Source organism: Nerophis ophidion, linkage group LG02 (assembly GCF_033978795.1).
Source record: "Nerophis ophidion isolate RoL-2023_Sa linkage group LG02, RoL_Noph_v1.0, whole genome shotgun sequence".
Taxonomy (NCBI): Eukaryota; Metazoa; Chordata; class Actinopteri; order Syngnathiformes; family Syngnathidae; genus Nerophis; species Nerophis ophidion.
In genome coordinates this window covers 30,812,311-30,923,614 of record NC_084612.1, presented here as the reverse complement: position 1 = coordinate 30,923,614, position 111,304 = coordinate 30,812,311, and the positions used below count along the sequence as shown (strand labels likewise).

At 40.3% G+C, this 111,304-nt stretch overlaps 2 protein-coding genes and 1 long non-coding RNA gene across 7 annotated transcripts; 1 reads left to right on the top strand and 2 right to left on the bottom strand.

The window, feature by feature from the left end:
* Window positions 1–4,535: 4,535 nt before the first annotated feature.
* Window positions 4,536–23,482, bottom strand: kif7 (kinesin family member 7). Of its 5 annotated transcripts, none has more exons than XM_061881388.1 (20): window positions 23,338–23,482; window positions 21,341–21,738; window positions 21,006–21,203; window positions 17,723–18,122; window positions 17,292–17,639; window positions 16,933–17,125; window positions 16,376–16,546; window positions 16,054–16,206; window positions 15,773–15,885; window positions 15,527–15,645; window positions 14,176–14,331; window positions 13,893–14,098; window positions 13,591–13,788; window positions 13,331–13,456; window positions 13,049–13,225; window positions 12,746–12,961; window positions 8,635–8,841; window positions 8,252–8,450; window positions 6,217–6,378; window positions 4,536–5,160 (listed from the first exon to the last, which is right to left on the bottom strand). In XM_061881388.1, exons 2-20 carry the CDS (start codon window positions 21,669–21,671, stop codon window positions 4,790–4,792), a joined length of 4,044 nt encoding a protein of 1,347 aa, XP_061737372.1. In that variant the 5' UTR covers window positions 21,672–21,738; window positions 23,338–23,482; the 3' UTR covers window positions 4,536–4,789. The 5 variants fall into 5 exon arrangements, with proteins under 5 accessions (XP_061737372.1, XP_061737387.1, XP_061737395.1 ...); XM_061881403.1 differs by having other exon boundaries at window positions 15,773–15,855; XM_061881411.1 differs by having other exon boundaries at window positions 15,773–15,849.
* LOC133539246 (uncharacterized) lies at window positions 22,940–32,956 on the top strand. Its single transcript, XR_009803221.1, has 4 exons — window positions 22,940–23,063; window positions 30,901–30,964; window positions 32,350–32,399; window positions 32,491–32,956. It is a non-coding gene; the product is annotated as an uncharacterized LOC133539246 (long non-coding RNA).
* A 5,036-nt stretch (window positions 32,957–37,992) lies between these two features.
* LOC133569912 (fibulin-7) lies at window positions 37,993–58,423 on the bottom strand. Its single transcript, XM_061922503.1, has 8 exons — window positions 58,232–58,423; window positions 50,635–50,794; window positions 50,371–50,541; window positions 46,829–46,954; window positions 45,473–45,643; window positions 45,246–45,383; window positions 44,937–45,072; window positions 37,993–38,654 (listed from the first exon to the last, which is right to left on the bottom strand). Exons 1-8 carry the CDS (start codon window positions 58,298–58,300, stop codon window positions 38,291–38,293), a joined length of 1,335 nt encoding a protein of 444 aa, XP_061778487.1. The 5' UTR covers window positions 58,301–58,423; the 3' UTR covers window positions 37,993–38,290.
* Between the last annotated feature and the right edge of the window lie 52,881 nt (window positions 58,424–111,304).

The window sequence follows — 111,304 nt, the reverse complement described above, 5'->3', positions numbered from 1 at the left end:
TCCAGCTGCGTCCGCCACATGTACTCGTGGACGTAGAGCATCCTTCCGGTTCCAGGTGTGCAGCGCCAGGCACAAACGGCAGAGTAGCTCGACACATGACATCCTGTGTGTGTGTGTGTGTGGGGGGGGGTGTGTGTGTGAGGACACAAGGTGCGGGGTCCTCTCCGTGTATCCGTCTGGTGGACCGAGGAGAGGATGCCGTCTTTGATGGTTTTGATGGCTCTCAGTCCGAGCGCGGAGGCTGCGCGGTGTCACCCCGATGGAGCTTCTCTCGGCCTCTCTTTTCACCTCGACTCCTCCTCCTGGCCTGTGTGACGTCACTGAAGGAAGTTACCAATCGGCCAATCAGAGAAGGGTGCACCTCTCTTTCGTCAGCTCCTTTTCATAATACTCGTTTTACTTCAAATGACACAAATGTCGCTAATAGGATTACATTATTAATAATTTTACACCAATACATTTTCAGATTTAATGGATGCATATAATAAAAGACGGAGGTGAGTGGATTAATAAAATGTCGTAAAGCACGAGGCAAACAAAGTGAATGCGTGTACCTCCATCCATGCAACCATTTTTTACCGCTTGTCCCTCTCCGGGTCTTTATTAGTATTGCTTGAGTCAATGCTGGCTCAAATGGGAAATGTATTTGTGACTTGCTGCCCCCTAGTGCTAGTGTACGGAATGACGCCCATTTGAGCAGGTTTCTATAAAATACTTTGACTGGGAATTTCACACGTTAAAGGCCTACTGAAACCCACTACTACCCACCACGCAGTCTGATAGTTTTTATATCAATGATGAAATATTGACATTGCAACACATGCCAATACGGCCTTTTTAGTTTACCAAATTCTGTTGGCCCTGCGATGAGGTGGCGACTTGTCCAGGGTGTACGCCGCCTTCCACCCGATTGTAGCTGAGATAGGCGCCAGCGCCCCCCGTGACCCCAAAAGGGAGTAAGCGGTAGAAAATGGATGAATTAAAATGTTTAATTTCCCGGGAGTTTCGTCTTGAAAGCTTTGTGTGATGATGACGTGTACGCAAGACGTCACGGGTTTTAAGGAAATATGAGCGCTACACACACACACAGAGCTAAATGTCGTCTGCTTTAACGGCATAATTACACAGTATTTTGGAGATCTGTGTTGCTGAATCTTTTGGAATTTGTTCAATTAATATTGGAGAAGTCACAGTAGAAAAATGGAGTTGGGATGCTTTAGCCTTTAGCCACACAAACACACGGTGATTCCTTGTTTAAAATTCCTCGAGGTGAAACTTTACTATGGATCAGAGCGCGGTCAAGCCCACATGGATCCCTACCAAATGTCAACCAGCAGGTTTCGGTGAGAAAATAATGGTTAACAAGTCAGTTCTTACCAGAGAAAAGCAGAGCTTGTGCCGTCAATAGCTGCCGTCGACTCCCCTGAGACACTGCGCGTCAAGACACCCGTGGAGAAACCCTTCCGACTATCAGGTAATATTTAACTCACTAAAACACTAGCAACACAATAGAAAGATAGGGGATTTCCCAGAATTATCCTAGTAAATGTCTCTAAAAACATCGGAATTCGTTCCAATGCAATCATGTTTTTTTTTTTTTTATCTTTTTTTTTTTTTCTAGTCTGTCGCTATCAATATCCTCAAACACGAATCTTTCATCCTCGCTCAAATTAATAGGGGCATTGTCGTTTTCTCGGTCCAAATAGCCCTTTTTGTTGGAGGCTCCCATTAAAAATAATGTGAATATCTTAGGAGCCCCCACACGTGTGACGTCATCGTCTGCGACTTCCGGTAGAGGCAGGGCTTTTCTCCAGTTGCGAACTTTATCGTGGATCCTTTCAGCAAAAATATGGCAATATTGCGAAATGATCAAGTATGACACATAGAATGGACCTGCTATCCCCGTTTGAATAAGAAAATCTTATTTCAGTAGGCCTTTAAAGTTAAGTTAAAGTACTAATGATTGTCACACACAGACAAGGTGTAGAGAAATTATTCCCTGCATTTGACCCATCACCCTTGATCACCCCCTGGGAAGTGAGGTGAGCAGTGGGCAGCAGCAGTGGCCGCGCCCCAGATTCATTTTTGGTGATTTAACCCCCAATTCCAACCCTTGATGTTGAGTGCCAAGCAGGGAGGTAATCGGTCTCATTTTAATAGTCTTTGGTATGACTCGAATCAAAGTAGTGAATAAAAACCATTAGGTCGCAGGTAATTTGTTATTTGTGTTGCAATTGACTATGATAGCTCTTGAATAAGAGTTCAAATCAAGTCGTCAACGCAAACAAGTACATAAGATCATACACAAAAAGTATAATTTTGACAAGTCGACTAATCTAAGAAATTCATTGCTGACTCGTCAACTGTTAAAAAAATTGTTAGTTACAAACAGCCCAAGATGAAAGTGATCTCCAAATCGATCAGATATGTCTTAAACCTCTGCCTTACAAATACAATGGTTTGGTGTAATACTGTAAATATAATCAGCATTCTTTGCAATGTAAATTCAGCATAATATGGAATGCATTTTTGGACAAATCTACCAATTATAGAATGTGACTTTTGACTCACTTTCATGTACACATACCTAAACACAAGATATGACATTAAAAATTTAACATAATCTTGTTTTTAGGCCATCTGGTGAATATGAATTCAAAGGTCACTGATCTCCTTTGAATTCAAACAGGTCCCAGAAGAAACATAATTATGCTTCTTTCTATCTGATTTTGGTGGGGTTCCTGTATCCATCCATCCATTTCTACCGCTTATTCCCTTTTGGGGTCGCGGGGGGCGCTGGCGCCTATCTCAGCTACAATCGGGCGGAAAGCGGGGTACACCCTGGACAAGTCGCCATCTCATCACAGGGCCAACACAGATAGACAGACAACATTCACACTCACATTCACACACTAGGGCCAATTTAGTGTTGCCAATCAACCTATCCCCAGGTGCATGTCTTTGGAGGTGGGAGGAAGCCGGAGTACCCGGAGGGAACACACGCATTCACTGGGAGAACATGCAAACTCCACACAGAAAGATCCCGAGCCTGGGATTGAACCCAGGACTGCAGGACCTTCGTATTGTGAGGCAATGCACTAACCCCTCTACCACCGTGAAGTTCCTGTATATTTTGATAATTTTCCTGGTCAAAATCGCGGAAATTCCATGTTCCCTGATCAAAACAATGCAGCAGACGAGAAGTGAGGTAGACACAGCCGGTGCCTCAGTGTGTAATAATAATAATAATGGATTAGATTTATATCACGCTTTTCGATCATTAGATACTCAAAGCGCTCACAGAGAAGTGGGAACCCATCATTTATTCACACCCGGTGGTGGTAAGCTACATCTGTAGCCACAGCTGCCCTGAGGTAGACTGACAAAAGTGTGGCTGCCAGTTTGCACCTACGGCACCTCCGACCACCACCAGTCAATCATTCATCATTCATTCACCAGTGTGAGCGGCACCGGGGGCAAGGGTGAAGTGTCCTGCCCAAGGACACAACGGCAACGACTCGGATGTCAATAGGCGGGGAGCGAACCTGCAACCCTCAGGTTTCTGGCACGGCCGCTCTACCCACTACGCCATGCCGCCCCTAGTATTGGGCCTGTGCATGCGAGGGGGCGCATGCTTGTTGCCACGTGAAAAAGGCAGGTCTTGAGGCAGCAAGTACCTCTGTCTCAAGGTAGGGGCCGTTATATTGTCAACTTCGAGTTCAATGCCTCAGCAGTATTCTGACTCGTCAAACTGGGAGAAGTGGGGGCGCTCAAGCCATCAGACACAGGTCTGTCCTGCAGAGGCCAGCATTTTTTTCTTTTCTTTTTTTTAAACTGTATTTATAACAAACATGGCATTTTTATTAGAGCAAGCCAGCGTTTGTGGGTGTTTTTTTGTCGGATGTAAAAATATTATTTCTTGGAATGAAATTGAATTAAATGAATGTTTCTGCCAATATGGAGGATTATATACTGGATCCAAGATGAAATACTTCTCTAAACTGGACTTTAAGACAAAATGAAGGCGGTCATACAAAGTACGTTTTCATGGAGAATAGCTATTGCTGCTTTAGATACAAACGCAGAAAGGTAAAATACACTCACAATACTTGATTTATTTTGTTGAAAGCAAATGGGACCAAAAGTATTTAATAACTTTATCAAATACTTTTTGGACACATTTATCATATCATAATATATTTAAGATAACGTTTTTATGAAAGCGAATAACTCCCCCACCCCCGGTACTCTAATGTGCAACCTAAATCAAAAATGACTAGAGCTGCACATATAAATTTAAGTTAGAAAAAAAAACAAAGAAAAAAAAAAAAGAAGAAAAAAAAGTATGTATAACTCACCTGGTGTTTAGTTCACCGCACGTCACTGCCTATTGGATTGTTTTTACACAATATTTGAAACAATTACGATACTGCAATATCCCTGGCATACCTTACATGTGGACTAGGTTACACTGCCCTCTACTGCTCAGCTAGGAGTATACAATGTTGAAAATACAAACAACACGTCAAAGCCTCTTCAATTTTAGCATATGCAACTTTTTAATATAAAATACTGTAAAATACCAAAGTTCAAATGGAATATATAATCAACCTCCTTCTGTATCAATGACAATGATTGATGAGGCCATCATGCATCTTAGCGAAACAGAAACTACAACATTTCAAGTGCTTTGTAAAAAAACATGTCCATTATAAAATTAAATACACATACAGAAAATTGTATTACATGCAAATCTAAGGAAAGTCTGAAAGCCCTTCCCTTACTAATTTCAGGCAAGATTCTTGCGTGTGTCCGTGAAAGTGTTGTTAGAAATGAGTGGTCCGATATTGAGGCTGCTGCGACGAGAATCCCTCCGAGACTTCACAGAGGGCAGCAGCATTGGCACGGTGGGAGAGTTGGGCCCACTTTGGACTACGCGGTTGACAGGAACGTCGGAGGCTGTTCGCAGCCACAGCTCCTCCATGGCAGCGGGCTCCTCTGTAGGGAGAGAGGAGCGCCTCCAGGTGGATGGGAGAGGAGCGTTCACGAGCTCCCGCATTTCTTCTCTAGATTTGGGAGGTTTTTCAGTCATTGGGGTCCCTCTTCCTGCATGACTATCTGCACTGTTGACATTTAGTGGTTTACTTTCAGATGACACCACTGAAGCATAGCAAGAGGAAAGGAGAGTTAGGGCAGATTTTTAAGGATGAAACTCGGGCTGCAATGATTAGTCTGCATTGTTGATTATCTCTACTATGCACTGTAGTTGGCACTTTTTTGATAAATGTAAGCACCTATATAATTAAGAAGGCTGCTAACTTTTAACTATAAGTCATGGGCTGATCAATCCATATATTGGTAGTATTGATACTTAATATATATGGTATCAGTATATGATCGATGCCAGCGTGATTACATTGATACTTTCTATATATTGTTTTTATTGTGAACATAAATTACAAGGCTAAATTATTCAATAATTTTGAATATTTGAAAGCAAAACGTATCAGTATCAGTAATGGTAACAAAAATACTGCCCCTATAACTGTTTGGTATTGTATCAATACCCAAGTCTGTAGTATTGCCAAGTACTTTTGAATATATTAAGATATGTTCATGTTTACAATTGTGTTACTTGTGGGTCATAATAGCAGCTAAAGCAGGATGTTAATGTTTTCATCATTATGAATAATGTTCATGTTTACACCTTTATGTAGATAATGTCACGCGGTCAAAAAAACCTAACTGACAATATGGAATGAAAACAGTTTTAATACAATAATTTTACTTATGTGTGCAATATTAGTGTTATCTTGTTAATATTTTCTATACCTTACTTTTTTATATGTACTGTAACTGTGGGACTTCCACATTGAAGATGAGGTCTATTCTATCCTTAAAATTTATTTTGCACTTAATATATATAGGACATCCTGTACTTTAGGCCTTTATTCATAATGAATTCACTGTAGTAATTTTTTTTGTAGTAAATCAAAATCATTAGGTCCCAGGTAATTTATTATTTTTGTTACAATTGACTATGATAGCTTTTGAATAAGAGTTAAAATCAAGTCGTCAAAGCAAATAAGTACATAAGATCATACATAAAATAGTCGTTTGACTAGTTGACTAATCTAAAAAAATAATCGCTGTCTTGTCAACAGTTCAAATAATTGTTAGTTAGAGCCCTAGATGAAAACAACACAGGAAATGTACCTTTAACCTGCTCCTTCGGCTGGCTGACTGAGCCACAGAACTCCCTCAGTTTGTTGCTAAGGTCCAGATTTACCGCCTTGTAGTGGTTAAGCTCCTTGTTGAGGCCATAGATCCATCCCTCGTACTGCCGTTGCCTTCCTGCCAGGTCCTCGTCCATTTGCTCTGCACAGAAACACAAGAGTTGCAAGAGCTCTAGAACGGGTTTGTGGTGAAAATGTAATTGGTTCTACTTTTTAAGTATAATGACAATAAAACACTATCTTATCCTATCCTTTCAAAAATTATGCTTGCAAAAATAAAGCCCATTGCGCTTAATGCACACTTATATTAACACTGTCAAAAAAGTATTATTTAATACATTTAGGGCTGTCAAACAATTAAAATATTGAATTGCGATTAATCACATTTTATTCTTTGTCAACTCAAAATTAATCGCCATTCATTGCAGATAGATATAATTTAATAATATATGTACCCTGGACAGATAATTATTTTCTAGTTTTTAATACCATGACTGGACAATTAGCTTGCTTTAATAAAGTGTTTTTAAACATTCTTTTTTAAACAACTCAACACAAAATGGAAATAAACACGCTCTTAATGACATAAGGGACGGCGTGGCGCAGTGGTAGAGTGGCCGTGCGCAACGCGAGGGTCCCTGGTTCAATTCCCACCTGGTACCAACCTCGTCACGTCCGTTGTGCCCTGAGCAAGACACTTCACCCTTGCTCCTGATGGGTGCTGGTTGGCGCCTTGCATGGCAGCTCCCTCCATCAGTGTGTGAATGTGTGTGTAAATGGGTAAATGTGGAAGTAATGTCAAAGCGCTTTGAGTACCTTGAAGGTAGAAAAGCGCTATACAAGTACAACCCATTTATCATTTATAAAAACATTTCCTCAGCTGTGTTGGTGTCTTGCCAGATTGTGTATTTTGTAGGAATACTGAATTTGTATTTCTGCTGTAAAAGTACTTGCATTCAGAGAATTGTTAACGACCATGGTTTAATTGTTAAAGATGTTTTGTATTGTAATGTGTGATATTTTAACCTGAATACATGCTTCTGATATTTTGTGTTGTACAAGTTAATGGTATTCATATCTCTCTGCATGACAAAGTTTTAACCTTCTCCGATAATAACATTTAATATTCCTAAACATTCCTTAATTGACAACTATCAACCAGAACATTTTATCAGAGCATATACACTTTATTTCAACATGCCAGAAAATGTCTTATTCCTATTCTTCAGTGGATGTAATAGCATTTATTTAGATATACATATCACATTACATTACGAAACATATTTGACAGTGCATGTTTGTAATGTTAGACCTTTTATTTTATTATGTACTGTAGTTAGACCGTATGTAACGCAAGGCGCTATTATTGTGAAGCTGGAAATGTGTGATTTGTTTGAGAAAGTGTCTTGACGGCATGAAAGTCTCTAATAAAATTGTGACTGTGGACTTCCTGCCTATCGTCTTTACTTTCTGCTAAGTTTAATGCCATATAACTACAACAGTCAGGGTAAAAATCTCCATTTTATGTTTTTAATGCGTTAAACTAATCTTAACACGGTAGTGAAACTTGATCGACCTTGCTGAATGCTAACTTGGCAGCAGGTTGTTGCTCCAATGTGTTGTCTCAGCGACCGTGAATTTAAAAAAAATGGTTGTGTTTTCTCACTAGAACAACTTGTAATGGCTTTGGATCTGGTATTTCCAAAATGTATCCTTTTCTGATCGCGATTTTCCCGCTTGTGGCTCATCAGTAAATAGTGAAAGCAGCGACCATACCATTCCATGCTATGGAATGGCCCAAGGGTTAAAAAGGAGTCAGGACGCATGCGCGTTAATCGCACGTTTAAAAAACGAGTGCCGTTAAAGGAACTTATACTTAACGTATTATTATCGCATTAACTATGACAGCCCTAAATAAAATATTTATTATTGTGGTTGTGATTTAAAATAGTGTACAATTGCACTAATTTCCCCTCTAATGTAGCTAAATAAGATTAATAGAATATAATAGACACCTCGACACTGCTGCAGTAAGAGCTGGACACTCCTCTCGTGCTCCTTCTGCTGCTGAGTGAGCCTGCGGTCGGTGTCGAGCTGCGTGCGATCCAGAGCATTCTCTAGCCACTGCACCAGCTGCTGCTGCTCATCCAGCTGCATTTCCAGCTCAGCTAGGGCGAGTTGCAACTTACGCTCCTCTTCGCGCAGAGACACCACCTACAAAAGACAATCACGTCAGCCAGCATCATCAAAGTTCAGTTGAACATTTGTTGTGACTCTTTTGCTTGTGACTCTTTTGCTAAAGGCTATCTTGAACTGTAACATGCACCAGTGGTTTGATGTTGAGTCTTAGTTAGTGAAAAAACTATAACAATAAGATCGGGTTGGCTGGTCCACAAACCTTGTCAAAGTACTTGCACAGCAGAGCTCGTGTCTCGGAGGCAGACAGGTAACTGAGTTTGGCCATGAGATTCATCTCCCACTGGGACAGCATACTGGCCGATGCCCGAAGCTGCCTTTGCCTCTGAGTGATGGCTTCATTCTTATACTCAATTGCCGCATCTAGAGCCTCAATGGCTTCATCCAGCTGGAAGAGAGTTCGCTCCTCCTGAAAGAAGCAGAGAGAAAAGATAGAGATTCATAAATGCTTGCACTGTGGTTCTTGTTGGGTCTCATACATTTGAAAGAACGTTCAAATTACAGGATTTATACAGGTATGAACAAATCAAATGTAATATAGTTTTTAATGCCACAAAACTGTAAGCATTTGACAATGATAATACTGAATAGTTGAACACATGTTCAAGGCAGCCGCCACCGAAAATCATCACACAACTGTGGAGGAGTTTGCATAGTCTGTGTCTGCATACATTCAAAAGTGCATGGAGGATGTTAGTGTGATCAAAAACATCGCCACCCAGGCCAAAGAGAAACCCTGGATGAACAGTGAGGTACGTGAAATGCTGAAGGTTCTGAACAACGCTTTTAAATCTTGAACCGCGCCATTAGGGTTGCAAAGTGTGCTCAGAGTCAGAAAGTGCAGGACTTCTTTGAGAACCCCACGGACACTACACAAATGTGGCAGGGCATACATGTCATCACAGACTATAAAGCTCCCCCACGACCCAGTGACAACAGCATCAGCTTTCTCAACGACCTCAACAACCCCTTTGGGAGGTTTGAGGCACATAACACCACTCCAGCGAGGACATCCAACCCTCGCCCTAATGAGCAGCCGCTCAACTTGGACACAGCGGATGTCGGGAGAACCTTGAGGAGAGTGAACCCCCGGAAAGCACCGGGAACTGACGACATTACGGGCAGGGTGCTTAAGGGATGTGCAGGGCTGGGGTTTTCACAGACATCTTCAACACCTCGCTGAACCAGGCTGTGGTACCAACATGTTTTAAGACGGCCACAATCATTCCAGCACCTAAAAAAACCCCAATCTCCTCCCTCAATAATTTTCGCCCCGTGGCAGTCATCCCCATCATTATGAAGTGTTTCGAGAGGCTGGTAAAGGAATACATTGTCTCCAGACCTCCCCCCCACATTCGACCCATACCAGTTTGCTTATCACCCTAACTGCTCCATAGAGGACTCCATCTCCTCTGCACTCCACCTGAGCTTAGAATATCTGGAAGGAAAGGACACACATGGGGATGTTTTTTCTGGACTTCAGCTTGGCGTTCAACAGAACTTGTTGAGCAAACTGGCCTCCCTTGGATTCAGTACCCCCCTACGCAACTGGCTGATTGACTTCCTCACAGACAGAACCCAGTTAGTGAGAGTGGGCAACGACACCTCCAGTGCCATCTCCCTGAGCACCGGCTTCCCCTAGTGCTGCGTCCTGAGTCCACTGCTGTTCACATTGATGACCCATGACTGCGGCGCCAGGTCCACTACTAACCATGTTGTGAAGTATGCAGACGACACAACAGTAGTGGGCCTTATCCGTGACAACAACGACATTGACTACAGCGAGGAGGTGAAACATCTGGTTGACTGGTGCAGAACCAACAACCTGGTCCTGAACATCAACAAGACCAAGGAGATCATCGTCAACTTCAGGAGGAACCAGTCCAGCCACACTCCGCTCTTCATCAACGGCACAGCACTGGAAATCGTAAGCAGCACCAAGTTCCTGGGGGTGCAGATAACTGACATTATGACCTGGTCCCTACACACCGGAGCTCTTGTAAAAAGAGCTCAGCAGCGCATGCACTTTTTGCGTCGGATGAAAAGACCACAGCTCCTTCCCCCCATTCTCACAACGTTCTACAAAGGCACTATAAAGAGCCTACTGACCAACTGCATATGTCTGGACTGGAGTGTGCAGTGCCTCAGATTGGAAGTCTCTGCAAGAGTGGTGAGGATGGCGGAAATGATAATCAGGTCTCCTCTTCCTCCTATCCAGGAAATCGCAAAAAGCCGCTGCCTGACCAGGGCTCAGAAAATCTGCAGAGACTCCTCCCACCTCCACCAAGGACTGTTTTCACTGCTGGACTTTAGAAAGAGGTTCCGCAGCCTCCGTAACAGAACCTTCAGGTTCTGTAACAGCTTCTTCCCTCAGGCCATAAGACCCTGAACGCATTATAATAATCCCCTCAATTTCCCCCAAAAACGGATTAACTCGCTGAAATATAAAGACAATACAACACACTGTACATCCATAAACGTGGATGCATATGCAAAAGTGCAATATATGTACCTGTATAGTAATGTATTTATTGATATCTGCACCTTATTGCTCTTTTATCCTGCACTACAACAAGCTAATGCAACACAATGTTGTTCTTATCTGTACTGTAAAGTTCAAATTTTGAATGACAATACAAAGAAGTCCAATTCTAAAAGTATACATTTACTGTTACTATCTTGTGAATTAGAACAAGACTGTTTCATCTGAGAATGTATTTTTATTTATTTATTTATAGCAGCAGTAGCTGACAGTTGTGACGGTCACAGTATAGGTTGTTTTTTTTTCGCTTTTGCCAGAGCATCAGCATGTTGACAGAATGTGGGAAAATTATTAAAGGGAATCTGAATTTTTGGGGGGAATTTTGCCTATCATCAACAATCCTTATGTAAGACAATAACGCATATGTTTTTCTTTTTTATGTATTTTAAGTCGTAAATAAATGTCAACAAAATCCCTAAGTCTACCAGAAGTCATTTTTGGGGCAGTTAACCAAGTTTGTTTATGTGTGTTGAAGTGAAGACTAAAATAAATGAGTTGTGTATGAAACAAGCTCAACTTCTCCATCAATATAACATGGTGTCACAGTTAAGGGACTACCGTACACACCTACAGTAACCAAATAATTGCAAAGTTTGGGTTCGAGAGCTGTTTCATTTGGCTGTATGAAGCAGCGCTTTTTACGTTCTCGGCCCGGACCACACAAGACCTCTTGTATCCAGTTTGAAAACCGCAGCCGAAAAAAAGAAACAAACACATAGACAGGCGTAGCAATGTATCGATGACGCCGAAGTTATTAAGTTCATTTTCATTTAATGTTCGATTGACTGATTTACTGAATACTGGCCCTCTCCTACAACTGCATGAACATTTTTAATGCCTCTGTACATTGTAATTAAAAGCCATTTAAGGCCTTAAATTTTGCTAACTCCATTTAATGACTTAATACTTTTTTTATTGCCCCTCGGAAACCCTGTATTAACACAGGACTGCTAATCTACACGACAGGTATCAAAGTAAAAGTACAGCCATGTGTTTAAAAGTCTATCCTATTCTACTTTGGCCTAAAAAGCCACATGTATAGAGTTAGAAACTGATTAAAGTACATGTAAACATTAGGAGTGGGCGATACTGCAAAGTTTGTGAAAGAAAGTACGGGAATAATATCGTTGATACAAATATTTCTCGCTTGACATGTTTCAAGGACATTGAATGATTTTGTGACTTTCTTTAAATTTTTTGATCGAGATTATAATCAAGAGTAAAACAACCTTTTGCTTCTTTATCAACAAACCTATTTATTTTTATTATATAAATTTATTTTAGCAAAATAAAGTCAATATTGGTAAATAACTTCAATGCTAAAATACTATTACATTGTCATTAAAATCCTTTGACTTCTTGGCACCGAAACTTATTTGTAAAAAATAAAGATAAAAACATAAAACATGCACTGCCATGGATACAGTGTAATCTCGGTTTAGAAACCCCTCATTGTACAGACATTCCAATTTAAGAACCTAGGACTGAATAAAAAAACGCTTTGGTGTACGAGCCCTTTCTCCGTGTACGAACGTTTCACTAACCCATTGCGTGCATCGCAGCGTAGCCATTAAGTGTCCAGCAGCACATCTACAGTGGGCAGACTTACAGGTATCGATCACTGGTGCTAATTGTTTGTCAGTTTAGTCGCAGGCGCTACCTACCAGTTGAGTTTGTAAAGGTTCCACTGTAATACCCTTAGAATCCATACTATCAATACTTGGATCAACCCGCCCACACTTAGTTGACATGCAGTAGAGCAGAGACTTACCTCAGGTGAGAGCAGGTTACCCTGCCGCAGTTTATCATCAAGCTCCTCTCTTTGTTTCAGCAAGGAATCTTTCTCTTGACGCAGATTGGAGATTTCTTGTCTAATCTGTTGGGAGTCCTGAGCACTGCTGCTGCGAAGGAGACCATTCCTCTCACTCAACTCGTGCTCCAGGGTCTCGATGCGTCCTGTTAGCGTCACCAAATCCTTACTCAGTGCCTGCCGGGACACGTAAACCCAGTGGTAATGTATCAGTTTTTATTAATTTGTTGTGCTGCTGAAAAGTGTTAAGATGTATTAGAATACCTGACTGGAGCGGAGCCTCTTGGTTTCAAGACCACTGCGTTCCTGTAAGAGGGCTTCTTTTTTGGCCAATATTTCTTCTCTTTTCGTGAGCTCTCCTTCAAGATCTTCAAGCCCTCGTCTCTGCTCCAACACACGCTCCATTTCCTCATCCAACCAACGTTTCTGCTCCTCGATCTTCTGCTCAAAGAAAGAGCAGACACACAAACAAATGTACAAGTGACTTGGTGTTAATTTTAGTGCATAAAGTTAAAGTTCAATGCAGTATCAGATTTGTGACTTTACCTGTTGCTCCTCCAGTGACACAACGGAGCCATTGCTGCCACTGCGTCTTTGTCTCTGAAAGGCAGCAATCTCCTCCGTCTTAATCTTTAAGATCTTCTGCTGTTGCTCATTCTTTATCTCAAGTTCCTATTCAAGAAAAACCCTTCACTAAGTCAAAGATAAACATTTCCAAAATTCATTTTAAAACAGAATTAGTGGTCAGAGCCAGAAGTTCAGACCATGTTGCAAATCCAAACCAAATGTGTGAATATATGTGGTACCTTGACTCTGTGGGTTCTGCGCTGCATCTCAGACTCCAGACGTCGTTTCTGCTGACTCTCCTGTCGCAGCCGCTTTTGCAGAAGTTCCTGTTGTTGCCTCATGGAATGAACACTGCGCTCGAGCTCGAGCACACGGCGCTCACTCTGTGCAGGCAGATTAGCAAGATGGGCTGTATCCCTCTGACGCTGACTGAGAACCTGAAACAGAAATATTTTTAAAATTAGTAACTAAAAAGTAAGAATATGACACATGAGTGTTTCTAAGTTGTTAAATAGTTCAGAGAATACAAGGCACAACAAACCTGAACTTTGCTTTGTGCGGCCGCTATTTTCCGTCTACATTCCTGTGCACGGCTCTTGTCTGTAGTGCTGATTTCTCTCTCCTGCTTCTCCAGGTCCTGAAGTTGCTTTTGGGCCTCCTGAAGCTCCTGTCGAGCCTGCACGGCTTCACTTTCCAGAGCTGTAATTTTGTGACTGTACTGCTTGTTCAAAGACTGTGCATCCTTACCTGTTGAATCACATACAATGCATGACCCATAGTGCAAAATATGCCACACTACACACTTTGCTGAGTGTGACACATACCCGTTTTGACCAGCTCTTTAATGAGCTCCTCTTTCATCCGGATGGTGACTGACAGTTCCCTAATCTTCTGCTGGGCCTGATGGAGACCCCATTCTGAAATGCCTTCAAAGCCTCTCACCACATCACGTACAGATATCTCCCCCACGCTGGCGCAAGCTGAGCAGGAGTTTAAAAATGTGAATGTATGAAATGTAACCTCAAAGTACCTGTAATTTGGGTAAATGGCCCCTCTAATGCAGACATTTCATATCCTAAAACTGGAAGCCCCTCCCCTCCATTGACACAGTAGTGATTTTGGGCTTGTTTCTGAACAAGTTTAAGCACATTTTGGAACGCTCAATTTTAGCTACAAAATGTGGCAGGGCCAAATCTGCCTGCTGACGTCGCCTATCAAAGCCTGGAGACAACGTGATATTCCAATGATTGTGTATAGGTAGCTTCGTCTTCCCAAATCACAGTATGTATGCACAGAATTTGAAGGAATTTTCAAATATGGCTACCAAATCCATTGTTGCAGGTTGTAACAATACAACTAAAGAAGGGGTCAACCTGCATTTATTTCCAAATGATGGGAATATGAGGAAAGTATGGGCCTCCCCTGTCAAATTGACACACGCAAAATGAGATAGACCAAGTGAGAGAAGTTTAATTTGCAGCATTCATTTGAATGATTCTGACTTTGAGAAAAGGGGTTTGGAGGGTAAAAAGTATAAAGGCTCAAGCCAAATGCGATCTTGAAAATCACAAGCACTCTCGAGGGGAGAAAGACTGAGTCAAAACCTGCGGTACTCTTTTTTTGTGTCTTCTTCTACTGATGTTTCCCTCGAGAAATCGAAAAATTGCTGAAAGACCGTAAGGAAACACAGAAGATGGTGTCAAGGGAGGAGGAGATGGCAAAGCAGCAAAGTCCGAAAATGGCAATATTTGTTTGCTCATAACGTTAACCATGTAGTTTTGAAGTAATCATGTAACAGGGCAACAAAAACATGTCATAAAGTGATCTAAATAATATTTTTAAATGCCCTCATCCACACTGTCAACGCGGGGAAATTTTTTTCCTCATACAAAAGGATTAAAAAACGAATGCAATGGCTGCTGTGCATAGTTTAAACAGGTGAGCAAGAAAAAAAAACACCCAACACTGCGCTTATGCTCTGGCGTTGTCCTTCTTCTCTGTGCGTGTAAGTAACTTGAAGGTTTGAACTAGGAAGGGGGCGGGTCAAAAGGATCAAACGCCAGCGCCTACAATCCATTGTCGCTTTTGGGGTCACGGGTGACATACAGCAGAGAAAGAGAAATGAAAAAGAAAGTGGGCTTGTACTTTTTTCTGCATTAGGTAGGTAAAACTTACAAGCATTTCTTGCTATACTTGGATGCTGGTCGGGCTCAGGCAGCTGAGATATGAGCCCTTTGCCACTGATTCGTCCAACTGAAAGCAAGTCCTTCTTGGTCCAGGTTTGGTTCACCTGTCTGTCATGTGCAATGTGTATTGACATCATACAAAACATGAGAACACATAATAATGTGAATTACCCCATCATACTTTGTACATTATCTTCATCATGCAAGCTGCAAACTGTAATGTTAAAGGACAAACCTTCGTCTCACTCTAGGCAGGTTTGACTGACTGCTTTCTTCTTCCACTTCATGGATTTCTGCACCACCTGAGGTCTTCTGATCCTCATTGAGACAGACATCCTGTTTACCAACCTTCAACCACAACAATGCAAGCTTGGATAGCTGATTTTAACCTGTGATACCTCGTTAAATACACCCCATCATTTTAAAGTAAAAAATCAGTACAAAAAAATAAATATTCTAGATAATATAAGCTCCCTTTGACACAAATGTTTCTTTAAACATATGGTGATTGGTTACCTGCAATCCTCCATTTATGCTATGCTGCATGGAGCCCATTGGGGCAGTGTGTGGCCGTAAACACAAATTATGGCCAAGTCCATGCAGCCCAGGACTGGAAATCAAACACTGCAACTCTGCTATCAGGTCCTGTTGCTCCTGTAGCTTATCACTCTGAGAAAGTAAACAAACACAAATATTGTCAAACATGAGGTGAAACAACTCAAAGTAAAACCTAATGAGAATTATAGAATATATAAAAACACAAGAGTAAAATAAGTATTGGGTTAACAATCATTTGTCTTTTACCATGTCCCCCCAAATCAATATTGACACTTCTAACCTGCAGCTTGTATTGTTCCATAGCATCCTCCAGAGCTGCCAGGAAGTCTGTATTCTCTTGCTCTAAGTGCAGGATCTGTGTTTGAAGCCTGGCTACGGCAGGCGGATCCTTCTCTCCATCTTTCACACTGTCATGTTCATAGCTCCACCTCTCCTCCAAAGAGTCGGAATCCTGGGTTTAAAAAGCCAAAAATTACAAAGTTATATTAGTAATGGACCTTCATATCCAAACAGATAACACAATAAACAATTACAATCATCTGTTCAAAATGTAAATATGGTGAGAAAAAGTATATTAGATTAATTGAAAACTCAAAATATTTTAGATTTATAAGGAACAGCCCCCTCTTGTTTTTTTGCAGACTGTATGCATCTGTAAAGCCATTTGAATTAGCTTGTGCACAAAATTAGCTGTATATATAATGATACCTTGCCATACACTCTAATTATGCTTTTAAGTAGTTGAAAAAAAAACTAGACAATGTCCGGTGGAAATATTGTTATGAGCCATTTTATGAGTCACACTGCACTGGTTTTAAATGTTTGTTCAAGACATACCTGGTTGTTCACAGAAGGTCTTTCCCTTCTTAAAGCGACGTTTTCCTCAGTAGAACTGTTCTCGATCCCGCTGTCTGGTCCAGAGGCAGTTGTCAGTCTACTCCGTTCCTCTTCCACAGAGCAGATCCACTCTTTCACTTTCAGAGTCTGTTCCGCGGTCAGCGCGCCTTCACTTTGCAGCTCACGTAGCAATCTATGTGCAAGAAATTATCAAAAATTGGGTTTACATTGGGTCAATACTGCAACTTTGTTAGTTACAAAATACAACTTGGTAATATCCGATTATCTTTATAATTCAGTACCGTATATACATGTACTTTCTTGTAAATGGTGTAACTTAGTATAAATCATGTAATGACCTGTAAGCGGTGTCTGTGCAAGTCCTATAGTGCACACTTTGGACTTGAAGCCTGCTGATTTCTCCTTCGCCAAGTCGTAGTCTTCGGTTAGGATCAGCATGAGCGATAATGCGGGTCTCTGAACGATGGCGGTTTTCCAAGGCTCGGCGAAGGGCCTTGATTTGTTGCTCCAGCCCTTCCACACGATCAGGCTCCCGCTTGCAGTTGACAGTAGCCCGATTCTGAATATTGCGGGCCCTTGTTGCATAATTTAGCGTGTTAAGACTTTCATCAAAGTCTGAGGAAGATGGGCTGACGCAGGCGATCATCAGGGTTTTTGAATTTCCTCCCAAGGAGTCTTTAAGTATCCTGGTTGAAATAACGAAACAAGTTCAAAACACACATCTAACATTAATATTAAGGCTAATAATGTGATATTGCTATAAACTCACCTTGTGATTTTAGAATCTCTATAAGGTATGTGAGAGCCTTTTCTTTTGGGGTCACCAAGGGCTCCGATAACGTTCCCCAGTGCAAGAAGGCCACTGTTAATCTGGATGCTCTCTTTTAGTCTCTCGCCTGTGTTGCCTGTCCTCAGGATGCGCTCTGAGCCTGCCAGGTCTACAAAATGGAACTTGGAAGACAACATTTGGGGTCCGGTGCTTGTCGCATTCCCGTAAAGGCGCAAACTCCCCCGCCGCTGATCCATGTACAAGGTGAAGATAGTGTGGGAGCGGCTCGAGTTTGGATTCATTTGGGTTGCACCAGTGTGTCTCGCTGTGTTTCCTGATTCCAGTAAACTCAACACCTCATCAAGACCCTCCACTTCACACTCCTTTACACCACACAGGACTAATATGCACACAAAAAGAAGCATGTAAATAAACAAGGGAGACTTTATACAATACACTATGTCCACAACATTACATAGACATGCATGATGATAATGAGATCGAAAAAAATGTTTTACATTCAGTAAATAAGCATTATTACAAGGGAAGTTGCTGCTGATTCCGAGACCAATAATCCATGAATGAAATCGGCCGATACCAATAGTGATACTGATCACATGCATTAACTAGAGGTGGGAATCGTTGGGCACCTCACAATTCCATTACGATTCAGGAGCTACGATTCAATTAACAATTGGTTAGTTAAATGAATTCCCACATTTATTAAATTAATGAAAATGTGTGCAAATGCCCGATAACAAAGGAGCTGGTGGGATCTCTCTGTGAGGTCGTTAACTACAGTCAGCCAAATTTGAAAACTGTGTGCATTACTTTATTTACAATAAATAAATCGTTTATCGATTATTGACGTTTACTAATCGATTCTATAATAGTCCATTGCCAAATTGCGATGAATCTAAAAATCAATTATTTCCCCCACATCTAGCATTAACTGTAAATCCTTCAATGTATTTATTGTGAGTGCTATTGACAGTTTAACATTGTTAGCACACTATTTAAAGTAGTTCCTTATTCTCTTTTATTACATACAGTTGTTTGAAGTAAAACAAAGTCAATGATACAATATGACAAAACAAAATCAAACACTACTACAGACTACCCATTGATATTTCTTTTGACCTCAAAGTTCTACTGTGTCCAAGGAATTTATCTGAATTTGTAAACATTGAAAAAAATAAAATAAAATATTTTTCAAGATATCAATCTAATCACTCTAGCATCGGTCATATACTGATATTGGCCTTCGTGTTGACAGCATCAATTAATGGATTGATCCGCCTTCTTGCATGTAGTGTACTGACTGTTACAATGCTGACGCACCAACAGTTGCCATATTATCCTCTCTCTAGACTCTTATTAATCTACTTGGTAAGCAGATATTAACAGAAAATTAACTTCTGCTGTAAGGCATTTCCATCTCCACTTCCTAAAGTTTACTAAGCACTTATTTCTTCTTTTGTTTCTAGCTAGCTTAAGTAAGTAAGTCAGTAAGTAAATTGTATTTATAAAGCGATTTTCACAGATAAAATCACAAAGGTGAAGTAAAACAACAATACAATAAAACAACAGGGGCAACATCATGAAAAGGATACAAAGTGGATTAAAAGTGATAATTAAAACGTGCATCAACTAAAAGCTTTACTAAAAAGAGAAGTTTTCAAATGTTTCTTAAAAGTTTCAACACAGTCAACATAACGGAGGGACTGGTGCAAATTGTTCCAGTCTGGGAGCTATAGCCTGGAATACCAGGTCTCCATGGGTTTTAAAACAAGTTTTTGGAATCTTTAGAAGACACTGGCCTGAAGACCGGAGGCTGCGCTCTGAAGAGTAGGGGCATAGCAAGTCAGTGATGTACTGAGGGTTCCCACCGTGCAATGCACGGAATATCAGGACTAAAACCTTAAACTCAATGCGGAATTTAACTGAAAGCCAATGAAGACTGGATAAAATGGGGGTAATATGGGTTGTTCTGGTTGCACCGGTCAAAACTCTGGCAGACGCATTTTGTACAGTCTGAAGTCTCTTTAGCGTTGACATGTTGAAAAGAGTGAAAAGAAAATTGCAAAAGTCAATAAGAGACGAAATGAACGCCTGAATGATCATTTCGAGATCCAATTTTAACAACAGATTTCTCACTTTAGAAATATTTCTGAGATTAGATAAGCTTAGCAGCTGGTTTAGCTATTAAGATACCTGCTCCTGCTTGCTCTCCATGTGTAACAACAATTTTGCCATATTGGATGTGATAATTAATAACTTAGGGGAGTGGCTAAAACAATTTATAGTGATACATAATTAGCTGCTAGCTTGTCAACTCGGAAAGTCCAAGGAATATATTAGCCAGAGGGGATCATCATTTGTGTTCGGTTTTGAAAGGCATTAAATAACAATTGCGATCACAAAAATCCACCATTACTGATAGGAGGCATCCAAATTATTACTTCCAAGTTCCAACTTTTATAGACAGAGGGTTGCATAGCTTTATTAAAGGCAGATTTGTAGATATTGCTCTGGTACTAGAGCTCAGGTACAGTATACCTGTAGACAGTGACTATGTGAATTAGAGGTGTGTCAATGCATCCCGATGTGACAATCAGTATCGATTAGCAAATGTTAAAAAAAGATATTGCTTTCCATGATAGCAAAATAACATCAACAGAACCGCATCACCTAGGAGTTGGCATTGACAAAAAAAGCCACCCGGACCATTTTAAGGGACGGCTGTATTATAGCGTCTACTGTGACGTTAATGATGAAGAGGAGGCGGTCAATCAACAATCGCTTTATTGCAAAATTGGCTACTGTTTATGCCTTTTTATTTAAAGTGACATACATTTTTGGTTATTCTGTAGTGTGGACGCCTCAAATCCTCAGTGCCATGTTATGTATTTTTATTGTCAACAGTGATTTTGCTGGGAAGTCTTTATATATGTAATATTTCCGAACAACATACTAGTACCAAAATCTATAAAAAAAGCAGAGAATTTTGGTTAAAAGAAGTGCTATTTCAAAAGGCACTTAATTTATTACACTTGCCACTTATGGCGTGGATCAGTATGTCTGATATAAGCGTAATGTATTTAAGGGATGCTGACAACATTTCTGTGTAGGGAAAAAGTTGCCTCCAATATCGATAGCAATAATCATTACAATCATGTAATAAATGTATCGTAATCAAATCGACACATGAGGTGCCTAAGATGGCCCACCCCCATTATAATGGATAAATGTATCATTCAACATCAATTTAAAGAGTCCTCACCAATGTTGCCCTTATCTTCCCGGATATGGATGTCCTTGCTTGCAGTTTCCACCTCCAGTAGGTCCTTAAATTCCTCTTTGTAGACCTCTAAGTAGGAAACTCGGACTGAAAAGTCTGTAAGATCATTTTCATCCAGCAGCTTGAAGACGTCTGCAACAGCCCTGGGGATGATGCCTTGCTCCTCATCTCGGAATGAAGCTAAAAGACCAATTAAGAGTGAGTAATGTGCACAGAAAAGTAAAACTGCTCTAAAGCTAAATAAGTTACAACATTAAAATATTATATGAGACAAACTTTAAACTTTAATGATCCACAAGGGAAATTGTTCTACTTACATATATTAGCTTCTCCAATGGTGTACGTCTTCCCTGAGCCTGTCTGACCGTAAGCAAAAACTGTAGCATTGAACCCTTGAAAGAAAGCATCAATGAGAGGCTGCACTGACACAGAATAAACCTCCTCTTGGTGGCAGGTTTCCTCAAACAAGAAATCACACAGGAAGTGTCTGTCATGACCCAGGGTGACCCGCTGGAGTTCAGAGTCTACAGTGATGCAGCTCTCATGGCAGTGGAGGAGCTCTTTAGGAAGCAACGGACGCACTCGAACAGCAACTTGCACTGCAGAAAAATCTCCTCTGCCATGGTTGACTGGCACTTTGGGGGACATAACTGCTACGTCAAGGCTGCTCTGCTACGAGTGGATCATCTTGGAGGGGAAACAGCGGACCATCCGCCTGTAAAATGCAAGAACAATTTATGACAATGTGGAAAAATAATAATATACCCCCAAAAATTAAGTTAAAGTACCAATGATTGTCACACACACACTAGGTGTGGTGGAATGTGTCCTCTGCATTTGACCCATCCCCTTGTTCAAAGCCTGGGAGGTGAGGAGAGCAGTTGGCAGCATCAGTGACCGTGCCCGGGAATAATTTTTTGTGTTTTAAACCCCAATTCCAACCCTTGATGCTGAATGCAAGCAGGGAGGTAACGGATCCCATTTTTTTAGTCTTTGGTATGACTCGGCCAGGGTTCCAACTCACAACCTACCGATCTCAAGGCGGACATTCTAACCACTAGGCCACTGAATAGGACAAAAACCTGCAACGTCGAAGGGAATAAGTGGTAGAAAAAGGATGGATAGAATTTAATTTACTATACAAACATCGGGTCTGGTTCAAATAAAGAGATGAGGGTCTTTAATTTGACCTGCTGTTGTACTCTGTTCCAAAGTGTTAACATGTGCTCAATTTTTTCTTACTATTATTGCTGTGTTGTCTATTACCATTGTTGGTGTTTTTTCTATTACCATTGTTGATGTGTTCATTCTTCCTACATTGTAAATGCAAATTATTGTTACAGTGTATTAATTATTGTTACCTGTGGTAATGCCACCATTTTACAAATTTGTATTATAATCCTTAAACTAAGTAACAGTGAAACTCAATGAACTAATCACTGAATGAAGAACTGGGGGTGGGATTAACTAAATCACCTTCTTCCCACTCCCTTTCAGGCAAAACTGGATCATCATGTTTACATATTGTACATTATCTTTTGCATTATATAGGTTGATTGGCAACACTATATTGGCCTTAGTGTGTGAATGTTGTCTGTCTATATGTGTTGGCCCTGCGATGAGGTGGCGACTTGTCCAGGGTGTACACCGCCTTCCGCCCGATTGTAGCTGAGATAGGCACCAGCGCCCCCCGCGACCCCAAAGGTAATAAGGGGTAGAAAATGGATGGATGGATATAGTAATATGTGTTGTCTACCATGTACTTTATTTTGATGTAATTGCCTGAAATAAATCAAATAAATGAATATACTTAAATGTTAAGGTTTCAATATTCATCTAAATTGGCGAAGTCTCTCACCTTTACTATGACATCAAAACTGGTGTTTAATATTTTATTGTGGTTATTCATTATAAAGAGACTGTTAAATACAGGCTAGTTTTGTTGAATGTTTGTAGCCCGAGGCGTTCCAGTGAGAGGCTAACTTAACTACGATCCCAAAAGTTAGCGAGGATGCACCGTAATAATCATCAGCTTAAAAGGTAAACATATATGTTGGTTATACTATTAAATATAACCGTTTGACCACTCATCCAAACCGAAATTGTTTGTAGTAGTCCACACGCTGGTCTTGTTTACCAAAATGCTGGGTTAGCATTCCAAGCTAGCCAGGAGCAGCAAGCAGTCCGAACAAAAACAAGAGAAAAGTGACGACAACATTTTCAAGTTCTACGACATGTTCCATGTACAAAGTGATCCGTTAGAACGCATTCGTAAATCTGAGAGGGCATATTGAAACAGGCAAATTATACTTACTTGATTAGTGTTGCAGTTAACTATGCTTAAAAGGATAACACTTATTTTTTTGGTTGGAAATGCGAGTTTAGGAGGAAGTCATTGGGAGGAGCAATGGAGAGTTTAGGATTGTTCTTCTTTTTTTTTTTAGCACGAATGGACCACACATCTACTTCATTTAGTCATGTTGCATTTATTTTTCACACAACATCGACAAAGATATTTCAAATGTTTTACTAAGTTCATGAACTACTGTAAAAGTCAAATAAATGTTTTTTTTTTCTGTACAATTTAGCAGTGTTTAAAACTCTATAGGTTAAATTACAAACAAGGTGGCTATTTACAAGGTAAACTGCATTAAAAGATCGATATTGTGTTTGTTTATTAGCCGGTCAAAGCCGTTTCTGTCATTCCCTAAAAATACGTTCAAAAAGTACAGCCAATGTAAGTATAAACAGTGACGTGTCGAATTTATTCAAATATTAAAACAATATATTAATAAAGAGGATTGGGTTTGTGCCATAATTAAGTGAATTAATTAAAGCAAGTTAGGTAGATCAGTCTTTCTTAACTATAGAGCCGGTGCCCATTATAGAGCCGTGAGCGTCCCCTAGAGCAGTGGTTCTCAACCTTTTTCCAGTCATATCCGCTGTGAACATTTTTTTAATTCAAGTACACCCTAATCAGAGCAAAGCATTTTCGGTTGAAAAAATAGATATAAAGAAGTAAAATACAGCACTGATGTGTCATCAGTTTCTGATTTATTAGATTGTATAACAGTGCAAAATATTGCTCATTTGTAGTGGTCTTTCTTGAACTATTTGGAAAAAAAGATATAAAATAACAAAAAATGTGTTGAAAAATAAACAAGTGATTCAATTATAAATAAATATTTCTACAGATAGAAGTAATCATCAACTTAAAGTGGCCTCTTTTGGGGATTGTAAAGAGATCCATCTGGATTAATGTACTTAATTCTAAACATTTCTTCACAAAAAAAGAAATCTTTAACATCAATATTTATGGAACATGTCCACAAAAAATTTAGCTGTCAACACTGAAAATTGCATTGTTGTATTTTTTTTTCACAGTTTATGAACTTACAATCATATTTTGTTGAAGTATTATTCAATACATCTATTTATAGAGGATTTTTTAATTGTTGCTATTTTTAAATATTAAAAAAAACCTCACGTACCCCTTGGCATACCTTCAAGTACCCCCAGGGGTACGCGTACCATAAATATTGATGTTAAAGATTAATTTTTTTGTGAAGAAAATAATTAAGTTCATGAATCCAGATGGATCTCTATTACAATCCCCAAAGATTAAGTTGATGATTACTTCTATGTGTACAAATCTTTATTTGTAATTGAATCACTTGTTTGTTTTCAACAAGTTTTTAGTTATTTTTATATCTTTTTTTCCCAAATAGTTCAAGAAAGACCACTACAAATGAGCAACATTTTGCACTGTTATACAATTTAATAAATCAGAAACTGATGACATAGTGCTGTATTTTACTTCTTTGTCTCTTTTTTTCAACCAAAAATGCTTTGCTCTGATTAGGAAGTACTTGAATTAAAAACATGTTCACAGGGACTACATCACTGAAAAAAGGTTGAGAACCACTGCCCTAGAGGGCTGCCAACAAATGTCTCTTTCACAAAGTGGTCTGTATGGGCCACAGCATAGATATCAAACATGACTAGATACCCCATTGGGTACAGTGGCGCAGGAAATTAGTCCGCCATCTTGAACCGGTATTCTACTCCTCCTTGAGCTGCAGAAACCACAAGAATGAACACGATCACAGAGTATTATGCTGCGTATTCTGGAACAAATCGGCAGACCATGGAAAATGGTTCACAAGAGTGAACATTAGTAATGGTTAATTTTGTGAATTGAAGGGACCCAAATGGATGGATGGAAGATCCTTTTACCCACTAGCGAAATTGTTGCCTGCTTTTGCAGCTATCTTAGTTATCTACTGCATGTTTAGTGCCAGTGTTCCGGATATGAACTGAGACTTAATTAGTCACATTCCTTAACACTGACTTAGATTACAACAGACACGATAATGCTAAAAAACATATATTCTTGGTTTAACATTGACCATCGATTTGTTGCACAGAATGTATTTACATGTAATTCACCAACAGCAAGCTAGCTGTCAGGTTTAAATATAGATTTACTTGAAAATGTAAATAACTGAACATCTGACTGTACAACAGTTGGTCATCCAGTTAATTTGGCTATTGTCATAGTCTCAATTTTCGAACCTTTGCTTCATTATCAACAGATATGTATGAAAATTAGTTTTGTTAAATAAATATTTAAACCAACTTGTTTTAAAGGTGCCATACGTAATAATTTAATGTCAAGTCATCATAAATGGTCCTGATATGTCAAAGGGATTTAATAAATTATTTTCTTTTTAAATAACTTTATAACTGATAACATTTAGTTCAGCCAGAATATGCTCATTTCAAAATTAGGTATTCAGCCCCGAAATAGTTTTATTGTTTTAATTTTGATGCCCTACCCTCCACCGTTTGACTAATTAAAATGTGCGTGAGGGTGTCACATCAAGGTTTCCAGTTACACACCGCCCTCTTCGTCTAGCTACTGTAACTGGTAAGTTACTAAACATGTCAGACCTTAGTAAATCTAAAAGGCGTCGTTACGATTCTCAAGTTGTTCATGACAAAGCCAGGAACAAAACGAGGATTTGTATTGGGGATGCCTTTGAAAGATGGAGAAGATTTTTTCATCTGACGCCAAACTTGCTAATTTCCTCCTTGATATATATGTCAGGCACTTACGTTTTCTTATTACTTGTAATAAATGGAAATGGACATTTGTTATGTAAACTATACTGTCCAATACAGTCTATGATCTTGTCTAACAAAACTAGTATGTTCCTGCAACAAATGCTTAGGACCGAAGCACCATCACACTAATGTAGTTACTACGTTACATGCTAGCCCGGTCAATGACACATCAACATATAGGCTAACGGGGAAATTATATGCCCGTTAGCCTGTATGTTGATGAGTCATCCAACTGGCAGGGCAAAATATATTTTCGACCAAAAAAAACTATGTAGATATGGGTAGTGTCAGTGCAGATTTCCTTCTCAATATGCTGATACGCTGAGGAAATGTGTTCCAACATTAGCACAGCTAATTGCAGTTTCTGGTACTGTATGTGCATCAAACACATATGGGGTGGTATGTGCTTGACACAATATAATGCATTACATGTAATGATGTTCTACTTTTTGTATTGACATGGTAGTAGGCTATATGATATATGTGTAACATGTTTTTTGCGTTACGTGGGTTGGCTCATAGAATTGCACCCTGCACTGAAAGATGGTGATGTGCGTACATGGAAGAGAATGCAATGCGTCAGGTTGGATGCAACATGGAGTTATGCAGAACGAAATGTGCCGGTAATTTTACTGTTGGCCTTGACTTATCATCAGAGTAGGCCTATGCGATATATAATATATTATTTATTATTATATATAATTATTTCTATGGGTGTCCGTGCGTTCAAACTAGACATTTTAGCAGGGTAATGCCAACAATCTGTCCCGACTCCCGACAAAAATATTGCTGCGTAACTTTACAAATACATTTGGCTAATCGACATCAGTAAAATGTAACATAATGACTTAGTAAACCATCTTGCAAGAAGCATAAACAAGAGAAACCTACAGCGTAGGACTCAGTGATTGCCATTTGAAGCTTCTTCGAGTAGGATTCGGATTCTGCTGTGTATCTGGCAACCACAGTCATAGAGAGAAGGAAGGGACTACAAAATTGTGACTGTGATTGCAGTACCATATCTGGCCACACTACAACATATGGCACCTTTACATAGATAGATAGATAGATAGATAGATAGATAGATGGATGGATAGATAGATAGATAGATAGATAGAAAGATCGATCAATCAATCAATGTTTACTTATATAGCTCTAAATCACTAGTGTCTCAAAGGGCTGCACAAACCACTACGACATCCTCGGTAGGCCCACATAAGGGCAAGGAAAACTCACACCCAGTGGGACGTCGGTGACAATGATGACCCAGTGGGACGTCGGTGATAATGATGACTATGAGAACCTTGGAGAGGAGGAAAGCAATGGATGTCGAACAGGTCTAACATGATACTGTGAAAGTTCAATCCATAATGGACCCACACAGTCGCGAGAGTCCAGTCCAAAGCGGATCCGACACAGCAGCGAGAGTCCCGTTCACAGCGGAGCCAGCAGGAAAACATCCCAAGCGGAGGCGGATCAGCAGCGCAGGGATGTCCCCAGCCGATACACAGGCAAGCAGTACATGGCCACCGGTCCGGACCGGACCCCCTCCACAAGGGAGAGTGGGACATAGGAGAAAAAGAAAAGAAACGGCAGATCAACTGGTCTAAAAAGGGAGTCTATTTAAAGGCTACAGTATACAAATGAGTTTTAAGGTGAGACTTAAATGCTTCTACTGAGGTGGCATCTCGAACTGTTACCGGGAGGGCATTCCAGAGTACTGGAGCCCGAAATGAAAACGCTCTATAGCCCGCAGACTTTTTTGGGCTTTGGGAATCACTAATAAGCCGGAGTCCTTTGAACTCAGATTTCTCGCCGGGACATATTGTACAATACAATCGGCAAGATAGGATGGAGGTAGACCGTGTAGTATTTTATACGTAAGTAGTAAAACCTTAAAGTCACATCTTAAGTGCACAGGAAGCCAGTGCAGGTGAGCCAGTACAGGCGTAATGTGATCAAACTTTCTTGTTCTTGTCAAAAGTCTAGCAGCCGCATTTTGTACCTACTGTAATCTTTTAATGCTAGACATGGGGAGACCCGAAAATAATACGTTACAGTAGTCGAGGCGAGACGTAACAAATGCATGGATAATGATCTCAGCGTCTTTAGTGGACAGAATGGAGCGAATTTTAGCGATATTACGGAGATGAAAGAAGGCCGTTTTAGTAACACTTTTAATGTGTGACTCAAAGGAGAGAGTTGGGTCGAAGATAATACCCAGATTCTTTACCGTGTCGCCTTGTTTAATTGTTTGGTTGTCAAATGTTAGAGTTGTATTATTAAATAGAGGTTGGTGTCTAGCAGGACCGATAATCAGCATTTCCGTTTTTTTGGCGTTGAGTTGCAAAAAGTTAGCGGACATCCATTGTTTAATTTCATTAAGACATGCCTCCAGCTGACTACAATCCGGCGTGTTGGTCAGATTTAGGGGCATGTAGAGTTGGGTGTCATCAGCATAACAGTGAAAGCTAACACCGTACTTGCATATGATGTCACCTAGCGGCAGCATGTAGATGCTGAAGAGTGCAGGGCCAAGGACCGAACCCTGGGGAACTCCACACATTACCTTAACGTAGTCCGAGGTCACATTGTTATGGGAGACGCACTGCATCCTATCAGTAAGATAAGAGTTAAACCAAGACAGGGCTAAGTCTGACATACCAATTCGTGTTTTGATACGTTCTAATAAAATATTATGATCGACGGTATCGAAAGCAGCGCTAAGATCGAGGAGCAGCAACATAGATGACGCATCAGAATCCATCGTTAGCAATAGATCATTAGTCATTTTTGCGAGGGCTGTCTCCGTAGAGTGATTTGCCCTGAAACCGGATTGAAAGGTTTCACATAGATTGTTAGACGCTAAGTGTTCATTTAACTGCTCCGCAACAATTTTTTCGAGGATTTTTGAAATAAATGGAAGGTGAGACACCGGTTGGTAGTTTACCATGAAGTCAGGATCGAGGTTAGGTCTTTTAAGAAGAGGATGAATAACCGCTTTTTTGAATGCTAGGGGAACAGTGCCCGAGGAAAGTGATAAGTTTATAATATTTAGCACTGATGGACCTAATAATACAAAGAGCTCCTTGATCAGTTTCCCAGGAAGAGGGTCAAGTAAACATGTTGTTTGTTTTATTCCATTTACACGTTGTAACAATTCCTCTAATGTTATTTCCTCAAAACGAGAGGAACTATTTTGGAGGGCAATATTCGCCGTATATACAGTCGTATCTGTGTTAATAGAACCCCGTTGTAGCTGGGACACATTGTCTTTAATCTCCTTTCTAATAACTTCAATTGTCTTATTAAAGAATTGCATAAAGTCATCAGCTGAGTGGGTGGAGCTACTGGACGGGGTCCCTTGTTGGGTTAGCGATTTTACCGTACTAAACAAAAATTTGGGATCGTTTTTATTACGGTGGATGAGAGTTGAGTAATATTTAGCTTTAGCTAAGGTAAGCATGCGTTTATAAGTTATTAAACTATCACTCCATGCTTGATGGTGCACCTCGAGTTTAGTCGTGCGCCATTTGCGTTCCAGCTTTCTACATAATAATTTCTGAGCTCTAGTTTCTTCTGTAAACCACGGGGTACGCTTTTTTGGAACCTTTTTTAACTTTAGCGGTGCTATGTTATCAATGGTTTCGCGCAGGGCGTTGTTAAAGTTGTTAGTGAGGTTATCAATAGAGCCCACATACTTTGGGAATGGTGCCATTACCGAGGGCAGTAGGTCAGCAAGAGTTGTCGTTGTGGCCGTATTAATATTGCGGCTGCTATAGCAGTTATTATTATTATTAGTTTGACGAAGATGCGTCTGAACCTCGAATTTTATAAGGTAATGATCGGACAATACATTAATATACGGGAGTATCGTAACTTTAGAAACGGTGATACCCCTGACAAGCACTAGGTCTATCGTATTACCGTTGCGATACGTGGGTTCATTTATTATTTGTGTAAGACCACAGCTATCAATTATAGTCTGGAGCGCTACGCACGGTGGGTCCGATGGGGTATTCATATGGATATTAAAGTCCCCCATTATGATTATATTATCGGCGTGCGTCACTAGATCAGCAACGAACTCTGAGAATTCATTGATAAAGTCCGAATAGGGCCCTGGGGGGTGGTAGATAACAGCCAGGTGTAGAGGCAGCGGTGTGACAGACCTCATAGTAAGCACCTCAAACGATTTATATTTATTATTTATGTTAGGACTAAGGTTAAAGTTTTCGTTGTATATTAGTGCGACCCCTCCACCCCTTTTAAGGGGACGGGCAATGTGCGCGTGTGTAAAGTTAGGAGGACATGCCTCATTTAGCGCAAAAAAGTCGTTTGGTTTAAGCCAGGTTTCGCTGAGACCGATGACGTTAAGATTGTTGTCTCTAATGATATCATTAACTAACAACGTTTTGGGAGAAACTGCACGCATCATAGTTTGCCACCTCAGTAGAACACATGTCCAACTCTGAAACAATCAAAGCAGAAAAAACTTGTTCTAATTTAACTGACTCCTTACCCAGACCAGTAGTCTCGCATCTTCCATTTAAATCCGGCTTCAGGATTCTATCTTCAGAGAGATAGATAAATAGATAGATAGATAGAACATTATTGATTCCTTCAGGAGAGTTCCTTCAGGAAAATTTAAACTTAAGTTCCACATGACAAGTGTTTTTGCAATATGTTTGCTGAAATGATGCCCATTTCAATGTTTTTCACTGTTCTCTGATGTTTGTCTTGTTTGCAGTGTATTGCAGGTCCTAGAGATGCTTCTAACAGTCATGTATTACACAACATCAATGATATGGATGGTAAGTATGTTTGTACAATGATTTCCTTTAAATGGTGTTCAACACAAAGTTGTGTTCTTGTTGGTTTTATCTAGTATTCAATGTATGTTTTCTTGTGAGTTCACTAAAGGCCTACTGAAATGCGATTTTCATATTCAAACGGGGATAGCAGGTCCATTCTATGTGTCATACTTGATCATTTCACGATATTGCCATATTTTTGCTGAAAGGATTTAGTAGTGAACATCAATGATAAAGTTTGCAACTTTTGGTCGCTAATAAAAAAGCCTTGCCTGTACTGGAAGTAGCAGACGATGTGCGCGTGACGTCACCGGTGAGGCGACGGCTCCAGGCGGCGGCAGTGGGAGAGCTTCAGATGTAATCAGACACATTTACTAGAATAATTCTGGAAAATCCCTTATCTGCTTATTGTGTTAATAGTATTTTAGTGAGATTATAAAGTCATACCTGAAAGTCGAATGGTTGCGGTGAACGCCAGTGTCTCTGAGAGAAGCCGAGGTCGCGTAATCCACTCAAGTCTCCGGTAAGGGCCGACTTAATATCACAATTTTCTCACCTACAACTTGCTGGTTGACGTAGAGAAACATGTTTGCGTGACCGCTCTGTGTTAAAGCTTCACAAGAAACAAAGAAACACCGGCTGTGTTTCGGTGCTAAAGACAGCTGCAATCCAACGCTTTCCACCAACAGCATTCTTCTTTATAGTCTCCATTATTAATTGAACAAATTGCAAAAGATTCAGCAACACAGATGTCCAAAATACTGTGTAATTGCACGATGAAAAGAGACGACTTTTAGCCGTGAGTGGTGCTGGGCTAAAATGTCCCCTCCAACCAATAACGTCACAAACACGCGTCATCATACACGTCATCATTTCGCGACGTTTTCAACAGGAAACTCTGCTGGAAAATTAAAATTGTAATTTAGTCAACTAAACCGGCGTTATTGGCTGTGTTGCAATGTTAAGATTTCATCATTGATATATAAACTATCAGACTGCGTGGTCGGTAGTAGTGGTTTCAGTAGGCCTTTAATATCTGCAGTTCCATTGTCCTGAAAGTACACTGTACAAGCTAAACAAAATAACGTTCCCATTTCTAAAAACATGATGCAAACTGATTATCTGTCTGCCCTGGGAGCTGTTTACAATTTAAATTCTTTGTGAGTTTGCGAACCTGTGATAGGCACTCAACAAATGGTGGTTCAACATTACTGATTGATGTGATTGTTGAAATTCATTGAACTGCTTTGACCAAACATCATTATATAGTGCTTTTTGAGGGTTCTTGAGGTAATTGTCCGTAATCGGATTTGTCATTTATATAGACACACGGATGCTGATGATCCCGGATTTCTCCAAGTTCATGGATATGTTCTCACTTACAGGTTCATCCAGGATCCCTTGGAACTCCTATTTAATTCAATCAGAGCGTCACGTAGGGTTGATAATACATTCTGGAAACAACTGATGTCTTTATATGCTATGCCTCGGAAGTAATTCTGTATTGTGTCTGTTTTCCATGTAAGGCGGCTGGAACAACAATCCAATTGCACGCCAGTTCCAGGCCATTTCCACCATCTGATGGTTCGCTTTGGTGTCTCACAAAGTGAGACTGGCTGTGTGGCAGCCCAAGATAACACAGGTTCTCTCTCTGCAGTTGCGATGTCCTCTGCTGAAACTGCAGAAAAACACCTATCTCTATTTGCCAACCTTTCGGCCATTGTGTGTGACCACAGTTATTTTCCCAATCGTGTTGCTGGTCTGGTGGAAAATTCTCTGGTCTACATAGAAAGATCAGTAGTCTGGCAGATACCAAAGGAGCTGTCCTGTGATGTCATTTGGGTAGCGTAGTCATTTGACAAGAGCTACCACCTTCGAGCCCTGAAAAAAAAAGTGGCCTAGTGATTCCATCACAGAGCACAGGGAAAGTTTAATTCCATAATCATGTTTGTTTTTAAATCTTTGTGTATTAAAGTATCAATCAATCATCCATCCATCCATCCATTTTCTACCGCTTATTCCCTTTTGAGGTCGCGGGGGGCGCTGGCGCCTATCTCAGCTACAATCGGGCGGAAGGCGGGGTACACCCTGGACAAGTCGCCACCTCATCGATCAATCAATGTTTATTTATAAATCACACGTGCCTCTAAGGGCTGCACAGACCACAACGACATCCTCGGTAGGGCCCACATGAAGGCAAGGAAAAACTCACCCCAGTGGGACGTGGACAATGATGACTACGAGAAACCTTGGAGAGGACTGAAAGCAATGGATGTCGAGCGGATCTAACATGATATTATGAAAGTCCAATCCGTAGTGGATCTAACGTAACCGTGAGAATCAAGTCCAAAGTGGATCCAATATAGTAGCGAGAGTCCCATCCAAGGTGGAGCCAGCAGGTAACCATCCCAAGCGGAGGCTGATCAGCAGCACAGAGATGTCCCCAACCGATACACAGGCGAGCGGTCCATCCTGGGTCCCGACTCTGGACAGCAAGTACTTCATCCATGGCCACCGGACCGAAGTAGTTATTTTCTTATCTTCCCTGTTTTGTCAAATGTATTTTAATTATATATTTGTCATACCAGCACACATGAGATGGCGCCACATTAGTACCAAATGTACCAAATTTAGCCCAAAGAGTACCAATACAACATAATTAATGAAGAAAGGTTACAGTAAGTTATAACAAGCATAGGTGAAATGGTATAAGTTGATATATTTTTAATAGAGAAGTGTGTATATATGTGATTAAAGTGTTTGAAAAAGACCACTTTCGAGCCCTGAAAACCAACAGCGACTTAGTGATTCCAACACAAGGCACAGGAAAGGTTTGATTTCAAAATCATGTTTGTTTTTAAATCTCTGCGTATTAAAGTAGTTATTTTGTTATTTTCTCTGTTTTGCAAAATGTATTTTAGCATTGTATATATATATATATATATATATATATATATATATATATATATATATATACAAACCCCGTTTCCATATGAGTTGGGAAATTGTGTTAGATGTAAATATAAACGGAATACAATGATTTGCAAATCCTTTTCAACCCATATTCAGTTAAATGCACTACAAAGACAAAATATTTGATGTTCAAACTCATAAACTTTATTTTCTTTTGCAAATAAAAATTTACTTAGAATTTCATGGCTGCAACATGTGCCAAAGTAGTTGGGAAAGTGCATGTTCACCACTGTGTTACATCACCTTTTCTTTTAACAACACTCAATAAACGTTTGGGAATCGAGGTAACTAATTGTTGACGCTATGAAAGTGGAATTCTTTCTCATTCTTGTTTTTTGTAGAGCTTTAGTCGTTCAACAGTCCGGGTTCTTGTTGTCGTATTTTACGCCTCATAATGCGCCACACATTTTCGATGGGAGACAGGTCTGGACTGCAGGCAGGACAGGAAAGTACCCGCAGTCTCTTACTACGAAACCACGCTGTTGTAACACGTGGCTTGGCATTGTCTTGCTGAAACAAGCAGGGGCGTCCATGATAACGTTGCTTGGATGACAACATATGTTGCTCCAAAACCTGTATGGCTCATTCAGCATTAATGGTGCCTTCACAGATGTGTAAGTTACCCATGCCTTGGGCACTCATACACCCCCATACCATCACAGATGCAAGCTTTTGAACTTTGCGCCTGTAACAATCCGGATGGTTATTTTCCTCTTTGTTCCAGAGGACACCTCGTCCTCTGTTTCCAAATATAATTTGAAATGTGGACTCGTCAGACCACAGAACACCTTTCCACTTTGCATCAGTCCACCTTAGATGAGCTCGGGCCCAGCAAAGCCAGCGGCGTTCCTTGGTGTTGTTGATAAATGGGTTTTGCTTTGCATAGCAGAGTTTTAACTTGCACTTACAGATGTAGCAACCAACTGTAGTTAATGACAGTGGTTTTATGAAATGTTCCTGAGCCCATGTGATGATATCCTTTACACACTGATGTTGGTTTTTGATGCAATACTGCCTGGGGGATCAAAGGTCCGTAATATCATCGCTTACGTGCAGTGATTTTTCCAGATTCTCTGAACCTTTTGATGATTTTACGGACCGTAGATGTTAATATCCCTAAATTCCTAGCAATAGCTCGTTGAGAAATGTTGTTGTAAAACTGTTCGACAATTTGCTTACAAATTGGTGACCCTCACCCCATCCTTGTTTGTGAATTATTTAGCATTTCATGGAAGCTGCTTTTATACCCAATCATGGCACCCACCTGTTCCCAATTAGCCTGCACACATGTGGGATGTTCCATATAAGTGTTTGATGAGCATTTCTAAACTTTATCAGTATTTGTTGCCACCTTTCCCAACTTCTTTGTCACGTGTTGCTGGCATCAAATTCAAAAGTTAATGATTATTTGCAAAAAAAAAAAATGTTTATCAGTTTGAAAACCAAGTATGTTGTCTTTGTAGCATATTCAACTGAATATGGGTTGATAATGATTTGCAAATCATAGTATTCCATTTATATTTACATCTAACACAATTTCCCAACTCATATGGAAACGGGGTTTGTATATATATATATATATATATATATATATATATATATATATATATATATATATATTTGCATATGTATATAAGTGTATGTGTACATATATGTATACATATGCATATATATTTGCATGTGTATATGTGTGTATGTATACATATATATATATGTATATATATACACACACATATACACACAGACATATATACATATATTTGTATATATATAAGTGTATGTGTACATATATGTATATATATGTATATAAGGTTATGTGTACATATAGGTATATATACATATATATTGGCATGTGTATGCATCTGTATGTATACATATATATATATATATATATATATATATATATATCTATATATATATGTATATATATATATAGATATACATATATATATATATATATACATATATATATAGATACATATATATATATATATACATATATATATATATATATATATATTTTTGTATATTTATATAAGTGTATGTGTACATATATGTTTACATATACATACATCAGTTACTTATTGAAAAAGTTATGATCGATTAATTGTGCTACCACTTTATTGATCCTCTCGCTGGATGGAGATATTTACCGGTTAAGATGGCGGCCCTACGGCTAGTCAGCGCCAATAGGCAGTAGAGGTCGATGCGACAGCTCTATATAAGATATCTAAGGGCCGCAGTGGTACTCAGTTGCAATACATTTTCCCACCACTTGTGGCAGAAATGACATTATCAAAGAAACACTAAAAGCCTGGAGCTAAAGTCATAGATAAGTTTCTGAAGCGGGAAAATTATGACTGAAGTGGTGAAGCAGTATTTTCATTTGCAGTTAAATTGTATTGAGAGTTCAGTTAAGAAACATATATATATATATATATATATATATATATATATATATATATATATATATATTACTATTAACTACCAATTAAGTTTGAGATAGGCTCCGAGCACCCCCCGCAACCCTGAAATAGACAAGCAGTAGGAAATGGATGGATGGATGGATGTATTCATTCTAACAATACGTAATTGTATGTAAAAAAAAATGTATTATCAATTTTTCTGATCCCTTTCCTTTGCAGTATATTTGATTATTATTTATTTGTGTAATCTTTGTGATTAACACATGCTTTCATATCATTTGACAAGGTTTATCATGTTTAGTTATAGTTAGATATAATTTTTGAATATGATTGAAATCAAGAGTAAGATTACTAATTAAGTGTGAATATTTGAGTGGATCCGTGGATTCCCTCTGAAATGGAAAAGTTGGGCCCCGAGGTCAAAAAGGTTAAGAACACTGCCCACATTTGGAATGTGCGCAGTTCTGTTTGGCCGGGAGAGGGCAGTATATCTCCATGTTTTGCAACGCACTTACACTCGTTCACTTTGCAGGAATAGACTGAAGAAATTGGTCCACCAAAACTCATTTCGATCTAAGTCTTGTGAATATCATGTGTACTTTGACCTCCTTCTAATGCATTATATTAAAACCAACAGCTCACTGCCTGATGCAAAATGTAACCATAAAAAACAGTAACACTTGTGTTGAATGAATACCTATCTGATAGTGACAATGTATATTGATGTGTTAAATCCTTCGGGCTTGTGGAGATGCATGTCATGTTTGTACATATAGTAGGTGAAAATGGGTGGAGCTGTTTGTACAGTAGTATGTTATGACAAAAATGGGATTAAAAATACAGAAACAACATACCTATGTGCCGTGTAAACTGTTTCAAAGTAGTGTGTATAAAAACGTTTGCCATTACTCGGGAAGTAGAGTCAAAAAGCGAATTCCTGAGATTCCTCTTCTAGACACAAGGCCAATTGTCTTTTGAGACAAGCAAGGAGAGTGTTTATTTTTTCACCCGGCATGTAATTGCAAGGGAGGAAATTGCATTAAGTCTTTTGGCCCCACTGTCCTGTCATTGGTCAGCCTCATCCACAGCAGGGAGTACCATCTGTAACCGAACACATCCAGTTTGGATCCACTCGAATGGCAACATTCCTCACTATATGCAAGATACACGTTTGTGCCTTGGCAGTCCTCGCTCGGAATTTGGCACAAATCCCCCAAATTGTAGAAATAAATATCAAGTACATCCCTTTATAAATAGATGAGTCGCACACATGCATGTACAGTACTGTATGTTCCTTTGGTTATTTTGGTGAATTTAAGCAGTAAGGGGGTTTATTCATGACCTATAAGAACATAGTGGCTCTTTGAGCAGCGCGTCTTTGGCACTCTGTCTGTAGAACAGCCCCGCTCTGTGCTGTTGATGCCAAAAGTGTTGCAACAGCTCACATGCACTTCTCACGTCCCTGAAGGCCCAATTGAGACTGAACCTTTACACCATTTTCTAATTTTCTAGACAAAACAGACAAGAGTTGTGATGGATGTGAAGGACAATTGCTTTCATCAGTTGATTCAATGAATAATAACATCAATGAAATGTTGAAATAGTTATTTCTGTTGACATTGAAAGAGGTAGATTCATTTTTCATTTAATTCTCATGGAATAAACGATGCATATGATTAACAGAATCCATTCAAAAGACACATTAAGTCTCCAAAACAAACATTTGCATTTCTATAGCAATGCATTCTGTCATATGCATGCAACAGTGCAAAAGCAGCTGAATATTGTACTTGAAAGTCAGTATGCTTGTTCACACTTACTTAAGTAACCATTTAAAAAGGCTGAAACAGGTTGATCAACAGACAACTTTAAAGGTAGTCAGAGTTGACTCAAAACTGCCATCTGTTTGACCTTATTCTTTTTTGTTTCAGAACTCATACTGTGAAACAAACATGGTTACTTTGGTGATATACCTCCCCAGTTGGACTCGTCTTTCCAGCTCACTCATCTCCACTTCAGCCTCCAGAGTGACAGGGCCCTGTACTGGGCTGCTGAGCATCAGCTGACCTGTCAGACGATCCGAACGTTGGACTGCAAAGTGGCGGCGAACTTGCCTTCCACCCAGCAGGGAGAAGCGAAGCGTGTCGCCCATTGGACGCAACGCTGAAACCCGGAACATGACACGGGGAGCTGACAGGTTGGATACGACTGCCAGGTAATGGTAAGAGAAGGAATTTGGAGTCTGAGAGCAAAGCTTGTTGTCCACGGGACAGGGATTACGTTCACAGCGCCTTGAAAGAAAAGATAAGAAGCAGGAGTAAAATTACTAAATGTCTCAAATACAAAATGATGCATATTAGACTTAACAAGAACATAGAAAACATTAGAAGAGCACTGTCAGGAATTCTGCCCTCTTCACAATAATAAATTGATGCTGCCATTTTAATATTATGGTTGTACTTTGCATGGGTGTACAACTGTACTGTATTATACATGTAATTTATAAGATTGAGATCAATATTAAAGTATATCTGATTTTTATTCTGATTCTGAATATCTCTTTCACAATGGTGACCTGGCCAGGAGGTCAGCAGTACATGTCATAGAGAAGTTACAGAAAGGTATTAAGTTAAGACATATGTTTTAAAACACGTAAAAGGGAACTGCGGCAAAATAAAATTAATTACAAAAATAATATGATACTATGTTACTGTAATGCTGATGAAACCCAACTTTACATGCGCCTAAAGCTGACCAACATGCCAGATTGTAGTCATATAGAGGCGTTTCCTAATTAAATTAAGCAATGGATGTCCAGCAACCTTTTGCATCTTATCGCTAAGAAAAGAGAAACTTTTACTATCAGTCCTGCTGGACTCAGAAACTTGTTTAGGGATACCACATTGAAATTTGATAGTAAAACAACTGCACAAAGCGACTCGGTAAAAAAAAATGCGATATTATTTTCAAACCAGCGCTCTCGTTTGAGTCACACATTAAGAATGTCAACAAAGAAGCCTTCTTTAATCTCTGTAATATTGCTCAAATCTGTTACATTTTGTCAACCAGTGATGCTGAGATCATTATACATGCATTTTGTATGTCTCGTCTTGATTACTGTAGCATATTATTTTCCAAGTCTCCCCATGTCCAGCATTAAAAGGGTACAAAATGTGGCTGCTAGACTTTTGATGAGGATTACAAAGTTCGATCATATTACGCCTATGTTGGCCCACTTGCACTGGCCCCCGGAACAGTTCAGATGTGATTTTAAGGTTTTATTACTTATGTATAACATACTATACAGTCTAGCACTGTCTTATCTTGCTAACTGTTTTGTACCTTACGTTCCGTCCAGAAATCTACGTTCCAAGAATGCTGGCTTACTAATGATTCCCAGAGCCCAAAGTACGTCTGCAGGCTCTATAGCGTTTTCTATTTTGGCTCCAGTACTCTGTAAAGCCCTACTGGAGATGCCACCCCAGTAGAAGAATTAAAGTCCCACCTTAAAACTCATCTATATACTCTAGGTCAGGCCTGGGCAGTTATTTGGACTCGGGGGCCAAATTTTGAGAAAGAAATGTGTCTGGGGGCCGTTATATCTCTTTTTAGGAACACTAATACAAAACCTCACAATATTCTCTGATTGAATGCTAAAAACATTATGACAGCAGGCTTTAAAAAACAGAATGGAATTTCAATTTTTTTTACTGAATGAGACACCCAGAATGTACGTGAAAATAAAGGATATGGGGTTAAAAGTATTAACTATAAATGATAAAACACTGAATATTGACAACATATGAACATCACACAACCTCCCGATTGACATATTTTACAATCAAGCGGAATGCAACAAAAATACAACAAAATATGACCGCAAAGGTTTAAAAAAAAACCCCACTTACAATCCGATTCATCACTAAACTTAAGAACTTTGTTGTAAAAATCTCCATACGCGTCTGTCCCTGACACCCGCATTTCAGGCTGGACGCTCTGGAAACACTCTGTGGAAACTCTCCCCACCCACACTGCTTGGTGCCTCGTCTAAGTAGATCAACATGGTAACTAGTATATTAAAGTTAAAGTTAAAGTTAAAGTACCAGTGATAGTCACACACACACTAGGTGTGTTGAAATCATCCTTTGCATTTGACCGACACTCTTGCTCCACCCCCAGGGAAGTGAGGAGAGCAGTAAGCAGCAGCTGTGGCCGCGCTCGGGAATCATTTTGGTGATTGGTGATTTGGTGATATTAAGCAAAAGCACAGATTAGAACCATTGAAATAATTGGTACACTTTAAGACTTACAGTCATTTGAAAACATCACTGCACATCATAATAACAGCTACACTTTCCATTTTAAAGATATAAAACGATTATTTGGGAATGTCCTGCGGGTCGGATTAAAAAGATTATCGGGCCGCATGTAGCCCTCGGGCCTTAACTTGCCCAGGTCTGCTCTAGGTTTTAAATAAACTCTGTTCTTTTTTGCACCCCTCTCCTGCATGGAGAGGTCACCAGATGGCCACAAATAATCCCTGGAGAGGTTCCAGTCTGGTGGACGTGCTAGCTGTTCTAAGTCATCCATCCATCCATCCATCCATTTCCTTTGGGGTCGCGGGGGGGCGCTGGTGCCTATCTCAGCTACAATTGGGCGAAAGGTGGTGTACACCCTGGACAAGTCGCCAACTAATCACAGGGCCAACACAGATGGACAGACAAGATTCACACTCACACTCACATTCACACACTAGAGCCAATTTAGTGTTGCCAATCAACCTATCCCCAGGTGCATGTCTTTGGAAGTGTGAGGAAGCCAGAGTACCCGGAGGGAACCCACGAATTCACGGGGAGGACATGCAAACTCCACACAGAAAGATCCCGAGCCCGGGATTGGACCCTGACTACTCAGGACTTTCGTATTGTGAAGCAGACGCACTAACCCCTTTTCCACCGTGAAGCCCGTTCTAAGTCATGAATGACACAGGTATATATAATTACACGAGTTGGATAACTCCTCTATGACATAGATCGGGTGTCGGTAACCTTTACCACTCAAAGAGCCATTTTGACCCGTTTCACAAAATAAAGAAAACTATGGGAGCCACAAGACTCTTTTGAAATTTAAAATGAATAAACACTGCGTAAAAAGTTTTTTTTTGCTTTGTGCTATGTATTAACCAGGGGTCTCAGACACGCGGCCCGCACCTTAATATGAAAATTTAATATTAGTGCAGCCCGCAAGTTTTTTTTTGAATGCCGCTTGTCAACATCACATTTGCCAGCCATCTCAATTTTTCCAGGAGACTACAGAGTGTCCGAGCAACTATTCTCTCAACTGTCTGCTGGTTTTCACCCAATCAACAATAATAATGGCATGCTATGATGACAATGCATTTAGCGCCCTCTACAACCGTAACAAACAGCTTACCAGCCCATTTACATGTTGTATGAGGCTTCTGCAGACACACACAAGTGACTGCAAGGCATACTTGCTCAACAGCCATACAGGTTACACTGAGGGTTGCGATATAAACAACTTTAGCACTCTTACTAATATGCGCCACACTGTGAAACCACACCAAACAAGAATGACAAACACATTTCGGGAGAACATCTGCATTGTAACACAACATAAACCCAACAGAACAAATACCCAGAATCCCATGCATCCCTGACTATTCCGGGCTACATTATACAGCCCCACTACCAGCAAATCCCGCCCCTCCCAACCCTGCCCACCTCAACCGACGCATGGAGGGGGTTGGGGGGTGGTAGTGGGGGTGTATAATGTAGCCTGGAAGATTTAGGGATGCATGGGATTTTCGGTATTTGTTCTGTTGTGTTTATGTTGTGTTACAGTGCGGAAATTCTCCCGATATGTCTTTGTCATTCCTGTTTGGTGTGGGTTCACAGTGTGGCTAATGTTAGTAAGAGTGTCAAAGTTGTTTATATCAAAACCCTCAGTGTAACCCGTATGGCTGTTGAACAACTATGCCTTGCAGTCGCTTGCGCATTGAGTCAACAGGCGCACACTAGATGTGGCCGGCTGGCACTCAGATAACATAGTATTAAAGCGGACGCGACGTAATGGTCGGGAGGACGTATAAGGCATTGCCATCACCACAAGCCCTCTATATTGTTGTCCGGGTGAAATTCTGAAAATGTTATCCTGGGAAAATTTCTGGGAGAGGCACTGAAATCCGGAAAACCTCCCGGAAAAATGGGGGGGTTTGGCAAGTATGCAGCTGAGTCACATCAGAGTGATCCAAGAGCCGCATGCGGCTCTGGAGCCGCGGGTTGCCGACCTCTGACATAGATGAAGACCTCTTTGCCTGCCCCCAATAGACTGCAGTCTCACATTATCATGAATAATTCAATAAATTTACCCACTTGGCATCCATTGCAGCCGATAACCCAGGACCGGTGTCCTCATATCTGCAGCCCCTTCCCAAGGTTTAAGATTGTTCCTAGTTTGGGTTTAGAGTTTTTCTTTGCCCGATTGTGGGTGGTTACAGATCAGGGGATGTCATTGTGGTTTGTGCAGATTGATTAATTGATTGAATTTTTAAACTTTTCAAACCACATGCACTGTACAAACATCTCACACTTCCTATACCTCAGGGTAGAATGAGAGCCCCCAAACGGAAGTAGTTCAGAGTTTCTGTAATGTATTTAATCTGTAATGTTTTCCATGCCAGAGGAACAGCAACACTGAAAGCTATTTCCCTAGGTTTAGTCCGTTTCATCACTTGTTTCTCGGTCTGGGCTCTGACGTAGTTACACATGCATCATTTGCATGAGGAGGTTCAAGGGCGTGCCAAGTCAACCGATGGTGTTTTGTTTTATTGTGGAGACAAAAAAGTAAGCCCAAACAAGCAACCACACTTTCAAAAACAAGCCAAAACTTTGGAAGCAACTTAAGAAAAAAGTATTTGTAATACGCAAGCTTGGCAACATTGCTGCTGCTTGCAGCTTGGAACTCAGGTAAAAACTCACAGTGAAAGCGGATAGAAATAACTTGTGTTGAACTTGTAACCTGTGGATCGAGTGACCTGCCAGGACATCTAAGCTCAACTTGCCATTTAATATTCAGTACCTCTTTGTTTTATTTCTCCTCTCTATTTTTTCCTGTGACTCAACATCTGTTGGCATGCTGCTACAGTATGGACTAAGGGTCACACAGGTCACGTTAACTGCACGATTAAAAAATAGTGTCCCTAAATAAAAACTTTCATTTACTTGTTATCATTGTGTAAATTTTGACAGCCCTGTTATTAATATACTGCTTAAACTGTTATTTCTGGTGTTTTTGGCACAACATCTTCATCTCCTACAGCTCACTCTGGCGTGCTATAAACTGTGTTTTATTGTTTAGATCACGGGTGTCAAACTCTGGCCCGCGGGCCAAATTTGGCCTGCCGTGTAATTTAATTTGGCTCTTGAGGCAATATCAAATTAACATTACAGCTGGCCCTCCGTTATTACACAGCAGCGGTGCCGCTGTAACACTGCATTTTCTCACACTTGCCAATCCTCCCGAAGTTCAGTGCCCCTACCGAAAATCTCCCGGGGCAAGCATTCTCTAGATTTTCACCCGGACAACAATATTGAGGGCGTGGCTTAAAGGCACTGCCTTAAGCATTCTCTACAACCTGTCGTCACGTCCGCATTTCCTCCATACAAACAGCGTGCAGGCCCACTCGCATAATATATGCGGCTATTACACACACATAAGTGAATGCAAGGCATACTTAGTCAACAGCCATACAGGTCACACTGAGGGTGGCCGTAGAAACAACTTTACAACTGTTACAAATATGTGCCACACTGTTAACTCACACCTAACAAGAATGACAAACACATTTCGGGAGAACATCTACACTGTAACATAACATCAACACAACAGAACAAATACCCAGAAGCCCTTGCAGCACTAACTCTTTCGGGACGCTACAATATATTTTGATATTTACCTCAGAAGGCTGCAAATAGAAAAGAGGCATTACATTTCTAATAAAATTTTATTTTAAAAGCCATTGATATTTTTTTGTTATTATTATTATTATTATTTGAAGCTCGATTTTGCATCACTATAAAGTTATATAAGCCTTGCTTGTTCAATGTTCAATGCAAAACTTGTTTGGGTCCCTATTAAAAGGTTATTTTGTTCAACCGTGGCCCGTGGCTTTGTTCAGTTTTACATTTTGGCCCACTCTGTATTTGAGTTTGACACCCCTGGTTTAGATCACACAGCAGGAGTCCTCTAATAGCCCATAAAAGGTGGCACAAGAGATAGCTGTCTGCTGCATGTTCAACAACATTATAAAACACCACAGGTTAGAGCATGATGTGGAGGTAAATGACTGTATCCACGATGATAACAAAAATTCTTATGTGAATAGGGCAGTTTGCACTACACTTGTCACCAATTTTGCAAGCAGTCTTAGTGTATCTCCAGTAGTACACCACTATAGTATGTGCAGTTTTATAGTTTGCACTTGTTATTTATTTGGGATCATTGTAGCTCAAGCCCTATGTTTTTGGATGGTGTGTAGAGGCAATTCTTACATTGGTGATGTTTTCACATAAGATGCATGAGGGATTTTTGGACAGTCTACCCGAACACACTGGAATCCTCCATATGTGTTGATGCACATTTGGTCCTTATTGCAGTTGTTTTGTCTGATGGCACACTCATCAATGTCTGCAAGGAAGCAAACGCAAGATGACAAAAACATTAATGATACTGTAAATAGTTTAATAAACTGGACAGTTTGGAGGGAATAAGATCACAATTAGGCCAATGGATTAAAATGGGATGACATTTTACAGTTCTATGACAGAGGTAGTCATAAAATGAAAGCAATAGTGATACACCTTTGCAGCTGCGTCCATCACGGGTCAAATTGTATCCAGCCGGACAAGAGCAGCGGTAACCTCCAGCGGTGTTAACACAAGCGTGTAAACAGAGTCTACCAGCCTGCCCATTATGGAACAGCTCACATTCATCGATGTCTGTAAAGCACATTACACTTGCTCACAATACATAAGAACCACATTATAACGCTTTAAGGGTTGGGTTTGAGTTGACTAATTATTCATACCAGTGCACGTGGTGCTGTCTCTGCCGGATATGGTGTATCCTGGCTCACATGTACAGTGGGTGGTCCCCTGCACGGTGCTGCAGCGTGATGGACGCACAAATGGCCCAGCTGTGTCTGCTGCCAGTGTAGCAGCAGCAATGGAGGCGGAGGCGTTTGTAATGGTGGCAAAGACTGGGAAGGATGTTTGAAAAAGTAATTGTACATTAAAAATGGTAGTTATGCACGGCTTTCATACTATACATAGACTAAGTACATTATCAGAGATACCCGCACATTGTAATGAGCTGTATCAGTTATTCTGCCTTTAAAAATATAATTTTGATTGACACTATCAAAGCATATTCATTTTCAAATCTCTTTGTATTGTGCAAGTGTACTTGAAGATGTGGCATCTTGAATGATTATGATTAACCTGGAGCTTTGGTGGGCAGATCGATCTAGATGTTGATATTATCGATGCCGATTATATTGCTATTGATTTGATACTAGCGCAACAATATCAATATTTTCAATGCCCTTTGAAGTTTATTATCATCGATGTGTTGGTAAAATATATGTTATATATCAGTCTTTAGTTATATTTTTTACCAATTCAGGTAGTAAGCCAGTGGACACAGCAAGGCAATTCAAATTGTTGCTTTTTTTTTTTTTTGTAATAATATGCTGATAATACAATACTTTTTTTTATATTAAAGGCAGCGTTGTGCACCACTAAAATGCGTAATCCCACTTAAGATGAGCTGAAGACCATGCAGGAAATTCAGTGTCCACTGACTGATTACACCTCAGAACCAATGGATAGAAATGCATAACATTCTTCAGACATTCATAAACTCTCTTTGTATTCTACCACTGTGCATCAGGGAGCAAGCAGACAGCCACTCACCCTAGCACTGTCTTGGACTTCAGGCTGGAATTTAATAAATCCGGCTTTGTGTGTTGGAGCATCGGCTTGTAATGACAAACCAAACCACCAAGCAGAGCAGTATACTTTAGTAGACCAGGATGTTCTCTTTAAATTTATCTGTTTCAATAGACAATCTTGGACAGTCTAATAGGATCCAATAAAACAAATGCCTTAACAAAATCAAAAATTCTCAGTTTTGTCAGAACAGGTAGTGTCAGAACATATAGTACTATTGTGCATGTGGTTAACAGTGGTGTAGAACTGCACTGCTTCACACTGAGAGCTGTAGTTATTGTTTGTGTGAGATAAGATAACTAAAAAAGTCCACACCACTCCCCCTCCTTTAATGGCTGCTAAATGTGCAATGTTTTAAAAATATAAAAAAAACAGTTATATATCAATCGATGTTTGATAGCTACATAGTTGACTGTGTAGTGTATTACACATACATGTTGGCACAGGGCTTTGGCAGCTTTCTCCAGCCCAGCCTTTGGGACAGATGCAAGAAAACTGATTGATTTCATCCAGGCATGTTCCTCCATTCAGGCACGGGATGGATGCACACTCGTTGATTTCTAAGTGAAGAAAAAAAAACGTTTCGTGAAGAAACTCTGTTGTTACAAAGATGTAATAAAATATTGAACTTGAGCAAAGGGAGTGGTAGACAATGGAGTTGGACTAGACCACTCATTTACCGTACTGTTAATCATGCTTTTTATTGAAACATTTTGTAGGTGTTAAATTTGTTGGAATAATTTGTTTATACCAGGCTTGTGCACAATTCAATTAAATACATTCACAGAATTTGAATTTAATTAGAATAGGGGCCACCCGAGAAGGATGTTGAACTGGAATGTAATTTGGAACAACCAATATTTAAATTCATTGCAACACAGATAAATTCCTAACAGCCAAGTAACATGAACAATCTTGAAGGGGAACTGCACATTTTGTTATATATTGCCTATCATCCTCAATCTCTGTTTAAGACAATAACACATATGTTTGTATTTTTTATATGCACTCTAACTCATAAATAAGCATTAGCAAAAGTTCACTAACAATGGAGTCAATTAGAGTCACTGTCTTCCGCCTATAAAGCGCTCCAAAAAACATAAACACCTCCGACATTGTTTTATATGGGACAGCGAACATTTCAATGATTCTGACTTTGAAGTGGAAAGGTTTAGGTCAAAGTTGGGCTGGAAACAATCTTTTAAAGATCCGAAAATGAGGAACACCGTCAAGGGGACAAAGAGTGAGTCAGAAAGACGAGCAGACCCAGCACTCATAAAAGGGAGAAACATGAAGGTAAGCCGCTAGTATTCTATTTTGCATCCTCTTCGACTGATGTTTTCCTTAAGATGCTTGAAGAAATGGGGAAAGACCATGAGGAAACACAGCGTATGGTATCTATCAATGGAAGAACGGGGAAGATCTGGACATATTGATTTTTTTATATTTCTGTTTTGATCATAATGTTAAACATGTCTGTTTTGAAGTAATCTTGGACTAGGGCGACAAAAAACATGCAAATAAGTGATCAAAATAATGGTTTTGCATGCCTTTATCCACACTGTATACAAACCCCGTTTCCATATGAGTTGGGAAATTGTGTTAGATGTAAATATAAACGGAATACAATGATTTGCAAATCCTTTTCAACCCATATTCAGTTGAATGCACTATAAAGACAACATATTCAAACTCATAAACTTAATTTTTTTTGCAAATAATAATTACCTTAGAATTTCATGGCTGCAACACGTGCCAAAGTAGTTGGGAAAGGGCATGTTCACCACTGTGTTACATCACCTTTTCTTTTAACAACACTCAATATTATTATTTTGTGTCTTGCCTCTGGTGGAGGCGGTGGCAATTTTCTCTGCTCCCTCCTTCCCTGCTTGCTCTCTGTGTCTTGTCTTTGTCTGAACTTTTCTAAAGCCTCTTTCTTTGCGCTGTCCTCTAATCTAAACATCAAATATGAATATGATCAGCTCGACTCTCGACGCAATTAACACAGTCTTTTCGACAAGGAAAAGAGGTTCGGGGGAGCATGGCTGCCCTGATGGAACCATTGCTGCGGGGTACGTGAGAGACTCCTGGGATATATGGAGGATTATGTGTATCTCAGCCCTTTCCATTGAGGACGTCGAAGACATCTACCTATTTGGAGCTGTGATCGCGGGGCACTTGCTGATTGGGCTGGGCATTGCTCTGGTGTATCGACAAATTTGGAAGACGATGGCAGCCACTCAAGGGGCCCAACGGCTGTTCGACGCAATGGAAAGATTGGGTCGGGCTGTGGGAACACAGACTGGGGCGATTTCTGAGTTGAATCACAAAATGGATCTCATCTTGGAAAAGCTTGCGGAGAAGGAATAATTAAATTAGAATTGAAGAAATCCAGCATGGACAAATAGAGAAGATAAGTCACTATTTTGTCTTCTCAAAGAAAAACAACTTCTTAATCTACGATTTGACTCCTTCAAATGGCCTTGACACAATCAGGAACAGGCTGTTCTAAAGAAACTCTCCCGAGGACTCCTCAAAGAAGGACGCTTTTGACCTTCCTTTTTGTCAACAACACCTGTGGTTGAACTTTGAGATCGGCCTCAGTCCATATAAAAACATTTCATCATATCTCCCAAGTTAATCGGGTATATATGCACACACGACACCCACCCTCGAACTGAGGAAACTAATTGTTGAAGATTTGAAAGTTAAATTATTTCTCATTCTTGTTTTATGTAGACATTTAGTCGTTCAACAGTCCGGGGTCTCCGCTGTCATATTTTACGCTTCATAATGCACCACACATTTTCGATGGGACAAAGATCTGGACTGCAGGCGGGCCAGGAAAGTACACGCACTCTTTTACTACGATGTTGTAACACGTGGCTTGGCATTGTCTTGCTGAAATTAGCAGGGGTGTCCATGATAACGTTGCTTGGATGATAACATATGTTGCTCCAAAACCTGTATGGACTTTTCAGCATTAACGGTGCCTTCCCAGATGTGTAAGTTACCCATGCCTAGGGCACTAATGCACCTCCACACCATCACATATGCTGAATTTTGAATTTTGCGCCTATAACAATCCGGATGGTTCTTTTCCTCTTTGTTCCGAAGGACACCACGTCCACCGTTTCCAAATATAATTTGAAATTTGGACTCGTCAGACCACAGAACACTTTTCCACATTGTATCAGTCCATTTTAGATTAGCTCGGGCCCAGCGAAGCCAGCAGCGTTCCTGGGTGTTGTTGATAAATGGGTTTTGCTTTGCATAGCAGAGTTTTAACTTGCACTTACAGATGTAGCAACCAATGGTAGTTACTGACAGTGGTTTTATGAAGTGTTCCTGAGCCCATGTAGTGATATCCTTTGCACACTGATATCGGTTTTTGATGCAGTACCGCCTGAGGGATCAAAGGTCCGTAATATCATCGCTTACATGCAGTGATTTCTCCAGATTCTCTTAACCTTTTGATGATTTTACGGACCGTAGATGGTAAAATCCCTAAATTCCTAGCAATAACTCATTGAGAAATGGTGTTCTAAAACTGTTCGACAATTTGCTTGCAAATTGGTGACCCTCCCCCCATCCTTGTTTGTAAATTACTCAGCATTTCATGGAAGCTGCTTTTATACCCAATCATGGCACCCACCTGTTCCCAATTAGCCCGCACACCTGTGGGATGTTCCAAATAAGTGTTTGATGAGCATTTCTTAACGTTATCAGTATTTATTGCCACCTTTCCCAACTATTTTGTCACGTGTTGCTGGCATCACATTCTAAACTTATTGATTATTTGCAAAAAAAAATGTTTATCAGTTTGAAAACCAAATATGTTGTCTTTGAAGCATATCCAACTGAATATGGGTTGAAAATGATTTGCAAATCATTGTATTCAGTTTATATTTACATCCATCACAAAAGCCCTCTGCCCCATTAGCCTCCTTCATGATAACTTTTTGGTGACTTTCACCTCTGCAGGTTGCTTGCTGGCCAGTCCAGCTTAGACTTTCCTGACAGACTCTGCTCTCTGAGCCCACCAGTTCATAGCCAGGTTCACACAAAAAATGAACCTCATGGCCCACGGTGTGTGATTTGCCCAATTTCCTCCCATTGTTAGGCACATCTGGCTTTGGGCAGGTACCTATAATAGAATCCAGTTCAATCACAAAGAAATACATAATATGTTATGCAAAAGGTATTAATTTAAGACAGTATTTCTCAAGATTATGCTTACTGTTGACAGTTTTTGTTGAGTGTTTCCCTGTGCTGTTCTGAAGCTGGTTGATTTTCTTTTTCAGGTTGCGTAGACTTTGCAAGTAGGAGGCTTCATGAGCTGAGAGAAGCTTCTGGATCTGCTTCAGGGATCCTTGCAATTCCAGCCTGGTTGAACAGTCCTAGACCCAATGGAAAGGTTGCAGAAAATTGTTACTGACATACTCTTTCACATCCACATTCTGGTGGTCCATTGGTCCATTCATTATTTTAAAATTTACATTCAAATTCAACACTATATGCAGGTGTCCTGTGTCACTTAGGAGATTAAATGGGCAAATAAATATAATGTATTGGGAAACTTGAGTAATTTAGAATAGAACATTTATGGAACATTGCTTTTTTTAACGCGTTGACTTAAAAGCGCAGTGTCAATGTTGGGACTGAAACCGTAAAAACAGCTCTGCTGCAAATGAGTGTGCTGAACGTCAGTGCAGTACAGGCCGGCGCTGTTTGATACTGAAGTAAACATCGCTGGATCACAGTATGTTTGTCCAATCTAACTGTTTGCATGACGGAACCTTCTCTCGTCAAAAGCATGTACTGTAAGTCTCAGACTGAAAGTTCCCAGTTTACCTCTTAGAGGCAACGTGGTCGTGGATGTGGCCAACTTATGTAACCGTGTTATATCAAGGAAAAAGAGTTGACTCAGCAAAACATGTCAAACGTTCATTATGGAGTCAGTGATTATCATTATTATGTGGTAGCCAGCAGGATTACCTTTCCATAGACCGCAATCCGCAACACACTCAAAATGTAATCACTTGTTTCTTATCCCATTTCTGACATCAATTTAAATCTAATCAAAATCTGCCCATAACATTTTGATTTTATACTGCTGGCTAACAAACAGACAGCTAAACCATTATGAGTACAGTAAATGATGGAAAGATACATTAATTGGCATGTCCGTGCGTGTTTGTTTCGTTCTTTCAGGCTGAAAGAGGGTTCACTCTTTGCATCGTTCTCAGCAGCTGAATCTTTTTGTCTATAGTTGAAGGAAATAAAGGGAGTGAACCCTTTTGTCAGTCATCCACTCTCCTTGTCTCTGTGGGTGGTGATAGGTTCGCTACCATAAACAGTGAGAAGTTTAAACTTGTAACGTATACTAACAAAATAATGTAGAGTCAAACTCTAGATCACTGGCCAATAATGATTAATTGACACACACGGTGATATAAAATACCCCTGTTGTTTCCTGGACTCTGAGTAAGTGTGCACTGATTTCAACGATACAGAGAGGTTGTGTGCAAATAATCTGTACGTGGCTGATTTTTTTTCGGGCCTGGACTGAAAATGTGCATTTTATGACAGACATTGTTTTTAACTCCACCTGTGTCGATGGACTTTTTTTTCATGCTGGTGTAGAGGAAATATGCATTTTTGAAAATATCTACATTTCTGTTTGTATATTCTTGCTTAAGAGTTATATTTTTTGACAGTCTTAGAATCCATAAATACATTGTGACTAGTTATTGAGAAAATAGAAGGGGAGATACTTTGGAAAAAAGCCACTTTGTGTGCACGCTGAGACAACTGTGGGTGCTGTTCTGGCTTGGCTATTTGTTTTGATTAAGTGATTGTTGATCGACCACCTCCTTGTCAATATTTTAACATCGGGGCAAAAGCTACAATATTTTATGTATACAAAAAAACAGCGCAATCTGCAATATGTGTAACTTCATTATGGATGCCACTTGACAAAGGCAATATTTGTGGGTCTTCCACTGAATCCATAAGTCCAAGCATAGATTTGAGGATGAAGTGTTTCCCAGCATGCCTCGTTATTGTTAGTTATCACTTATTTTGACGGTGGTATCATGAATCTTTAATGAGTTTAATAATTAAAAATGTGTTGTTTTTAGTCTTGTACTGCTACCTTATTGCTACTATTGGTGGTAATTTGACCACTCTAGTAAGAATAGTTAGTGAAATGCAACCTACTATTACAGCATGCATAATGTAATTTATCATCACTCATCTCATTTTTGGGAGGACGATTTTGCGTTTTTTTTAGCACGCTTGAAAAGGACGCATAAACTGACACAATTCCACACGCCTGTGAGAGTTGATTGCTTGCGCTGCAAAGACACACAAAGGACGGAGAATCCACTGTCCTACCTGTACATTTTAACATACAAACCTCATTTCCATATGAGTTAGGAAATTGTGTTAGATGTTAATATAAACAAAATACAATGATTTGCAAATCCTTTTCAACCCATCTTCAATTAAATGCACTACAAAGACAAGATATTTGATGGTCAAACTCATAAACTTTATATTTTTTTGCAAATAATAACTAACTTAGAATTTCATGACTGCAACACGTGCCGAAGTAGTTGGGAAAGGGCATGTTCACCACTGTGTTACATCAACTTTTCTTTTAACAACACTCAATAAGCGTTTGGGAACTGAGAAAAATAATTGTTGACGCTTTGAAAGTGGAATTCTTTCTCATTCTTGTTTTATGTAGAGCTTTAGTCGTTCAACAGTCCGTGGTCTCCGCTGTCGTATTTTACGCTTCATAATGCACCACACATTTTCGATGGGAGACAGGTCTGGACTGCAGGTGGGCCAGGAAAGTACCCGTTTTTTTTTTTTACGAAGCCACACTGTTGTAACACGTGCTGAATGTGGCTTGGCATTGTCTTGCTGAAATATGCAGGAGAGTCCATGAAAAAGACAGTGCTTAGATGGCAGCATATGTTGTTCCAAAACCTGTATGTACCTTTCAACATTAATGGTGCCTTCACAAACGTGTAAGTTACCCATGCCTTGGGCACTAATGCACCCCCATACCATCACAGATGCTGGCTTTTGAACTTTGCGTCGATAACAGTCTGGATGGTTCGCTTCCCCTTTGGTCAGGGTGACACAATGTCGAATATTTCCAAAAACAGTTTGAAATGTGGACTCGTCAGACCGCAGAACACTGTTCCACTTTGCATCAGTCCATCTTAGATGATCTCAGGCCCAGAGAAGTTGGCGGCGTTTCTGGATGTTGTTGATGAATGGCTTTCGCTTTGCACAGTAGAGCTTTAATTTGCACTTACAGATGTAGCAACAAACTGTATTTAGTAACAGTGGTTTTCTGGAGTGTTCCTGAGCCCATGTGGTCACGGTCATTCAATGTTGGTTTCCGGCCATGCCGCTTACGTGGACTGGTTTCTCCAGATTCTTTGAACCTTTTGATGATATTATGGAACGTTGATGTTGAATTCCCTAAATTTCTTGCAATTGCACATTGAGAAACATTGTTCTTAAACTGTTTGATTATTTGCTCACGCAGTTGTGGACAAAGGAGTCTACCTAGCCCCATCCTTTCTTGTAAAAAACTGACAATTTTTTGGGAAGCTGTTTTTATACCCAATCATGGCACCCACCTGTTCCCAGTTAGCATGCACACCTGTGGGATGTTCCAAATAAGTCTTTGATGAGCATTCCTCAACTTTATCAGTATATATTGCCACCTTTCCCAACTTCTTTGTCACGTGTTGCTGGCATCAAATTCTAAAGTTAATTATTTTTTGCAACAAAAAAACGTTTATCAGTTTGAACATCAAATATGTTGTCTTTGTAGCATATTCAACTGCATATGGGTTGAAAATGATTTACAAATCATTGTATTCCATTTACTGCGATGAGGTGGCGACTTGTCCAGGGTGTACCCTGCCTTCCGCCCGATTGTAGCTGAGATAGGCGCCAGCGCCCCCCGTGACCCCAAAAGGGAATAAGCGGTAGAAAATGGATGGATGGATGGATGTATTCCATTTATATTTACATCTAACACAATTTCCCAACTCATATGGAAACGGGGTTTGTATGTGTAGATGGCGTAGATATGGGCCATATATGGGTTTGTTTTTGGATGGTTAGAAATAAAAACATATTGGACTCATTGTATATTCAGCAACATACTTTTATAATTTCAAAGCTGCTAGAGGGCTAGTGTTGACCTAGAGCAGGTGTTCTTAACTTTTTTCATCTTGGAATCCACAGAGAGGCCTGGGGCCCATTCATATATTAACACTAAATTAGTAATCCTACCTTTAATTTGAATTATATTCAATAATTATATTTAACCTGCTTACAATGTAACAGGGTAAACATTGCTAAACATATGAAAATATGTGTTAATCACAAAGATTATTATCAAGGCTCAGGTCAGGCTAATTACATATATAAATGATAATCAAATATACTGTAAAAGCAGGCTGTCAGAGTTTATTTGTGACGAACCCCAAGATGCAGAGACGGAGGCAGGCATTGAACAGGAAAACATGCTTTAATTAAAAAACACTAAGACAAAAACAAACAAAGGGTACAAACAAAAAGAGCTAGCATGGGAACTAGAAAATAAAGGGAGCTTAGCATGGAAGCCAGCAAAAACAAAAAGGCCTAGCGTGGAAGCTAGCAGGTCTCGAGCAGGAAACAGAAGTCGCACATAAAATATAAAAACAAACTTGGAGGCAGGGAACAAAAGGCAGTAAGCTAAAAAAACGCAATCAATAAAGCTGACCGCAACGCTGCATTGACAAAACACGACACGACAGGTAGCAACGACAAGAGCGACATCGAAATAACAATAATCCAGCACTGACTGGAGGAACAAAGCAGGTAAAATAGGAGCGAGCTTATTGACACCAGGAGTGGCCATGTGCCAATCAGCCGCATCTGAGGGGAAAATGGCACACAGGGAAAAAAACAGGAAACAGACAAAATAAGAGCGCTGACAGGAACTAAAAACAGGAAATACTAAACACACAGAGGAAAAACTAAAACACAAACAAACTGTCTGTGGCAGGCCTGACAAAGGGACTCATAAAAACTGCTGAAAAACAAATTCACATGAAATTACGCAGCGCTAAAATGATACAATTTTAATAGGGATGTCTGATAATATCAGCTTGCCGATATTATCGGACGATAAATGCTTTAAAATGCAATATCGGCAAATATCGGTATCATAATTATCAGTCTAGGTTTCAAAAAGTAATATTTATAACTTTTTAAAACGCCGCTGTACGGACTGGTACACGGACGTAGGGAGAGGTACAGAGTGCCAATAAACATTAGAGGCACTGTCTTTGCGTGCCGGCCCAGTCACATAATATTTTCGGCTTTTCAAATAGACAAGTTATTGCAAGGCATAGTTGATCAACAGCCATACAGGTCACACTGAGGTTGGCCGTATAAACAACTTTAACACTGTTACAAATATGAGCCTCACTCTGAACCCACACCAAACAAGAATGACAAACACATTTCAGAAGAACATTTGCGTAGTAACAGAACATAACACAACCGAACAAATACCACAAAACCCTTGCAGCACTAACTCTTCCAGGACGCTACAATATACACCCCCGCTACACCCTACACCCCCCCACCTCAACCCCACCTCCCCAACCTCACCCACCTGAACCTCCTCATAGTCTCTCTGAGGGAGAGCATGTCCCAAATTCCAAGCTGCTGTTTTGAGGCATGTTAAAAAAAAATATGCACTTTGTAACTTCAATAATAAATATGGCGGTGCCATGTTGGCATTTTTTTCCATAACTTAAGTTGATATATTTTGGAAACCTTGGTACATTGTTTAATGCATCCAGCGGGGCATCACAACAAAATTAGGCATAATAATGTGTTAATTCCACGACTGTATATATCGGTGTCGGTTGATATCGGTGTCGGTAATTAAGATTTGGACAAAATCGGATTATAGGATATCGGTAAAAAAGCTATTATCGGACATCTTTATTTATATATATATATATAGGTTTCCTTAATCAAATGTCATTAAAATTTTAGACCCAGCCCTATGGTTAAAAACCACTGGCCGAAGGGGCGCCATCTTTGCAATGTATTTTACACAGTATGTCCCGGCTTCTTACAGCTTCTTATACGTAATATTGTTACTGCGTATGTACGTAACACATGCATACGCTGTTAGCTAATAATAGCAAATTGGATAGATAGCGATAGCTGTCATTTACTGAATGCATGTTGATAGACCGGGTGAGTGACTGCAGTAAACACCCATCATTTTGTAACTTTGTAAATGTGAAAAATAAAAACCATTGTCGAACAAATGTCTTTTGTTAAACAACTAATAGTAAAATAACCGAGCTGGTGGTGTTCTTGTTATTATTCATTCTTTTTTCAATTGATGCGTTTTGGTGTCATTTAAAATGTTTCTAATGATGTTCCTTTTTTCACATAAAAAAAATATTGCTAACATATTTCCCATATGATAAAAATTAAGCTGAGATAGGCGCCAGCGCCCCCCGCGACCCCGAAAGGGAATAAGCGGTAGAAAATGGATGGAAGCATTGTTTGCGTCTTGAGCACAGTTTTGCAACCTTCCTACCATGCACTTTCAGCGGTAAAAAAAAAGTGGTGTCAATGTAGATGCACTGCACGACTGCTTCTAAAATGCCCATTGAAGTGGTATATGTCTTCAACTCATTTGAAAACCTAGCAAAACACCATAGCTAGGAGCATTATAAGATGAATGTGCAGTAAATGTGTGTTTCCATGGTTATACCATGTATATTACACGCAACATCCTCATATAAGTAAGGCAGTCTCCACCACTTTTTAATTGCACATGCAGTCTTAGTAGATCACAAGCAATATGCCAACGGACTACACGCTATTTTATGGATTGCACACACTGTTTCGCGTGAGGTGTTTGGATCTTGGTAAATCATGCCCAAGGTGTATATTATGCATGAGAGAAAAAAAGGGGGGTACAAACGTACCTGACTAACTAACTAATAGACAAACAGAAACCTGTGAATACATGACCTCCTGGCAGCTGTAATAATGGTCAATTCAGATTGACAGAGTTTTTATAAGTACATGTATTATGTAGTATGTGTGGTTGAAGTTTATTATTTTACATTACACTGAAATAGTTTTTTCAGATTATAAAGTTTGGGATTAAGGACATACTTCACCACTGTTAAATACATATCTCAGTGTGAACTGAAAGTGGACATTTCTGTTTTGATTTTTTGTTTATGTATCTGATAAGGGTGTCCGTTGAGTGTCACTTAAAAAGAAAAACATGACATGCACTCGAAACAATTAAGATATTGCAAACATTTTAAAATACAACCAAAAATTGTTTTGATCTCACAACAATTTTGTAAGAAGAGTCAATCTTTGTTCAAAACACCTTTCTGATCTGGTCAGCGGTAAGGTTTGGAGAGACTTCAGTCGTTAGGTGCTTGGCTGGTGTTAAAAGTGTACTTGTCAAAGGCGTCTTTCTACCAACATTTCACATGTATATGGTTGGGTTAGCACAGTGCGTAGAAGGCATGTAGGTATGCAGCGCAAGGGGCAGTACAGGTCTATTCAATCTTTGAAGTTTCCTTTCATTTCTTCAAGGAAACTAATAGAAATAAACTATTCTGCAAATGTCTTTGACAGATAAAACAAAATAGTGTGACATAGTGTGAGTTTATAGCCTATAATTCCCAAGACTCCAATGCAACATGCCTTAAATTCTTAAACACAAAAAATAACTCATATTTTGCCAAAAGTACACGTACCTGTCCAGATGTAGGATGCAGTGAACAGAAGCCCAGCAAAGTGATGAGAGTTGTGACTGATACAAACATGTTTCTGCTATAATCTCAGTTCAACTTGGAGCCAGTTATCAGATGTATGAGGCCTGAGGCAGAGTGAGGTTGGTGTGGGAAGCCCATACAGTGTGCTACGACTTCAGGTGAGTGACAGACCACAGTGGAAAAGCTGTGGAATGTTCGTTTTACTCTCCAGGAGCCAATCAGGTGGCGAGACGAAGATATGAAAAGATCTTCCCTTCAACTTAATTTGGTGTGTACTTGTTTATGCTAAATTATTTACACTTTGCTTATGAATATATGTATTCAGCATGTTTTATGTTATATACTGAATAGACAGTGTAGTTATTTAGCTGCACTGTGTAAAATGCAACTGTTGACGTACAAGCACTTTTAAAAATGCATACTGTGATGTTTTCAAGGTGATGAAGTCAATTGTTAAGCGGCGCAAGAAGTTACAGTTACTTTAAGATAACATACACTTACATTGGAAACTTTATTGGGTAACTCTGTACAATCTAATGAGATCTAAAAGAAAAGCTATACAAAACATTATGGCCTGATCTACTAAGACTCTCTCCAACTACCATCCAGATGCAAAAAAACATATGTATGTCTACTACCTCCAATTAGATGTTTGTAACCTTTATGTGTAGGACTAGAAGATGCTAACTTTCCAGTGTTGTAAGGTTCAGACCCCACCTTCTTCTGGATTTTAGCATTTAATAACGTTACTAGGCGCATAAGTAATACACGTGCACAAACATTGGCTTTGTGTGTGGCCGACACATGACAGCAATTGAGCTACTAACATTAGCTATTATTGAATGTTTAGCCTATTGTAACAACAACATCACTGCACATTTTTAGTTGCTTCCCTTGGACTGCTTATGTTTTTAGCACACACTCCCTGTGTGTGTGTATGGACAAGACAAGCCTTAACCACCAGCCATATCACCCCCATTTTATCCGTTGGCTTCCAGTTAAATTCCGCATTGAGTTTAACATTTTAGTCCTGACATTTTGTGCGTTGCATGTTGGGCCCCTTAGTACATCACTGACTTGCTATGCCCCTACTCTGCAGGGCACAGCCTCCGGTCTTCAGGCCAGAATCTTCTAAAGATTCCGAAAACTTGTTTTAAAACCCATGGAGACATGGCATTCCAGGCTAAAGCTCCCAGACTCTGGAACAATTTGCACCAGTCCCTTTGTGATCTTGACTGTGTTGAAACTTTTAAGAAACATTTGAAAACTTCTCTTTTATGTCAAACTTTTAGTTAATGCACCTTTTAACTATCAGATTTGTAATCTGAAAAACCTATTTTAGTGAAATGTAAAATGCCATAAAAGTAAATTTGAGCCTTTTTCTCTATTGCCTCTGATTGCTTCTGGATCTTTATAATCTTTGTTTGAAGAGCATACATTACAGGTTAATAGTTGACTTGTGCAGATTTTCTATGGTGCTGATAGTTTCACGAGTGTGAAATGATGTTAGTGCAGCCCTGCGCTCAATTTGCTCTGCTCTGCTGCAGCCGAAGTGATAATGTGGTCAGTGTGAATAAAAGCAAAAATCAATTTGGTGTGCATGGAGTCTTGTGAGGGTCACATAATTAAATAATGCTGCATAATCTATATAGTCAACTGTCACTACGAGTACCCCATATCTTTTAGTCCGGCCAAGTGGTTTACGCAAAGTGAGAGTCAGTTTCGTCCAAGGTGTCTTTTTGTAAAAGGAGAATTGTTCCTCTCTTAGTTCTTAAAATGTTTACTTTCCGTGGGTACAGTCTGCTTTTTGTGTGACTGTATGCCACCAAATCTAGCGAATAGATGCTCGCTGTGTCTGGCATTTGGCACACACTTAACAATGTGCAATACAACGTTTGGAACTGTTCCACCTTGTTGAAGGGATGTACTGAATGAGGAATCATCTAGTTTCTGTTTTATTTTATTTTTTTAAAAGGTATATTGTTGTACAGCAATTGAATGGGTCATTATAGCAGAGATAACATATTTAATATATCTTGTGGGCTAGTGATAGGCAGTGTTCGGAAAGAAAAACGGGATTACTTAATAATGGCGTTACTAAATGGTAAGTGCATGTAACAAGTAACCTAATTAATTACTTGTACGCATGTCAGGGGTCTCCAATTTGTTGATAGTGATCCATAAGTCGATCTTTGTGACTCTACTGGTCGATCGCAAAATTATAAAAAAAAAATGTATTAGTATGACATCAGTGACAGCACCACCCGGAGAGTGACCAACATAGCGGCCAACAGGCACACATTTTTCCCCCCAGTGTTTTTATTTGTTATTTTTGATGTGTTTTTCTTATTTTGAATGTTGTGGGGTGTTTTTTTTTTTTTTTTTTGATGGATTGTTTCGCTTCCAGTTTATGTTGTGTCACTCTGGTTTTGCTTTCTATCAGGCGGGGTCCGTGTCCGTCTGTTTGTATCAATGGCTTGGTGCGGAGGCATCAGAGGCTTTTTGTTTTGTGTGGATTCTGTGGCTTGGTTGTTTTGTCAGTGGTGTGTTGAATTGGGGAGTGTAGTTTCTCGGTCGGGTGTGGCGTTGATGTCTCATGTTTGCATGTCGGCATTTGGGCTGACAAGGGGACTGGCGCTGGCTGATCTCAATGGTTTTGTCGGCGTGGGGATGTCAGTCACGGTTTTCGGTTGGTTCGAAAAGTCAGGTGGTGCTGGCTGACGGGGGTTTTGCTTCGGTTTTCTTTGTTGGCATTTGTTTGTGGTGCAGGCACATTTGGCTGCTGAGTTTGGTACAAGGATGTGGATGATATTGTGGTTTGTGAAGGTGCATGTGCGTGGTAATTTCGTTGGTTGGCTTGTTGGGTATTGGTCCGGGCCTGCCGTGTAAAATATGTATCTATCCATCTATCTATCTATCTATATATATATATATATATATATATATATATATATATATATATATATGTCTTGATTGGATTATCCAGAGAATAGTGCTCGATACCGTGGTAGAGCGCAATATGTAGGTGTGGGAAAAATCACAAGACTACTTCATCTGAGATGAAGTAGTCTTGTGATTTTTCCCACACCTACATATATATATATATATATATATATATATATATATATATATATATATTTTATATATATATATATATATATATGTATATATATTTATATGTATATAGATACATACATATATATATATATATATATATATATATATATATATATATATATATATATGTATGTATCTATATATATATATATATATACATATATATATATATATATATAAACAGTTTCTCTTTTAAGCATAGGTTGCATCTTTTATTACCACTGTTGTAAGGTGTGCTGGATGCAAGAATTTGCCCTGTCAAAGACAATAATGTTGAATATTCAATAACATGGCAAATTCTTGCATCCAGCACACCTTACAACAGTGGTAATAAAAGATGCAACCTATGCTTAAAAGAGAAACTGTTTATTATATATCATCCAGATCTATCATCCCTCAACAAGCGCAGTGAAATCATTTCAACATGCCGCCACAGACGGAAACACCTCCTAGGTAACACATGAGCCAATCACCACACCCTACGCCTGCTTGTACCCACCCACTCTGTGCCCTATATAAACCATTGTATGTGAATGCTTCCATTAAAATCTCCTGATGATTGAGGGAACCCCTCATGAAACAGTTCTGTAGAGATGAAGTAGTCTTGTGATTTTTTCCCACACCTACATATATATATATAAATACATATATATGTCTATATATATATATGTATATATATATATATATATATATACATATATATGTCTATATATATATATATATATATAAATATATATATATATATAGACATATATATATATATATACACTCCATATCATCTATTGCCCCTGTACTGTAATTGTTCATTTTTTGAGACACTGTCACCCCCACTATCACCAACCCCACCTAGCCTATCCCACACAGGCACCACATCTCATTAATTTTCTCCGCGCAAAATGCAGGAGGTGCTAATACCCCATATAATCAATATATGCCTGATATCACTGACTGACAAGAGGCAAAAACGTTCAAAGCGCAATGTATTAAATTTTTTTACGCCACGGTCTCTTTAATACATACAGGGTTTGTACACCTTTTCCATAGCCTAATTCAAGCACTTATAAAGGAGTTTTAAGATTAATTTGCCAGTTTTTCCAGTACTCTTCAAAAGGCAAAAACCAGTGTGAAGCCTTGTTGTTGGAGGTCACCAAATGCTGCCTGTAGAAAAAATACAGAAAAACTGCTAAAACCTAATCTTAACATCGAAGCAGCAGTTACCATTAACTGAATGGGGCGTAGAAAATGAAGCAGTGTTTCGTAAACTAGTCAATGTCATTGGTGTTTGCAAACAAGTCTCCATTTTTGTATTTTTTTTTTAATTACTTGTTCTTTTTCTTACTTACAGCACTCAATGACATTGGAGAGCATGGATTGATTCACAACGTATTTGTGCTTGTAAACTGCATAATGTGATATAAATACATGCACCCTCACAATGTCAATTTCACTCATTTATCAACAAAACTGTTCCACAATAATGTAGGGATAATAAATTAAAGGAAAATATTTTGTTTGTTTCACAACGCCTCAAACACCTATCATTAAGCATATCTAGCCTTATAACTGTGGCTTTGATAACAAATTAACAAAAAGACAAAAGTTAACTTTTTTTGGCTTTCACTGAGGTAGCTAGACAAGTTAAGTAGACAACAAAAATAATAGATCAAGAAATGCATACAATCATGTGATGTAAAAACTACAAAATCATTTATATTAACTCAGCTCTAAGTTGTGAAAAAGGTTACAAATTATACAATACATGACTTTCACAGTAAAAACAACTCCAATAATGGAATAATAATTTCCATCCAATGTTCATTAAAATGAAAACCTCCCGGCATGATTGATCGATGCACCACCGTGCTCTTGGGGGCGACACAGAGCCCTCTATACGGTTTTGGCATGACAACAACCTAATTTAAGGGCCAATGTAAGATCGAGTGTGTAGCTTAAATTTTTAAGGAAACTTCCATCCATCCATCCATCCATCATCTTCTGCTTATCCGAGGTCGGGTCGCGGGGGCAACAGCCTAAGCAGGGAAACCCAGACTTCCCTCTCCCCAGCCACGTCGTCTAGCTCTTCCCGGGGGATCCCGAGGCGTTCCCAGGCCAGCCGGGAGACATAGTCTTCCCAACGTGTCCTGGGTCTTCCCCGTGGCCTCCTACCGGTTGGACGTGCCCTAAACACCTCCCTAGGGAGGCGTTCGGGTGGCATCCTGACCAGATGCCCGAACTACCTCATCTGGCTCCTCTCGATGTGAAGGAGCAGCGGCTTTACTTTGAGCTCCTCCCGGATGGCAGAGCTTCTCACCCTATCTCTAAGGGAGAGCCCCGCCACACGGCGGAGGAAACTCATTTCGGCCGCTTGTACCCGTGATCTTATCCTTTCGGTCATGACCCAAAGCTCATGACCATAGGTGAGGATGGGAATGTAGATCGACCGGTAAATTGAGAGCTTTGCCTTCCGGCTCAGCTCCTTCTTCACCACAACGGATCGGTACAACGTCCGCATTACTGAAGACGCCGCACCGATCTGCCTGTCGATCTCACGATCCACTTTTCCCTCACTCGTGAACAAGACTCCTAGGTACTTGAACTCCTCCACTTGGGGCAGGGTCTCCTCCCCAACCCAGGGATGGCACTCAACCCTTTTCTGGGCAAAAACCATGGACTCGGACTGGGAGGTGCTGATTCTCATTCCGGTCGCTTCACACTCGGCTGCGAACCGATTCAGCGAGAGCTGAAGATCCCGGTCAGATGAAGCCATCAGGACCACATCATCTGCAAAAAGCAGAGACCTAATCCTGCGGTTACCAAACCGGAACCCCTCAACGCCTTGACTGTGCCTAGAAATTCTGTCCATAAAAGTTATGAACAGAATTGGTGACAAAGGACAGCCTTGGCGGAGTCCAACCCTCACTGGAAATGTGTTCGACTTACTGCCGGCAATGCGGACCAAGCTCTGGCACTGATCGTACAGGGAGTGGACCGCCACAATAAGACAGTCCGATACCCCATACTCTCTGAGCACTCCCCACAGGACTTCCCGAGGGACACGGTCGAATGCCTTCTCCAAGTCCACAAAGCACATGTAGACTGGTTGGGCAAACTCCCATGCACCCTCAAGAACCCTGCCGAGAGTATAGAGCTGGTCCACAGTTCCACGACCAGGACGAAAACCACACTGTTCCTCCTGAATCTGAGATTCGACTATCCGACGTAGCCTCCTCTCCAGTACACCTGAATAAACCTTACCGGGAAGGCTGAGGAGTGTGATCCCACGATAGTTGGAACACACCCTCCGGTCCCCCTTCTTAAAGAGAGGAACCACCACCCCGGTCTGCCAAACCAGAGGTACCGCCCCCGATGTCCCCGCGATGCTGCAAAGTCTTGTCAACCAAGACAGCCCCACAGCATCCAGAGCCTTAAGGAACTCCGGGAGGATCTCGTCCACCACTGGGACCTTGCCACCGAGGAGCTTTTTAACTAGCTCAGCGACCTCAGCCCCAGAAATAGGAGAGTCCACCACAGATTCCCCAGGCACTGCTTCCTCATAGGAAGACGTGTTGGTGGGATTGAGGAGGTCTTCGAAGTATTCCTTCCACCTATCCACAACATCCGCAGTCGAGGTCAGCAGAACACCATCCGCACCATACACGGTGTTGATAGTGCACTGCTTCCCCTTCCTGAGGCGGCGGACGGTGGTCCAGAATCGCTTCGAAGCCGTCCGGAAGTCGTTTTCCATGGCTTCCCCGAACTCTTCCCATGTCCGAGTTTTTGCCTCCGCGACCGCTGAAGCTGCACACCGCTTGGCCTGTCGGTACCTGTCCACTGCCTCCGGAGTCCTATGAGCCAAAAGGACCCGATAGGACTCCTTCTTCAGCTTGACGGCATCCCTCACCGCTGGTGTCCACCAAGGGGTTTTAGGATTGCCGCCCCGACAGGCACCAACTACCTTGCGGCCACAGCTCCGATCTGCCGCCTCGACAATAGAGGTGCGGAACATGGTCCACTCGGACTCAATGTCCAGCACCTCCCTCGTGACATGTTCAAAGTTCTTCCGGAGGTGGGAATTGAAACTTTCTCTGACAGGAAACTCTGCCAGACGTTCCCAGCAGACCCTCACAATGCGTTTGGGCCTCCCAGGTCTTTCCGGCATCCTCCCCCACCATCGCAGCCAACTCACCACCAGGTGGTGATCGGTAGAAAGCTCCGCCCCTCTCTTCACCCGAGTGTCCAAAACATGAGGCCGCAAATCCGATGACACAACTACAAAGTCGATCATGGAACTGCGGCCTAGGGTGTCCTGGTGCCAAGTGCACATATGGACACCCTTATGTTTGAACATGGTGTTTGTTATGGACAAACTGTGACGAGCACAAAAGTCCAATAACAAAACACCACTCGGGTTCAGATCCGAGCGCCCATTCTTCCCAATCACGCCTCTCCAGGTTTCACTGTCGTTGCCAACGTGAGCGTTGAAGTCTCCCAGTAGGACAAGGGAATCACCCGGGGGAGCACTTTCCAGTACTCCCTCGAGTGTTCCCAAAAAGGGTGGGTACTCTGAACTGCTGTTTGGTGCATAAGCACAAACAACAGTCAGGACCCGTCCCCCCACCCGAAGGCGGAGGGAGGCTACCCTTTCGTCCACCGGGTTGAACTCCAACGTACAGGCTTTGAGCCGGGGGGAAACAAGAATTGCCACCCCAGCCCGTCGCCTCTCACTGCCGGCAACGCCAGAGTGGAAGAGGGTCCAATCCCTCTCGAGAGAAGTGGTTCCAGAGCCCTTGCTGTGCGTCGAAGTGAGTCCGATTATATCCAGCCGGAATTTCTCGACTTCGCGCACTAGCTCAGGCTCTTCCCCCCCCCAGTGACGTGACGTTTCACGTCCCAAGAGCTAGCTTCTGTAGCCGAGGATCGGACCGCCAAGTGCCCTGCCTTCGGCTGCCGCCCAGCTCACAATGCACCCAACCTCTATGGCCCCTGCTATGGGTGGTGAGCCCATTGGAGGGGTGACCCACGTTGCCTCTTCGGGCTGTGCCCGGCCGGGCCCCATGGGAACAGGCCCGGCCACCAGGCGCTCGCCATCGTGCCCCACCTCCGGGCCTGGCTCCAGAGGGGGGCCCCGGTGACCCGCGTCCGGGCGAGGGAAATCTGGGTCCATTATTTTTCTTCTTCATAAAGGTCTTCGAACTGCTCTTTGTCTGATCCCTCACCTAGAACCTGTTTGCCTTGGGAGACCCTCCCCAGGGGGCTTTATGCCCCCGGACAACATAGCTCCTAGGATCATTGGGACACGCAAACTCCTCTACCACGATAAGGTTGCAGCTCAGAGAGGAGTTTAAGGAAACTTATTTTATTTTTTTCCACTTTATAATTAGCCTATTGAGTCAGACTGCCGTGAAATATGATGAACATTTCCAAGCATTTACAAGCACTTCACCCAAAATTCGAGCATTTTTCAAACCTTGAAAACACAACATTAAAATTCAAGCATTTTCAAGGTTTTTAATCACTCGTACGAACCCTGTACATCAGTGGTCCCCAACCACCAGCAGAATTTTTTTTTTTTATTTAATTATTATTATTTTTTTTTTTAATTAAATCAACATAAAAAACACAAGATACACTTACAATTAGTGCACCAACCCAAAAAAACTCGCTTTTTCATGACAAAAACATCCCTTTTTCATGACACAGAAAAAAAAAAGAAAACCCTCCCTCCGCCGGGCCGCGGGACAAATTATTAAGCATTGACTGGTCTGCAGCTACAAAAAGGTTGGGGACCACTGCTGTACATAATACCCATGTCAGAAACCACCACTGCTTACTGAATTGCATGTTGTCATGATCATTCAAATTCAAATTCTAATGTTTTCCTGGATCGCACACTCATATTCACACTTCCTTATTTATCTTGGGACAGATGTCGACTTGCGATGATCGTGGATGTAATTTTTTTTTCGGGAGACAGGGGGATGCACAGGAGTGACATGTCCCCTGCATTTTTTTCAAATACATTTTTTGTCACCTGCAAAGACAAATAAAAAATCCCAAAAAATAAAGAGACTAGTGCTCCACATGAAGGTGAACACAAACGCACTTCTGAAATCCAAATTTCGTCCTTGCCGATGATAATCCTGACGGTCTCTCATTGGTTTGTTTTCATCCACTGCATGTGAACAGTGTGGGGGGACGCCTGTAGAGAACGCCCATCTGACACACATATCCTTACCTGATGAGCAAATGTTGGGTGGAAATACTTTGTAAGTATGATTCCCCCAATCCTTGTGGTATCCCCAAAATAATGCCACCTGGGCAGAGGCTCGGGTGGCCCATATCTACACCCATTATAATTGTGTAGAGACTAATGGGAAGTAATTTGGTATAAGTAGTCTTTTGCTTATGTAATTAGTTGGTTGTCCCTTCGAGGTGTTGCAGGATGTCAAGTACTAAAACCAATTTTACCTAAAGTTTCTCTAAGCCCAAACAGCTGAGCTAAATCTGTTTTATTATCTAATTTCATCTCTTACTTTACCTCAATATCTGCCCTACTCTCCACCCTACAAGTGTAAATGGCCAAGAGGATATAACAATGGCTTTGGAAAGTTGCAGCGCAATGTTTATCCTCTGGGCTTAATATGAAAATTTGTAGCGGGGCCAACTGTCACTTAGTTGTAGATTACATCCTCAAATCCACCCATAGAGACTAAGAGCCTTTCTTCGACTGCTCCTCAGCCTCGGAGAACTGTTCTCAACTGATAAGGCAGTAATGAGAAAGAGACGACGTGGATAATCATTCAGCCTTCACAACTGTGCTATTGCAGGTAATTTCTCTGAAAACCCTCAGAGGATGCGTTTCCAGGCTGAAGTGGCATATTAAAAGCTTTACTGATAACCATTAAAACAGCTCAAGGTTTCGGGTGGTGTTTTTGAATATGTTGTAAAGGTTTTTTATCCTTCAACAACCAGTAGTCATTGTGGTGCAATTGTGTGGGAGGGATTTTAATGCACTCTTTTACTTTCTGAATGAGCGAAAATGCCAATATTTTGGAAATAATTGATGTTCCTCCTTCTCTTTCTGAATGCGATGTTTGTTTCTCTGAGAAACGAGATGACGTCATACCATCACTCACACAGACAGGCACCGAAGTTCACAAAATCAGCTTTGATATGCAAATCACGGCAGCTGTTCAGAGATTGTATCTTATTAATCTCTTTCCTACGTCCCAAAGCTCCATCGCTTCATTATAAAGTGGAATGGGCGAGAGGGAAAAGTGTATCTTCCAGCTTCAGGGCAAAATACACTTTATTAGTCAATTTTCTTAATTCATGTAAAACTTCAGCAGTCGATAAGCCTACAGAGAAGCTAAACCAGGACTAAGCGACCCTTGTTTGCTTTCCTTAAAGGCTCACTGAAATGAGATTTTCTTATTCAAACGGGGATAGCAGGTCCATTCTATGTGTCATACTTGATCATTTCGCGATATTGCCATATTTTTGCTGAAAGGATTTAGTAGAGAACATCGACGATAAATTTCGCAACTTTTCGTCACTAATAAAAAAGCCTTGCCTGTACCGGAAGTAGCAGACGATGTGCGCGTGACGTCACGGGTTGTGGAGCTCCTCACATCCTCACATTGTTCACAATCATAGCCACAAGCAGCGAGAGCGATTCGAACCGAGAAAGCGACGATTTCCCTATTAAGTCGAGCGAAGATGAAAGATTCGTGGATGAGGATAGTGAAAGTGAAGGAGTAGAAAGAAAAAAAAGGATAATTCTGGAAAATCCCTTATCTGCTTATTGTGTTACTAGTGTTTTAGTGAGATTATATGATACCTGAAAGTCGGAGGGGTGTGGCCATGGGTGTGGTGACCGCCAGTGTCTCCGGTGGGAGAAGGTAATAGTCCGCAGCTGGAGGAGGACGCAAGCTCCGCTCATGACTACGGTAGGAGTTGACTTATTACCACAATTTTATCACCGAAACCTGCCGGTTGACATGTGGTCGGGAACCATGTTCGCTTGACCGCTCTGTTCCATAGTAAAGCTTCACCTTCGGTAATGTAAACAAGGAAATACCGGATGTGTTTGTGTTGCTAAAGGCAACTGCAGTACACCGCTTCCCACCAACATATTTCTTCTTTGACTTCTCCATTATTAATTGAACAAATTGCAAAAGATTCAGCAACACAGATGTCCAGAATACTGTGTAAACTATTAGTAAAGAGAACATTACCATATGAAATATAACAAACACTGTGTACTAAATAATCAAATTAAATGGTAAATGGGTTGTACTTGTATAGCGATTTTCTACCTTTAAGGTACTCAAAGCGCTTTGACACTACTTCCACATTTACCCATTCACACACACATTCACACACTGATGGAGGGAGCTGCCATGCAAGTCGCTAAACAGCACTCATCAGAAGCAAGGGTGAAGTGTCTTGCTCAGGACACAACGGACGTGACGAGGTTGGTACTAGGTGGGGATTGAACCAGGGACCCTCGGGTTGCACACGGCCACTCTCCCACTGCGCCACGCCGTCCCTAAAATTAATGTGTCATTACCATTGTGCAAACAGCTATAGATTGGGCTTAACAATAGTAAGGTATTTGGGGGGGTTAAAATGCAATCAATAATATGCATACAGTTGGTTAAAATAAAATGTGATGTGCAACCTGCTTGGCACTCAGCATCAAGGGTTGGAATTGAGGGTTACATCACCAAAAATGACTCATGGTCGCGGCCACCGCTGTTGCCCACTACTCCCTCACCTCCCAGGGAGTGATCAACAGTGATGGGTCAAATGCAGATAATTATTTCGCCACACCTGGTGTGTGTGTGACAATCATTCGTACTTTCACTTTAACTTTAACGAGTACTACCACTTCAGGCAAAGTGTTGACAAACCAACTGAGTGTTATAAACTCACATGATATCAATCAATCAATCAATGTTTACTTATATAGCCCTAAATCACTACTGTCTCAAAGGGCTGCACAAACCACAACACAAACCACTACGACATCACCAACGCAGCCGCGAGAGTCCAGTCCAAAGCATTATTATTATCATTGATCATTTTATAATATTTCCTATTCAGCGCTCTGCTTCTTCTTTCCACTTTCTGTTTGCCTCCATTTACCACTCCTCTAGTCTGAGGGCTGGCTCCCTCACCTGTCCGTGATTATGTATCAGGACCCACCTGTCCCTGGTATCTAATCAGGATGCTTCTTATGCCAGCCCTGTCCTCTGGATGGCGCCGGTCCCTTTATGCTTTGCGTTTTGTGCTTCCTACGCCTGTTTGAGTTTTATGCACTTCCTTGCTGCACATCTTTGTTTTCGTCAGAACGTAACAGAATAATCCAGCCAACAGTGGTCGGCAAGGACTGGTGTTCTCCGTGGTTCTTGGTACCGCCAGATGACCGCCCATTAGGATGCCCTGGATGCAGGAGGTGCCAACATGGCTGTCATGTTGGACAAGCCCTGTAACTTGATGGTTCAGCGGGCGGGTTCCTCAGACTTTCCCCAAACTCACTCCCGCCCATGCCCTCCATCTGTTCTGGCGGGTTGACCTGAGTCAGCGGGATGTGTGACTCTCCAGTCGCTTCCTTGCTTTTTTTTGGGCTCCTTGTCATCCATGACAAACACAAGACCAAGCCAGGACGTAACACAGAGCACACAAACTCAACATCTGCAAAAACACCTGAATGTTGGTTAAAAAGCTAAACTGAGACAAAGATAAACACAGCAGAGACTGAATATGAAGTCAACTACACAAGTACTGTAACTAGGGATGGTACCAAATGTTTCTGGGTACCAATCAAATTATATCAGAATTACCTGGCATCAATTCATATTAAATTAAATGGTACCGCATTTTGGTGCCTTTCCTGGCCGTGATGTCATGTTCGGTTGCAAATGTCCATGCCAACCAAGCAAGTACGCATGATAAGACATTCAAACGTAAAGTAAGGCTCCCCTTCTTCAAAATGTGATATCGTGACGCTAATTTACTTTGGCTTTGCCATGTAGACGTGACCAATTACATGGCAATTTTAACACCATCAAATTTGGTTATAACAACTACAACTAATATGCACAGTGCAATCAAACATCAAGTGTGTAAGAAATACAATACTTATAGTACAAACACTTTTAAGGGTGCAACATAAGACAAGACAGACATTCAACTAAATGGCAAATATTACTTCTTGGCTAAGGCAAGACACTGTTGTTGTCTACACTACTGCCATCTAACGACTAGGAAATGCAACTGCATGCAAAGTCTACAATACTACAATACAGGAGTCGGGAACATTTTTGGCTGAGAGAGCCATGAAAGCCAAATATTTTAAAATGTATTTCCGTCAGAGCCAAATCGTAATTTTCAACACTGAATACAACTAAATGCGTGCATCTTTTAAATAAGACCAACACTTTTAGAGTATAGTGAGTCCCTAATTCTTTTTCATAACATTGTTATTTCTTGAACAGGTGCGGTAAAAAACGGATGGATGGATTAAAATGCATGAGAATGTTATATATTTTGAACGTTATTTTTAACATCGTGATTACCAGCGGAATAATTCATTACTTATCGTGTTAAGTAATGTCAGCTAAGATTTATCTGAGAGCCAGATGCAGTCATCAAAAGAGCCACATCTGGCTCTAGAGCCATAGGTTCCCTACCCCTGCTATAATAATTAGAATTGAGATTAAGATGTGTAAGTAAAATAAGACATAACGACTGGACAGCACAGTTATCATAATAGGCTCTTTGCTAAATGTTAGATTTAAAAATGAGATATTATTAGACAATTAACATATATAAAACCCAAAACCGGGCTTCACGGTGGCAGAGGGGTTAGTGCGTCTGCCGCACAATACGAAGGTCCTGCAGTCCTGGGTTCAAATCCAGGCTCGGGATCTTTCTGTGTGGAGTTTGCATGTTCTCCCCGTGAATGCGTGGGTTCCCTCCGGGTACTCCGGCTTCCTCCCACTTCCAAAGACATGCACCTGGGGATAGGTTGATTGGCAACACTAAATTGGCCCTAGTGTGTGAATGTGAGTGTGAATGTTGTCTGTCTATCTGTGTTGGCCCTGCGATGAGGTGGCGACTTGTCCAGGGTGTACCCCGCCTTCCGCCCGATTGTAGCTGAGATAGGCGCCAGCGCCCCCCGCGACCCCAAAAGGGAATAAGCGGTAGAAAATGGATGGATGGATGGAAAACCCAAAACCAGTGAAGTTGGCACTTTTTTTAATACGTAAATAGAAACAGAATACAGTGATTTGCAATTCCTTTTTTTAACTTATATTCAATTGAATAGATTGCAAAGACAAGATATTCAATGTTCAAACAGAGAAACTTAATTTATTTTTTCCAATAATCATTAACTTTGAATTTAATGGCAGCAACACATTGCAAAAAAGTTGACACAGGGGCAATTTTACCACTGTGTTACACAACATTTTCTTTTAACAACACTCAGTAAACGTTTGGGAACTGAGGAGACCATTTTTTTAAGATTCCCAGGTGGAATTTTTTCCCATTCCTGCTTGATGTACAGCTTAAGTTGTTCAACAGTCTTGGGTCTCCATTTTGATATTTTAGGCTTAACATTGTGCCACACATTTTCAATGGGAAACAGGTCTGGACTACAGGCAGGCCAGTCTGGTACCCATACTCTTTTATTATAAAGCCACGCTGTTTTAACACATGGCTTGGCATTGACTTGCTGAAATAAGCAGGGGTGTCCAATAAAAAGACGTTGCTTGGATGGCAACATATGTTGCTCCAAAACCTGTATGGACCTTTCAGCATTAATGGTACCTTCGCAGATGTGTAAGTTACCCATGCTTTGGGCACTAATACTCCCCCATACCATCACATATGCTGGATTTCGAACTTTGCGCCTATAACAACCCGAATAGTTATTTTCCTCGTGGAGGACACAACGTCCACAGTTTCCAAAAACAATTTGGAATTAACTTGTCAGACCACAAAACTTTTTTCCACTTTGCATCAGTCCATCTTAGATGAGCTCGGCCCCGGAAAAACCGGCGACGTTTCTGTGTGATGTTGATAAAGGGCTGTGGAGAGGCGGAGCCAACGGGCCGACGGCGGGGCAGGGCAGGGCAGGGCACGCTGCCCTGCCCAAGATGGCGGCAAGAGGGCGGAGGATGCGGCGGAGCACAGAGGCGGGGCTTTCCGCGAGCGACGCCGCTACAATTTGACTCAGGTGCGTGGCACACACACCTGCACACAGTTAACTGATCTCCTCCTGCTGTATATAAGGGGAGAAGGAGGAGAGATCAAGAGATGAGTTGGAGAGCCTGCAGGAGCGGATGAAGAGCGATCGGAGAGAGACGGAAAGGAGAGACAGAGCGCACGACAACGACGCGGCCGACTGAAGGAGAGCGAGGAGCGAGCAGCAGACGGAAAGGCTGAAAAGCAACCCGGCAAAAGACACAATTATTGAAAGAATAAAAGAGTCAAACCTGCTCAAAAGCATGTCCTTCCATAGTGATCTGCTGAACCCGAGCGATGACGGCTTAAGACCGTCACAAGGGCTTTCACTTTGCATAGCAGAGTTTTAACTTACACTTACAGATGTAGGGACAAACTGTAGTTACGTATTGACAGTGGTTTTCTGAAGTGTTCCTGAGCCCATGTGGTGATATCATTTACACACTGATGTCGATTTTTGATGCTGTACTGCCTGCCATGAAGTGGTGGTGACGACCCCAAAATGCAGAGTTGGCAGGCTTGGTACAAGAAAACATGGTTTTAATGTTCTAAAAATGCAAGGAAAACACAAACCAGAAACCAGGAAACAGCAAACAGGGACAGGAGTCAGCAGCCAGGGAATAGCTCACAGCATACAGCATACAATACTCCAGTCCTGACTGGAGGGCAAGGCAGGTATAAATAGCAGGTGACACCAGGTGTGGCCAGGTGCCAATCAGTCGCAGCTGAGGGCAACAGCGCTAAGGGAGGCAAGCAGGAAACTGACTAAAAATAAGAGTGCTGGCAGGAAATAAAACACAAACAGAAGGAAAACTAAAACATAACAAAAAACTGTCAGTGACAAGCCTGACACCGCCTGAGGGACCAAAGGTCCGTATTATCATTGCTTACAGGCTGTGATTTCTCCAGATTCTCTGAACCTTTTGATGATTTTACTGACCGTAGATGGTAAAATCCCTAAATTCCTTGCAATAGCTCGTTGAGAAATGTTGTTCTCAAACTGTTGGACAATTTGCTCACACATTTATTCACAAAGTGGTGACACTTTAACAAATTGGTTTTTGAATTCTACAAATGAAACAAATTACCAAAGAAATTAATGAATACGTTACTTAAAAAAATGTGTGTCTGTGCTTTTAAAAGGTGAGGCCTATTGCCAAGTGATGCGTGTCGTCATCTGGGTTTTAACTAAGCTGTGTTTGTTAACATTAGCCGTTAGCATTAACGGCAGTGTTTGTGTCTCTGTTGAATCACCGGATTGTGTTACCACTGGTTAATGAATAGATTGAATGGGCTTTGAAGGCTGTCATATCTTCTCGCCAACAAACGGTGTATTGTATGGATAGCAATTTTGTCACTTTAATCAATGATTTGTTGTTTATTATTCCCATCGTGTATGTGTACATATGTTGTCTGCTGTGTCACACTGTGATGTTCCTCTTCCTATTTGATATTAAGTTCATTTTAGTGCGGCGCTGCATGTTACTTTCACTAGTAAAAATATATTTTCTGCATTGAACTTGCTACACTTATGACAACGTTTTGTTGTTGACATAACGCCACATCTAAATAATTTTCCACGTTACATCAAGCTATTAATAACGGAGTTGTAACAGAGCTAAAAGTAATTAATTAGATTGGACACGCCCCCTTGTGGGTAAAAGGCGCTATCACTCTCTTGCTATCACAGCTGAAAGCAGAAATGTGGTAAGCAGTTTATAACTCTTAAATCGGAAATTGACATTTACATACAACCGCCCAAAAATATATTTGCTTATCAAACAATCAGTTTCTTTCAACTTTTCTACTAGGAGAGGCAAGAAATTGGCCAATTTAACAACAATGGAGAAAAGACACTTTTATTAGCATTGCCTGCTGAGCAGAAGATTACCTTAGAAAGGGAGTGTGGCCCAATACAACAAACAAACTTTTAATGCTTTTTAAAGCACTAAAGTTACGTGCAAAGGTGACTCTCTTGAATGGGCAGTAGCTCGGTCTGCAAGAGTGTAGAAAGTGAAAAGAGGCTTGAAGATTAAACACCAAAAAGTATGTACATTTGGAGAAATTTGTAGTCATTTGCTCCATCCTTTTTTTCTCCCTAGTTACAGAAGCGATCTTGTACTACAACCACAAGATATAAAACATGCAACAGATGCGTGTAGGGGTTTTCATTTTGGAGACAAATGAAACAAGCAGTCACCTTGTCAGTCGTGTGATATATTGTTACTTGTTTGTGCTGATATTCAAGTCTTTGTCCTGTAAATGTGTGGATGCCATCATACATATGCAAGGACTATAATTACGTGACTGGAATTGCTTTTGCGAAGAATATGTTCACGGCATTTCCAACTGTGCAATGTGGAAATGTAGACTTTGACCATTTTTATTCAAAGCACAGCTGAAAAATTGTGATTTTTGTTGTCATGATCCGCCTCCCGGATCATACATACTTTTTGTTCTTGAGTCCTTTTTGTGTATTTTCTGATTATTTTTGGACTCTCCCGATCCCCCGGTTTGTGCACTTCCTTGTTTGTTCGGTTACCATGGTTTATTTGTTCCACCTGCTCGGCTTTTGTCACGCACCTTTGTTTTGAGTGTTACTTTAGTATTCAAGCCTGCCTTCGACCTCAGTTTGTTCTTGGTTCGTTGTTTGCTTCATGTAACACTCTTGTTGGTTACTCTGCTTTGAAAATACTTGTGCTAAGTTATGTCTTAGCTTCTCGTGCGCTCGGCATGTTACTTTGGACTTTCGGACTTCCTTGCTACGTTTAGAATTAGCTTCCCGTGCATAGGCACGCACTTTATTTTGCCTTTTGTACCAGTGTGCTTTAACTTTTTGGATATTAAATTAAGTCTCACCTGCAATTCCTGCCTGTCTTGGTCCTCGTGCATCCTTGGGGTGACAACCCGCATCCAAAATGCGTTACCAACGCGACATTTTTACTTTTAAAACACATAGTGACAGTAGTCCAATTTCATGGACTTGTGCAAGTGTAGATCCAGGAATATTTAAAATGTGTCGGAAAGAAATCTCTTTACCTGAATTTAATGCTTCACAACATTGCAGGTGTTCACTGTGTCATAGACAGAACACTTTTTCCTATACCATAATTTGTCTTAAAACTGCATAGCTAATAAATCACACAAACAACTCAACTTATTTGTGTTTCAATATACAGGTTAATAAAACAAAAATGAAGTAAGGTATTATATCTAGTCAATTCAGTCATGTCTAAAACAGGAAAGTGGAAATGTAATACGTGAAATGTTGGGTGTCATGAAACTCACATATAAATCATACACATGTTAATATATCTAAAACTGTTGCCATTTTACTCAAGGTAATGAAATTTGGTGAATTAAAAAAAAAAAAGTATTTTTTTGTTCCATATCTGACATGCTACATTTTGGTGTGGGGTAGTGCCTGTAAAGCACGTTTGAGTGTCTAGTGTATACAAAAGTGCTATATAAGTCCAAACCATTAATATTATTATTATTATTATTAAAATGTATTTTAATGCAATGTTCCTTTTACAGAAGAGCCCTGTAAGAGTCAAGAGTGGAAATGGATACACGGAAACTTACAAACCCAATATTTAAACACTTAAATTTACTGAAATATAATGAACCGGTAAACTGATATAACAATTATGTGTTAATGCACTGCAAAAAATTTTACCAAACAATATTCAGACCAGATTTGTAAAAAAAAGAAAGTAATTATAATCAAAAATTAACTGAGATTTAAAAAAGAAAATCTAGTTTTAGACCAGAAATAGATTGGAAGTAGATCAGAAATATGCATTTCAATTAAAGGTGTTAGCAGAGATGCAAGTATCAGATTACAAATACTAACATTACTGTAATAAGGTACATTTTTTGTGTACTTGTACTTTTAGGATTATTTTTTCAAGTGTGGAATTTTACTCTTACTCGAGTACAATTTACACCATGTAATCTACTTCGCTACTTTTAAAATCATAAATCGCTACTGAGTACACTTACCGTTTGCACCTCTCGGCGAATCATACTTTCATCCACATCTTTGTAGCCAACAAAGCTATCTGATCGTTATTAATTGGTGCCAATTGCTGTAAGACGTAACGAAGAGTCAACTCGTGTCCGTTTCTGGAGTTAATATACGTAGACAGCGCAGCAAAGAAGCAAAACAGAGATGGAGAGAAGTGTGTGCTCTAACCACAAGGGGGCCTTGTGGTTAGAGTGTCCGCACTTTAATAAAGAAAAATAAACTTTTAGATGTGAAAGTTTGTTTGAAAACAATACAATAGATTGTAGTAGTAAACAACTCAGTAGTTTAATTAAGTAATGTAATAATGTACAACATTTTACCTGGAGAATGAACTTCTATGATATCTCCTTCCAGTTGCCTCTCTGCCAAACACACCATCAGCAGCTTTTTCCATATTGTTATTGAAAATAATACATTTTCAGTGAAAATTTAAATATATTATTCTAACATACTTGGCCGGCGTTAGACTCATTCTGCTTCAGTATGATGTAGACTAGCAGTGATATGCTGAGAATGTTTCGCCATGTTAGGAAACCTACACGTTCTGTCATGTTTTTGATGATTTCTGTTTTTCATTTAATGAATATAATCCATTTCGTCTCAGCACTGTCCTTCACACTCACCTTCTTCCTTCCCATTGTTGAAAAAAACAAAGTTACCAGTATTGTGATCTTTGTCTGTTACTATGGGGTTCACGGTTTTCTATGGCAACTAATGGCAAACTTTCGCTTGCAATTTATAGCAACGGTATAGCTCAGTTGGTATAGTGGCCGTGCCAGCAACTTCAGGGTTGCAGGTTCGATTCCCACTTCCGCCATCCTAGTCACTGCTGTTGTGTCCTTGGGCAAGACACTTTACCCACTTGCTCCCAGTGCCACCCACACTGGTTTAAATGTAATTTAGATATTGGGTTTCACTATGTAAAGTGCTTTGAGTCACTTGAGAAAAGCGCTATATAAATATAATTCACTTCACAAAAATACACAACTTAAAGCATCACAATTAACTTTAATTTTAAGATAGACAGCTTCTATCTCAAAACACTAGTTTGGGGCACGCTTGAGTTGAGGTACCACCATATTTAATACAAAGTGAATTCAAAAGGAAATGGAAAAAAAAGAGAGAGAGAAAAAAAAGAAATCAATGGAAAGCAACCATCTTTGAATCTTTCCATATTCCAGCCCTATTCTAGCTATAGTCCAGAACCCGTGTAGTGAACCATCATTAAATAAACCACCTAACAAACAAAAAAACTTGACCGTAAAATGAAGCATTTGGTAATTTATCATGATTGACCTTTATTTCTACCTCGTGTCATTGTTAGAACCTTAATCTAGATGTTGTTTATGTTACTTAGTTTACACAGTTTTACAGCAGTCGCTGTGCTTTTGCATTTTTATCTCTTAGTGTTTTGCATTTGGAACCTGCCTTGTAAAGCACTTTCTTATCGTCGGCTGGGAAAAGTGCAAAATAAATACACTTTATTGACTAACTGATAAGTTTAACCCAGAGCCCGACACGCAAATGCTTGTCCAACGTTTTGTATTCCGTTACGTCAGATAATTGTACACACAGAATCCATACACTGTTTGAGCATTTTGGATTTGTTTCACCACAAAAAGGTTTTTTGTCTTTGTTTTGACATACACAATTGGCTTATTGCTATGCTGAAAACTCCAGACGATTATCTCGGCCTGTTTCATAGCGCCTGTCACAGATAATGACCGCGGGGGGAGGTGTAAAAACGTTAACTATCTATTACCGATGTGCTTACAGCAGTCAAATCTCTGTGGGGTCTTGGCTACTCATTTAAACATGGCACTCTGTCTAAATCAATGGCACTCAGTGCTCGCCATCAAGAGCCTTGGGAGGATCAATACACGTCAGACCCCACAAAGGCACACAGTGTTCGCACACACACGCTCCACTTATACATTGACTGGCGCGAATGAGGTTTTGGCAGATGTTGGTTTTGTCTACTTAAGTGAGTCATTGCGAATGGATGGTGTGTTAGCTGCTATTGACAAGTCCCAAAGCAGTCTGTTCTTAATGGATCCGTGGTGCAGTGCTCTGTTTTTGCTCTTAATATCTCTGTTTTCGTGGCGCAATTGAGGTCGCTACCGTATCTCCAATTAGAGTCACGAGAGGAGGTTGTGTTGTCATCAGCATGATTTTTTTGCACCTTTTTGATACTGGGTTTTGTTGTTGTCTGTTGTACATCTTGTGCCTGTCACCTGATAACTACACTTTTGATTGTTTTAACACCTTCACATATATATCTACCAGGGATATGCTGATCGATTGAGCACCGATCGACATCGGCCAATTGGTCGTCCTTGTCGATTAATAGCGATCACAAACGGCGATCCCCTCTGGCTAATGTTGTATTTATTTGCAGTACCCCAGCTGACGAGCTAGCAGTTAATTGTGCATTTCCAAACCCATTGTGGAACCGCTCCCCTAAGGGGTCTTATTATGAAAAAACTTTTTTTTCTGTTCTTACCTGTTTTTGTCTATTTGGGATCCCTATATTTCCCGAAAATTTCAAATCAAACCATGGAGGCATGACAGAGATATTTATAAAACAATCTTGCCTTCTTCCAAAATTGCTACAAACAAGCTGTTTGTAATTGAAGACTTTCGTGACATCCATCCATCCCTTTTCTACCGCTTATTCCCTTTGGGGTCGCGGGGGCCGCTGGTGCCTATCTCAGCTATAATTGGGTGGAAGGCGGTGTACACCCTGGACAAGTCGCCATCTCGTCACAGGGCCAACACAGATACACAGACAACATTCATACTCACATTCACACATTAGGGCCAATTTAGTGTTGCCAATCAACCTATCACCAGGTGCATGTCTTAGGTAGGGGGGGGAAACACAGAAAGATCCCGAGACCGGGATTGAACCCAGGACTACTCAGGACCTTCGTATTGTGAGGCATGCTAAAATCCTCCGCTGTTCCAATTTCTAATATTAAGTAGCGTAATGTTCTAACTTATAGCTGTAAATAGGCTCGACATGGAACCGCTAAAAACTACAACATGGATGGCGGTGTGGAGTCGAAGGGGGTGTGGCCTGGGGATGGGCTTTGGCACGGAAATAAGACCGCCCACAAAACGGCAAATTCTGCAGATACAGTCAGAAAGGAGCTTAAAGATGGCCTGTGAAACATAATCTATGCAAAATGTTGACCAGCGCACAATTACATCAGCAAGGCCTTTTCTATTGGCCGTACGTAACCAGAAATCATGATCATAATTAAAGATAAAAGTATTTTTTAATTTACTTTCCCTAAATGTCTAAAAGTATTCATATTCTCTTCATGCCATATTATGCTCCGTCCAGTGCCGTTGTTTTTAGGTTAGAATTTTTATCCAATCAGAATCTAGATAGCTTATGTTGCCATGCTGTATCAAATCTGCCCCGGGGACTTCAGAATCAACAATGCAGGTGTCCGTGCACTGTAAGTGAATGGGCACATACAGTTGATAGATAATTGCGATAGCCAATCTGATTATGCGTTGTTGTCAATAAGGCCATTTACGGGTCCTGTGATTGGATACTCACCCGGACCGTTAGGGGATGAATTTGAGAACACATACATTTGATGGACAGTTGCGAAAGCCAATCAGATCACAAGTTGTTGACAGTAGCCTATCTAGGTAGCCTAGTGTTAATACGACTGTAATTGGATAATCGCTTGTCATTCCAAAGTGAGTATCAATTCACAAGTTGCAATTTAGCAGGAAGCAGGTAGTGTTGATCCAGAAAAGGAGAGCAAAACGTTAATTAGGTGGCAGATATATATTTGCAAGGCCATTTTCAAGAAGGCTATTTAAAGACAAATTACATCTTGGAAGACAATGTCGGCGATGAAATGAGGAAACGCCCGCCATTTCCACTCAATCAACTGACTACAAGGGTAATACGACATCAAATGGACGCTACAAATAGTGCTTCACATTATACAGGGTGATTCAAAAAGAATATCCCAAAATCATCACGCTATACAAGTACAAGCCATTTACCATTTAAAGAAAACACCGTTACAGGACATCTCTAAATGCTCCAAAAGTGGCGATTCCTTCACTTAAAGCCGATTCAACAAGATGTAGCACCGCCCCAATGGCATCTTGAGGTTCGAACTTATCTGAATGAAAGTATGCCTTGGCAGTGGATTGGTAAAAGAAGTGCTAAAGAAAGCTTGGCCTGCCAGATTCCCGGACCTAACTGTGTGCTACTTTTTCTGTGGGGGTATGTTAAAGACAAAGTTTATGTTCCATCGTTGCCAGCAAATATCAATGACATGAAAGATCGAATGACAGCAGCAATCAAATCAATCATTCTTTATCTAAAGGGTAATATAACAATATTATATCATGACATTGTTGACATCCTAATGACAGCAGACATTGTACAGTAAGTGATGTTTTAATATGTTTTTTGGCTCTCAAAGTCTGCAGTGAGTAATAATCAGTGATGTTGAAAAAAAAAGTGAAAGTTGTAATGCACTTTTCAACTTAATGCACCGTTTATGCTTAAAATTAGCAAAATACTGTACAATCAAATGTTATTATAAGTGTGCCTATTACTACATTACATATGTACTTACAGCATGTATATAAAACGTTAATGGAAGTGTGACACCTACAATTAGTAGTCACAATTGTCTTGTAAAATTAGTATGTAAATAGAGTCTCCTAACTTAATTTGATGTATTTTCCTATCAGAGTCACACTTAAAGTGTATGTTTTAAAGTTGAATGCCACAAGACACATTATTCCACATTATTGGGAGGACCTTCTCAGTGCTTCTGTGTCTTCACTCTTTCTATTCATCAAAAATAGGTTGGTAAAGTGTGGTAATATTGACACATTTATCCCCAAGCAACAATAAGCTTTTGTTAACAAAGAAATATCAAAGTATGTTGTTTATAATTGTGGAGGGGGGCGTGGCCTGCGGGCCCGCAGCGGAACGGGGTGTGCCAGGACCGGCCTCGAAGACGGCGACAGGTGCGTAAATGGCCCAGGTGGGCCTTGTTATCTAATCACCTGTTGCCTTTATTAGCAGCAAAGGACTTTGCACCATTTGAGGAAAATAAAACAGTGTTATACCCAGAATTCCGGGCTCTCTTGCCAGTGTGTGGTAGTCTGAAGAACCCACTAGAGGGCAACCTCTACAACAACATATTCTACAGAGGCTCTATAGAGAACCTACTGACCAACAGCACCTCTGCCTGGACTGGAGCCTGCAGTGCCTCAGACTGGAAGTCTCTGCAGAGAGTGGTGAGGACGGCACAAAAGATCATCAGGACTCCTCTTCCAGGAAATCGCAAAAAGCCACTGCCTGACCAGGGTTCAGAACATCTGTAGGGACTCCTCACACCTCCATCAAGGACTGTTTTCACAACTAAACTCTAGAAAAATGTTCCGCAGCCTCTGTAGGAGAACCTCCAGGTTCTGTAACAGCTTCTTCCCTCAGGCCATAAGACTCTTGAACGGATCAAAATAATCCCCTCAATTTCCCCCAAAAATGGATTAACTCGCTGGAATAAAAAGACAATACAACATACGTTTGTACATCCATAAACGTGTATGCATATGCAATAAGTGTAATATGTGTATCTGTACAGTAATCTATTTATTTATAACTGACCCTTTTTGCTCTTTTATGCTGCACTACAATGAGCTAATGCAACAAAATGTTGTTCTTATCTGTACTGTAAAGAGTAAGTTTAAGTCTTACCAGTGTATAGTTGTGACGAGATTTGTAATTTGAAGTAAGCAATGTCTCCCTTTGTGTGCAAGAGCGTGTTTGGACATGATGGCGGTGGTAATGAACTTGTTGAAGATAAACTCTGTGATTGTTGTGAAGTTTAATATGCATAGTGATGTCACAATGTGTGGAATTGAAAGTGATTTATGATGATAGTGACAAAATAGAAAACAAAAGCGTCAAGGAAACAGTGATTTTAAAACAAAGCAATGTCAGTATACAGTTCTAACATGTGAAACAAAGAGGATTGTTAAAGCAACAGTACCACAAGAAAGATAGAGTTGGGATATATAATGATTAACCATCCATGTTGTTTGGATTTGTTTTGTCATTACATTGCAAAAGTGGAGAGGTAGTTGTTCAACGATGTGTATGGACATATTTGGAACATTAATGAGACCATTTGGATGTGATTGAAAGCACAATAGAAATGCAAATAAGTGTAAAAAAATTAAGAAATGTTTAATAAAAGAGACGGGCTACAGCCTGCGATGAGAACGCAATCCAGCACTTTGTGTCCTCTTTCTATTCATCTAAAACACACACACCATTTTGAACACTGGGTCCAGGCTACTCGGTGCAGGGTCTGTAACAGAGGAGTTTGGATGTTTTTAATGGCTTTATAGGCAGAATAGAGCAACTCCATAAGGCTCCATTATAAGCAGACTTTTGATCGCATTTATTTACTCGTTACAATGCATAAAAAAAGAAAAACACACGTGTTATTGTCTTACAATAGGATTGTGAATAATAGACAACATTTCCAAAAAGTACACTTCCCCTTTAAGGGATGGAGAAGGAACTACCAAGTAGGCAGCTAGAAACAGGAAATTACCACGTAGGTTAATAAGAGTCTTGTGAGAGGATAATACAGAAGGAAGCAGGTCGATCCATACTTTGGTGGTGTCGATAACAAGGGCAATATCAGTGTATGATCAATACTAGGGTGATCAAATTGATATTTTTATTTTCTCAAAATCCTTTTTTTTTTTTTTTTTTTGTAAAACTTTACAAAATCAAAGAATATGTTCCTTGGACACAGGAGGACTTTAAGGGCCAGAAAGAAAGTGTTAAAATATTGTGTAAATATTGTTAAACCGTCAATAGCACTCACCATAAATACATAAAAAAATGACAGTTAATACATGTGATCATTATTTTTATTGGCCGATCTCACTCATGGATGATCGGTATCGGAATCGGCAGCATAGAACTCTGATCAGAACATCCCTAATATCTACGTTTTCATGATGAATGTTACCCCCTTTTTGTGCTCCTAGGTGTGTTGCACGCCATTGGAAAGTTTATACTGCTGAGCTTCAACTGATGTGCATGCACCCGTCCAGTGTTTTTAAACCACTGTGCCGTGACACAGTAGTGTGCAGTGAGACACCTATTTGGGTTAAAAATATTTTTTGCAAACCAGTAGTTATAGTCTGCAAATTATGTGTTGTTGTTGAGTGTCTGCACTGTCTAGAGCTCGGCAGAGTAACCATGTAATACTCTTCCATATCAGTAGGTGGCAGCCGGTAGCTAATTGCTTTGTAGATGTCGGAAACAGCAGGTGGCAGCAAGCAGGTAAAAAGGTAACCAATGCTTAAACAAAAAATTAAAAAAAAGGTGAGTGCCCCTAAGAAAAGGCATTGAAGCTTAGGGAAGTCTATGCACAACGAAAGTAAAACTAAACTGGCTGCGAAGTATACAAAAACAGAATGCTGGACGACAGCAAAGATTTACTGTGAAGTAAAGGCGGCATCCACAATGTACATCCGAACATGACCTGACAATCAACAATGTCCCCACAAAGAAGGATAAAAACAACTAAAATATTTTTGATTGCTAAAACAAAGTAGATGCGGGAAATATTGCTCAAAGAGGTCACATGAAACTGCTACAGGAAAATACCAAACAAAGAGAAAAAGTCACCAAATAGGAGCGCAAGACAAGAACTATAACATTACACACAGACTCAAAATATGTCACAACGTGATGTAACAGGTGGTGACAGTAAATCTACTTTGAGACAAGAGCTATATTGATGCGTGGTTGGTTATGGTTTAAAGTCATATCCAACAATTGCAACGACTTTTTACTGTCAACTGAATTTCATTTTTTAATGATTTCTGCTGGTGGTGTGCCTCCGGAATTTTTCAACGCAAAATATGTACCTAAAATGTTGAAAAACACTGCACTAGTCTAGTATTCTCAGTGTCAGTAGCACTCAGAGACATCCTGACTGTTTAAGAGAAAAAAATACATGTTCTTAGCTTTCAAAAGCATTGCCTCTACTCCAAATGGTTCAAGGACAGCTTTTGCTTTTATTTTCCTGAAAGTGACGCAGCTTTCTAAAACCTTTAAAGATCCATGCCTTCCTTCTCGTTCTGAAAATATATCTAGCAATGCTTTTTGTGGTATGCATTGTGGGCTTTGTGAGCTATAATTGTCAAAATGCAGTTTTTATGTGGTAGAATTTGGACTGCAGTCATTGTTAAATGCTTTGTATTAAAGGTGTCTGCAACCCACCCACTGATAGTACATGCAATTTTATAGCTTGCACATGCTATTAAGCTCTTGTTATTTGTATCTTAGTACATCAGGCCAAATATCTTACCTCTGTTGAAGGGGAACTGCACTTTTTTTGGAATGTTGCCCATCATTTTAAAACTTTAAAGGGGAACATTATCACAATTTCAAAAGGGTTAAAAACAATAAAAATCAGTTCCCAGTGGCTTGTTTTATTTTTCGAAGTTTTTTCAAAATTTTACACCTCCCGGAATATCCAAAAAAAAAGCTTTAAAGTTCTTGATTTTCGCTATTTGCGATGCGACTGTCCATTTCCCTGTGACGTTATACAGGGCTGCCAATACAAACAATATGGCGGTTACCACAGCAAGATATAGCGACATTAGCTCGGATTCAGACTCGGATTACAGCGGATTAAGCGATTCAACAGATTACGCATGTATTGAAACAGATGGTCAGAGTATGGGGCCAGTTAGCGAAAACGAAATTGAAGAAGAAATTGAAGTTATTGAGCGAATAGTTATTGACGCTATTCGGCCATAGCATGGGTGTACCTAATGAAGTGGCCCATAGCATGGCTGCCTTATTAGCATCGCTGGTAAAATGTGCAGACCAAACGATCAGGACTTTCTCATCTTGTGACAGGTGGAGCAATTTAAATCCGTCGATTGGTAAGTGTTTGTTTTGCATTAAATGTGGGTATCTAGTTTCAAATGTACATACAGCTAGCGTAAATAGCATGTTAGCATCGATTAGCGTAGCATGTTAGCATCGATTGGCTGGCAGTCATGCCGTGACCAAATATGTCTGATTAGCACATAAGTCAACAACATCAACAAAACTCACCTTTGTGATTTCGTTGACTTAATCGTTGCAAATGCATCTGCAGGTTATCCATACATCTCTGTGCCATGTCTGTCTTAGCATCGCCGGTAAAATGTGCAGACACTCTGGCACATTCAATGGGGGTCTGGCGGCAGATTTCTTGCCAGGGGTGCAACTTGAATCCCTCCCTGTTAGTGTTGTTACACCCTCCGACAACACACAGACGAGGCATGATATCTCCAAGGTTCCAAAAAATAGTCGAAAAAACGGAAAATAACAGAGCTGAGACCCGGTGTTTGTAATGTGAAAATGAAAATGGCGGCTGTATTATCTTGGTGACGTCACGTTCTGACATCATCGCTAAAAGACCGATAAACAGAAAGGCGTTTAATTTGCCAAAATTCACCCATTTAGAGTTCGGAAATCAGTTAAAAAAAAACATGGTCTTTTTTCTGCAACATCAAGGTATATATTGACGCTTACATAGGTTTGGTGATAATGTTCCTCTTTAAAAAAAGACAAGAACACAAATGTATATAAACAGTAGATATTTTTTTGCATTTTTAAATTTCACTCATTCTAGGTAACTAGCAATGGTGTTAAAAGTAGCAATCATTCTGCCTTTAAATCACTATAAAAATGCATCCAAATACTTGTGACCTCAAAATTAACCAAGTACAACCAACATTGTTATTATAAGCATTTGTGCAAACTATTTTTAGCCGCGCCGTGATCAGAGAGCTAACTAGCTAGTGCAGCTGCAGCTGCTGCATCATGATCGCCCCTGAGTTGATAAGAACAATTATTATATCTTATAAGTTATTCTTCTCCCCTGTATAGTAAAAGGATGTGGCCGTGAACCAAGAAGTTGATCATCTGTGACATTCATCTTTGACCCCTCGATGGTGAGAAAGGTACACAAATACACTCATTTGCTGGCTGACTTTTTGCACTTTACCTATTATTTTGGCAAATAAGGTGTGGTAGCCATATCTGTCTCTTTGGATTTGACTGTCAATCAGGTAAAACCAGCAATTCATCCTCAATTTACATTGTTTTTCCACATATTTCCTGATCCTGGCTACAAAGATCGCCCCATAGATTTCCGCTTTACTTGATATCCCTGGGTCTGTGTTCCATCTTAGATACATTATAATGGCAAAGGTTTTGTCACTGCTGTCGGAAAATGTGATTTCAACCGGTTCTGGTGTGCATTCTGTGACTTTTTAAGGTGTTTTAGCCGAAAAAGCCTAAAACGCTAATAGGTCAAACTGTAATAAACAGCTGCATGTTGTAGCTTGTTGCCAGGTGGGATGCGGGCTGGTAATAACCGAATGCTCCAATGGTGCAAAAGACATATGTTTGCCTCATTTTACTTGTTGTTTTTGATTTGATTTGATTATTATACAACTAATGTTCTTATTAGTATATGCTAAGGAATCATTACTCTATGAAAACTAAGTAAAAATGTGTGTAAAAGTATGTACACCTTTTTTTACCATAACGCGTATGTTGCCAACAACATTTTTTCTCAGTTTTTATGTGAGAAAAAGTGTTACAATGTGTAATAGTCTAACATCTACTTAGAGTAAAATAAGTTTTTCAACTTGTCAGAGAGCAGTCTGGCACTTGTAGTTGTGGAAGGTTTCTGTTCCAGATCCCCTGTTGATTGGCTAAAATTACCACACTCTGTCTCAGTGGTTTACACTCTTTTAATGATCGCAGTACATACAACCGCTTGAGTCCAGTTCTCTCCAGCTTGTCCAACGTATCTTGCCGTGTGTGTCTCTGTCTCTCCGTCACTCTCATTATTTGTCCCCTCATGATCTCCAACGCTGCTGATAAAGGGAACAGGTGATTAGATAACTCGTTCCAACTGAGGTATCTGCTAATCTGTCTGCTGCTTTGTGGCCGGTCCCTGCACACGCCCCGCCCGCAGGGAACGCGAAGGCCACGCCCCTCTCCACAGTAGTTTATTGGAGAGTTCACTTATTTCTTCACCTTTGTTCTCCTGTTCAGTCATGGGTGAGCTGGAGCCTTTCCCATCTTAGTTTAAGAGAATCATGGACTACAGTCTTATTGGTTGCCTGTCAATCACATGGCTTAAATAAATAAAAATAAATGGAAAAAAAAAAGCTTGAGAAAGAAGTGAAATCCAGGGAACACAATAATGGTGCAGGGGGTTTAATTTGTAATGCTTGAGATAAGCGCAGTCTCAGCAGGAGATTATTTCCTGAAGCCATTGTATGGCTTGTCATACAATTAGATGAGTATTTATGCATTCTGTCTTTGAAAAATGTTGCCATGCAAAGGAGCAAATATATTGTAGATGTCAACAATTGTTTGCATCAGCTTTGGGTTTTATTCTAAATGCAAATCAGGAAACGTCAACCAAAAAGCAGCAGTTTGCTTATTCTGAAGATAAAATCCTGTGACTACAAAGTCACATCAAGCTTTATAGAAAATCCATCCATCCATCCATCCGTTCATTCATCCATCCATCCATCCATCCATTTCCTACCGCTTGTCCCTTTCGGAGTCGCGGTTACAAAATGCAAACTGTAACTGACAGAACAAATAAGATTTCAGTACGTTAATGTATTTTGTCTGTAAAGAGCATACAATTTACAATGTCTGCTTGTAGGCCACACCTTGCATCTTTAGCACTCCAGTTGAAGGTCATTTATGACAAATAATCAGTGGTGGCGACCGTGACGGGTGCGCTCTAATCAAATCTTGGTCCTTTCAAATACAGTGGTTATATATAAAGGAAACTAGAAACCGTATGTCTTTGGCCAAATACTTCTGGGTCTAACTGTAAAATATTACAAGGCTCCTTTTTGCTTGTCAAAGTAAGTGTGGTATTTACTCATTAGAAGAACACTTCTAATGGTTTAGGACATTGTTTTTTATGAATCTTTTGTAATGTCCCCGCAAGGGACAGATTATTGTTCCATGCCCGCACTAAATTAAAATACTATTGAGTACCTGATTCTATGTACTCATCTTTAAAAAAAAAAAAACACTGTATGTTGCTGCAGGTACCGCGGGCCAAATTTCGCCCCATGAGTCATTTTGTTTGGCCAACCATAGGGTGGCTTCACAAAATGTAATACACATGCATACTCTTTTAAGCTCACACAAGCATCGATGGCTTGTTTGCAAGACTATCACCTTGCCAAACATGGCGATCTCCACTACTTTAAATAATGGCTGAATGGAAATTAACTACTTACTCATTGTAAAACTGTATGCTTAAAATCTCTGTGTTTGGAACATTGGGTTCTCACTGTAAATTAAAATGCATTGAAACAACTTGAGAACAAAAAACCTTGTCAACATAGAAACAATTGACAAGGTTTTTGTTTTTTCTTTCTCTGAGCTAAACTGTGGCCAAAAGCAGAATTTTATTTGGAGGCTCCCTCCCCGTTAGAAAAAGTGTTTTCACACTTGTCGAAATGTGTGAAACGATTCTTTTTTTTAATCATACTTAAATTGAATTTGATCCAGCCTGGTCAGTGGCTTTGTGGTTAGAGTGTCTGCCCTGAGACTGGAAGGTGGTGAGTTCAAACACCGGCCGAGTCATACTAAAGACTATAAAAATGGGACCCATTTCCTCCCTGCTTGACACTCAGCATCAAAGGTTGGAATTGGGGGTTAAATAACCCAAAAATTATTCTCGAGCGTGGCGCACGTTGCTGCTCACTGCTCACCTTACCTCCCAGTGGGTGAACAAGGGGATGGGTCAAATGCAGAGTTTTCTTTCACCACACTTAGTGTGTGTTTGACAATCATTGGTACTTTAACTTTTGTACTAAAACAAATTAATGGGAAATAAACCGTTTAATAAATAATCTTTTTACTCATTGAAACATTAATGTATTCACCTTACAACAATACCTTCAACCGGGACTTGAACCCAGTGCCCATTTCTTTGCAAGACATGCACTACATCATTGCACCACAAGAAAAAATGGCAATATATTCTTATCAGTCACAAAACTGGAAGCAGCTACAAATACCTTTGCAGTAAAAAATCATGAAAAGCGCCCTCCATCCACTCATTTTCTACTGCTTGTCCCTGTCATTCATTAATTGACATTTAACACGGGCTTCTCCAGGCAAAAAGGGGCTCTACGCACAGAGCGTGTTCTGCGTTTAGAGATGGGCAGCCCTGTTTGGACTTTTCATCTCCTGTGTCCTTCCGAAATATGTTCTGACACGAGAGTAGGAATTTCTAGATGCAAGATTCTTTTGTATTTTGTAGCTATTTAAAGGCCTACTGAAATGAGATTTTCTTATTTAAACAGGGATAGCAGGTCCATTCTATGTGTCATACTTGATCATTTCGCGATATTGCCTAATTTTTGCTGAAAGGATTTTAGTAGAGAACATCGACGATAAAGTTCGCAACTTTTGGTCGCTGATAGAAAAGCCCTGCCTGTACCGGAAGTATGTGTGCTTGATGTCACTGGTTGCAGGGCTCCACACATATTCCTATTGTTTTCAATGGGAGCCACCAGCTGTAAGAGCAATTCGGACCGAGAAAGCGACAATTTCCCCATTAATTTGAGCGAGGATGAAAGATTTGTCAATTAGGATATTGATAGTGAAGGAACGCAGTGTCAGCGTTTCAGATGTAATTAGACACATTTACTAGGATAATTCTGGAAGATCCCTTATGTGCTTATTGTTTTAATAGTGTTTTAGTGAGATTTTAAAGATTGTAAAAGATTGTAAAGACATACCTCGATGGCTGCGGTGAAGTGAAGTGAAGTGAATTATATGTATATAGCGCTTTTCTCTAGTGACTCAAAGCGCTTTACATAGTGAAACCCAATATCTAAGTGAACATGAAGTGTCTCAGAGAGAAGCCGAGGAGCCAAGCTCACAGCTGCCGCTGCTGCAGGACGACGAATAATCCAAAGATTTCTCCGGTAAGATATATATCACAATTTCCCCATCCAAAAATATGCTGATTGACGTAGAGAAAACATGTTCGCTTGACCGCTCCGCTTCACAACAAACAAAGAAACATCGGCTGTGTCTCGGTGCTAAAGACAGCTGCAATATCTATCAATACACCACTTTTCACCAACAGCATTGTTTTTTATAGTCTCCATTATTAAATGAACAAATTGCAAAAGATTCAGCAAATACTGTGTAATTATGTGGTTAAAGCAGACGACTTTTAGCAGCGAGTGGTGCAGCTGCTAATATTTCCTGACAGTCAGTGACGTCACGCGTACGCGTCATCATTCCGCAACGTTTTCAACAAGAAATTTGCGGGAAATTTAAAATTGCAATTTAGTAAACTAAAAAGGCTGTATTGGCATGTGTTGCAATGTTAATATTTTATCATTGATATAGTAGTAGTAGTGGGTTTTAGTAGGCCTTTGTGTTTTTAAAGGGGAACATTATCACCGGACCTATGCAAGCGTCAATATATACCTTGGTGTTGCAGGAAATAGACCATGTTTTTTTAACCGATTTCCGAACTCTAAAAGGGTGAATTTGGCGATCTAAAGGCCTTTCAATTGTTCGCTGTCGGAGCGATGACCTTTCACCCGTGACGTCACAAAGGGAAGCAATCCACCATTTTCTCGAACACATTACACACACAAGTTGAATTAGCTCTGTTATTTTCCATTTTTTCAACTGTTTTCCGTACCTTGGAGACATCATGCTTCGTGGGTGTGTTGTCGGAGGGTGGAACAACACGATCAGGGACGGATTCAAGTTGATTTACGTGGAGTGTGCATCGATTAGCACAGCATGCTAATCGATGCTAATATGCTATTTAGGCTGGCTGTATGTACATATTGCATCGTTATGCCTTATTTGTAGCTATATTTGCATCCAGCCAAACAAAAACATACCAATCGACGGATTTAAGTTGCACTAGTGTCAAAAGATACGAAAGTCCCTCGTTTGGTCTGCACATTTTACCGGCGATGCTACGACAGACATGGCACAGAGATGTGTGGATATCCTGCGACACTTAAAGCAGATGCATTTCCAATGATAGAGTCAACGAAATCACAAAGGTGAGTTTTGTTGATGTTATTTACTTATATGCTAATCAGACATATTTGGTCGCGGCATGACTGCCAGCTAATCGATGCTAACATGCTATTTAGGCTAGCTGTATGTACATTTGTAGCTATATTTGCATCCAGCCTTTCCCTCCATGCACATTTAATGCCAAACAAACACTTACCAATCGACAGATTTAAGTTGCTCCAATGGTCTGGTCAAAAGATGCAATCGTTGGTTAGAAGGCGATCGCTGAATAGCTTCAATAGCTATTTGCTCAATAGCTTCAATAGCTATTCGCTCAATAGCTTCAGTTTATTCTTCAATTTCGTTTTCGCTATCTGCCTCTACACTCCAACCATCCGTTTCAATACATGCGTAATCTGTTGAATCGCTTAAGCCGCTGAAATCCGAGTCTGAATCCGAGCTAATGTCGCTATATCTTGCTGTGCTATCTGCCATGTTTGTTTGTATTGGCGTCACTATGTGACGTCACAGGAAAATGGACGGTGGATAGCGAAAATCAGGCACTTTAAAGCCTTTTTTCGAGATATTCCACGACGGGTAAAATTTCGAAAAAACATTCGAAAAATTAAATAAGCCACTGGGAACTGATTTTTATTGGTTTTAACCCTTCTGAAATTGTGATAATGTTCCCCTTTAAAGTTACCTTTTGTTGAAGGTATTTTTTTTCAATGCAGCATTTAATTATTTTTTTTTAAATATATATATTTTTTTTTTAAAGTGTTTTTTTAAAATGAAATGTAATTAAACAGTTTGGACACTTATGCCCAATAAGATGAAGTTGAAGTTATGATCTTTAACCTTAGGCGTCTTTTTGTTTCAGGCCTACTTTGTCAGACATTGTTCCAAATCAGTGGAGCATTTTCCCTCACATCAAAAAAGTATTCCTGGAAGTTGAAAGTAAACTGACTGACTAGTGAAAGGCAAAACAGAAGTGCTCATTTCACCTTTGACCTTAGCAATCTTGGTGATCTTGACTCGGACATCCGCATGAGAAAAATAATCCCGGAAGGCTAGAAGGAGATCAGATGAGAACTGTTTCGCATAATGGACTGACAACAAACCACAATAGTAGAGAGCCAAATCCTATAAAGTCCTGTCACCTCACAGAGACTTTAACACTGTGTGTGCACATGCGTGAGCGTGTGAGTGTGTGTGTGCGTGTGTATGTGTGTGTGTTAATGTGGGGTCATGCCACTGACTGTCTAATAGCGGCTCAAGTTCTCCCTCTCTGTGGAAGATCTTACTGAAGGGTTAGATGGTCGAGCGGCCAGTGGGAGGGGTGGATAAAGGCTGCAGTAATGAGCTTTGACCATCCTGCAGGGCTTCTGAGAAATGGTGCAAGTGAACCAAACAATGATGAGGTCACAGGTCTTAAACAGCCTGCAGCAGAAATAGCAAAATTAAATTTTTGGCCATGTTACCACAAAACGTTTGCGCCATGGTACATTATGTGACCGTAAACCTTATATTCCATGTTTCCATCACTGGACGTTTCAGCAGGAAGGTGTGTAAATAGTAGGATATCATATTAACATATTCTAAAATAATCTTGATTGCCATGATGTAAACATGAATGTGGCAGTAAACAAAGAATGACAACAGAGGAAATCCAGAAATGTATTGTAAATGCAAGAAGACAACAAGCTTTATTGTTTGTTTATGTTGGTATTCCTCATAACTGTTGACAAAGGTACCACAAACTAACCCAAACTCTACTGCTTGGTGGAAATGTCTTTCATCAGTGACTTATATACCAGAATCTTACTGAAATTTAACAGCATAGTAAAAACAGTTTTTCCCCCCAGATACTGCTACAATTTGTAAGACTATAGGCGTGATGAACATATTGTATATAGCTAGACGTCTGTTATGTACAGTTTTGGTGTGTACTGGGTGTGAGTACAGTGGAACCTCTAAGATGGAACAACTACATTGCGTCTTGGAAAGTATTCATATCGCTTTAGTTTTTCGATATTTTTTTATATTATAGCCTTATTCAAAAATTCCTTTTTGTCCATAAAATTAAACACACACAATACCCCATAATGACGATGTAAAACACTTTTTTTGACATTTTTGTAAATGTATATAAAATAAAAAAATAAAAAGTCACATGTACATACAGTGAATATTCACATCCCCTGTCATGAAGCTCAGGGGTATCCTGTTTCAACCGATCTAAAGCGTAATTGAAGTCCACCTGTGGCAAATTTAGTTAATTCGACTTGACTTGGAAAGACACACATCTGTATATGTATATATATATATATATATATATATATATATGTATATATATATATATATATATATATTAGGGCTGGGCAACAATTCAATCAATTAATCAATGTTTATTTATATAGCCCCAAATCACAAATGTCTCAAAGGACTGCACAAATCATTACGACTACAACATCCTCGGAAGAACCCACAAAAGGGCAAGGAAAACTCACACCCAGTGGGCAGGGAGAATTCTCATCCAGTGGGACGCCAGTGACAATGCTGACTATGAGAAACCTTGGAGAGGACCTCAGATGTGGGCAACCCCCCCCCCCCTCTAGGGGACCGAAAGCAATGGATGTCGAGCGGGTCTAACATGATACTGTGAAAGTTCAATCCATAGTGGCTCCAACACAGCCGCGAGAGTTCAGTTCAAGCGGATCCAAGACAGCAGCGAGAGTCCCGTCCACAGGAAACCATCTCAAGCGGATCAGCAGCGTAGAGATGTCCCCAACCGATACAGGCGAGCGGTCCATCCTGGGTCCCGACGAGCGGTCCATCCTGGGTCTCGACTCTGGACAGCCAGTACTTCATCCATGGTCATCGGACCGGACCCCCTCCACAAGGGAGGGGGGGACATAGGAGAAAGAAAAGAAGCGGCAGATCAACTGGTCTAAAAAGGAGGTCTATTTAAAGGCTAGAGTATACAGATGAGTTTTAAGGTGAGACTTAAATGCTTCTACTGAGGTAGCATCTCGAACTGTTACCGGGAGGGCATTCCAGAGTACTGGAGCTCGAACGGAAAACGCTCTATAGCCCGCAGACTTTTTTTGGGCTCTAGGAATCACTAATAAGCCGGAGTCTTTTGAACGCAGATTTCTTGCCGGGACATACGGTACAATACAATCGGCAAGATAGGCTGGAGCTAGACCGTGTAGTATATTATACGTAAGTAGTAAAACCTTAAAATCACATCTTAAGTGCACAGAAAGCCAGTGCAGGTGAGCCAGTACAGGCGTAATATGATCAAACTTTCTTGTTCTTGTCAAAATATTTTAATCGAAGTTAATCACACTTTTTCTCTGATTAATCACGATTAACTGCACTGTATACGCAAAGCCCAATACCGAATTCAAAAGTAGTGTGTAGTGCACCTTTATTGGAATATTCTCCCACATGAACAAAAGCGCCAAAACATTTGTTGTGCAAACACAATTCAAATCAGTACTTGTTAAACAGTAGCAGTTAAATAGCATATTTTATGAAAATCAACTCAAAAAATGTAAATACAAACATTTAAGCTTATTTCCACTGCCAGGGTATTTAAGTTATCCTGTTTGTTATGGAAAATAAATATAATCTACATACAAATCTCTGAGCCACAATCATAACATCCGAACAGGCAATTTCTGAGGTAACAGCAGGAAAAAATGTTTCATCAGGGATCTTATGTTTAGAAAAACTATATTGTTTTAGGGAATTTTTGATTAAATTATCCACAGTAGCAATATTAATAATGTTGTGTTTATTATGCGTAGTGCACTTAAAATAATTATGACCATATCTAGGAATTGATATGATGGGAATTTTCCGATTGTTTGCTTGGTGCTTTGATAAACTGAACGCATCATATACATGGTACTATATTGCAGAGGTGGGACCAAGTCATTGTTTTGCAAGTCACAAGTAAGTCTCAAGTCTTTGCCCTCAAGTCTCGAGTCAAGTCTCGAGTCAAGACAGGCAAGTCCCGAGTCAAGTCCAAAGTCTGGACTGGAAAGTCTCAAGTCAAGTCCCAAGTCCTGCATTTTGAGTTTCGAGTCATTTCAAGTCATTTTAACCTCAGACTAATATATTTACACAGATTGTGTATGCTTTTAAAACGCTGTATGCATTTATTAAAACAAGTGCATTTGAAACTGCAGGAAAAAAAATTGCACTTCATAATAGCACTATTAACCAGTCATTTTAAACATTTAACTCATTCCTTTACAGAATAAACAAATTTTAAAAAAAACAAGTGCAACTGTACTTATTTGCAAACGTGTTAACATTGTATTTCCATGGTATTTTGCATTGTAACTACTTCCACAGCAGTTTCCATCCTGTTCTTACCTTATCTCATTGATCTCCTCTCATGCTGTATGTGTGTTTATGTGTGCGTACTACGGGTGTAACGGTACGTGTATTTGTATTGAACCGTTTCGGTACGGGGGCTTCGGTTCGGTTCGGAGGTGTACCGAACGAGTTCCACACGGACATATTAAGTAGCGCACAGCACGTTGTGTAAACAATGCACTCCGAGGCACCATGAATTGAATAACGTGGACCTCGATTTATAAACAAGTTGAAAATCTTATTCGGGTGTTACCATTTAGTGGTCAATTGTACGGAATATGTACTGTACTGTGCAATCTACTAATAAAAGTTTCAATCAATCAAAAACAACAACTCAAGGCATGCTAGCAGCGACCGCGGGCTATGATAGACTGACCACACCCCCTCTTTTCACCGGACGTGTCCGCTTTTGCGGGGCTGTCCAGGTGGAGTTTCTTAAATGCCTCAAATGTCCGGCATTTTAAGTTAGGGTTGCGTGTGTTTTCAAAGTACGTTCAGGGTTAAGAAGGGGTTAAAAAAAAAATGTGTGCGCAGGCAACATTCATGAGGGAGGGGGAGAGAGAGAGAGCGAGAGAGTTATGATAAATGCAGGGGTGTCAAAAGTGTGCCCCGGAGGCCATTTGCGGCCCACAGCTAATGTTTTAAAGGCCCACAACACAATCTAAAAATACTATTAAAATAAAAACAAATAAAAGTGAAATACAAAAGCTTAAAGGCTAAATGTAATTTAGAAAAAGTTGCAACGTTGACTAATAAAACAAAGCTGTTTTTTTTTTCTTTTTTCTTTTGCTCAAAATATAATACTGAATCAAAATCAATATTATTATGAATTATTGACCTATCCAAGTTTCCGATTACTTCACATCAAATATTCCACTAAGAAAAATATTTTTGGTGGAAGATTTAGCAAATTTGTTAAATAAATACCCCAAAAATGTATATTTTGTTGTTTTCTTACTGTACCGAAAATGAACCGAACCGTGACCTCTGAACCGAGGTACGTACCGAACCGAAATTTTTGTGTACCGTTACACCCCTAGTGCGTACAGATGAAAAACATAACAAACACATTAACATAACAATGAACATAGTCGTACTTTTTAGATGTCAGGGCCCTATGCAATATGTACACATATTCTTAATATAGTATACATTTTAACTGACCTTTGTTTGACTATGTCTGTCTTTTTGTAGGTGGCTAAAAAACGCGGTGCTGCTGACCGCCGTCTAACGTTGCGTAGCTGTGTGTAATACATTCACCAACGTAACGTTATGTGTAGGTACCTCATGTAACCCTGCTTAAAAAAAATCACTTGACAAAAAGTATGAATAAAGTAGTGAACTGCAGTGGACGAACAGATTGTCGTGTTTGCAATGACGTTATAACCATAGACATCTTATAAGTAGACGCAACATTGGCTGCTATTACACAAGCAATTTGGCCACCATCTTGAAGAGGTGACGAGGTGCCAGCGAGCAGCCTAAACTGACAGTTGAGAGGTAGAAAACAAAGATGTCGGGCTGGTGTTCAGCGTTTTCCTGCTCAAATGAGCGGACTGTTGAAAATAGGAATCTGGGATTACTTTTCATAAGTAAGTTTCAACAATAACGTACTATTGGTTGTATTTTGTGAAAAGAATATACCCACAGAGTTGAGAAGGAGCAACAATCTTCAATATTTGTATGTAAAAATCACAAAGAAATCTTCTGGGGGAGGATGACGCCCCCTCCAGGTATTTGGTTTACAAACTTTCAGCCCCACCTAAAACAAAATTCACCAGCCACCACTGATCATGATGCATTCTCATTTTAGGAAAAACATAAGACAATACTCTCTTAACAGTATAATTGTAACCAGGAATAAGTCTTCAAGTAACAATATTCAAATACTAACATTGTTGGGTAAAACAGACTTTGGTTTTATTCTGAATCCAGTGAAACAGATTGGTGGTTTTAGTTCATATAAAGACTTTCAGGTGTTTATATATGTTTAAGTATTTGGCAGACACATTTATCCAAAGCAACATACATAAAAATACATATAAAACAATCACTGTAAACATTATTATTTAAGGGAAGAATGTAAAAGAAAATATCAATACAAAGTGTCAAGACAGAATAAACTCTGCTGTTGCAGCAACAGAGATACAGTCTATAGGTTCCTAAGATATAATGATCTAATGTATTCATATTGTGTTTATGTAGGATTTACACATGTATATATAACCTAATCATATTGTTTCTTCAACTTAAAAATAGCTGACCGTTTTTTCCCCCTTCTCTGGGATTATTATTCCCAGTTTTGGTCACTTATAGCATATAAGAATATTCTATTACTGTTAAGCAAACTATGAACACGGCAAAACATGTGTCATTTACCATAGCTACACGAATGACAAAAAAAGTGTGTGAAAATGAGTGGTATTCAGTGAGGTAAGATGAATAAAATGCGCCAACAGTTCATTGCTCCTTCCAAATGAATTGCCCTGAGTGGAGCGGATCACCACTCCAAGATGGCGGCAATAGTGGTCGATTTTGCGTACCCTTATAAGATGTTTATGGTTCTAACGTTAGCAGTGAGTTTGCAGCCTCACTGATTTAACTACACAGCAAATAAAAGTTACGTTACTCAGCCAATAAACGTTATCTTACATTCAAAACTTACCCTTCTTTTTGCAAATGTCAAACGAAGTTGGAAGTTGTTGCGTCTCCGTCTATAATCTTCGAACCGCATGCTTTGCATACTGGAATTCGTTTTTTGTTGACCCACTCGTAGTTTTAATCCCTGAACGAAACTATTTTTGGCATAATTTTTCCTCACTGGCGGGTTGTTTGAGAGCTTCTTCTTCGTTGGTTGTCCTGCAATTTGATTGGTTGAATGCTGTGTGACGAAAATAACGTAGATGTAATTTGATTGGCTGTTGTTCTGACAGGTGGCGCACACGCTGTCATCGCACACACGCTGACACACACGGACAGATACGGAGCGTCCCTGAATAACTTTTTAATCGTTGGGTTTGGGGGAAAGTAGCAAGTCATGTCAAGTCAAGTCAAAAGGCACAAGTCCAAGTCAAGTCACAAGTCATTGATGTTAAAGTCTAAGTCGAGTTGCAAGTCTTTTTACATTTTGTCAAGTCGAGTCTAAAGTCATCAAATTCATGACTCGAGTCTGACTCGAGTCCAAGTCATGTGACTCGAGTCCACACCTCTGCTATATTGTGATGTTATGAGCCAGGGAAATTAAGAACTACCCTACCCAGCATGCAACAGGATTGACGAGCATGCGCGGTAGCCCGGTAAAGGTTGTGTGTCGCCATGACGGCATCTTGTATGTTGTGATATGCACGCTCTGAAAATAAACGTTAAGAGCTCAGCCAACACTCCTCGTCTGCATTATTCATAAATAGACAGACAACACATATACTCCGCTGCTTCACAGGCCGCTGGATGTAGCCGGCAAAGTATTCCCATGCTAGCTAGCCGGTCTAGCAAGCACGCGTCATTCAGTCCAAAACGGCCTGATCTATCCACATTCAGAATTGTCTGGCGGTCGTAAGTGATCCCGGAGTGACCACGCTGTAAGCCAGCCATGAAATGTGCAGAATTGTCCGGTATTTTTGTCAAATGTTCCATCTTTACCAACAGCCCCTCCACGCCGAAGCCCGTCCGGGCGCCGCCATCTTTATAAGAAAAGGCGTTAACAAAATAAAAGCATGTAAACAACATAAGCAAATGCGCAATAAAATAATTGTCGGCGTTAATAGATTGATGAGTTAACTCGTAATTAACGCATTAATTTGCCCACCCCTAATATATATATATATATATATATCACACACTATATTGCCAAACGTATTTGGCCACCTCATATTGAACCCATAGGTTTCAATATGATGTCAGTCCACCTTTTGCTGCTATTACAGCTTCAACTCTTCTGGGAAGGCTGTCCACAAAGTTGCAGAGTGTGTTTATAGGAATTTTCGACCATTCTTCCAAAAGTGCATTGGTGAGGTCCCACACTGATGTTTGTCGAGAAAGCCTGGCTCTCAGTCTCCATTCTAATTGATCCCAAAGGTGTTCTATCGGGTTCAGGTCAGGACTCTGTGCAGGCCAGTCGACTTCATCTACATCAGACTCTGTCATCCATGTCTTTATGGACTTTGCTTTATGCAGTGGTGCACAGTCATGTTGGAAGAGGAAGGGGCCCGCTCCAAACTGTTCCCGCAAGGTTGGGAGCATGAAATTGTCCAAAATGTTTTGGTATCCTGGAGCATTCAAGGTTCCTTTCACTGGAACTAAGGGGCCAATCCCAACCCCTGAAAAACAACCCCACACCATAATTGCTACGCTGACCCCTCTCTGTCAGTTTACATGGCCTACAGTACCACTTCGTGGTTGAGTTGCTGTTATTCCCAAACTCTTCCATTATGTTAAATAAAGCCGACAGTTGACTTTGTAATGTTTAAGAGCTAGAACATTTCACGACTGGATTTGTTGCACAGGTGGCATCCTATGACAGTTTCACGCTGGAAATCACGGCCAATTCTTTCACAAATGTTTGTAAAAACAGTCTCCATGCCTAAATGCTTGATTTTATACACCTGTGGCTGGGCCAAGTGATTAGGACACCTGATTCTCATCATTTGGATGGGTGGCCAAATACTTTTGTCATTATATTGTATCTATATTGTATATATCAGGTCCCACAGTTGTCAGTTCATTGCAGATCACAAACCAAGCATGAAGTGGACGGTATTATCTCAAAACCCCCGAGACAGGATTGTCTCGAGGCACAAATCTTGGGAAGGATGCATAAAAATATATGCTGCCTTGAAGGTCCCACAGTGGCTGGAGGCGAGGCAGAAAGCAGCATCGTCAAAGGACAGGCTGGAGATGACTGCAGAGTTGGAGACGAGGGTGGAGCTCACGGCAGAGCTAGAAGCAAACAGGAAGTGGCGTCGTGGGAGGGCCAACTTAAAAGGCTGGTGGTGTTCGACTCACCTGACTGGCTGGTAGCGTCGGACCCCTGGGGCTGGCGTCGCTTCTTGGGCGGGCATGGGACGGGCTTGCAGAGATTGTGGTGTCGACTGATCCACTACCGGACAAGATGGTTCCTTTGGCATCATAAACACCTTCTGGTGCCACTTATCGATCCACACCGCACTGTACTTCTCAGGAGGATCCCCCTTCTATTGCGGCGCTGGAGCAGGAAGTTGAGTTGGAGCTTGAGCCAACAGCAACCCTGCTGGTGGAGAGGCAGGCAGCAAACTCAGTGGGCGGACCTGTGCTTGTCCAGCTGCACTTATACCAGCACTATCCCCCTGGAATCAGGTTTCAGACACAATCTTGAGCTAGTTAGAGGAGCTGTTGTTTACCCTCAGCGGGAGAAGACGCCAAGAATGGGGGGGCTCTGGGTAGCCTGGGAACGGGCATTGGTGGGGAATGAGGAAGTGCAGGATCTTCGGAGAAGTGTGGAGTGGAGGAGCAGGAGCTTGAGTCTTGGCCAACACTGGGCTGGATGAGGTGGGCGGACTCTGAGGCTGATAGCCTTCCTCAGCCAAAGTAAAATATCCTGATAGTCAGCTTCAGACACTGTAATATAATATTGGTTGGAAGCGGCTGACTCTTGGGAATTGGAAAACAAGAATCTGTGTCAAGCGGAGAGAGAAAGCATGTGAACATCATCAGAATGACCCACAGGCGCTTGAGGCGTGACGTGATCAAAAAGCGCTGCCGGACTTCCATGCACGTGTCGCTGCTTGCGTCGGTGGCGCAAAGTCAAACAGCTCAGATGGTTTCTTGCACTGGCTAGCAACTTCAGGCATGAAATGTTTGGCAACCTTGACATTTGAATTACCAAACTGAGGTTGAAAAAGTGAAGAGGGAGAAACTGTCGACACGGGAGTCGGGCATGGAGGAATCTGTGGATCCTGCCCATCAGGCTGAGTACGGGTTTCGTATACGTCTGGAGAACGGGAGGACAAAACAGCCACGTCGTCGGCCAAAACTAAGTTCAAATGTGTCTTCTTTCGGGGAATCTTGTTCATGAGCCAGCTTCATGCCCCCACTCCCTTGGGAGAGAGATCCGCCTCAACTTCCTCATCATCTGCGTACTCTACGGAAGTTCACGAGATCCGTGTGTCAGCTTTCAAATCCTCATAAATCTTCCTTTTGTGGTCCTTCGCGAGATACACTTTGGGCAGGTTCATTCTGTAACGATCTGGTCACGTCGTCGCAGTAGTTGTGTTACCCGGGATGCGAAAAGGGCCGCAAGGAATCAGTTCCAGGTAAGAATGCTAATTTAGTCCTTGGACACGAAACAAAATTTACAAAAGTAGCGTGCTGGAGGGAAGTGTAGGCGAACTAAAGTATTTAGCAAAGAATGAAAATGAAAAGACTAGCGTCAGCAAAAAATGAGGAAAAAACTAATGTCAGCAACAGATTGGCACCAAAAGTTACTTTCGCCAGTGGCGAACAATGACCCTACAAGGAAGGCTGGCTGACACCAGTTTATAAAGCTCTCTGATTAACGATCAGATGCAGGTGAGCCTCTTGATCGGTAATCACAGGCAGGTGAGAATGACTTCTACTCAAGAAACTAGAAAGTAAAGAAAGGAATAGGCGCTGAAACAGAAAATTACTATTTAACATAGGAGAAGACCTAAAACAAAATTAATCATGACCTGTCGTGTACAGGCCATGGCAATTAAGGGGTTTTGTGTGTAGAATGTTGAGGACAAATATGAATGTATTCCAGTACGGAATAAGGCTGTAACATAACATTTGAAAAAAGTGAATCGCTCTGAATACTTTTCCGAATGCACTGTAAATTAGGATGGCCTCGGAACCTGTTTTGCAAGGAAACATATTGTTTTCACGTACTGTTAAGGTCGTTTTTTGTTTTGGACCCCATGGTGAGGTGAGAGCAGGTGATGTGCAGGCATATAAAGCCTTTTTATTTGGAAACTTATGAACAAATGAGTGCAGCAGGGAAGTGAACAAAAAAATCCAAGAGGCGTAGGTGGTAAAAGAAAGGCTATGCAGCACAACTGCTTGGAGATATAGCGAGCAAAAAAAACAAAAATCAACTAATTGCAAATTTAATTAACGATAATAAAAAGAAGGTGCACTTCTAACTTCTTCAAACAAAAGTGAAGGTGAAACATACAGTTACAAAAAGGAAATAGAAATAACAAAACAAGGGTCTTAAACAGGAAAAAAGTTGGAAATATATACCTTGTCTGTACCTGTCACGTGGGATCATGACATTGTTCTAATTGTCTTATTTTTTATAAGAAAGTTATAGAAATGTCCTGAATTTTATTGTGGGTCTTTTCAACGTGAGTAAATAATTATTTTGCTATTATTATTTCTAAATCATTGGAAAAAAATTGCACAAGCTATTTTTGTTAAAGCCAGTATTGCTAATGCCACAACTATTATTTATTTTTTGTTATTTATGTGTCCTGTAAGACTGGAAAAGATAACTTTTTCAAATACAGAAGACATATTTCTACTCCATTAGTTATATTTGCATATGTGCATTTCTAGCCATGAATGCATTTTTTGCAGGCATAATAAAACATGTTGAGTAATCTCCGAGAAGCCCATCTGAAAGTGTATGATTTTGTAGATGGTATAATTTTCTATCCAAACAAAAAAGACTTTAAATATATCGAAATTTTACGGCATCTTCAAGTCAAATTTAAGTATCATTTAAATGCCTCAATCATCAAAATATGGACACCCTAACTATAGTCCCCTGAGAACCAGCGTAAATATGAGTTTTTTTGGTCTATTTCCTTTGTCAGAGTTACAAATCAGGAAAATAAAAAATATTGTTTTACAAAATTTAAACGTCCACAGTGGAGAAAGGGGGAACTCAGAGAACATTACATGTGCAGTGTTACGATTTGGTGGGCGCATTGCGATGCGCGGAGGTGTCGGCCCCAAGATGCCAAAGACGGGAGCAAGCAGGAGTGGAGGTAGGAACTAGTTTTAATAATTAAACACAACAAAACACTTGACAAAGGAAAAGAAAAGGCATGCCACCGCAGGAAATGCTAAATGCTACTTGTAGCAAGGGTAGAGTTCAAAAGTCCGTAAGGAGCGCGAGCCGACCGCGCGGAGAGCTAAGCTAAAACTTAGCAGAGTAAAACAATGAGGAATAACGAATTGTAACTTGTTGCGTGAGCAAACGAAACAGCCAGGCTGAACTAAGGTAACAGGTGAGCTTAAATACAGAGAACGTAATAACAAACCGGTGTGTCGACGGAGCGTGCAGGAGGAACAAATTAAGTTGTCATGGTGATGAATGTAAACAAGGAAGTGCTCTAGCAAAGGGATCTGCAGAGTCCAAAACATGATCAGAACATAGTAGGGGAATACAAAAGGACTTGAGCAAACTACATGTGTGATCCGGAAACCGGATCACAACATGCAGGCCACGACTCAATAGTATTTTCACCATCTTAACTGTTATACAAGTATAAAAAGACCATTGTTACTAATGAGAAATAAACACAACAGATGTATTGCGGTATATATGCACACTGCAAATTAATTGCCACTTGCCAAGATTTTAAACGTTATTTCTATACATTTCCCTAGTTTTAAGAGCAACTTGTTTTTAGTCATTGACTTTACATCACAATCTTGATTTTAGCATGGATAATTATATTTTCCATCCATCCATTTCTACCGCTTATTCCCTTTTGGGGTCGCGGGGGGTGCTGGCGCCTATCTCAGCTACAATTTTGTCTCTTCTAATTAAAGCGTTGATATTTTAAAAATTGACAATATTTCTGTTTTCCCCACTTAGAAAATCTTATTTAAATATTCTACAACATCCTGAAGATGCTTAATTTAAGAATTGCGAGTTCAATAATGCTTATTTTCAGAATAAAATACTTATTTCTATCTTGGAAGTTCTGCTAAGTTCTAAATATACAAATCCTAATTTACGATGTTTTATCGAATAAAATTAACTAGCTGCATATGGACAAATCATTGTAGTTTTTTTCCCCAAAAATGTTGTGTATTTGTTTTATATTTTGTCAACTCTTTTTTGCAGTGCAATGCAGATTTTTTTCCCCCACTCACAATTGTAAAGACTTGTGAGTCTTTTCACAAAACACTTCAACTTTGAAAAACACATTTTAATTTCTATAGTCATGCTGCTTTGAATGCCAGTTTTTTTTTAACTTAATTCAGCTTCCATTGTACAGCCTAATTGTCTTCTCTTAACACCAGTTGTTGAGCCTGTTCCTAGGTTTAGAATAACTGTCAACAAAAAAGCCTTTGAAAAAATAAAAGAGAATGGAGTTTAACGTTGTATGCTGACTGAACTAGTGAGATATGCTGAGGTTTCAAGTTTAACATGACGTCACGAGAGAAGTTATGGAATTCTAGTTGAATTCCATATTGTACTGCTTCAGAGGCATTCAAATTGACAGGATCCGCTGTACGTTTTTCTGCTGATGAGTACAAATAAAAGTCAGTAAATCATTAAACATGGAACATGGAATCAGTAGAGCCACTGATAACAGAGTGACTTACGCTTTTACAGTAAATCTCCTTTTTTGCTGATGTGTTAATTGGTTACCATGACAACGCCTCTAAGCTGCACATGAATCCTGAATGAATGTGTGAAGGTTTTCCGTAGCTTCTCCAAGCTCTTATGGCGGCCCCTGATAAACTGGTGCAGCAGAGGGCTTCGGGGCTGACGCTACTGGCAGCGGAATTAGCTTCCATTGTCATGATAATGACAATGATACTCCTGCCCCGTCCAAGTCGGACCGGCTATTGTATGGAAACAGGAATGCAATTTCTCCGGTGGCGATACCCAAAAATCCTCTGCGGGAGTGAAAGGTCCTTAAATGACACTCCATTCAGGCGAGGCCAAGGGGCCCGCAGCCAATTAAAGTGGGAGTTGCAGAACAGTGGCATCTCATAGACCCCAAGCTGCCTCTAAACACACACATTAAGTAATTCCCCCTGTATGAACACACTCCTGTTAGATGAAAAAACTCTTAATCTCTTCGACTACATTTCCACATACAAAACAGACCGAAACACAGAGTTTGTAAGTCAGGAAGCCTTATTTGACCAACTAAGTGGAAGCTCAGTAATGTGACCTATTGTTTGGAAATATCTCTCCTATTGGACTTAGGGAATAAATATTGTCCTGCTCCATCCATCACGGTTGAATTCCTCTGAGGTCCCCTAAAGGTTTAGAGAGGCATCGTAAAATGTGTGCCATGAAGCGTTACGAGGTTGGAAAGAGCCCGGAGAGACATACACATTTGTTTTTAAGCATCCCTACTCGTAAGCAGCCACCACAGAGCTGATGATTACAAGGAAAGTCTCCTCAGTCAAAACAACCCTCGAGAGAGCCTCATTTATTCTGCAGACATCTCCCCGCCTCCGCCTCTCTTCTCTTTGTCTCCAGGCTACCTGATACACGCTCTCTCCATTTAGAAGTTCCACTGCTTTTGCAGGCATTGGAAGAAACTTCAAAATTCCAACAGTCACCATTAAAATATTTTTCGTACAGACTCCCCTTTTCGGAAAATGCATTTGAATAAGAAAGGGATTTTGACAATGGACATCAGGTAAATATGCATAAATACATAAATTATTGAAAATGCAGGAATCTCCATTGTCAGTGTAATTACAATTATGACAGTAATAGGCAGAGAATCCAAAACTGTCATAAAAGGGTAAAAGTAGTATACTTTTGTTAGTTTGTGTTATTGTACCTACTGCAATGTCATGGTAAGTCAAGTTCTGGCTCTGGCTCATCATCAGTTTTTATTCTTTGACTTTACTGTGTTTATGGTTTTGATTTCAATTTATTTCCAACATCCATAAAATTACAATACAGAATATTTTTGGCCCAGTAAATATTTTGTAGTATTTGTTTTTGAAGTAGTTCTTGTCACTTCACATTGTGTAAGTTTTTTATATGAGATTTTTAGTTTGTTTTATCTTCTATCTTCAATCTATCTTCACAAAAAAAAAATTATAATTTTCATCCTTTCAATGTCTACTCTGTCTTCTTCTGTTGCATTATTTTGGTTTTAATTAGATTCAAGGATTTTTCGCAAACAATCTATATAATTTATTTATTTATTCTTATACCATTTTTATTAGCTTATGTGTGTTCTCTCCTAATATTATGTGTGTTCTCTCCTAATAATTTTAAATCCTTTGTAACTTTAGAAATTTTGTTTTTATAGCGACTGAACAATTTTGGTCCAAGGATTGATCCCCAGTGTACGTCTCAACATACAGTATATTTAGCACTGTAGACATGTTTTTGCCTAGCTTCACGTATTGCTTCCTGCTGGATATGCTTCTTACCCAGTTCAAGAAGTAAAGAAGTCATGGGCAAAATGGGCCTAAGATTTAACGAAGATAAATGCAAAGTAATCAATATTCGAAAATAAGCCACACAATTAGGATCAATGGAAGGTGAAGAAATTCTAATTTTCACGGAGCACCTGTTATGTACTGAGAAGGAGTTGACGGCACAGATACCAGGGGACAGTAAAGTTATATGATTTATTATATATATATATATACACACAGTATATATATAAATATATATATATATATATATATATATATATATATATATAGCCAATACATATAATAATACTATTCAATACTAACTAAAACTATAGAATGGCGTGTGTGACAAAACCAAAGAGTGTGTGTGTGTGACTATGTGTATGGTTAGCTGAAGTGTGTGTTTTCTAGTGTTGAGGAGAGCAAGAGGAGGGACAAAGCAGAAGGGCAGTCCGTGAGCAGGCAAGCGGTCGAGGGCAGGAGAGAAGCGACAAGGTCTGTGTCCAGCCGAGGATCAAGGAAGGCAGTCTAAATCCAGAGGGGAACGGGAGATCTCAATGGGTAAAACTCGGGAAGGCACTGTGGGAGGACAACAAGGACATCAGACATGGAGGGAAACGCAGAGAGAACAAGAGAGCATAAAGCTTTTCGGCGTGCGGTACACAAATGACAACTAAGTTCCCCCAAGGATGCTTGGGTCCACTGGTCCTTATTCAACTTGCCCTCATCAGTCCCAGGTGTGCATATTGCTGATCGCCTACAGCCTTGACAGCATGTGGGCGTGAAACAGCCAGTGCGAGCCGGGGCTTGTCTCGGCGCACTGCCAGCGGATGTGCTGGCAGACCCAGTTGCCGGGGAAAAGCGGGTTTGAGCCAGCGCCGTGACAGTACCATTTGCAACGATGGTAAAAGCTCGGAATACGGATTAGCAACGTATTTAGAAATCTCTATAAACTATCAATCAATCAATCAATGTTTACTTATATAGCCCTAAATCATTAGTGTCTCAAAGGGCTGCACAAACCACAACACAAACCACTACGACATCCTCGGTAGGCCCACATAAGGGCAAGGAAAACTCACACCCAGTGGGACGTCGGTGACAATGATGACTAAGAACCGTGGAGAGGACGAAAGCAATGGACTATGGCAAATAAAAATATGAAAATGGAAACAAAAAACAATATATATGAAACTTTAGAATTCACTGTCATGCTATATCTTTGTAAGACATTGCAAATAACTGCTAAAGATCAAAAGAAGATAGATACTTTCCACCTTAAATGCCTCAAGAGAATAATGTAAATTTCCTGGAAAGACCAGATTACAAATTATATATGCAGAAGATCTGAAAAGAAACTACTAACACAAACTATACTGACTGGTATGGCTTAGATATGAGAATGAGAATGTCAGATACAAGAAAACCCAACAATGCACTCGAATGGACACCCTCAGGAGGCACAGGATAAAGGGACAGACGATTAACAACATGAAGAACAACAATAGATAAAGACCTTACAAGCAGAAATACCTCCTGGGCTGGGTTGTTGTTTTACCAAGTGCCAAGGTTGCATGGTGTGAGAGGCGAGCATGCTGACAACTGAGCTAAAAGCGCAGGCCATCTCCCAGATTTTTAGCGGTATTCTTGAAGTTGACTGGCCTCGCAGAGACTTGCATGCGCCTGCGAAGGAGGTGTCTTCATCAGTCGCATTATTTTTTTAAATGGATATGTGTGCATTGTATTGTTGCTGTTCTGTTAAGTAAAATCAAACTGTTTTTTGTTTTTTTGGTCGTTTTTTTGGTGGTGGGTAACACACACATGCACTATTTATAAAGAGAAATTCAAAGCTGCTATTATGTTAATACTTATTATTGTTATGTATCAAGCAGGGGCGTCGCCAGACATATTTCATTGGGGCACGTGCCCCACTGTTGATCTGCGGTGCCCCAGTAAAAATTTCACCAATAAAAAAAAGAGTTTTAAGTCTACATAACATAGACAACAGCGCACATACTACTTAGTATGGTAATTGATTGCTACTGTATTCACTCCACTAACAAAGAGCACATGGCTAATTAATATGGTAATTTATTCACGTGTGGATCGAGACTTCGGTTGAGAGAGAGAGAGAGAGAGAGAGAGAGAGAGAGAGAGAGAGAGAGAGGGGCTGCGAATCACTGCGTGAGGTAGGTAACATTAGCCAACAACAATTTGTTAATTACATTATTTTGATTTTGATTTGACTCAAACTGTACTAGATGGATATCAGAAAGTTATTCGCCCGCAGCAGAGAAAAAGCAGCAGGAATGAGAGATGTAAGTGAAGTCCTAGCTAGCTAGGCAACATCATTGTCTTAAGTTGATGCTAAGTTAGCTAACATTATTCCTTGTATCAAGACAAACATATTCATTTGCTGTACGAGCTGTCGGGGGAATTTCCAATGAACATGAAACATAATGTTGGTTATTGTCTGCTGGTTCTGCATCAATGATGATTTGGAGTCAGCATGTGTGAGTTGAGTGCTTCTCAAATGGTTTATCTTCAGGAAGAAAAAAATGTTTCCATATCATCAAGTCGTGAGCCAATTTTTAAATCATTCAAATTTATTTCACAGAAAAATAGCACAGTAGACTTGTCTTGTTAATCGGTGTGACTTTGACTAAAATAATCTTGTTTTGTCACCAGAAAAATGGCTACAGCTAAAGTATCTGGTTTTGTTTCTAGAAAAAATTATAACATTTCTGTATTTGTTTTCAGAAAGATGGCTAAAAATATC

Coding starts and splice junctions, on each gene's coding strand:
- kif7 (XM_061881388.1), bottom strand. CDS start 21,671: ATGTCCCCCAAAGTGCCAGTCAACCATGGCAGAGGAGATTTTTCTGCA. Junction 21,204..21,340: donor CATTGGAGAAGCTAATATAT/GTAAGTAGAACA, acceptor TTGGTCTTTTAG/CTTCATTCCGAGATGAGGAG. Junction 13,226..13,330: donor TGTCACTGGAGGAGCAACAG/GTAAAGTCACAA, acceptor TTCTTTGAGCAG/AAGATCGAGGAGCAGAAACG.
- LOC133569912 (XM_061922503.1), bottom strand. CDS start 58,300: ATGTTTGTATCAGTCACAACTCTCATCACTTTGCTGGGCTTCTGTTCA. Junction 45,644..46,828: donor CCAAAGCCCTGTGCCAACAT/GTATGTGTAATA, acceptor CATCCTTCCCAG/TCTTTGCCACCATTACAAAC. Junction 38,655..44,936: donor TATGTGAAAACATCACCAAT/GTAAGAATTGCC, acceptor TTTTCTTTCAAG/GCGCTGTGAACGTAATCCCT.